Below are 138,068 nucleotides of genomic sequence, written 5' to 3' on the forward strand. Positions count from 1 at the left end.
GCTGATATGGAACTAAAACAACAAAATCCATGAATATACAAGAGAACAGCTGGAGAATAGCTGTCCACTGTAGTGACCACTATGCATGAAAGGGTTAAAGAATTTTGCTTGTATATGAAGCCTATGAAGTGTAGGATGCGGTGTATTCGTATTACAGGGCTGCGTATGGTTTTTCCGACGGTCCTTGAAAGCCTCATAGCTATCCATGCAGGCAGTTCTAGGAGGAGGAGGAGGAGGAGGAGAAAGAGCAGGAGAAAAAGTTTGAAAGGAAAAGAGAGGCGTCTCAGTGGCCCGGCTCGGTGGAAGGGGGTTGTGTAGGCGCAACAAAACAGCGCAAAGCCCGTGTGTTTGTGGATTTTACTGCTGCCGGGGAGCCGCTGGGCAACGCACCGGCCTCCTGTGCGTCTTAGGGTGGGTTGGATGAGTTTGACTTCACGATGAGGAGCGACCCTCTTCTGTTCACTTCCAGCAGGGGTGAGTGGACCAACCTGGACGAAAAAAGAAAAAAAAAAAAACTGCACCGTGGAAACCGTGTCACGGGTTTCCACTGAACTGTTTGTGTCATTACATCCATTTAATGCGCAAAATAAACACATGGGAGGCGTTTACGGCACCGGTTCTTTTCAGTTTCTACTGTGTTTTATGGGCTGCATTTGGTTTTAGTCATTTCTATTGCCCCACAGTTATTGCATAAACCAGTCTCTGCATTGACTCATATACAATCTAATGTCGTATCTAGTGACATTTACATTGTGATGTCTGATTATTTTTGCTTTATTTACGCTATTTCTGTTATTTTAATGCATTATCAACGTGAACGCGCGCATGTAATTCTCCTTGTCGGTTACGCGCACATCCAGAAGACCCCCAGAAAACATTTAGTGACCCATCTGTCTTTAGAGAAGCAGTTTTGTCGTTTTATCCTGTAGACTTTTAGAGAACCAGAGGTGTTTGTTTCTGTCCTTAGAGATAATTTTGCAGAAGTTTTCCTTCTTTTTCATAAAGGAGAGACAAGAAGGTGGAGATGCAGAGACTGTGGACAGACACTTGGCTCCTGACATTGTCATTAGGGTTGTGGTCTGTTTGTCAAGTGTCTATGGAGTTATGAACTTCGTGCCAAACTCTGCTTGATCATCTTGCAGTTTAATATGGCTTTATGAAATGCAAAAATGCATGAGTAGTAAATGAGAAGGTAAGGCTTTAATGAGCTGAGTGTCTCCAGTGAAGCACTTTAGTTAATTACACTCAAACATTTTGGCTTAGTTTGGTTAGTCATTGCCTCTGCTCACCACGGTAATTTGGACAAACCAGTGCAGGATTAACCTCAGAGCTTTATCAGCTTGAATAAGATGAGCTGACCTACGTTATGCACAAAATGTAGGTCACATTGAACAATAACTGTAGTAACATTGGTGTCAGAAAACCTCACAGAGAGCAGGTTTTTCCTTTTTACCTTCAGTCACAAGGTAAATCCTTTATTTTAGGTTTTGCATTCAAGCTGAGATCATGCAGCGACTAACTCCAAAGCCTGTGGTGTACACTGAAAGTAAATCTTTTAGCCATCATTTCAACTTTTAGACAATTGTAAATCATGTAAGTCATTTCTTCTTTTATTTGCACTCTGGTTTTACAAACAAGTCTGTTGTTCATTACCTCATGTTGCTAGACAACGGATCCAGACACACACCAACAACAAATAATTTGCAGGATACTCTATTGAAATATATTACAGGGGATATGCAAGGTTGAGCAGCGTTGCAGTAAATAATGCTGTTAAAACTTTTTACTGGACAGTTTTGGCTGACCTGTATAAACATGTGGGTTTGTCATTGCCCCCGAATGGCTTAGATTTGAAGAGATACGTCCCATTGTGGACATTGCACCTCTGACACAATTTTATATTTACTAGACTCAGGTTTCCGGGTGGAATAAAAACAGTTACCGCCCAGTCAGATTTTACACAGTGCAGGTTAACGTTGGGGTAACTCCACACTGCTGCCAGAGGTTTCCTAACATGGTCCTGGAATGACAACACAAGTGCTCCATATCTCTGATTTCTCCTGCTTGAGGCAATGAATGGAGTCGCACAATAACAGGACCTCTGGTGGCAGCTGCAGGGTATCAGGTGGCCTCTCGGCTCGCCTCTGCTTCAGCATTTGGTGAAGTTCTGACAGACATTTGTTGTGTAAGCTGTTGTAATGGTACACAAAAAAGAAGCAGATCATGTTTTTGATTTGGTTTGGACAAGGGGTTAACTAAAAAATCAGTATGCAGGTATGAAACAGATGGTAGACCAGTTCTCTAATGAGCATTTTAATCAGGATTGTGCTTTTTGGGAGGTACTAATTCATGCTTTACTCTTTGTATATGGTTGGTTTGGTGAAGTTTCCTTGTAATAATGTAAGATACACAAGAATAATATAGCATTTATCATGAGTCGCTTTTCCATTGGACAGCTGCGCAAAACTTTACCGATATTTACTAAATGTTAAAAAAACAGAAGTGCGTAATGTCAGTTTTTCCATTAAATCACAAATGCAATGATTTGTTTATTTATTATCGCGAGATAACACGAGAAGTCATTCCATAAACATGGCAACGAACGTAAATATGGTGTTGATTTACAGATATATTCATTATTGTTATATATTACCCCTCTATCTCGTACTAAATTAAAAAATAATCGGGTTTCCTGGTGTGTCCACACATACTGCGACATGTTTCATCTTATTCTTCTTCGCTTGTTGTAACGTACGTCAACATCGTTTTTTTGATTCACCTGACTCTAGTTGCGAAAAAAGATCTTTCCATTGCAGTTTTGCGTGATATACCATTTGCACTATGCCTGAAAAAAACACTTCTTGCCAGTGCAAAAACTTGGCGAAATTGTCGTGTTTTTTCATTAGGTAAATTTTTATGCACAAGTTATATTTGCACAATTTGAGGGTCAATGGAAAAGCAACTATTGTTAAGATGAACAGTCAAAGATTTTCTTGTAGAAAATAAATATCACTGATCAACCATACTCGCTGACTACTTCCTTAGAAGTAGATAATGCTACTAATTGTTTGCGGTTTGTGAAATAGATGGCACTGGAAGCTTAAGGACATGATGAACAGTTGAAACTTCCCATGTTTCCCATTAATTATACAGACTGTGGTGGTCTGCCATAGTCTATTTAGCCCTGCCTTAGTCTCACAACAAAGCAAAATATTGTGGCCTGTGGTGACTCACTCTTAACAACAACAGAAGTTGAGTGACTCCCCACAGAGCTTTAATTCTTTACAGTTTGCAGTGCATCACTTCATTCACACCCTGTATGTGCTAACGAATGACATAGATTGACTATTACGACATAACACACAAGAGAAAAAGACAAAGAGGTCAATAGAGAATCTACAGGAACTTGGGACAGAAGTTGAAAAACACAAGAAAGTTTAACACAGACTTAAGTTAACTCTCTTTGACTGGATTAGAAATCTGGGAGCTGTTGAATTTAATATCAATTTCAGTAATTAATAAATGTGGAACTAAACATCAAACTAGACATTTTTCCAGCTTCTGTTTTTCTATAAAGTCTGTAAATTCAGTTCAGATGCCTAATATTAGTTGTTGGCCACTGTTGGAGCCAAAATTGACCAATTTCAATAGTCTATAAAACATCCTATTAAATTCATTTTCATGACTTTAGTGTCAGCAAAGTATGTTGCACAAACTCCTACAGGTCGACTAAATGACATTAGCGCTACAAACAACCCATGATGATCATAAATGACAGATTCAGGTGATTCCTTGAACTGATAAATGGTAGTTTTTGTGACTTCTGTGTTCATTGATAGGACAGTGTCTTCCTTTTGCCTCCAGCTGATGGTTGACTGGAGCTGCCTTGGCATCATCATGGACCCCTTTCAGCAGGTCTTCACTCAAGGGCTCTCCCACTAACGGGGTACCATGTTTTGGGGGCAAAAATGCACAAGTGTTAAAGTGTTTATGACTATTTAATATTGCTGCTTTCCTCACGGAAACCCTGACTCGACGCACAATTAACTGAGGTGTGTGTGATGTGGGCAGAACGGCTACATGGTGTCACAGTTCTAGACCACTTGGCCCATTTGGTTCTGCTTTAGAGCAGGGGATGGCTTTTTCCTCTCTGCCACATTCAGGACTTCCATTTGGCCCAATAATGATTGAAGTTTAAAAGCTTTCATGTGTCAAATGCCCAAGACGCCCCTCCCTTTTTGTGGTGGGGGAAGACGAATCCCAGTAGTGCAGAGTAGAGATGCAGTGAAATGAGTTTGTAATCTCTGCCTCCTTGCCTCCAAAGCCGGCCTGTCAGTAAGCTGGCATGCGGGAACATGCGGGAGACTTTAATTTCAGACTAATCATAGCCCTCCCAGCCTTCCCTCTGTGTCAATATCCATCTGGAAAAACACAGATTGGGATTTTGGCCCCAAGCTTAAGTCCAATTCATAAGACCCTAATGCATGCCAAATAGTACAGTTTCATATGGCTTAATGCAACTGGCCACTGGCCCACTTACTTAACATCATCAACTAGGCATTTACCTCTGGACTGCAGCCTCAAATGTAAAACTAACAGATGAAATGGTCCTATTTAGTCTTGGCATTATTGGTTATCTTGGTAATTTGGACCCATTAAGAGGGGCTCATTTCTGATGAGCCTCACCAGGCATCTTTAATAGGCTTATTGTTGTAATGGGATGAGCCTGTTAGCTTGTTATCCTGCCCGTCTGCCTTGGACAAAGCTTTCAGGATTACAACCCTAAAGCTGCATTGGTGGTATGCCATGACGGTGGCGTGTGGTGGAGCTAAAGTAGTGAGGAGGGGTGTATGTGGAGTGTGTGGGGGGTTCACAGCATGAGGCCTGGTAGATTAGAGAGGGTCTTCTTTAGACTAAACAACAATAACAAAGCAACGTTTGAGGAATCGGTTTGGACAAATGGCTGCACTCACAAGCCAGTAATATGTTTGCATGTGTATTTCCATATGCTTATGTGACTTTTTGTGTTATGTGGTATTTTGAGTCTGCCTGTGTAGGCACTGTTTTTCCACAGATGCTTGCATGCACATGGATGCCTATAAGGGTGTGTCTGGTGTTTGGCTGGTGCATGTTGGTTTGGGAAGTGTTGCCAGGTTTTGATAGCGGTCGATTGATTAAATAGGCTTGGAGCTGAAAGAAATCTTCAAGAATCTACAAATAAAAGCTACTGAGATGACAACAGAAGATAATGCATTCAGTTATTTAATACCAGTGGACTCCTAGACACAGACCCAAACACTATGATATGACAGTGGATCCGGATCATTTGGAAAATATGGATGAAATGAACTTGATGTAGATATTTTTAGGCTGGATGACAACCCACAAAACATATTTTCTGCAACATAGTTTGCACGTGGCAAGCACCTTTAATACAGAGGTTTCCCTTTGTATTTTTTTTGTTTTTTTTTTTTAAATTTTGGCCAATTAATCTGCTTTTTCCTGCTCCAACCTATCACTATTATATTGGTCTTTAGAATTCCACTAGGGTTTGATCTCTGAAAGGACGTTGCACAAAATATTGGAGATTTTTCTGTAGTTTTGAGAGGTGTATGTTTTCATTTCTTTATGAACCAGTGGTGAGCTGCAGCCACTCATGCAACTTTACAGAAGAAATGCAACATCAAACTACTTGGATAGACATTGTTTTGAATCAGATTTTGCCTGGTTTGCTTTTTTTCCTTTTACGTCATCTTTAGTCATCGTTGCTGGGGCTTTGCATATTGAGTATTGATGCATTTTACCTCCATTATACAAGGACTTACCTACAGTTCGAGCAGGCTGTAGCTACTTTGTACTGATTAGAAAATGAAATGCCATATGATTACAGGTTCTGCAAAGACATTTGTGCAACAAACTCAGGACATTAAGTTGTTTTTTTGGATTGTTGGATAACAGTAATGCATACATCTGCATGGGTGCTGGATGTTGTTAGACGTTTCGACAATCGCTGGAGGCATACTGAAGTATTTTATAAGGGAATTTTCAGCTGTAGGAGCAGATCTGCATCATAACTTAGTGTTGTTTCCAGTGCCTTGCCTCTGTCTGGGCAGAGATATGTGTCTCACTGGGGAAATAAACGATCCCATGATGGCTCTGTACATAACCTCACTAATCAGAAAGTTCTGTACAATGTGACACTAATTTCTCACACCCAGGCAGCTACCATTCCCTTCCAATCAAGGAGGCCACATGTCTTTTATTCCCACCAAATGCTTGAAGCCCAGAGCTGGAACTTCTCTACCATTCCTTCACCATATCTCCCCCTTCTTGGTTTGTGGTTTTTAGCCGTGCAGCCTCTAATTATCATTTTAAAAGAGATACCAAATGGAGCATCAGTCTCTTGCTTTTTTGGACAAACCCTCTTCCCCCCCCAATATATTTCTTCTTTCCTCATATCTTCTGTAAACCACCATCAGCTCTGCCCTAGCCTTCCATCTCCCCCTCGTCTCCTTCAGATCAGGCTTTTACAGATGTCTGCTTGCGGTCAGGGAAACATCTGCTCGTACGGTAAACCACCTGTACTGTTCGATAGCAATCAGCCCCGCTCTGTGATGTTCGCCTGGCATGTCCAATGGAACGAAGAAAACACACAAACCTCATAATTACAGACCTGAGGAATAGAGAGCGAGACAGCTTGTCTTTCATCATAAACTAATGCAGCATCGCCTCTCCTCTGATCTGTTCATAACTCTCCCTCTCGCTTGGTGTTCATCCAAGTCCAACCTTTACAAACCTTCTATGAGACATTTATGACTGGTAATACTTCATGACGTTTACAGCTTCGCACCAGCAGCGCAAACGAAAATCTGGCAGTATGTACGACTTTTGACACAGTAGAAGACAAATAAACATACAGACGAGGGGATGAGAGGGGGTTACACTGAGAAACAAGTATGTCAGATAGTTTATCATGTGCTTGTTCTGTATGTTGGCACTGAAATGTGGTGCAGTTTTCACTCCTTAAGATGTTTTTGTTTAGCTTTAAAGAGAGTGTTTACATGTAGGGGTGTGTCATTGGCAAGAATCTGGCAATACGATACAAATCACAATACTAGGATCACAATACGATATATCACAATATGTCATGATACTTAAAAAGGTAATTTTTTGTTTCTTTCTTTTTTTTAAAATGATTATTTCCTTGAAGAATTGAATTACACCAGAAATATGCACAAATACTACACAGATTTTTATCTGATCACAACAGGATCAAATGCTATATCACAAAATGTTCCTGTGTTAAAACTTAAATTATGCTTTACTGACATTACAGTTTAAGATCCTGCTCAAATGTTCATATTCTATTAGTTCATAACTAACATCATAACATTATTTTTGTGCAATCCCAACAAAGGAACTAACATTATTTAATAAAACAGTGTTAAATAATAATAAATAAAATATAAGCAAAAAAGAAAAACAAAAGTGAACCTCAACAATATTTGCATTTGAATAAATACCTAAAAATATTGATACAGTACTTTTTAATATCGATACAGTATTGTGAAATGAAATATCGTGATATATTGCAGAACCGATATTTTCTTACACCCCTATTTACATGGAGTTTGTTTTTTGTGCATCAAATGAATGATGCATTTCAGTTTACTTATCCTGTAGTCCAAATCCTAAATATGCAGTATTCACCTCCTATACCTGTATTACAATACTATATTTTCTTTGAAAACAGAATTTCTACACCAAAAAGTCACAAAGATTAATCTTGTATAGCTGTACATCAAAATGTTGAAAAAAAACCAAAAAAACAAAAACTGACTATAATGCATCCCATGGTGTTTCCTTTATTCCTTATTGTGTTGTCATCTATACATGCTATCATCTATCATGTCATTATGGTGAAATTATCTCAGTGAGTGCCTTCCAGTAATGCTGCCGTGTTTTGGTGGCTCACTGGAGGCAGTAACCATGACAATGCCAGACCATAAACCAACCTCAATTAACAACAACCACAGTCTTACTGTAACACTCAACCCACATTGCAGTTAAGTTCCCCCGGACCACAGAGTGTGCACACCAATGATGATTTGGCGTTTGGCTCATTAAGTCAGTCATTCCTTTCATGCATCTGCTGGATTTCAGCCCATGGGTGGGGTTATCTACCTGGAGATTCTACCTTACATACTCAGCAGGTGCAGACATTAGAAACTGAACAGATATTGTTTGAAAAAAGTGTTTTGAAAGCACAGCTAGATGCAGCAGACATCTTTGAATTTGTTGTGATCAATACATTACAGATGCTGATGTTATTTACCTCTTTTAATCCTCAAACACCTTAACAGCTGCCTTCCACCTAAAGCATCTACTGATATAAAACACACAGTAACTGTTGATCCACTGATCCTATAAATGCATTGAAATTATTTTAGGAAAATTTAGTTTCTCAGCTTTTCATGGTCATTAGAGTTGACCCATTTGGACCTTCAGAGGCTCCGTAGTGAATGTGGAAACACCTTCCTCTTCTGCTATGTTGATTCAAAAATAAATCCCATGTAGTTTGATTGTAGCCCCTTGTTTTTATGTTCAATTAATGATATGTTTTGCTGAAAAAGTCCCTTTTGCTTCAGTTTTCTCAGTTAAGATATAATAACCTTATGCCGCGTTTCCACTACGTGGAACCGGCTCGACTCGGCTCGACTCGACTGGGTACCAGGTCCTATTTCTGGAGACCATTTCCATTACAGGATATTACCGACTTAGGAGTACCTGGACGTCATAGCGATGCAGCGTGTTACTTCCGTGTCGTCTGCTCAGAGAGTTGCTGATAAACTCGCTCGTTGCGTGTTGTCTCGTCAAGCTCATGCTAAATTTTTACATCCGAAGCTCCTCGACAAACCATGGTGTAGTTTTGTGGGCTGTCATCATGTGGATTAACCTACCGCTATATTTTCTGTAAACTTCCACATCTGTTTTTTGTAAAACGGTGGGTCACAGAGACGACCGTCTGACCAATCAGTGGTCTGCAGTGTTTACACGTCACATTTTAGTATCTGGTCCCCAGTCCTGGAACCTCGGCGGAGGTGATACCAAAAACTAGTACCGGGTACCAGATTCCAGGTCCTTTTTCGTAATGGAAACACAAATAGGCCGAGTCGAGTCAAGTCGAGCCGATACCATGTAGTGGAAATGAGGCAATAGGATTTACTCTGAGCCTTTATTAACATCTGTATGATCAGTAAATTAAATATAGGAAAATACCTGATTTTCACTGAAAAAGATGATATAATAAATGGTGATAAATCACTTCAGAAATGTAACATGTATAGAAAAATTCATTTGTAGGTCATCACAAAAATAGGGTTAATATCCTCTAGGCTAATTATTATGAGACTGGTTTCATGAACAGGTCAGTGTACAAAGACTGAATCTTGTACATAGTGAAAACTTTATTAAAACATGTCTTTTTTGTCTGTTTTTATGAATATACAGTACTTGCTGGTGTTGGTATTAAACCAGTGGTTGTTTTTGCTTTCACTCCCATTATGTACAGTTGAATGGCATTATCAGTGCATGTGTTTTTTGCGAGAGTCAAAGTATACACATTAAGCTTCTGAGTAACACCTTTAATTAACATGCCACTTGTGCTGTTCTGCTAAACATTATATTTAGGACATTTTTAATGAAGGCTTTTGATGGTTTGTCTGAAGGTTGGTTTTCTTGGAGTCAGTGATCTTTGTGTGACCTACACCTGAGCAGTATATAATAACATAACGTGTGCCTATTTGAACACCGTCAGCCTTCAATCCACGCTAAAGTTTTTGCACATACAGACAGATGGATGGATGATGTACTGGACGCCCCACCCACCCCCCACCGCTCACGGACCTCAATCCAGTAGACCTCAGTACATAATTCTACAAGTAATATGATGGACCCGTACCCTATGTGAAGGACGTGTCGGTAAAGCTGTGAGAACGTGAAAGTGAACTCCCCTCACCTTATCATTGACTTAATGCTCCGCAAAAAAATGTCCGACGGGGGGGGGCCGTTGTGTACATTTCAGTGTAACACAAAACAATGGATTAGCCAATAGCAGAAGTATCATTCATATGAAACCAAATTATGATCAGAAAACAGCTAAGGTGAGACAAAATTCATAATTATTACTTCATCATGCAACCTTTGTTTTGTTCTTTGCCTGTTCACGGTCATAGAGTTTTAGTGGTAAAGCAATAATACTTGTACTGTTGGATCTGCTTAGTGTTAGCTTAGTGCTGCAAATTTTTATGAAATTATTCATAACATGCTGGTCTTGGAATGTTAGCTTGTTTTGATATTTGCCCATTTAAGCGCTTGTTCTTCAGATTGTGTCCTGTTTTCTGAAAATAGTTTTTGCTGAGCTTTTAGCTGACGTTCTTCTGGTTAAATGGATGTATGGGATGTGTATATTGCTACTTCATCGCGTAGTCTTACCATGGAAACGCAGACGAAACTGCGCATACCTTTACTGGGTGTTGAAGAGACACTGGAGCCAGATGGTGTACCTTCATGTCCTTGTTTACTTTTGATGCAAATTTTTTTATGCATGTTGTGTCAAGATTAGGGATATAACGATATGAAAATTTCATGTTATTGTGACCAAAATTATCACGGTTATCATTATTATCACGAAATGTGCTCAAAATGTTCAAAAAGTACTTATACACACACTGAAATAATTTAATCAAGTTGTATTTTGAAAAAACAAATAAAATAACAGGCAAAATGTACTTTCTGTTGCAGAAACATTCAAATATTAACATGTAAAGATCAAACAAACAAATGTGCTTTAAAGATGGTACCTTATGGCCACTGTTTGACCATTTTCCATATCAAGTTTGAGTTGAAAGTGCAGTGATCAAACATGGCTATCATGAAAATTAGAATTTAAATGGTTAATACTAACCATCGGGAATTTTATCGCGGTTTATCGTTATAGCAGTAATCATTACATCCCTAGTCAAAATTCACGTAAATATCACTTTTAGCAAAGGATCATGCTACTGCTTTTGGTTTTATATTTGAACTATCATTTGGAAGTATGAGAAATAATACAATGCTAATAATACATCAGAACAGATCATTGTTCAAAGAGTTCATTAGCCAGTCTGTTTGTAGTTTCTCACCATGCAGGACTGAGGAACAAATGTTCACTTTTGGCATTATAAGTTAGCAGTCCCAGCCAGGGCTCAGAAACCTTTATGATGTTTGTAAACCTTCACTTAACGCAAACACACTAAGAGCCCATGATGATTTACAAGAGTGGCGTGGCTTTATGACAATGATGGTTTGTAATTAAGAGTGAGTCGGACGTGTTTTCTCAAGGGAAAAACCAACATTTTAACTTGGTGTTTTAGTGCGACTGGGTTCACTTTAATGGTGGGTGAGTGAATAGCCACTGATATTTGATGCTCAACTGATGATGCAAAGCTATGTATGTGTGGGGGGGCAGATCCTGACCTGAAAGCTTGTCAAATGCCCAGACTAAACACATCCCCGAAGTGTTAAAGACGCTGTTAGTAACAAGAAACAGACACCTGAAACCTCTCACACACACACAAACACACACACACCTACCACTTCTGTCAGGTTCCTGTCAGTCACGACAGTTGTATTCTGGGAAGACGGCCCTCCTGTCTTTAACACAGCTAAGCATTTTTGCACTGACAAGTTTGCAACGAATGGAGCCGCAGGGTCTCAAGTTCTTGGCGAGACCTAAACATGACCCTGTTCGCTGCACAAACACACCTCACCCAGGAAAACCCCCTTTGTTCTGAGCTCTGGGAAGTGTGAATACCTCGCAGTGCAAACATCCCTCGAACGTGTCTAGGTGTTTTTAGTGGGTTTGTGTTTTTGTGTATGGGTGGACAGATTAATAGGCTTAGTTGGAAACAGCTCCTATCATTTGTCATGCAAGCCTTGTGTTGACACAGCAAATGTGGTTAGTAGCAAATTATACAGCTTGGAATTGGTTTCAAGGAAATAGACTTGAGAATATATGAAAATGCTGAATGTATTTATTTAAAAAAAATGCATTTGTATTATGCACAGTGTTCAGTAAATGCAGAAATAAGTGTAGAAGTTGTAGTGGGACCGTGGGTAGAGATAAAACAAGAAAAAACAAATTGGAGAAGGACTGAAGAAAATGGATGTTGAGGTAAGAGCTGAATGACAGGCACTGAAAATGAGACAAAGATAGGTTGTGAAGAAAGGGCGTGGGTGATTTGTTTGCACTAGGAGGCATTTTTCTGCTCACCCTCAGGCCTTGTTTGAGGGTGGTCCCTCTCGCTCCCTGCCACCTCATTTTCCCTCGTCGTCTTTGGTGATCTGGAGAGCTCCCATCAGGTTTTTTAATGACACATACACACACACACTGTTCATTTTTTGACCACCCCCGTGCTGGTAAAGTATTGCCCAGGTTGCACAAAGCTCTATGAAACAGTAAATGGAGCAGTAAAGAGTGCTTGGCTGTTCTGGCTGGAATATAAAAACAAGCAGGGCATAGAGGAAAGGATCCAGGCTGTTAGTATGGAGCTGAAGTGTCCTCTGCTTTGAGTACAGAATGACAGCGTTGTGTTTGACAGATTACTGCATCTGTCAGTCTGTGAAGGTGAAGGAGTGAGTTCTGTTGAAGTTTAGTGTTGCAGATGATTACTTCTGTCATTACCTCTGGTTAGTGCTGACAGATCATTTTCTTCCACTATCATCACATCATCAAAATGCATGATAAACACATAACAAAAATCTACCTGTTAATAAGAAAAATAATTTTATTCGGCCAGTCAGATGTGGCTCTAGATACATGAGTCTACCCATTACCTACCGCAGTGTTCACGTATCACAATTCCAATATTGAACGATATTATGGTCCATTTTCCTCATGTTGTGTAGAATTACTCGACTCGTCTTGTCATTTTTAGTACTAGTATTTAAGAACGGTTGGGCAATGCTAAAGAAAATGTTGATTCTAGTACAGATACTTCGATAACAGTTAGTAGTTAGGTTTTTTTCGCTACAGTGTTCATTTTGACTAAAAGAATATCACAAATCTGTCTTACCTGTCAGTTTCACTATATTTTTATCCACTGTAAGCAGGTTCATCACCTGAAACTGAATTTATCACAGTGTTATTTAACCGTTTTATTTCTACTCTTTAGTTTTATGTTTCATACTCTGGCATTTTTCCACTCAAAGCAGTTTTAGAACAAGACTTTTATCATTTTCAAACACTTGTAGTTATCTGTTAATAGTGTATTAATAAGTAAAGTGTGTATGTGCACACTGACAGAACAATATATACAGCTTAATTTATTCAACTATGCTATCTATACTTTTTAATCCACTATTAAAAAGTTTGAGCAACAGCATAAAGTTTACATGGAACACTCAATCATGTTTGTAGCATTAATGTTGCTAAGCTAGTGATTGTATTTAAGTTAGGTTAGCAGCGATTCTTTGAAAGTGTTTTAGTCCACTTTAAGGATCAGGTATGTGTAACGTGTTTTCCTTCAACTGAGTACATGCAGTTTGAGTGGTTGCACATATGCTTTGGCAAAGCAATGCTTCAGAATACAGTAATGGAGTTTGTTTATATTGCAAAGTGTGAAAAATTATGAACCTGTGATGGGACAAATTATACAATGACGTCTGCTGCATAAATGGGTAAATGTGTGACTTGTGAAATCAGACATCCTCACTTTTATCAGATAGTCGTGCAGTCATGTTGCATATTCATCACTGAGGCACAGGTCAGAGTTATTCTTCAGATATTAGGAATTTTTATACATACATACATATATATATATATACATATATATATATATATATATATATATATATATGTGTGTGTGTGTGTGTGTGTGTGTATATATGTGTGTGTGTGTGTATATATGTGTGTGTATATGTGTGTGTATATAAATATATATATGTGTGTGTGTATACATATATATATATATATATATATATATATGTATATATATATATATATATATATATATATATATATGTATAAAATTTTTTCATTTGGAAAGATACCCTACAATTTCAACAATGCATGAAATTTGATATACATATACAACACATATTCTGTGTTTAGAAAAAAAAAAATAATACAACTCTTCTTAAAATAAGTCTTCCCTTTTTTTTTTTTTTGTCATATTTTCTTAAATAACATACATTCGAACACATTTTCCCCCTTATTTTCACTATTCTTTTTTCAAAATCCACACAAGTTTCAACTCCATTACATTCAACCAGTACAAATATAACTTGTCACTTCCAGTTAAGTTAAATCTGGCCTCAGTAGTGTGATATATACAATCTATTTTTACCACATTTTCATAAATTTATCCTGCTTTACTTTTAATGAAAAGGACAGTTTCTAGATATTGGGATTTTTGATACTTACTTTAACACTGTGGTAATGTGACCAGTACAATAAAAGTGTTTATTACCCTGCTGTACATTACATAACCAAAAACATGTATAAAAATCCAGAATATACAGATGTAGTATGTCTGAGAGTAGTAGGTACAAATGTGGGTGTGAATCTGCTTCTGTAACAGCTTATTCTTTTCTTGGGATGTTTGTTGTCAGATTTTGGAAGCGGGCCGCAGAGATTTCCTCCCATTCTGCCTCCTGAGCATTAGCGATGTTATGTGATAAGATCTGGCTCACAATGCAGGTTATTATTGTGTTGAGTTAAGGACTGGCCGAGCATTTCTTTACCGTCATGTTGACGCTCTTGACTTAACTCTTGACAAATAGTTGGAAGCACTAGTGCATGTTCTGACAGTATGTGGGCACATATGTTTTGTCTTATGTCTAACCAGATAGTCTATTTTGGTGAGAATATATTCCGTATAGTCTGTAATATTATGTTTTTGAATTGGATAAATGGTTTTCCAATGATACATGTTCAGTTTCTAATTTATTCTCTATCAAACAGCAGTTTTCTATTACTGCAGGCACTGAAGTTGTGGTTGGGACTCTTTCAAGTACCTATGTTTGACTTCATCTTTATGCATCTCAGCCTCTTTTTCCTCTTGATTTCTCCTTTTACTCTTCATTTCCTGAACTTGGGAGCCGCTGCCTCCATACCCCCCACCCCCTCACCCCCTCTCCTGTAGGATAATCAGATTATGTCAGGAATGTGTGAAAGCGGCTGTATATCCTGCCTCAGAGCTGCTGTCCAATACATAAGCCTCTCCTACAGCTCGGAGAATGAATTATGGCTGTTATTGAAAACATAAATAAATGTCTTTGGGAGATTTTACATTGAGATGCTCTGATGATTCTCCTGCCAGCAGCGTCACCTGTTGCTGGTTAATCAGATAAGTGTATAATAAGGAGAACCAGAAGGGAAGAAAATATAAGAGGGATGTTGCGTCATCACAGATACCTGGCATACAGTACTGAGAACATGCAGTACCTGCTGAAAAGACTTCTCACCCTCTGAACATTTAAGGTCAGTGGGGGTTTTGGAGTGCCGGGTGGGACATTTAGCACTTGGGTCAGGTCAGTATACCTCCTGTGTTTCTAGTACAAATGTTGACTGAGCTGATTTAAAAGGATAATCTAAAAAACATAAACATTTCTGCAGGCTTGGCAGGGGGCTAAGGCTTCGTCTTTTGTGAGGAAGGAAGATCTGAGATCACGATCATAGTCGTAGATCAGCAAAATGTCAGAAGATGCTGGGGACTAAACTAAACATGAGCCTACTGGTGTGATAGGTGTGTTCTGGAATCTTCCAATAACATGCATATCATGATACAATTGAGGGTATTGTGTACTGTAAACATGTCATTTTAAGAAAAGCATCACTGTTTTAAGAACACACCATCATGCACCTACAATCTGATTAAAGAAGTTTATTTTTGGATGATATAGGAATAGTAAGATCTTTTGTATTTCTATACACATGCTGTACATCTACATAACTGGAAGAACATCAGCTTAAAGCTCAACACAATCCAAACAACAATCACTTAACTGGGCAAATAACTAAATCAAGCTAGAGCAGCGTATGATACAGGGGTTATTTTCCTTTGTTCAGACAAAGCAGTTGTAGAGTGATGTTCTCATACCACAAGCAAACAAAATAACCCCTGTATCATTAAGATAAGAGGACCAAATGAAAATTCTTAAACAAGAGCAGCATATGGCATAAACAACTTCATTAAACAGACCAACGTGACAAACTTTGCACCGTTAAACTAAGACTGAACAGCAAAAATACATTTTGCATTACAGTGTGATGATTACAAAATTTGTCTTACATTTGCTGTTCTGTGATCATAATTTGGTTTATATGAATGACTCTTCTGCTATTGGCTGATCCATTGTTTTGTGTTGCATTGAAATGATTGACAGGAAACAAATGGAACAAAAAAATGAACCAAAGTCAGCCTCAGAACTGTACATTTAAACTGTTAATTGAAAACAGATGCAGTCAGTTTTACTACAGTAACCATGATATGGAAATGCACAAGTGAATCAGACTACAATGTCATCAAACATCCGACCTAAGTATGTGTCCTTGTACAAGACATCAAAGTACTCTTTTTTAGTTGTGATCAAAGATGCCAACAATACCAGGAAGCCCAGTTGTAATCATAAATATACAGATTCATGCTGTTTTCTTCATGCTTTTATTGTTTTTCCTAGTGTGTTGTGGGCGATAAGAGGACACTTGATCAACAGGAAGAAGAATGTGGTGTAAAATCCATTCAAAGCAAACTGCCATGAACGCACATAAGGAATATGTGTGCGAAACCTCCATGGCTCATAAACTGATAATAGTTTCCGTTGATTATGGAGCATCCTTTAACCTATGTGTTGTTCAGATGTAATAGTAAATTAAAACAAGTGAGGAAAAATGTCGGCTGTTCTCATGCACTGTCACACATTCATATGTCTCACTTCGTAGTAAGGTGGATAAATACAAAATAACAAGCTGAAATTCAACTTTTCACCCTCTGCATTGAAACCTGACCAGCCATCACTGATAATGCATTATATTGTGGTAAAGTGTTTGTCATTGTATTACTAGAAAATGGGGCTGCGTGATTAATCAATCGATAGGATCCTCCTCCTAACTGTGAGAGCGGTCTTTCACAGAATTCTGTGTAATGACCACAGACCTTAAATCTGTGATGGGCCTGCAATAGTGATACCAGTGTAAGCCGTGGTCCACGTACAGATCCCCCAATTCAAATATAACTGCATAAGCAGCTCTGTTCTGTTTAGCAGCAAAAGCACTTTTTGCAAAAAAGACTGTATAAAAATATCACACAAGAACTGAAAAATGTACAGGGTGGGGAAGCAAAATTTACAATATTTTGAGGCAGGGATTGAAAGACAGTGTATAACCAATTAGTTTATTGAAAGTCATGAGAATTTATTTGCCACAAGAAAGTTTACATAATAGAAAATGTTTTTATTCTATGTGTCCTCCTTCTTTCTCAATAACTGCCTTCACACGCTTCCTGAAACTTGCACAAGTGTTCCTCAAATATTCAGGTGACAACTTCTCCCATTCTTCTTTAATAGTATCTTCCAGACTTTCTCGTAATAGTTTTGCTCATAGTCATTCTCTTCTTTCCATTATAAACAGTCTTTATGGACACTCCAACTATTTTTGAAATCTCCTTGGTGTGACGAGTGCATTCAGCAAATCACACACTCTTTGATGTTTGCTTTCCTGATTACTCATATGGGCAAAAGTTTCTGAAAAGGTATGGATAATAGTGTTAGGTATGATTATGACATCAATATATGTTTGGTTTCAAAACAATTGACGTAGTGCCTGCTGAGAAAAAACAACTAAATGTTCATTGTAAATTTTGCTTCCCCACCCTGTAGGCATGTGCAAAAAGCTACAGGATAAAATATCAAATATACATATGCTACTACATTACTACTAAAACTACTGAAATGTACAAAAGCTAACTATACTGCAAATGAGAAGTATGTACAATAAATAAGGATATGTACAGCCAATATATGGTATATACAAAGTAAGATTAGGAACACAAGGTGCATGTGTTGTGACTAAGGGATGAAGTCATGATATTTATTAATGTTAATCCTAAAAAGAAAAAAAAAAAAAGAAAACTGCTAGAGGATCACTCATCTTACATTGTCCCGCTCGGATCTGTATCATACTGTCTTCTTCCGATCCGGGTCTGGGTCACGGGGGCAGCAGCCTTAGCAGAGGAGCCCACACAGTCCTCTCCACAGCCACATCCACCACCTCCAGGGGAATCCTGAGGTGTTCCCAGGCCAGCCCAGAGATATAATCCCTCCAGCGTGTCCTGGGTTGGTCTCCTCCATTAACAGATTCCCCAATTTAAATATAATCGCATGGGGATCACTCATCTTATGTGGTCCATGCCGGCATGACTGATGCCTGTCACTAGTCGCTTTTCCATTGGACATCTGAGCAAAACTTTACCGATATTTACTAAATGTCGAAAAAACAGAAGTGCGTAATATCGATTTTTCCATTCAATCACAAATGCGATGATTATTATTATTTATTATCGCGAGATGACATGAGAAGTCATTCCATAAACATGGCGACGAATGTAAATACGGTGTTGATTTACAGATATATTCACTATTATTATATATTACCCCTCTATCTCGTACTAAATTAAAAGATGATTGGGTTTCCTGGTGTGTCCACACATACTGCGACATGTTTCTTCTTCTTCTTTGCTTGTTGAAATGTATGTCAACATCCAGTTTTTAAATTCACATGACTCTAGTTGCGAAAAAAGGTCTTTCCATTGCAGTTTTGCTTGATATCCCATTTGCGCCTCGCCCGAAAAACCACCTCTTGCCAGCACAAAAACTTGTAATCGAAAAATGAGACTTTTTGGCGAAAATTGTAGTTTTTTCATTAGGTAAATTTTTATGCGCAAGTTATTTTTGTGCAATTTGAGGGTCAATGGAAAAGCGACTACTGACTTACATTGGTATAACTTCTGTGGGCCCATCATGGAATGTTTGGGGATTCCATGATACCATCACAGATTTGAGGCAGGGAGCAGTGCCTTGCATTGCGGGCTGCTCACAAAAATGACACTCAGACTTCTGTTGTCTTTTGTAGTTTTACCCAAAAATCTAAATCAAAAATCAAGTTTTTAGAGGAAAAAATCATGTTTTGGCTAAAATCATGCAGCTCTAGTGGAAATGAATGCAAAGTTGAGTCAGCATTTCTTAACCCAACTGAAGTTACATAAATCAATCATATTTACTCCGCTTAGCCTCTTTCGTCTGCAGCTGCTTCCCAGTACAATGTCGTCACCCCCGATGCAATCAGATGTTGACAAAATGCTCGACTTGCACCAACACATTATCTGACAGAGGTGCGTGTTATCTGAGTTCACGTGCATCACCGTGGCAGCTCCGAGTCACGCTTAAAGACTCAGTGAGACGCGATCCGTATCACAACACGACCTCAGATATGAGCTTGTGAAGACGCATTGAGATGAACACCACCAGCTGCTGCACACACCTGAACATCAGAATAGACATTTGGTTTCCATCACTCTGTTCTGAATCTGCTCAGATATGTCCGAGCTGAGCTGAGTTTCCTGCTGAGATCTTACCAAGTAGATATAAGTAGATATCAGCCTCCGAGTCCGTTCACTGGAACAGAAGATCTACAGAGTTCAATGACTGACTGAAAGCTTCATTTTCCATCTCCCTACCTGGATGCCCACTCCTCTGTTCTATATCTGTTTAGTATTTTGATTAAAGGACAAAAAAATACACTGAGCATACACATCATTTAGTTACATTAGCAACTGTTTTTGCTTAGATGTGGTTGTTTAATGCTCGGAGACCCAAACAACCACCGGTGACTAAAAAGCATCTACTGATCTAAAATGTTATATCATTTTTTAACTACAAATCCTATCACTATCCTATCACATGGAAATATTTCTGGTAAAACTCAATTTTTTTCATTTTCTGCAACATTGATTCACCAATTAAACCCAAGTAGTTTGATAAATGGCAGTGGTCGCAGATGCTGGGTTTTATGTTCAGTTAATGCTATATTTTGCCTAGTTTTCCTTCAGTTTTCTCTGTTGTGATATAATAACCTTTGAATTTACTCTGAGTTTTTATGCACATCTGCAGGGCCAGTACATTAAATATAGGAAAATAACTAATTTTCACTGATGGTCAAGTTTATTTATGTAGTGTATATACAAGTGCCGTACAAAGATATAAGTAAAATACAATATATGAAAAAAACAGTAAAAAATGTAGATATGGATGTACTAAAACTGATGAAAACAAATACACAATAATAGGATAAATAGTATCTAAAAACACAACCTGAAGATACAACATAAGTTATGCACATGTATTATTGAAAGATGCAAAATACAGAGGATGATATTTTAATAAATTGTGATAAATCTCTTTAGGAAGGGGTAATTCTAGAACACATGCCATGCAAAGATAAGAGTGAGTAATAAACTTAATCTGAAAGTGTTATTTAGTGCTGATTTTATTAAAAATTCAAAGCCAAAAATATCTAATCATTTAATGACAAATGGGGCAAAAATTGACAAAATCACAGATGGAATTTGTGTGTGTTCTGGATTTGTACTTGAAGACTGTTAATATGATTATCATAATAGTAAAGTTTTTTTCATAGTTGTAGTGCTCAACCTGCCGGTATCCCGTTCAGCAAGGCCCTTACTAAGCACCAAGTGTGCCTTTTTCACACACTTGTGGAATAATGTCAAAAAAAATTTCATACAGTTTGTTTTTAATTCTTTTACACTTTTTTTCTATTTCATCAACTTGAACCGTAAATAGAAATACCAAATACTCAATAATTGTCACATTTTTTAACCCTTTCAATGCTGTGTTTGTAATGTAAACAAACCATTTTTTTGGATGGAAAGAAACACAAAAACTTTTTTTTTTTTTCAATATACTACATAAAAAGTGGATCACATATCATTTGATTTTTGCAGCCTGGCATATGTCAATGATTAACTCCAACACTGGTTAATTTGCATTATTATTTTTGGCGCTAGATCAAATATTCAAAAACACTAGCATCTGTCACCAAATGTGCGTAAAATGCACACCTATAAATCAAACTATTAAATATTATATATTGATTTATTTTTCTGCCCTAATTTGATTTTATTTTTGTAAATCCAGGTCAGCCCTAATCATGCATATCAAATGGAAGAAATATTGCGTTTTAGGCACACTTGGCAGACAGATGCTAGTCTTGTAATTTTCTTTTGTTTACTGTACAATGTGCAAATTTTAGTTGGTGGCCAGAATTTTAAAGATCATGCAAAAATGAACAACTTTTGAATTCTAACCTTATTTAAATTGTGAAAAATAATATGAAGTTTTTTAAAACGAAGTGCAAAGTGTGCCTAAAAGGTGCACCGGGATACCAAAGGGTTAAACTATGTCTGTGGATGGAAAAGCTGCTGTTCTATTGTATTAGAGTGATATTGTATTAATGATGGTGTTGACACATGTTAGATGGTGCTGTGCGTGTTTCTACTGGCAGGAAGTTGAACTCTGATGAAGAGTGCCAAAACCATCCTGAGATCTCACCAAAACAGGAAACCAGTGCTTTAATTTGTTAGTCATACTGTGAATGGGAGAGGTAGTGTAGAAGTGCAGGATGGAGGAGACTGAAGTGGAGTTTACACCCTTTTCCTTTTTATGTTTCCTACTTTGAGTGCAATTTTTTAACAAAGTACACCTCAATAAACAGCTGACATGTATCTGATTGCCTAAAAGAAAAATGACCTGACTGTGTTTGTGTGTTTGCTGTGTAGCGATGGAGGAGCTGGTGTGTGAACTCCGTCTGTTCCTGGACCTGCTGGATCGGGAGTATCTGAGCGCTGGGGTCCGAGAGAAGAAGATGCACCTGTCCAACATCCTACACAGAGTCATCGCTGACAAAGGTGAAATTATGTTCTGCCTCAGTATACATTATCATCAGAATTCCACTGCAAGAAACCTAACCATCCCTGTTTACCTAAAAAAAATTCCTTTTTTTTTTATTTAACCTTTATTTAACCAGGTTGGTCCCATTGAGATGGGGGATCTCTTTTTTTAATACTTTTTTTATTGGGTTTTGCAGATGTATACAATTGTATTTAAAATATTTACAAAGAGTTAAGTATACATTTTTTCTTTTAAGAAAAACCACAGCAAGAAAAAAGTGGTCATTAGTTGCTTTTTCCATTGATCCTCAAATTGCGCGAATATAACTTGCGCATAAAAATTTACCTAATGGAAAAATGATAATTTTGCCAAAACTCCCATTTTTTGATTAAAGTTTTTGCGCTGGCAAGAGGTGGTTTTTCGGGCACAGCACAAATGGTATATCACGCAAAACTGCTATGGAAAGACCTTTTTGCATAACTAGCATCACGTCAATTAAAAAAAAAAAAAACAATGTTGGCGGACGTTATAACAAGAGAAGAAGAAGCATTTTAAAAGAAACATGTCGCGGTATGTGTGGACATGCTAGGAAACGGAATCATTTTTTAATTTAGTACAGGATAGGGGGGTAATATATAATAATAATGAATATATCTGTAAATCAACATGATATTTACGTTGGTCGCCATGTTTATGGAATGACTTCTTGTGTCACCTTGCGATAATGAATAATCGCATTTGTTATTGAATGGAAAAACGGACATTACGCACTTCTGTTTTTTCGACATTTAGTAAATATCGGTAAAGTTTTGCGCATTTGTCCAATGGAAAAGCAACTGTTGAAGTATTGCTGCATACCCAAACAACTTATATAGAAAGTAGAACCACAAAAAAGAAAATTAAATACAAAAAAAAAGGAGGACTACGACAAAAATAGACAATTTAAAAAAAAAAAAAAAAAAAGGGAAACAGGTACATCAGTCAGGTTATAGTAGACTGCAATAGAAAAAGCCACAGACATTCCAAGTCAAAGTAGCTGCATATAACCCTCATCACAGTTGAAATAACATATCTTCCTCTGTAAGCTGCTTTAGTTTTGTTAGTGAGGGGTGAGTAAAAGATATGTCTTCTTAACAAATTGAAGGAATGGGCCCCATAATTTCCCAAATTTACTGGAGCAGCCAGTTAAAGACGGTCTGATTTTCTCCAATTTAAGAAAATGGATCTTTGTTTTTTTAAGGCGGACCTGGCCAAGACAACAGCGATTCAGTCACATCATCACAGTTTACAATATTAAAAGCATTTGCAAACATAAAAAAAACATACAGTCAAAACATGTACACACCAGCAGTTTGGATTACTGAGTTTGAAGACTGCCTTTAAAATCAGTCAGTGGAATCAGTGCTGGTAGATGGAGCTCAGACTGAAGCTTGTTCCAGGCATGAGGAGCCGAAAACCTAAAAGATGTCTTTCCTAATTCAGTTCTTGAAACCTTCTGTGACGTTCTGGGAAAATGGCAAAATGCTAAGCTCTACTCTACTGTGAAGTTTAAAAGTTTGGCTGTCTGAGGTGAATGCCATCATCAGACTGTGTTTTCTGAGCCTCTCTAACAAACGCTGAGGATAATGTGCAACATGCATTCATGTAAATATTTAGTTCTTGGATGTTCAGTGCAACTTTTAATCCAATTTAGTGAAAAATAAGCAATTGGTAAGGCTTAGAATACACATACAAATGATTAAATGATTATAAATTGAGCTCAGAGGATGAAATTCAAGACTTTTTAACTAAATGAAGTATTAGAAACAGAACTTTCAAGGTTCCATAAGCTTAAGAGAAGCTTTTTAATTTTTCCAAGGAAATCATGTTCTGAATTCTAGTGAAGTGATGTAAAGAGCTTCGTTTTATCGTCTTCTTCCTCAGAGCCTTCATTCAAGTCAGAGATCCACAGTGGTCTGCCTGCCCCCCCTCAGATGCCCCTCCCTGAAATCCCTCACCCGTGGCTGGTAAGACTTATCTGCTACCCTGTGACTGTTAATAAACCCTACATTTCCCACATATAATTGTATTAGGAATCATTATTTATAGTGGAGTTCAGTATAAACATTGTCAGTGGAGCCTAAAATCAGACCTCAGACTGAGCACAGTTGTTTCTCTAATAGTGATTTAATCACATTCCTTTGTTTCCAAAGCTGTGTCTTGTCTTGGTTGTATTTCTGGCTCAGGCGGTCGACCACTGGGCCAAAAGTCTGACAACTCCCAGGTGTACAATGTAAATTTTACTTGTTGTCGTGGCAATGCTGACAAATTCTGGGTTTTGCAACACAATACAAGGTCGTATGGCTTTGGGTGTAATTTTTTCACATTGCCACTTTGTGTAGTGTCAAAAACCGCAGATGTATCACATACAAAGAGTGAATCACAAGTAGGAAACACAGTCTATCCTCTTCACTTTGTGTCAGAGAAAGGATTCAAGGATTTTTTTTTTCTCTGGAGATGTGACTTCAGTTGCAAAAGGCATATCCAAATGTTTGTGTCAGGTTGTTTTTTCCAAGGTTCTCTCTCTCTGTGTATCTGAATTGTCCTTTTTGCTTATAAAAGTCCCTGAGGGAAGTGACCTGTAAGTATTTCAGTGTAGCGAGTTTTCTAAACTCAAAGGAAAGGTTCATCAGTGGTTCCTCTAGTGTCTCCGTTTGTATTGGATACACTGGAGAGGACATACAAGGAGAGGACAGAATACCATCCCACTGGTCCCTTAGTTATTCCACCATTTACACATGTGATATTTTTAGTAAAAATAATAAATAATATTGCAAGACAAGAAAGTCACAGTTTGTTGTAAAACTGTTTAAGTATCAGACTGTGAAAATTAATAGAAAGACATCTCACCTGAAAGTCATGGAAGTGACATAATGGTAACAGTCTCCATGATTCGATCAGACCTGTTGAAGTTGTCGCTGCAGCTTCAACATGACCAGATTTTTAGTTATATTCTGTTAACTGTGAAATATCCCCATGGTGGAATGACTAAAGTCTTATTTTATGCTATGTTATGTTATCTTACCTTTATTTTATCGTGTTTTATCTTATTTTATCTTATCTTTATCTTATTTTATTTTAAGATGCTGAGGTAAAGGCCATTTCAAGCCAATAGATGCAGTCCTCGCAGCTCGATGTTACTTTTCTATCTTTCCCGTGAATTGCAACTTTCCTAACTTTTAAATTTCTATTTACATCAGTAAACAGCATATGTGCAATTGATCATGCAATTAAAGCCGAATAAAATTTTTTAAAATTCCTGCAAAGGCCTCCAGAAATTATTTGCTTGAACTGTAACACTGGTACTGTCCTGAAATCCTTTAGAGTCATTGAATTTTATCCCTTCAGATATTTTTCCCTTTTTAAAGTCAGAGATGAAACACTGGTCCTTGTATATTGGAAGCTTAAATGTCTGATCAAAAATACAGTAGCAGAAGGGAGTTTCACGTGTAATACGTTGGCGATGGGACTGTGGTGTTTGCTAGTAACGTGTATGTGAGATTTCATAACGTAGTGGGACGTGGAAGCCATGTGAGATGTGTTTGAGGGCGTTTTTACAGTTACTTGTAAAGCAGTGGGAAGGCTGGTCATGGCTTCAATATGTTTTCCTGTCGCACACTAAGCCCTCATCTCCCTGACAGTCAGTGAGGTTTGTGATGTCTCTATTATAACCATAGTGTGTGTAAGTGATACAGTGGGAGTGATATGTGTATGGAGACGCTGTGTGTGTGTGTGTGTGTGTGTGTGTGTGTGTGTGTGTGTGTTATTGGTGTCAGAGCAGATGACTCTGATGGAAAGCAGGTGGCTTCAACAGCTCACAAAGCCTTCTCCACATAACAATAAGCCGCAACACCTTGTTCTACATCCTCATACACAGACACACACACACACAAACACACACTAAAGCACAAGGCCTTACAGTGCAGTTTGTAATTAGAACCAGTTGACAGCCTCAGCCTCCTCCAGTGACCCCAGTGTGCATCTGGAAACCACAGCCAAGGTTTTCCCGGAACGTTAGGTGAGAGGAGGAGTGATGTCTCGCTGTCTTCTCGTCTCTGTAGCAATTTTTCCATTGTGCAATGAGATCAACATTATTGAAAAAAAAAAAGAAAGGCATCAGTATCCAGCGCCACATGCACACTAACAGTTTTTGCTTGTGACCTTGTGACCGGTTGTGATTTTCCTTTCACACTGTAAACACACAACCACATGACAGATAATGGAGTCTTTTCAACTTGTTTGACAAAAGTTGTTTTTGTGCTTGAGCGTCATTATCAGTGGCCACAGCTATTTGTAATAAGAATGTGTATGGTAGAAGTTAGGGTTGCATATAATTCAGAGGTTTATCTTTCAATCACATGTCTCTGACTCAAATATTTATACAGTGGTAAATAAAAAGTCTTGTAGTCTTAAAAGTTCATATGTGACTTTAGTTTTTATCAGGAATTACTTGGTGTTTTGTGTAACTTCTTGCAAGATAACATGTTAGAAATTTAGCTTGTTTGACATTTTGCAGAAAACCAAACAATGTTGCATTAGTATTGGACTGAAATTCATACATTTCCTGTCACTTATCCAAACATATTAGTTTTATTTAGCTGTATAACTATTAAATACAGGCGCGGAAAAATGATTAGACCATCAAAAGTCATCGAAAACAATGGTTACGCAATCAAGTACTAATTCCTGTGTGTATCATGTGACTAAAACAGACAGAAAAGAAAACATGGAATGCCTAAAAACACGGTTTTTGTCAGTACAATGCCATAGCTATTGATGTAAGTGATTTTGGTTATTGTTAAGAAAACCATGGAAAATGGATAGATACTAGCTCTGAAATTAAACTCTTAGGAGCTATTTTTGTTATCGTTAAATTTGTCCAAACAAGTGTACTTTTACTTGTACCAGGCATTAAAATAATCAAGAAGTTAAAGAAAACAAGGGTAGTCTAATGATTTTTTTCCGCAACTGTATGCAAGACGAAGCTGATATATGGCAGAGAAATTATTTATTTGAGCGTCTGTAGAAAAGAATGGCAAGTAAAATCTTTTTTTACCCTTTTATTCAGGGATATAAACCAATCTCTTGCTATGTTATTTTATTCCAAAGTTCAAAGGTGCTGATGATGTTGCTGCAAGAACTCGTCAGTGGACATAAACTAAAGTCTAGTTTAATTAAGTTAAAAAGCCATACATGCACAATTTGGTAAGATTAAAGTTAAAATGTCTACAATATCTAATGTACTGTATATTTATAACAAATATACAATCTAAATATCCTAAGTTAGAAGCGTTATAGTACAACAATATGCATGTTGTGAATAGCTACACTGATAATAATGCTAATTCCATGAGGGGAAATGGATTATATTTAGGTGATTGTTGGCATAGAAAAAAAAAAAGGCAAACAAGAGAAACTTTAAACATAAAGAAACCAGTATTTCCAGCCATCAAACATGCAAAGTGTGTATATAATTTAAATAAAAAGTAAACTCCAGTTGTACTAAATGTGTGTGGAGTGCAGAAGTACAGTCCACTTCTCATAGATACACTTGGATGGAAAAGCAGCTACTGTCTTTTATTTCCTTCCAGCTCTCTGTCTCTTTCTTGTTGTCTCTCTGCTCTGAAATTACCATTCATCACATTTCCACACTGACCTCTGGATAAGCTGTCCTGGCAAAGAGGAAAATATCTATGCTGCTCACTCTCTCCACTCTCCATGGCTTGAAGTTGTATAAATTTTAGCTCGAAGGAACGGTCAGAAGAGATAGATGGCTGGATAAAACGGAGGAGAGAGGGAGGAGATTGCAAAAGAGAAAGGATTAAACATCGTAAAATCTTTGGAGAAACAAAGATGAAACACTTAAACCCTGTGTGGTTGTGTTTTAACATGTGAAATGCTTTTTTTTTAGAGAACAGATTAATGCACAAGACATCACTTTATGAGTTGCTGTGGGTGAAGAAAAGCGAGGAGGAGGAGGAGGAGATGGCCTTGGCCACGGTCTGTCTGTGTCCCGTCAAGGCTCAGTGGTGAGCCAGACCAACACTCTGTGCTGAGAGCCTGTGGCTTTAGGAGCTCCATCAATACCCTGACAATCCAAGGCCTGTGGCGGCCATTTTGATTACTCACAGTTATATAAGGCATAATTAGTTTAGAGTAGTTTAGTGGATTTACAGTGGGATTGTAAATGTTTAGTGAACTGACAGTATTATTGCCCTAATCTTAAATTACTCGGACATAAAATAAAATTGGTAGAAGAGCTTTTCAACATGCTGCTTCTGTATAAAACATAAAAGGACGTAGACTCTCCTTGATGCCTTCACTCTGTGCATATTGAATTGTTCCCTTTAATGCCGCTTATCCAGTGTGTAGCAAGAGGTTAAATAGGATAAATTTAGCGCTTGTATTAGCACTGCTTAGTTTTTTCAGTCTGTATAGTTTTTGGTGTTGTAACAAAGCAACATGTGTTATAAAAGTATAAAAGTAATGGCATGTTTTCCATTATACCTTCAAAGATAACATAGTTCAGCCCTTTAAGACCTAAACAACCAATGACGACCAAAAGCATCTTCTCTAAACTGTTAAATAACTTTTGACCCACTAATCCCATTCATACCTTGAATTCAATAATTCAGGCAAAATAAGTTTCTCAGCTTTTTAGCAGTATCAGTTATGACTGATTTGGACATTCAGAGGCTCTGTAGTGAATGTGGAACCACGTAAATGCTTGTTTTTATGTTCAGTTAATGATATATTTTGCTGAAAAACTCACTTTTTCTTAGTTTTCTCTGTTCTGATATGAAAACTTCTACATGATCAGTAAACCAGATGTAAGAAAATACCTGAAAAATGCAAAACACAAGGGATAGTATTATGGCAAATGGTGATAAATCACATAAAAACATCATTTTAAAGTCACCACTAAAATAGTTCTACTTAATTTTGCATGTATTTACCCTTGCAGCATTAACTGCACTATTGAATGGATGGATGGTTTAGATTACATTGCATTACACTGAATTTGAATGCCATTTTGCATGTAAAAGTACTCAACAAAATGCACTTTTGTATCCAGTCAGAAACGCAAAAGTAGTGGATAGTGAAAAGTAAGCAGTAATATGTTAAAGTGTTAAATAGAGATGTATACAAATAAAAAATCTGGTTGTCTGTGAATATAATTATATATAAGCAATTATACAAACAATACATAAAATAGAGGAGGGAATTATGGGTAGATGGGTGCTTTAATATTTGCTTTGAATGGCCCATTTTTCAGTGTAATTACAGTATTTTACAGAGTATGTGCTGTACAAATGATGATTGACTGTAATGCTAAAGAGTTATGAAAGAGTAGAAAAATGTGTTTGATTCTTTGTGAAACTCTGATGGTCATTGCAGCTGCATGCACACAAGTCAACCGGTAGATACTATTGTAATAATGCTGTTCCAAAAAATGTAGAATTGCTAGTCAGGTAACAATAACAAAAAGCCATCACACACAACCAGAGAAAATGAGAGAAAAGTCACTGTTTGGTTTTAACTCACCTTTACAGTCGTGGAAAAAATTATTAGACCACCCTTATTATCTTCAATTTCTCATTCCTTTTAATGCCTGGTACAACTAACGGTACATTTGTTTGAACAAATATAATGATAACAACAAAAATAGCTCATAGTAGTTTAATTTAAGAGCTGATATCTAACAATTTTTCATGGTTTTCTTGATAATAACCAAAATCACTTAAGTTCTTACATCAATATCTATGGCATTGTACAGACAAAAACAGTGTTTTTAGGTATTCCATGTTTTCTTTTCTGTCTGTTTTGGTCACATGATACACACATGATGGTCTAATAATTTTTTCCGCGACCGTGTAATAGATGATAAAATGTGTAATTCAGATTGTGGATCGTCGTCCTTCATTTGACTGTCATATGATCTTGTGGTTAAATAGCTCAGAGGCTTGGTATGAACGTGTCATTTTAACACATTTGTGCGACAATATTGCCTCTTTTAGACTCACACAGTCCGTAACCCTTAACATCCCTTTGGTGATGGTGTTGCCTCAGAGCAGTCAGCTGATGTTTAGCTCCTGACGTGCCAGCATACTTCACAATGATACTCGTATTTCAGACACTTGTTGGCAAAGAGAAACGAAGAAACACAGGAGTGATGTGGATGAGACACGTGCAGCAGAACATCGATACTTGTTTGCCAGAGGCAGACTTTCCGGCAGACACACAAATATACACAATCTAATGTGATTAAGGATCAGGAGACACAGCAGGATATCGACTAATCAGACAGACGGTTGTTCACTCGATTTTAGATTATCAGGCTTAAACTGGTTTGCTCTTAAAAAACCCTGTACCACATATTCACTCCTGAGCAGTTCTTTAAAGTGGGTATTTTTGCAACCAACAGCAGAAAAAACATGGACATTTAAGGCAAATACGACATAACTGTAATTAGTTATTATCTTTTTCACTTATTCATGGTCCATTCCAGCAAAAAAATGGACTTGTAATCATCATGTTTACTTGGTTTGAGCTTCATATGTGGGAGAAAATGATGACTGTAACCTGGTAATTTTGACGTCAAAGCCAAACTGTCGACAAAAAACATAAAACTTTTGGTTTTGCACCTTAATCTTTTTGCAGTTACACTACTGTAATCCACCTTTCACTGGTAACGCTCAGTCCTCTTGTGGTCATCTTCAGTCACTTCAACATTTTCACCAAATCTAGTCGACAGTCTCATATTCACCAGTTCTACACTACACAGAATTGATGAGCAAAGTTTTATTGATGACATATAAGTCCTTATGTAAATATAGTCTTATTAGAGCTGCATGATTAATAGATTTTAAACTGAAATCTGATTATTTAATTAGGACGATGTTTAAAAAAGGGTAATCATCAAATCGTGTTTCCAGGCCACACCTCCGGGCTACTGTAGGCTCCTCCTCCTAACTATGAGAGCAGTCTCCACAGTCTTTGGTCTCCACACACCAGTACAAAAATGGCATTTGCTGAGGAGAGTGAGAAGTTTGTGGCTAAAGATAGCAAGAGCAAGTCAGTTGTGTGGAATTGGTACGGCTTTGGCTAAACCATTCCTTGCTGCAAACTATGCCTGAAGGCAGTATCAGTCAAAGACAACAGCACAACCAACTTAGACAACCATCTCAGACATAATCACACACCAGAGAGGGAGCAGTACGTTGCATTGCAGGCTGCACACGAAAACGACATGCCAGCTAAAACGCCACCACCAGCCCATAAGCAGGTAATGTTAGCGCCTTTGTTGTCATGTGGTGTCCCATAAAGCACAAGAAAGGCCAGGTGGAAAAAGATCACAGATGTGGTAGTATTTCATCTCTCAAAAGATACGGTCCCTATATGTACAGTAGAAAAGGCTTCTGTTGTCTTTTGTAGTTTTACCCTGAAATCGACATGGAAAATCAAGTTTTTGGAGGAAAAAATCTGGATTTTTTTTTTTTTTTGGCCAATATTGTGTAGCCCTAGTCTGTATAGCTACTACTTCTATTATTATTCTACATTTTTATCTTTGTGCATGTACACTTTTTCTTGTACTTTATTCTGTTGCCGCCTTGACAGTTGAAGTTCCCCGTTGTGAGGTCAATAAATTCTAATCTAATCTAATCTGATCTGATCTGATCTAATCTGTTTTTATGTGGCCTAGCTCCACCATATTTAGAGGAGCTATTTGAGACCTTATTATAGCTGCCGTCCTCTTAGATAATCCTTTCTTAACTTTTTTATTAGTCTATATTACTTTTAAATCCAGTGGAATAGTGTTTAGTTTTGTTTTTTACATATAATCTGTTTATGTTTTAAGTTTTTATCTCTGCTGCCATCTTCTTCTAGTTCTTCACCTCCTTCTTGTTCTAGTTCTTATTGTCATTCCTATTTTTATTATTATTTATGACACAATTTATAAAGAATTGACAACTACGTAGCTTGAAAAATAAATCTTGGTGAGAGAAGTTAAAGTTCACCCTAGTGGTTGTTTGAACTGGGGAAATCCTGGGGGTTTACATAGACCAACATATTCTGTGTGTTTATATAAACACAGAAAAGCACGATCTGTTCATGTCAGTGTGATACTCTCCACACACCACACCTCATAAATCTCTACAGTGATCTAAGGAAGAGGATCACTGCAGGACTTTACAGTGTGTTACGTACTACACTCAGACACACACACACACATACACACACTTTGAGTCTCGCACAAAACAAGGTCTGGCTCTAATTAGATCATAATGACCCCTAAGTGTGACAAAATCCAACTAAAGTCCTGTAGGCCTGTAAGAATGTGGCTTATATTTCTGTTTTGTTTCATATCCAAAATATATCTTGACTAATATCGCTCTTTTATCTGTGGAATGAAATCCAGTCCTGTCATCAACAAGCTCACTGCCTCAGACACATGAACTGTTTCCATCCAGATGTTGAATAGCATGAACAAAATTTATAAGAAATAAAATGTAAATTCTGTGCCTTTTCTTTAAGCAGCAATGAAAGAAGCATCCATTTCCAGATGTGGTTGAGCTACATAAGCAAAGGCACCCACAAGGAAAACCAAAAGCATCTTCAACAAACTGATTAGTAGTTGGAAATTTATGGGTTTTTGTCTTACTACTTCACCTTACAAGAAATAACTGGGAAATTTACTCAAGGAAAACAGAGAGGAATGTGGCTGTCATTGCTAATTGTGCAATCCCTGACAGTTTACTAAAAAGCAGACTAAAAAAAGAAACTAAAACCAAACAGGATCATTAATGTTTCCAAAAGTGTCAGTTTTATGGGGCATGAAATGCCAGAGTTGTGTGGACACTAGGGAGAAATACCTCCAAACTTTAAAAACAAAACTCTAACAGCTCCATAATTCTTAAGGTCACCGTCAAAATGTACAAGTATGTAAAACTGGCGCTGTTAGACTAAACCTGGCTTTAGGAACATGTAAATCCAGTGAAAATTAAAGTAAAAATACCCTACAATCATGTATTCGGGATCATGTCTTATCAACAGCATTCTATTGAAAACTACAACCAATCATTGCTATAATCATTCAATAATCTGGGAATTTATTGGGTAAACTGCACTATTGTCATTCCAACATTATAGTTTTACCAAATCAACACTTAAAACACACTTTTTTAATTTTTTTTTTAAATTTTAATTCAACAAAAATGCACCAAATCCATATGCGCAAAAAAAAAAAGGGAAAAAAAAAAAAGATTAAAATCCATAATGCATTGACATATAAAAGAGAAATGTGACATCCTGATCAGGCTTGACAATATGGACCTGGTAAGTAGATTATACTTAAAATAAATGCTTTATGAGGCATATGAACATGTATAGTAATGTTTCCAAACCATCAGACAACTGAAATAAGCAAAAGACTAAATTAAGTAAAATCTAAACCAAAATGTTAATTACTAAATAGTCCATTTTCTCAGTCTAAACATTTGTTATATCAGGTACATTAAATAGACACATGAATGGAAATAACAATGTTTAAATAGGTTTCAAGAAGAGCAAGTTTAGAAGTTTATTTTCCTCACGACAGTGTTTCAGCACTAATTTGTTCTTGAAACGCTTGCTTTTGTGTCTGTTTCAGTCACATCATCAGTTGCATCTATGGGCTACTCAGGCCTCCAGTGCAGTTCAGATACAGCTAAATGTGGACCAGTCCTCTTGTTGAGACACAAATGATTTCCATCTGTGTTGATGTTGGAGAGCAGTGCCACCCCCCCATAACCCCTCACCCCTACCTCTTCCTCCTCCACCACCTCCCTTGTTTTCCCCCTTCCTCGACCCTCCCTCAGTCTGAAAGTGAACTATCTAACACAGATATGTGTTGCACCATGCAGTGGCCAAAAATCCACAGCATGTGTCGTGTTTGTTTGCTTGCTCTCCTGCACTTTGAGAACAGGAGTGTACAGAAGTGTGTGTATGTCATGGACGTCTACACCCGATTCGGGTAGCATTATCCGTGGCAGTCTGGGTCCCATTTGGAATTCATTTCCTTTACGCCTCTCATTTTTGAATCAGACAACCCCCTCCTCCACAAGCACTTGGGAGGATAAATGTGGATCTCGGCCTGAGGTTTATGTTCAGCTGTAGCCAGGACTGTACACACAAGGTCTAAGTGTACTATTTATATATTATCACTAGTGGTTAGGAGTGATATTTGTTGTTTTGAGGCCACTCTCCTCAAAGCATTTCTCATCCACTTACAAGTCATCACCATGTTGGTGGCCGAAAAAAACAGCCGACTTGTATTTGGAATAATGTGGGTCTGCAGTGCTTTAACGTTTTCAAGAGTAAACGGGAAACATATTGAAGCAAGCAAATGTTTAACAGTGCTGTGCAGTGTCAAGCTAAGGAGTGCGTGCACAGCAAAACTTGGCTTGCATAAGACAGTTTTAGTTAAGTCAGACCTGCTTTGCATGTCTAAAACGGTGCATTTGGAGTTGGTTCACATGGTATGTTTTAGCCTCCATTTGGTGCTGATGAATCTGTTTTCATATTTTACTTAATTCCTCAGTGGGGTTCCCCTACTTTGCGGTTTGGTCAACCACAGTATTACATTTAATGGCATCAACACTGCTGTGTCATTGACTTAGGACAGGAAATGAAGTTGTCCAACAGGTCATACTGAAACTTATTGCATTTTGTCTCTAGGGGTAACCAAACAAGTGGCAAATTGGAGATTGATTAAGTCTTAACTGCAATTAGCAGCAGGACTGTGCTAAGTGCCCACAGCATGGTTAATCCTGAGGGCCAGAACCATTTTAGCTTACTTATGCTAACACTCTTTGGAAAAAGTCCCTGCTGAGAAACTGGAGCATGGATGGAAAACCTATTTCACAACTTTTTTCCCCCCACTAAAGTGCTTTTGATGGCTTTTTACAATGCCAGGATTCTTTTTCCTGACACATGATGTGATCGAAGTGACTTAATAAAGCACTGAGGGGAAATTGCAGCTGCAGCATTTCTGCAGTCTGCTAGAGAACTAATGCAGTTTAATGTTAATCAAACTGTATTAGTAGATTTAGGTTTACATTTCACTACCACATATATTCAGATATGGTGAGTCATTCTCTGTAGTAATGTAATAAATAATCATTTCAGAATATTTATGGATTTTAGATTTCTGGATTGTTAATTTTTAAATGGTGCCAGTTATGTTGCTTTCCAGTGATGTTTGTATCCAGTCAAAGTGAAAGAAAACTATAAATGTATTCATACATGTGTTGTGCTTCTGAAATCTCCCCATGGGACTTTCAACTTTGTTGTCTCACAGTAGACAGGTTCCTGTCATTGTGGGCTTACCATTTAAAAGAAAAACAGGACATTGTGTAAACTATCACTGTCAACAGAACTTGGGTACCAGTAGCCATCAATAGTGACTGATAGATAATTAAATGTGCTTGTGTACTTATGTGAAGTTTGTGTTGGAGTCTGGTTTTGCTGTTAGTAGTGTGATATGACATTATCAAAAACTGAAAAACAAAAATCCCAACATGAACTTCAAGTACACCAACATGATGAACTCTGAACCAGCTTTTTTCTTTTGTCCTGCTTCAAGCTATCGTTACAACCATATTTCCTCTAATTAACCCATTTCAACTTAACAAACTGTGTCTCTAATGTCTGGGGGCAAGGTTGTCGATAAAAAAATTAAAGCTGGTTTCTATCCACTGAAACCCTCAACAGCATTTACTTTGCCACAGTCAAGTGGTAAGTTAATGTTCAAATTAACCCTTTTAAGACTGCCATTATAATAGGCTGCCTAGGTGTCGTCATGCTTTCTGTACAATAAAAGTGACAAAAAATGGTTTTTTTGCTGATTGTTTTGCACCTTTGTTTTCAGGAAGAACTTAACTTTCAATATCTGACCATTAATTATCATTATTATAAATAATAAATCCTTAAAACTGTGTTTTAGTAAAAAAGAAAAAATGGTCTTGAAGTTATTACATTACATAGCATTTAGCAGATGCTTTTATTTGAGGTGACTTACAAAAGAGATGATCAAATCAAGCATCAGTGGTAAAGTACAATAAACAAAAACTTATCAAGTGGAAGAAAAACTGGGTGAAGTGCAATTGTAGGGGTTTGTAGAAGAAGTTCTTAGAGGTTTTTAGCATATTTATTATGAGAAACAACTGTAAATGTCCATAACAAAATTTTTTGAGATTGCAGAAATTAACTTTCAAGTATTTTACATCTGCTCAAACATACTTTTTGGTCGTGAACATTCAGTATCCATATTATGGCTTCATATGCTTGGTTATTTTCAGGTGTTTTTTAGCTTGTATGGAAGTCTTTGAAACAGTTCCCTTCTACTTGTAATAGACTCCCACTTCACTGCTGTAAAGTGTTATATAGTGTTGGAAAGCCCAGGATCTCAGCTTTCTGATGCCATTTGAATTTTGTGGATAGCGCAGACAGTTCAGGAGTTACAGTAATTTGAAAGCTGTAAAGTGCAAAATGCAGCATCGGTGAGACTGCTTTTGTTAAAGGGTTAAAATGCTTTACCTTTAATAGTGCAAATGGGAGCAAGTCAAACAAGACATGTATTAAATACACCCATTTCTACTTATTAAACAGAGGAAATTAGAAATAAAATCCTGACCCTGATATAAGCCTCCTCCAAATAAAGGCGCGGTACCTTCTACAGCTGAAGTAATACAGTATATGGGGCTCGAAAACTCAACCAGTCAACCTCTGCTGTGTAGTATAAGGTTAATTTCCAGCCAAGGTCATACCAGCACCCACCATCTTTCGCCCATGTTTACACCTCATTGTGAGGTGAGAGAAATGCAGGAAACACCCAACCCAAGCTCCCCCTTCAGTTATTTTTTCAGCTCAGCCGACACACTGGCACATCCGGTCGTAATGGCACTCTGGTGAATGCACCTGTCCCGCAAAATATACACTCAACCAGCCAGTCTGAGGGAGGAAGGAGGGAAAGTAATGGGAGGGAAGGGAAGAATAGAGTTTAAAATGGGAGCTGTGAGAAAGGTTTTGTTCTGTCTGAGGTAACACTAGCATGGGTGGTTCATGTATAAACACAGAGGTGGAACACTTAGATGTGTATCGCAGAGGTTGGCAGGTCTGGAACTTGGCTGAGGTCTTTGGGTCTTGCAGAGAGGGGATTTTTACAGAAATTTATTGTGTGCTTGGCCATTAAGAGCCAGTGTGCGAATTGTATCAGTCTAGTTTTCTTTTGTTTTTTCCCTTTTTTGCCTCCTTACTGAACCTCTCACGTGGAAATGCACATTAGTACGAGTAAGTGAGAGCTCTGATGTAAAATCTGCATGTTGACTGTGTTATCAAGTTCATCTCCCACACAATGTAGGTTTCAGGAGAGTCAGTGGATAGGTGTCCCTGTTGCAACCACCATAGAGAATGCTGTGGTTTCTTACCATAATGTGCCGAGTGATAACCCAGTTTTATAAACGGTGCTCTCACTTGACTGAATGTAAGCATTTATGAGAGGCTCTAGTGTTAGAAGAATGGTAAATACACGCAAACTGAATTATGGATGGGAATCGATGAGTAGTATGCTATCGTCATCATCATACAGCAGTTCTGTGATATTTGATAAGACAGTCATCTATGATGCATCATGATGTCAGTGGATTTAGAAAAATATCCTAAAAAGGCAGAAAGCAGTATGTGAGTATGGGGAAATTGTGTTGTGGTGTCATTTCACAACATATAAGATGTGAGATTTAACGGTGTACAAAAAAAAAACCTGAATGAAGTCTGAATACTTTGTGACACACACACCCAGAATGCAACTTCCATGTTCTTGTGGGCCATCATTCCAACAAAACAATGTGTCAAATTGTCACTTAATTTAGATATATGTATGTATTTGACACGAAAGTATCGATACCAATCATGAGACGAGGAGGCACTTGAGGATTGTTGAAGCGCCCTTCCATTGGAGATCCAGTACAAACTGGAAAACTTCAATTATTTCTTTTACAAGGTAGTTGTCCCGAGGTTATTCCAGGACGAAGGTAGGCCACAATGGGTCATCCCTCATCTTCTCCAGCAGTCTGGCTTCAATTTATAACCCACTCCCTCAGCTTGACCTCATACCAAAGCTTTGAAGATCGGAGGGGGGAGGGGTTATGTGTGCATGAATACCTGTCCACATTTTGACCTGAGTCTTTTCAGGGACTTTCATATTGACTGAAAACCTCTGAAGTTTGGAAGTGTGCTCATAAAGTAGCAGCTGATCTGCGACATTTGATAAATCCTTGAGCTTTAACAAAAAGAAAAGATTGAAAACATATGTGCTTGAACAAATATAGGTGGCAAAAGGCTAGAAGTAATAGGAACAGCTGCAAAAATTTGGTCGGAGAAATTGAAGGAGTCAGTCTCTTTCTCCCTCAAGTAACTACTGTCCAGGTGACCTTCAGAAATGCACTTAACCTCGAGTTGTACAAAGACGGAGACGACCTGAGGCCAACAGTAGACGGCTGCGGTTGTACTGTAGAGCTCCCACATGTGAATGTGTATAACTGTGAAACAGGGCGGTGCTGGAAAAGAGCGTACGCCTCTGCAAAACCCCTCTCTGGATAAATAAAGAATTTCACAAACCTTAAAAAGGTCTTTCACAGATAATCCTTACCTCCGGGGATCTGAAGGTCTGGACAGTATTTTAACAGTAATGTCTTCTTCGTCAGTGTGAAACCCTTCTTGGCTTTGTCCAGAGCAGACGTTCTTCTACAAAATCTACTGGTCCCATAAGTCCATCATGATGTAAAGTGGATCTGTATATACCTTGTATTTTATTTTTAATCTTCACCTGTGGTTATGACTTTTGAGCATGGTGAGGAGTTTTAACATCTGGGAAGAATTCACAGCTGCTTTACCTTTTAAAAAACAGCAAACTCAAGTTCTTTGGGCAAATAAGTAGGAAATATTCTGGACTTTGGAGGTGATCTGGGCATATCTGTGGTGATGTTTAACCTTTTGTGTTCATGATGTGGCCAAAATCTTCCATCACAGTGTTTGCAAATTCTGTCAATTCAGTTATTGTTTAAGATAGTACTGCAATACTGTATTTAACTACATTTGAGTGTTTTCTTCATTTACTTACCCAATAGAAACCAAACCGCTTCTTGATTTTGACAGGATTCAAAACAGTAATACGACCATTTCCAAGGATAGAAATGAAAATAACACCATCATAATAAATTACAGTCTGCATATGTCAATCTTCAAGACAGATAAGACCAACATTTTCAAGTTTTACTGGTTTTTGCATAATAAGCAGTTCTTCTGCCCAGATTTCGTTGTCTTACGAGGCAGTTGGATATGAGAAAATATGGACAATCCAGATGTGATTTTACTATGTAGCCAGCATGCTGTGAAAATACAGCAGAGAAGCAGAATACTGTTCTGGGAACAGTATTACTACATCTCTATCAGTGGACACATTTCAACTATCATGATATTTACCAACATACCACCTAACACTGCTTTCCAGCTTGTGAATATCTCAGACTAACTCAGGAGAGCTGGATGACATTGCAAAGGAGAGGGATGTTTGGGCTTTGGGCTTTTGAACTCTTGGTGACGTGGTTGTTGAACAATACAAGTCCATTTTCAGCCAATAAATCACTTTAATTGGGCGGTTTTTCCTTCAGATGTAGTGTATTGGCACCAGTTAGAGATGTATATACTGCATGAGCTTATACTACACAAGGTAATTTGCCAGAAATCATGGGAACTGCAGTATTACCTTCCAGAGTCTTTCCTGAGGGAGTGGCTTTCCTGTGTCCACTAAGTTTATCCACTCCAGTGTCCCATTGGCATCATAGCAAACGGATTTATTCAGGTCTAGTCTGCCTACGCAGGGCCAAAATGGATACTTGGCATAAATGTTTGGATGTGAGTTTCAGGCCAGGGACAGAGCAAGAGGCAAACCTCCCACTCCAAGTATCCAAACCGAGGTCAAGACTCCTCAACCACCGCCTAATTACACATTATGCCTTTGGAATTCTGACTCCACTGATCTGCATCCATGCACATGACCTGTACGTCCTGCTCTACATGCGGCTGCAGCAGAGTTTTTATTTTTGTCAAGTAGGAAAAGTATTTAGACCATGACAGGACACAAAAACTCCCTTGAAACTTACTTTAAAGATTCTTTGCAATGTTTCCAGGAATTCTTATACTTACGTGATATAATTGTTCCCCGTACGGTCACATTCCCAAGGGTAGATGTACAGTCTTCACTAGATAAACTCACTTAAACTAAATGTGACGGCAAAGAACAACCCTCTAATTATTTTATATTCATGCATTCATATTCATGGTTTTACACCAGAGTCAGAAAATGTTTGACTATAGTTTAATTATCGTTGTGTTAGATGTCCCAGTCTATAAATCAGATTCTCAGATGTAATGCCAACTAACAGTAATACCTCGACTCATCTCGACTGATGGCTTTTGAGTTCTTTCCATTCCCTGAAAGCAGGAAGGACCACCAACAACTGTTAGATACTATCTATTTCTAGTACCACCTTCACTGAGATTCTAAACAGGCCAAGGCGACACTATAATCATTATGTATATTCATGCAGATAACATTGGATCATCAATACATGCACCATCATCATAATGTAAAAACATGGGATCCCGAGCCAAGCTAGAAGGAAGTCTCTGAAAACATCACAGCAAATTTTCAAGTAGGCTTTATCTTAACAAATCGACCATAGATTTTAAGTGTCTTGCTTCATCATAGTGTCACTAAAACTAGTAGGAATGCTGACCGAGTTCAGTGGAAATGCTGTGTGTCAAACCGAGCCATGCCATGCTGTGCCGAGTCAAGATGAGTTGGAAAATCAATCAAATTTTATTTACGTATATAGCGCCAAATCATAACAAAAATTATCTCATGACACTTTACATACAGCATTGAAAGCAGCATAAGAGAAACATAAGAGATTTTTACCATTTCCTTGATGAAAAAGAAATGTAGAAAAATAACAATAACCCACACTTGTCTGTCAAAATAATGTCAGGTTAGATTCTCTACTTATATTGTTTAGAAGTGTACACGCCTTTACGATCACTATTAGAAATATGTGCAAAACTTGCAGTTTATTTGTTAAATCCCCACCATTTCAACTTGGATTGTCTTTCTTGTAGCCTCAGTGGTAAGCTTCAAAGGATAGTTTTTAATGCTGTCACTGAAGCTTGATCTATTAACTAGTGTCTAAAGGTAGAACTTGAATAAAATTGTCACTGTATCTCCTCCCAATCTTTGGTTGGACTCAGATGTTGGCCAATTTTCTCTGTAAAATACTCAGAAGCAGAGTGCTTTACGTCCTTATCTGTAGCAGTTGGAAGGTCAATTTATGGATCACAATGCGTGGGCCATTACAAACTGTGTGTTTACAGTCAGCAGAAGAGCGGTATGCATTTTAACCGCAATGCACTTCTGTCAGTTCCAGCGTTTTATTGCTTAATTTATCTGCAGATTACTTGTGTGATACGACCAAGCTGTTGTCTCAGTGAATGAAAACAAAGGAAAAGTCAGACGTTGTGTTTATGTGCGTGTCTGTATACAAGTGTGTATGCAGTGTAAGCAAACACACCTCCCTCACTCCTCTGCCTCGAACCTTTGAGTCACTACATAGCAGAGCAATGGGATCACATTCTCTGGAGTGTAATGTAATGTATTCTGCTTCACTCAAGAAAAAATGCTTGTCCAAACAATTGGCAACTGAATGATTATTAATGTTATTGTTGTCGGTTAAAAGCTTTTGAAAGGAAGTCGTTGTTTTAGACAATATGAAGTTGCAGACCTCATATCAACAATCCTCCAACACCAACGCAAACAACTCCATTTACACACCCACTCGCTAACTTGAAATTGTACTTCATTGTTTAACTGCTGAAACTGTGAGCATTTCATTATTTTTGCTTCTGTGCTTTTGTTTCCTTCAGTCTTCCTCTCCAGGGGATTTTTTTTTCTTTGGGGCTGAGGTAGGGAGGAGAACGCTGGCGGCTCTAGAGTGTAGTGGGCCAGAGTAGCCAAGAAATGAGTTCACTGAACCGCTGTTTCCCCCAAAGGAGATGCGATAAGGTTACTGCTCCAGGCCTGGCTCGCCACTTCACTTGGAGATGAAAAGAGAGAAATGAGACGAATGAAGAAAAGGATTAACAAAGGAGGGTGGATCTATCAACTGAAAGACACACGAAGAAGAAACAAAACCTTGCCTTGTGGATAGCCGGTGAAGAATCTCTGAGAGGAGATTTTTATCTTGGTTAGGTCATTTAGAAATACCTTCATCTGGATTAAAAAAACAAGGGTTTATTTTTAATGACTGGTTGAGATTGATTGTTTTTATGCAGTGGTAATGCCAGACACATGAAGAGGGAGGAAACCAAGACTATAGTGTTTGTCTTGTGAAGGAAGCTGAATGAAAATGTGTGAGAAAACAAATTGAGACAGAGTCAGGTCACAGATTTTAAATATTTTTAATGGACTGTTGGGCAGAAGGTGCTGCGGGCCTGGTACTTACCAGAATTTATCGTTTATTTCAAAAATTTTCCGGCTTAAGGCCTTGAATCCAACTTGGTGGTGAATGAAATATACTTGGCTGAGGTCTTAACAAATGGTCCAGTGTTGAATGTTTAAGTTAAGACAAGTAACATGACATCTGGGGGTTTTGAGATGTGAAGGCTCCAGCAAATCTGCAACAGGTTTGACAATACATAGGAAACTTAGAAGCATTAAAGTATTATTTGTTGGAACAAAAATGACTGTAAAATATTTTTGTCATCTTTGTCTGAAGCACAGAAAAAGACCTTGACAGCTGCCAGCAACCAAAGACATCTCCTGATCTTAAATGTTTAATAACTGTTGAACCACTAAACCTATAAATCTGTGTAAATAATTCAGCTAAAATGTAGTTTCTCAGCTGTTTATAATCATCGGGTATGACCCATTCGGACATTTACCGGCTATGTAGTGACTGAAAATGCACACACAAATCATCTTCAACATTGGCTCACTAGTAAAACCCATGTAATTTGATAAATGATAGTATGATAGATGTTTATTTAATGATATATTTTGCTCAAAACCTTTTTTTTTTTCTGTTTTCTCTGTTTTGATATAAAAATCTTTGAATTTACTCTATAAATTTCTCAAAATCTACATGACCAGTAGATTAAATTTAGTATCGTACCCAATTTTTCACTGAACAATGCACTGGATAATATTATAATACATGGTGATATGTCACTTGGGAAAGCTTAAATGTGGATCAAAATTATTTTAAAAGTTACCACAAAAATAGTTCTAGGTCTTCAGGTTAAAAGATGCTTCTTCATTCATATTCCTGCATTACCCATATAGATCAGTACCGAAATGTGTTACTGCATGTTCTGTTCTTTAAATATTGCAGGACTATTGCATGTGGTAGGTCTGAGAGCAGTCAATAACTTTTTAGGCCAGTTTGTTTTGATTAATCAATCTCAATGCTAGCTGAATACTCACTGTTTCCAAAATCAAATTTACCAACTAATTTACAGTCAAATATAAATGATCATCCCCAAAATGGAAGGCATTCAAGGTACAAATATGAAAAGAACTGAGATTAAAGGGGTCATACTTTGCTTTTTTTTTTTTTTTAATGGAATTTAGTGCATTTTGAAACATTTCCCTGTGGTCTACATAAACTGTAAAGGCAATGCTTGGGTCTGAATTCTACATTAATTCAACTCCACAGGTCCATCTTCATCATTTTGAGCATTGGCCCTTTAAATGCACATGAGCCACTTCATGCCCCACCCCCTCCAGGTTGTTGACTCTGCTGCTCTGTGTCCCATTTCTGTGAAATGTTCATCCAAAGTCTTGACCTTATATATGCAAATGTTGTGACGTAACTAGTTATAGACTTAACAAATTAAGAAGGAATTAAAACAGGTTATAGAAATCCACTGGATTTTTGACAAAATGAATATAAAGATAGCTTTGCAGCACCTGGAGAGTTCTAATTCAAACTTTTGGAACTATTAGGGTCCAAATACACAAATAAATGTACCAAAGACTAATAAAAGAGGGTTTAGCAAAATCTGACCCATTTAAGTGAAAATACTGATGCATCAAAACGAAACTGATGTGTTTAGTTTTCTCTAATAGAATAACCTTTACCTTGGCAGTCTATCAGTCATCCAATGTGCTGCTAAGATCAAAAGTTACTTTTCATCACAAACACAGGGTAAGTGAGTGATTGTTCGCTTTCATAGTGCAGTGACACATGGCTTTTGAAGACATTTGAGGCTCACACTTTGAGGCCAAACCTTTTTATGAATGTTCCACGTTGCTACAGCAATGAACGCTGACATCACAGCAGCACTGACGCCTGATTGGGTCAGCTGAAACCAATGGCCCATAGCACATAGAGTTTCATAACAGTTATGGGGTTTCTCCGCTTTATAACTAGCCCTGCGGCGGAAAATTGGTGCTGCCACCAGTAAATAAAATGAAAAAAGAAATCAAAGGGGTTTTCCATAAGAGGAAAAAAAGTCGGCAGCCATTGCAGCTTGATCATGGTCTTTATAAAAAACGTCTTTCAAAGAGACTTAGAGTGTGGCCTTATAAGGTCTTTTATGGCTTGACAACATTTCATGCACTTTGAGGTTGTCTGGTACTGGCCTGTAGCCTGTGTAGCCTACTTATTAGAATGAGCTTCCAGAAGAAACATTGCTTTAAATGGATCATGCTGTACTCCTCTACACCAGTAAGCACTCATCTTAAAAGCTTCATTTGACAATAATTTACGCATATAAAATCCTTATTTCCATAGTGTGGACAACTGGCTATTTCTGCTAATGGAAATTTAAAAAGTCAATTCCAAATATAGCATGTTGATTACATAAAAAAGTGCAAATGAGAAAGTCAGAAATTCCAATTAATATCAAATTTCTAAAATCTTCCAGGATAATTAAAAATTTCCAGGATGTAAATGCACTTATAACAGGTTGGAAATTAACCCCAGTTTGTTTTGCATGCAATGAATTCACCTGTTTATCTATATTTACTGACAGTCTTTCCTGGTCCTGATGTCAAGGTAGACCGGTCACTTAAAAACTGGTCCTTACTGCAGCTAACATGCATGTGATCCACGTCATCTTTTCAGATATTGCTTTTCTGAAAGATTTAAGCTAGCTCTTCTAGTGAATATCTATACCTTGTCATGGTAGCACCCTCCTGAACTTGCACTTAAAGCCTTTCTAAAACTTTCATTTATCATCACCAGTGCAGCCTCCCTCATCCTCAACCTGGAAATAGATTGAATAAATGCACAGAGGAAACAAAATGTTGCATATTCAACAAAATTACAGTAATGTCATCTTGCAGAGGGCTATTGCAAGACCTCTGCACTTGCTGATATATGGGCGGTATTTCATTTTATTACCTCCACAGTTAATACAAATGATTGCAAACTGATTTTCACTGGTAATACTAGTCTTGTGTGAACAGACCAATAGACACACGTGTATATTATGAGATGTTTAGAAATGTTAAAACATGAATTAAAAAAATACTCACTTTCCTTTCAGAGAATTAGGACTAACCCGCGTAGGATTGGTTCAGAAACTTTGAAACATGTAATGCAACTACTTCACCGTACAAATTTACATGTTAAAGTCTCCATTAAATCTGAATGCACTTTGGATGATGATATTGCACAATAGCGCTTCCCTTTCTAATATAGGCCACTTGGCTCGTTATGAGAAATATGACATAATCTATACATGACTCTGGAGTGAACATTTTCTACAGTGTGTAAATGAAGGCCTTGCAGTGTTATTGTATCTTAACCAGTGGGACATTGGTTTCTGTGTGCTGCGAGATTATCAGATTTGATGTTTATAGCCACAGTGCTGTTATTTTTAAGAGGTGAGACGTCTGAGAAATGGGGAACGCTGCTCGCCAAGCAGGATCACATCAGGCTGCATAGTTGATCCCCTACTTTAACAACTGGATTTGTTGAACTCGGTGGTGCCAAAGAGAACACGTCCAAACAAGGGAGGTCTCATTTTCTCCCCCTCCACCCTTTCCCAAATATGTGTTTCTCTGGTTTTGTCATGAGCTCTGCAGAGTAATGCTATGAAATCCTATTAAGGTCTAATCAGTGCCATGCATCAACATCAACAACTTTCTGTCGTTAGAAATGGATTAGTTTTCAAACTTGGCTTCTTTATTTTGGTTTTTAAGTCACTCTTAACTCAGCTCCAATCATTATTAAATGGTCTTAACAAGACTATACTTTAGATTTCTTAAGCCAACACTGTTCTTGGCATTGCCCATGTTTTTTCTGTCACACAGTACCATATAATTATTATCTTTTCCTCTTCACTGTCATTCTTTCTCAGTCTTCTCAGCTGTCGTCTTTTGTGCTTTAATATTTTCTCTCGTGCTTGGCTGATAACATTATAAATGGCTCTATTATACTGTCACAGCTCTGACCAGGATGGCAGGTTGAAGGTCTCCTTACCCACGCTGAAGGGTGATCCCTGGGTGTTGCTATTTTCCCAAAAAATCTGCTTTGTAGCTGAAACTAAATATTGACATTGTCTCAATAAGATATGAAGTGATTGATGGAAAGCTGAGCTGGATTGTTGGACTTTGTGTGAAGTATTTTGCCATCTGTGGCTCATGTTTTGAACTGAACTTGTGACATGGTCTGACAGTTTCCCACTTATCTGTATGTAATTTGCAAACAGTGGTAGTTACTTAGGCTATCCTGTAAGCATATGGCATGAGTTTTTTAGACTTAAAGGAGCTGAAGTGCCAGTTTAATTTATGGAAACCTCTGTTGTCTTTGCAGCCTTCAAACAACGGCCCTCCTCCTTTGCCCAGCTCCTCTCTACCAGAAGGTTACTATGAGGAAGCGGTCCCGTTGGGTCCTGGAAAAGCTCCTGAATACATCACCTCCAGTGAGTGACAGATTTACACTCAGCCATTGGGACCACTGTGTATGTCCTTTGTTTTTATTGTTTTTATTGAACATCTCTCTTCTGCATTTGTCCTCAGACTACGACTCAGATGCCATGAGCAGCTCCTATGAGTCGTACGATGAGGAAGAGGAGGATGGGAAAGGCCAAAAGATGCGTCACCAGTGGCCATCTGAGGAAGCATCCATGGATCTGGTCAAGGATGCCCGGATATGTGCATTCCTGTTGCGCAAGAAACGCTTTGGCCAGTGGACCAAACTCCTTTGTGTCATCAAAGACAACAAACTGCTGGTGAGGGTCAATTCTATCTGTTCCCATTCTTACATGTATCACATTCATAAGTGGGATGAATATTACACCAGGTTTTGTTTTTTAATGCGATCAGGCTCTTTTTTTTTTCTTCTCCCAGTGTTACAAGTCCTCTAAAGACCACACCCCACAAATGGAGCTGACCCTGTCAGGGTGTAGCATCACTCACATCCCCAAAGATGGCAAAAAGAAGAAGCATGAACTGAAGATCGTCCATCAGGGGGCTGATGCTCTGGTGTTGGCAGTGCAGAGCAAAGAACAAGCAGAGGAGTGGCTCAAGGTAACATAAGACCACCAAACAACTGTTTTCCACTCTGTCTCCTTGGACTAATTAGATTTAAGGACTCTTCACAACTGGTCATCATCTGTTAGTGGTCAGGATTGACCACATCTCTCATAAAACAAGGTTGTCTTACGTCATTTGCATCTAAGCAAGTTAACGTGATAAAGTCTGTCTCAAAGCATCCCACCATGGAATCATGAAAAAAAAAACATCACTAGTTTACCTCAGGACTTACATGCAAAAATTTGGTTTCAACATAGACTCAGGCCTTAATTTTTTTTTTTTTTTTGACAAACACAGAAAACATTTAATTTTCGTATCTTTTACACTGAATATACACCATGTTGTGTGTGTAACAAAGCTCACAGGCAGTTACAGCTCATACTGAATGTAAGAGCATGTGTTCTACCAAAAAGCAGATGAACAGCCCATATAACCCAAATATTAAAATCCCTACACTAGTTACCGATCAGGCAGAGAATGCATTTTATTAATCTCTTAGTTTTTAAGTCAGTGAATGGTTTCTCATCTAATCTGTTAGGCCTGGACCTCTTACTGTTCGTGAGGTAAGACCTGTACTCTTACAGTTAAATGGCCTAATAACAGATTTCATTATGGTTGCATGACCAGAATGGAGTCTTAACACCCTGTCTAGCAACATAATATCACCAAACAGGCCAGAAGTCTAAATCCCTGTTAGCTGTCCTAAAATTACTTAAAACCACAGCCTCTTGTGGCTCATTGCATAAAGTAGAGAGCTGTCAAACACTGTAAAGGGTGCAGAATACCAGCACTGGTGGTGCTCACAATAGATCATGGTAACATAGTTCAGATTAGGCTGAAGTTCTTTGTATCTCTCTTGATGTGTTTTTGCGTGTTTTGTTGTCAGCAAGGTAATTTTAGATGCAGGATAACATGTTGCGGCAAGTATTTGAGGAATTAAAGGTGTAGCTGTTAAGAATATCTTGGCTTTTGTTCTTCAGGATGGACCCTTTCCTCATATTGTATAACTGTTTTTTTAGAAACAGGTGGTTCTGCTGGTGTCTGATGTGAAGATGTTTGGTTTGTAGTCCTTCTCTGATCTCTCTTTCTGTGCGTCTCCCACCCCCGTCTTCTGTTTCACTCTCTGATCTTTCCCTCCAGCCACTCAGCAAGTCTTCAAAACAAACTCACCCCGCTGACATCAAATAGGGCCCAGAAGTTTTTGCCTTTCAACCCCTGCGTCCATTTGTTGTTAGTGCGATGCCAGCGTTTCTGGGCCTTTTTCTCTTTCAATCACGGGAGCAGCTAAGACGGGCCTCATCTGGTCTTTGGATTTAAAAGAAACCCCACAGCCTCCTTTTCCTCCTCACCTCTGCTCTCCTTAGCTCTCCTGAGAATCTCCTGGAATTCCTTGTTTGTCCGTGACAGCCTATTGTGCGCTATTTTAAGATCCCTCCTCGTCCATTTGGACAATGGTATTTTTGTAATCGTCTGTGCCCGCTAGCCTTTGCCAACTAAATTCCCCTCTGCTGCAGTTTTACCAACAGTCTTTTGGACATGGAGGCGCCCTTTTTTTCATTACTCACCAAAGGACTTGTTAAAATATGGAGTGGAGTGAATTTTGCCCCACATACCACTGATGGAGACGCCAGTCTTATTATTTGCAGTGTTTGCATTCTGTCTTTTTCATGTATTCCATGTTTACCACTGTCAGGAAACGGAGATCAAAACAGTTTGTGGTTTTCTTCTTGATTCAGTTCCTTATTCTGCATGTTAATTAGACATTGTTTATTGACTGGCGGGGGCAGGTACGTAGTCAAAGGCTGACGTACCTGCAGGCAGTCGCAACCAGACCCGTGAAAATATACAACTCTCTTCACCGCCCAAACTTTGGTAACAACTGCACTAATTGTTGCCTGTAGAAAACCTGCGTCTCATATTTAGTCAGGTGTTTGGATATTTGAAACATATTGACCTGATAACACCATGGCTCAGTTTTTCACTTTTGCAATGTTGTTTTTGTTTTCTTAATCGATCCACATTTAGTTCGTCATGCTGCTGCAATCAGAGCCAATCAGATCCAGTTGGAACAGGTTCTGCACTCACACCCTCCTTTGCAAAACAGTCCATATGCTGTCATTAGCAGCAAGTAATCATGGGTTATATTCTCTGACCTGCTCCATATTCCTTCAAACCTCGAGGCATCCTGCCAGAAAGATTAGCTCGCCTTTGTGTCTGCGTTTGGATATTGTGTTGCTAGGACCACTGGGTATTGTGCAGTCACTTATTTATTCATTATTCCTCACTTTTGTCTTTTGACCTCTTTTTCGTCAGTCGTCCCTTTTTTCTGTCCACCTCTCTGGAAGTCTTCATCTATCCAAAGACATAAAACTTTAATAACAGCCGTACTTGCATTTCATATTACTGATTTAGATAATGGAAAAAAAGGGATTTCTTACGACATTTCCCACCCTAGTTGAATCAGGCGGCCAACAGAGTGTCCTCATGACAAAAGTGAAGCCACGTGAAAGCACATTAAGAGAAAATAATTAGAAAAAGACAAGATGATAAAGAGAGAGGGAGAAATCTAATGGAAGAACAAAGTGAAAAGAGATCAAGGGAAAGAAAGAAACAAAGGGAAGAGGAGAAAGGGGGGGGGGGGTGAAGGCTAGAAGAGTACCTGTGGGTTTCCAAACTCTTCTAGTTACAGTAATGATTCTCCCAGACATTTTCAGCTAACGATGTGTTTATGGAACACACATGTCCATATTGTGTCCTGACTTCATTCTCTTAAACCTTTCCAGTCTTTTTCTACCAATTTGTACGTGTTTTTCTCTCTTTTCCATCTTTTCTTCTTGCTACTTTTCTCCTTTCTTTGGTATGGCCTGATTTTATGTCTCACTAATGCACTGACTTCTCTTTTACCGCCTTTTTCCTGCCCCACATTTACAAAATACAAAGTAAGTTGAGTATACCTGTGTGTTCACTGCTTGTCTGTGAAATCTTGGTGCTTTTTGCCGTCCACTTCACACCGCTTCAGTGCGTTTCACATTGCATTGTGTGTGTTTGGTTGCTCATTTATTCCCAGAGGGTTGATACTGGATCTGGAGACTTCTCATAGATTTGCACAATTAACAAAATTGAAGTTTTCAATATAAGGTTAAAGCCTGATATTTAACACAGATCAGCCATAACATTCTATATTTTAACATATTTTAACCCTTAACACTGAGACACTATTAAGTTTTAATCTGTGGTCTTTTTTTATCACTGTGTATTGTTGCCCTATTGTTTTATGCATATTTATGGTACTTGACTAACCTGTTTCTGTCTTATAATTACCTCCGCCAGGAGGTATTGTGATCACTTTGCTTTGTGTGTTTGTTTGTTTGTTTGTTTGTTTGTTTGTTTGTTTGTTTGTTTGTTTGTTAGCAAGATGACTCAAAGTTATGGACAGGTTTTCATGAAATTTTCAGGAAATGTTGATACTGTGATACTGGCACAAGGAAGAAATAATTAAATTTTGGTGTTGATGGGGGCGGCAGATCTGTCTTGGCGGAGGTCTGCGCTCTCTGAGTGCTTTTCTTGTTTAATCATGCTTTTAGATTTAAAGCACTTTGGTCTTCATGTTGTTTTAAAGTGCTATATGAACAAACTTTGACTGATTGATAAATTGATTCTGACCACTGACAGGCAAAGTCCTATTAATTTTGAATTATCTCATTCCAGTGGGACCTGCCAGTCAGTGGGATATATTAGGCAGTAAGTGAGCATTTAACCCCTGAAGTTGATGTGTTAGAATCAGCAAAATGGGTAAAAAGTATGGATCCGAGTAACTTTGACAAGGGAGAATTTGTGATGGTCAAATCACAGGCTCCAGATCTTGTTGTTCATTCCCAGTGTAAAGTGGTTCATAGCTACCAAAAGTGTATAAAGAATAACAACCCAATCTGAACTTATGGAGCATCTATGGGAGCAGACCATTATTACCCTCTATCTAATATTATGGAGGTTCCCCTTTTTCCACTAAACCAGCTCTAACCCGAGGCCTAAACTCCACCAGACCTCTGAAGGTGTGCTGTGGTATCTGGACCAAGACAACAGCAGATCCCTGAAGTTCTGGAAGCAGAGATCTGAACCTCCATGGATCAGATTTATTTTTCCAACACCTCCCACAGAAGATCAGTCATCCTGAGATTGGTCATGTCGCTCCTTTGTCCGTTTTTGGTCGATTCTAACCACTGAAGACCTGAAACACCCAAAAAGACCTGCAGTTGTGGAGATGTTTTAACCCCGTCATCACCGTTACAATATGGACCTGGTCAAAGTCACTCAATTCATTACACTGATCATTTTGCTGCTTCCAATACATCAGCTTCAACCACTAAATGTTCACTTGCCGTCTAATATCTCCAACTTACTGAAAAGTGACATTGGAATGAAATATTCAATATAATTATCACCTCTCCTGTCAGTGGTCAGGATGTTATGGCTGATCGGTGTGTAAACTGTGTTTGTGTGCTGCGTGTTTATTATGTACATCTATAATAAAGAAAAAACTGAGCCGTCTCTGTTTATGTAGCAGAGCTGCTTTAGTGTGTACACACAACTATCTGATGCATGCAATATGTCCTCAAGCAGAAGAAAAAAATAAACACAACCCTATTGTATTGTGATTTATTGGATTAATTTACAATGAACCAAGCAGACGCATGACACTATTCACAGTATTGTCTACAAAAAATAAATATAATCCAACTTTTTCACTCTGTCATCCAGCCCATCCTTTCAGTTAATTTTCCATGTGAATGCCCATGTGCAACAGTGATGAATATCCAGAGTTATGGACAAAATACATGTCCTTACACACTTAAATTCCAGAATAGGAGAAAGAAATGAAGGGAAAAACCCCCAGTAATTTCATACAGGAAAATTCCTTAGATTTCATGTGTGCGTGGTGATTGGAAGGGAAGTCAAAGGCAAAAGTTTATCCATGGAGTATGAAGAATGATTTTGGTGATTTCCATAAAAAATATCAAAAGTCCCTCCCACAAACAAAGCCCTTCCATATGTGTCACGACTTTAAAACCCCCTTTACTGGCTGATTATAACGACTGCATTTGGGTTTTGAGGTTAGATGTTTTGTCCCATGTGAGCAAAGGCATTAAATTCTGTTTCAAAATATGTGCATTTGCAGTCACTGGAATACATTAAGTTCTCACATTTTCACTCCACTTTGATATGGTTTACAGATCGCAGTGTATATAGGGTATGAGCTAATATTATACTTAAAAATGGGAAATATGTTTTGAAGCCACTTTAAAGCAACAACAGCATGTCGATCTCCACTGTACTGCTTTTATTAAAAGTGGTGTTTCAGACTACCTCCTCCAGTTTGCTATGCAGTACATCACCAGACCTCTGTTGTACCCCTGTCTGGCAGTAAAACTCTCCAGTGGCAGATAGACATGATGTTGCTGTCTGTCCTACTCTCCGGCCTCTGAGCCTCTCTCGGAGCCAAACCCATGGAGCCACAGCCTGTCATTTCCCCCGCGAAACCCAATTATGTTCTCTCCAAGCCAAAACCAATGAGCTGAGGAGCGCTGCGCGGCCAGAGATGGTTCAGAATGCTTGTGGAGAGGACGAGGGGGGAGTAGATGTGTGTTTGTGTGTGTCAGAGAGTGCGTTAGCCCACTTGCGCACACAGAAATCTCATTTCCCGCTGCCCACCGCTCATCAACACACACCCCTGTCACCGCCACATGCCTCAGGTTGCCAGATCTGACAATGGGTTGCCAGGTCTCAAGTCCATCGAGGTCACGGTAATGCACACTGGCGCCCCGTCCAGAGCCCTGCAGATCTCATTCACCGCTGCTGGACCTTATTGCATAAGGATTCCATGGCCGTAGTAAAAGTCTGTGGTGTCTAATGTGTGCAGCAGACACCCCCACCCTACCGCACATGCATGCTCTCCTCTGCCTCCTCACTCCACTGCATGGGCTGAACCTACCTTATGATCCCTTGGCTGCCATTCAGTAACATGATGGGATATGAGAGAGGAGTGTGTTCACTGTACATGTGGCCCACATTACCCCAGGCATGCTCTCTAAGGAATGAACTGCTTCATTATGTGGCAACAGTGTGAGGAAATATTTCAGGATTTTTCAATAAGGGCTCCTCCCACATTCCACCAGCAGAGGTAGACACAGCAGCGTGGAAACCGAACCCCCTCAGCACGTCTGGAACTGTTAACTAATTTAATTTCAGTCGGTAGCCTCATTATTAATGCTGTTTTTTTTTTTTTTTTATCTTTACAGGTGATGAGAGAGGTGTGTATTAATGGGAGTGTAGACCTGGATGGAGCTGGATCTGGATCACCTGTTCACAAACCTGAACTGGAAAAGGTAATCCACTACACACATAGATGGTTGTTGGTCCTGTTTATTATTCCTGTAGTAGGGTTTGATTTTTGCAGCTCTTCTATTTATGTATGCAATATAGATACTGTGTTAGAAGTCCTAGGTTTTGTTGGTTTAGTAAACTTCTAATAATCACACATATGCATTTTTCAGTGTCCATATTAAGATCTTATATATTTGAAGTATGTACAGCAGGAAAAACAAAAGTTTCAGGAAAGAACAACTTCTATAAACCAAAGTGGTAGTATTTATTGTGACAACCCTTTGCACTTGGCTGTGTTTAACCCTTTTATTTAGACAATATGACATTTATTGCATTATTTTTCTTACTATTTTATTCCAGATATCATTCAACACATGTCAGATGTTTCTAACTGTCTGTGCTGCTTCTTGTCATGGGGTCAGAGGTCACACTAAATACTGACTTTAACCTTTCAGAATGCATTTTGTTCAGTTATTTGTGTGTGTTTTAAGGCTGTGCACATATTGCCTGTATTTTCTTGTTCTATCTGCAGAAAAGAGAATGAGAAATAAGTATATATGCTTATTTCAACCCTGTAGAATCAACAAATCCAAAGGTGGCCTAAGACTGTATACACTAAGGCTACGTTCAGACAGCAGGTCTTAATGCACAATTCGGAATTTTTGGAGAAATCCATTTTTTTGTGTGTGTGCTCGTTCATATGACACATTAATTGCAATTTCTATCAGTTGTGAGTATGAACTGAATGCAACCCTGAAGTGACCCGCATGCACAAAAGAGGTCCTGAGGTAATACATGAGCACGCAGGTATGCACTGTTTTATGGAAGCAAATCTGTTTTTCCTGCTGCTCCTCTTCCTGGGATGCAGAAATGTGATGTTTGTCACATTTCAATGAGGTTGGATAAAGGCGACCTGGTTGTTCGGACTGAAGTCTCATTGCAAAATATCAGATACATACCAGATTTAGGACCACATATGAAAGTTGCTTGTGTTGGATTTGAAAAAATTGGATTTGTCCTGTTCAAAGTGTCTTTAACAGATTGAATACAGGTCACATATGGGCAAAAAAATCAGATTTGTGAAACATTTGCTTGCAGTCTGAACGTACCCTGAGTTTTGACATTCCTTTTTAATTTTGTTCACGAGGTAAATCCCCCAACTATTGCAAGCACCAAATTAACATAACATTTCTCTAGTTAATTTAAAGCAATATGAGTATTCTTTATTTTAGTTCAGTTTGAATTTAATCAGTCAGTCTGATTGAGAACAAACAGAATCTTTAAAACATTTATAGTAACGTAAGTCTTTTAAGATCGCCATTGTGGATCCAGGTGTGTTGATTTCCACTTAAATTCCCTATAGAAACAACATCTGCTACATAAAACTCCATTTCAACCTTAAATTGGCAGGTTTCTAGTGGGGTTTTTTGTTTTTCTGTGACTTTCCTGGACTTTGTATTGTTCTGTTGCAGACACAGAGGTATGTATACCTCATTTTGTAGGCAGAAATCAAACATATGCAACAGCTAATAAAATATGTTTGCCAAATAACGTTTTATTGCATATGGGATAAGGAGGGAAAAAGACATATTACAGGAGCAGGGAAATGTGCATCGGAGCCGCTCTGTACCCAGAATACTTGTGTACGTCTGAACGTGTGTGTGTGTGTGTGTGTGGTGGAAAATGAGCAGAATTAGAGGCCTTTTAAATGACAAACCACTCCCAACTTGGCAGAGCGCAGCCTAATTATTTATCCATAACATGTAGCAGATGCTCTTAAAGGCTTTTACAATCAACTGTATTCAGACAGCTGTGTTAATACTTTTGTCAACCTGTCTTTTTCCAGGATGTTACAGTTTTGTTCACTTTCTGCCTTCTTGTGCATCCTTTCTTCTTGTGTATGGTAGAAAGCGTCATGTGACAGGCCGAGCTCTGACGGCGAGGCGCCTCATGAGAACGGACACAGTGACTGTAAGGAACAAGGTGGGTGTTCACTGCTACAGTCGTCAAATCAACAGTCACATTGTCATGGAAAGAAATGTCTGTCACTAATGCACACGACTGATTTACATCCAGTTAATGAGAGCATTTAGGTTCTTGTGGTGAACATAAAATATCTGGACTTCTCTGGGAAATCCCTTTGTCAGTATTGTGACCGCACGGCCGAACTGGCAAGTCATGTAAGGAAATGAAGCTCTGAAACAAAGACATGATGGGAATTCTCTGCAATGAGTTATAGTAGAAGTCAAAATAAAGATACAGATCCAGACTGACTTTATTAATCCACAGGGTGAAATAACTAAAAAAAATACTCAGTCAACAAAACTAACCTGCATTTCTTGCCATAAATCCATATATGAGTGAGGTGATTTTATCAAAATAACCATAATAAATCCACCTTTATTTCTGCCAGTGCTGATTTTATCACTTCTAGCCTTATGCACACTCCGAAGTATCAGAAATGTCAACACTGGATCACAACACAGTTGCAGGCACATAATCGTCCAAATGTTACATATACAGGGTGGGGAAGCAAAATTTACAATATTTTGAGGCAGGGATTGAAAGACAGTGTATGACCAATTAGTTTATTGAAAGTCATGAGAATTTATTTGCCACAAGAAAATTGACATAATAGAAAATGTTTTTATTCTATGTGTCCTCCTCCTTTCTCAATAACTGCCTTCACACGCTTCCTGAAACTTGCGCAAGTGTTCCTCAAATATTGGGGTGACAACTTCTCCCATTCTTCTTTAATAGTATCTTCCAGACTTTCTCGTAATAGTTTTGCTCATAGTCATTCTCTTCTTTCCATTATAAACAGTCTTTATGGACACTCCAACTATTTTTGAAATCTCCTTTGGTGTGACGAGTGCATTCAGCAAATCACACACTCTTTGACGTTTGCTTTCCTGATTACTCATATGGGCAAAAGTTTCTGAAAAGGTATGGATAATAGTGTTAGGTATGATTATGACATCAATATATGTTTGGTTTTAAAACAATTGACGTAGTGGCTGCTGAGAAAAAACAACTAAATGTTCATTGTAAATTTTGCTTCCCCACCCTGCATATTACAAATAAATACCAATTTGTACATCACATTTGGTGCATTCCTTCAACTCACAGTATTTTTAAGTATTTTTAAGATCTTAACCCTTATCCTGTGAAGCCCTAAGCTCATTTCTCAGCCTAACAGCTGAAAATGACATTCCTAAAATGAATGGAGTATAATTAATAAAGAACATTTTTCTCAATAAATTTGGGTTCAAATGAAAGGTAACACCTGTGAGATGTAGAAATGTAATAATCTTTATCTCAAATGTACTGTGTCAGAATAAATGCATCTAGAATATAGAAAATATATATATAGTTTTCAGCTCAGTCTTAAAAAAATGCAGTACTTGGAATGAAATCATGGACATCATGGGTATAGTAGGCTGAGTTTAACAGGTTAAAGACCTTTACAGCCACTGGCAACATTTAATAATGCATTTTTATAATTCAGGTACAATTATCCCAGCTTTACAGGGGCATCAGATGACACTGATTCACTAATAAAACCCATGTAGTTTAACAAATGAAAGTGGACGGAGATGTATTTATTCACTGTTTTTATGTTCATTTATAGGAAATCACTTGATTTTCACTAAAAACTGCAAAATACAGAGGATAATCCTACTATATAATGCACGTTGTCCATCCGATTGATGTTGCAGCACGGGAGGGCATTTGTACGGATTTTCCTCAGCCTTCACAGGCCTGATCGCCATCAAACTCGCCAAATGAGTAGACACACTACCTGTCTATCTACTAGGCACAATTTTATGTCTGTATTCAAACGTTGTGAGGTATTGTGGGCAATTTTAGCCTTTCATGCTAGCATACAGTGGCACCACGGGTACAGTTCTGCTAGTTTTATCATAAATGGTGATTTAGGAAAGGCTAAATATCAAATGAAATTAATTTGGAAGTCACCACAAATAAAATTCTAGGTATTTAACGGTTACTTTGTGAAGTGCTACAAGAAAATCATGTATTGTAACTGATGAACTGAACTGAATTTCAGCTTCATTTATGTAGATAGAACATATCATTCAGATTCAGCTCAAAGTGCATCAGAGCAAGAACTAGACAACACAGCACACATGTGTATACACAAAATACAAATACAGAAAAAGACATGATAATAGATTGAAAAAAGCACTCATTCTGTATATTATGTATATTTGAAGAATTCAGACCCAAGCCTAGCATTTACAGTTTATGCAAACCACAGGGAAATGTTTTAAAATACATAATTCCATTTAAAAAAGCAAAATATCACTCCTTTAAGGGATGATGGTTGGTCCTGAAAGCAAACCAGTGAGAACCACTGCTGCAGACAAATGCCCACAACAAACAAGAATAAAACCTCTCATAAATCCATTTGATGCTCAAATAGGAAAAGCCTTGAAAAGATGGTAAAGCCAGTAACTGAACATTCATTTGGGATTGTTTTGTGAATATTTTATAATGTTTCCACATCTGTTCTTGGTTAAGTATTTAGTTGAGAACACATTTTAGCAACAATATTAGCCCTAAAGCTCAACATAACAGCAGTTAAGTTAAATAAGGAGTAGAACATAATCAGTATTCTTGTCTCTGGGAACCAACAAAGGCTTGTTCTCATCTCGGGCTCGGTGCCTTTTCCTCCTAATCCGACTGATGATTCAGAGGAGAAGCCCTGAAAGGTCAGCCTCTAATAATAATGCATGAAGCATGAAGAATGAGCATTTGGATTTATTTAACGTACACTGAGATGGTCTTCCCCCGCTGAAATAGACGCCAAAACAAAGAGACATGGTTGAAATACCTTCCAGTTATTTACTGTCTGTTTACTCAGCAGGCAGAGCTCCTCAGGGAGGGAAATTTCATTTTACTTGTCTGCCATTTTATTTGGATTGTCAACGAAAATTTAACACTCAAGTTTTATTTCCTCATTAAGATTGGTTTTTTTTTGTTTTGGTTTTTTTTTAAGTTTTTTTTCAACATCATGACTGGAACAGATTTTCCATCAGCAGTTAATCTGTAAACCAGTTGGATGTGATGTGGAGGCAGATCATGGTGTGATTCATGGACTTGGTTGTGTAAGTGTGTTTGTGTGTCATCACAGGAAAAGAAGGACAGATGTAGAAATCTGATCAGCGCTGACATAATAGAGGAGTTTGATGCAATCACATAATATTGATGGTTATTTCTTCATGAAGGGAGGTTTTATTTGGATGTATAGAGACGAAAAACTTATGTTGTCATTGTCACACTATGTTCTGTAAAAAGAAAACAACACATTAGCTTCAGTTTAACCCTTTAACAACTGCAGTCTCTCTGATGCTGCATTTGGCACTTTACCGCATTCAAATTACTGTAACTCCTGAACTGTTTATGCTATCCACAAAATTCAAAAGGCATCAGAAAGCTGAGATCCTGAGCTTTCCAACACTATAAAACACTTTATGGCAGCAATGTGGGACTGTTACAAGTAGAAAGGAAATTTTTCAGAGACTTCCACACAGGCTAAAAATACTTGGAAAGTGCCAAAAATATGAAGCCATGATATGGATACTGAATGGTCAAGACCAAAAAGCATGGTTGAGCAGATGTAAAATTGTTGAAAGTTTACTTCTGCAGTCTCAGAAAGTTTCGTTATGGACTTTTGCAGTCGTTTCTGCTAATAAATACGCTAAAAACTTCAGGTCCTTTTTTGTCTTTATTTATTATTTATAATAATGATAATTAATGGACAGATATTGAAAGTTAAGTTCCTCTAGAAAACAAAGGTGCAAAAGAATTGACAAAAAAGACATTTTCTGACACTTTTATGGCAAAGAAAACATGAAGACACCCAGGCAGCCTGTTATAATGGCAGTCTCATATGTAGCTGATGGCCTGATCTTGAGTGAATTACCATGTGCCATAAATCAGTCACCCATAATTCGTTTCACATTACGTCACTACAAATTCAGAGTCTCCTGGTTTTAACCACACATCTCACTCATGTTTGTATTTGTGCTGGCTTTCCTCCAAACAAATAGTCCTAAGGATTAACAGTATAACAAAACTTGATTGCACAGTTACCTAATCTGTATTTCTTTCCTCTTATTGACCTCGACTCTAATATCTTCTCAACTAAAACGTTGAAAATGTACATTCTGTTGTAACATATCACAGGTCAAATTTAGAGCCACAACAACTCCCTGAATATCAAGTATAAATTGCAAACTGCTGCAATAGTCATTTATTTAGGAAAATTCTAAGAAAATAAGTTAAAAGTTAGTGATTCTAACTTCCTTGATGGAATTATTTACTGATTATGATGCTGATTCTGTTGTCCAAATCAGATACAATGGAGCTGTTGTTAGAACTAAAATATAACACATATAGTACAAGTATCTACCCCAAAAGCAAGTAACAAATGTTGCATATAGAAGGAAATGCTGCTGCTGTGAAATAACATCAGCTTCCTAAATAGTGATGGTTGTTGTACTTTTGACATAATATCCTAAAATATGACCTTACTGTGCTTCTTCTTGATACTTCACCACCAGATTTTGGAGATAAATATTGTTTGTTTCAATGCAACTTTTTTGCCGATTCATACTATTAATATAAAATAAAAAAATAAGCAAGTAAATACATCACTTAATAGATTAACAAACATAATAATCTACACAGTAATTTAAATATCAATGAACACATCAATGTATTAGTAATTTATTGCATTAATACATAGTATCAGTAATATTTATTATTCTGAAAATGGCTTTTACTTACAGTTTTCAACGCATTTTCTTAGGCCAAAGTTAGAACTTCTACTGCACATGTTCCTAAAGTGCGTCCATTATTAGTGGTCAGTTGTGGAAGTGATAAGTTTAATGTTAAGAAAGTTTTGCACATGTTAAAGATGTCATCTTTTTGTCATATTTTATGTAGGATTGTGCTGTTACTATCTCTGTCACATATTGTTGATTATCACAACTATTTAATCACTAAGTTTCACGGATAAATGAAAAAAATGAATGAAAACCCACTTTCGACACTTATAACAGTGTATTTCTTTGGTTTAGGGGTTCTCTTTTCTTCACTCATCGCTAATTCAGTCCCAAAACTCTCTTTTCGGCTAAATCATCCACATTCCTTCCGTGGCTGGTAACAAAAAGTGCTGATTTACTGGAATCAAATTTACCTGATCACAGTTTTCCTGCTCTTTTTGTCCTGATGGGAAAAATAATAATAATTCCTCCATTTCTTTAAAAAATCACTTTCACATCTGTGCATCTGGTTTCCACCACAGGCCTGCATTGTGTGTGATGTGTGTTTGTATATTTTCACATTAGGAAAGAAACCCTGTCATTGAAAAAGAGCGCAGGCAGCTTCCTATTTAATTACAGCCGTCGCCATGGTATTTTGTCACATCATATCTGGGAGGAAAGTGCAACGCGGAAAAAATGTTGGAACAGGAGCTGATGTTTGCCAAAAAGAACTGAATAAAAAAAAAAAGTCATTACGGTATCAGTTTGAGCTACCCTTCATTAGCTTTCTTCACCTCATCACACAAACCAGCTCTTGTGATTATACACAGGGTCTTACTGCACGTGTGTATCGAATCACTCCAGACATTCAGCGTTCACCGTCTCGCCATGATGACATCAGCGATGGGGAATGCTTTATTTTCTCCTCCCCCACTTCTTCTGCACTGTCTCTTTTGCCCTGCAATCTGGCAGTTGAGACAGTTGGTTATTTTTGTAAAGGTTTATGCAGATGATGGTGATGCTGCACTTTCTGCCACAGTAGTTTGTCCTCATAAAATATACACAGAGACACCACAAAAGAGCATGATGTTGGAGCCTCAACTGCTCAGCTTTGGCAGAATTCCCCAGCTTTTCATTTCTTTTTTTCTTTTCTTTTCTTTTCTTTTCTTGCATCTGAAGTCATTTCCCTCACTTACAACAGACAGACATACAGATATGAGCAGCCTCTAAGACCAGGCTTAGTTGACTTTAGTCCTCCTTCAAGCAGAATGTGCACTGTCATTCCTCTCTCCCTCCTCTCTGTCTTTGTCTGGGTAGAAACTAGGCCAGCTGAAATCAACCCTCTCCGACCAGTCGGGACACTGGGGTTGCAAAATAAGCCTAATTCACTAACAAAGAGCTTTTGAACCCTCAAGGGTCTGATTAAACCCAAAGCAACTGGTCCTTAACTCGTAGTTGTTTACAGAAGAGTCTAGGGTTGCTCTTTGTTCTCTTCCTGCTTCTTACAGTATTACAAAAGCATCCGAATGTAATTGAATCAACATAAATGAACGCGTAACATCTCCCTTGGTAATTTCCTTTGTTTAAATAATGAGGGCAGAGCAATTAAAGTCTGCAGGAGTCCATCAAAAACAACCCTGCACGGTATTTTACTCATTTCCCCTGCACTTTTAAGTCATAACCTGTGTTTTTTTTTTTTTTTTGGTCTCTTTCAGGAAAGGGAAAGAAGAATTCAAAGTCAGAGCAGAAGAGTGGGACGGTTGGGAAAGGAGCAGGAAAGAAAATCACAAAGATCATCAGCCTGGGCAAGAAGAAGCCGTCCACTGATGAACAGACCTCATCTGCAGAGGAAGACGTGCCCACATGCGGTAATACTGAACCTGTACATGTCAGATATGCTGGGGTGCCAATAAGGGTGGGTAAACGTGAAATTCATGGGGCCCAGCATTTGTGGGGGCCCCATAGAGCAGAGGAGGGGGTCCAGTGAATACAGGTTAGAAGTTGTGAAAATGTCCTGTAAGACCTACTGTATTAAAAGAGGCATGGAAGTCGGGAATCGGCTGTTACAAGCATGTTTAGTTCACGCTAGCGCAAGTGACCCCCCGCCCCCGTTCTGGCAAATCCTCAAGATACTGAATTTTATGAAACGGCCCACAACGTTTAGCTTTCATGGGGACCACAATTGGTAGCAGCACCCCTGCAGATATGGAACAGTCTTAGGGTATATTAAATGAGTTCCTTTTAGCAGGTGTAAATAATGACAAACAGTTAAAATTAAGGCTGGGCGATAAAATGATAATGATATATATTGCGATATAACTTTAATTGATATAAATATGAGACATGCTGGATGCAGTTTCGATAGAATTCATTTGTCCATGTTTTGACAGACATAAGAACAGCCAATCATAATTAAGTAGCGTCGCACCAAACCAGTCACGCTAGAGCCACGGCAAGTTAGGTTGACATACACAGCACAGGCATAAGAGCAGCTGCAGCATACATGCTAATGTTTGGGCGGCAGCGGGAGGTAATGAGTGTTCTCTCTGGAGAAAATGTGACCGAGAACTCAAGCGACCGGGTTACTGAAAAGGTAGGGTGAGGTATAGAAGCAGAGAGTCAGACATTCAAAGCATGTTAAGTTTAATTTTCGGTTTTTCCTCATTTATGGCAGTTACGGAACACATCCCCACCTATATACCCCCGGTATTGTTTGGTGAAGATGGTCTGTTTTCTTTGCATTCTCTTTCAACCTCCTAAGACCCAGGAAATGTCAGCAAAGTACAAGCTTTTTTTGTTTTTTATTAAATAAGTGGCTATATTGGAAACATCATGATGTAACAGTTTTTTCAGATGCAGTTTTTAAAATTTTTATGGAATATCCTTTGCGGTGGACAGTTTTCTTTTTTTTATGTATAAAGTTGTGAAACTCTTGTCCACAAATGTGAACAGAAAACCCATAGCTGGGTCTTAGGAGGTAAAATTTTGAAAGCTTTTGCCTGCTGGTCAGACTTTTAGTTTAGTTTTAAATATATGTACCTGTTTTATTGATCTGAAACAGTTGTATAATGTTCTTCAGCACATCTGTCATGTTCGACCTCTGACAGAAAATACATCATATTTAAATCAAAAATAACCTTCTGACGTCTTCACAACTAACTTATGAGTAATGGAAAATTTAAGCTTGACAAAAATAGGGATTTGATTTATATCGTGATACATATTGATATTGTCTGATATGGGTGATACGGTGGTGCAGTGGTTAGCACTCGTGCCTCACAGCAAGAAGGTTCTGGGTTTATTTCCAACACCAGTCGATGGGGGTGGGACCTTTCTGTGTGGAGTTTGTATGTTCTCCCCGTGTCTGCGTGGGTTCTCTCCGGGTACTCCAGCTTCCTCCCACCATCCAAAGACATGCACTGATAGGTTAATTGGTTAATCTAAATTGCCCATAGGTGTGAATATGAGAGTGATTGTTTGTCTCTATATGTTCAGCCGTGTAATGAACTGGCGACTTGTCCAGGGTGTACCCCGCCTTCGCCCATAAATAGCTGGGATAGGCTCCAAGCGACGCCCGTGACCCTAGTGAGGATAAAACGGGTTCAGATAATGAATGAATGATATGAAAAAAAATTGTGATGTGATTTTTTTCACATTGCCCAGCCCTAATTAAAATGTAATTCATACATACTCAAAATCAACAAATGGACATTGGACGTTCAGAAGTTCAATAGTGAACATGGAAAAATCGTCATCTCCTGAAACATTGATTCACCAGTAAAACCCATGGAGTTTAATAAATGACAGTGGTTGTGGACACTTGTTTCTATATTCAGTTAATGATATATTTTGCTGAAAAACTCACAATTTTCAGTTTTGACTTGAATTTCTGTTGACCTTTTGTGGAAATCTACATAACCAGTTAATGAAATATTGGAAAATACCGCATTTTCACACACAAAAAAAGCAAAATGTAGAAGATAATATTGCAATAAATGATGATAAATCACTTAAGAAAGGTGGAAGTTTGGAAGTCGGCCCAAACATAGTCCTAGATCTTAAAGGATTAAAGGGCCTAAAATGCTCTTCATTCATTAACAGTGTGTCCTCAGTTTTGACTTGAATTCACTGGTTCACAGGCTACTTGAACGTGTTGTCCAATAACCGCTGGCGGGAACGCTGGTGCCGGCTCAAAGACAACCAGCTGCTGCTCCACAAGGACCGGGATGACCTGAAGAGCCACATCGCCTCGCTGCCCCTCCGAGGCTGCGAGGTCAGCCCCGGCCTCGACCACAAACACCCCTTCGCTTTCCGTCTGCTTCGCAACGGCCAAGAAGTGGCTGTTCTGGAGGTACGCCGCCATATTGATCTATTTAAACTGGTGAATTAAAGTATTGTCTGATCCGAGTATACGCCACTTGTCGTGTTTTCCTGCTCGTCCTTGGGTTCCTCTCATGTGGTAAAATGTCTTCTCCACCCACCAGTGACTTGTGTCTTTGTGTTTGATGTTGCTGATGCATATGCGCTTCCTCCATGTTGCAGTTTGTTTGTCTGCACGCTACCCTCTGCTTCTGTTTCTGTTCCGTGTAAAACCATATCATTAGTATGTCTTTGATGGAAAATGGTGACATGCAAGAGGCAGCCAGGTCCAAGTTCTAAATCTAAAAGTCATGAACTTATTATGATGCTCAGTCTCTTCCTGCTGATGTCACCTTTCTCATCCTCTTCCTCCAGGCCTCTTCATCTGAGGAGATGGGTCGCTGGTTGGGGGTGTTGTTGGCTGAAACCGGCTCCACCACTGACCCGGCAACACTGCATTATGACTACATCGATGTGGAAACCACCGCCAACGTCATCCAGCTGGCCAAGCAGTCCTTCTGGTACGGGATATTCCTATCAGACTGTCTTTGTAAAAAGCCACAAATCCTGTAGGTTTAGAGATATGAGAGCATTTTCGCAGCTCTCTAGAGGATTAAGCGCTTAATTATGAATGATTGAATGGATGAGCACGCTTTCACAGCTAAAACCAAGGTTAAATTGTTGGTCACTATGTTATTATTTATGGCACAATGCTGGAGACAGGTGAGAATGTGCCAAAAAACATCCTTAGTATGTATAATCTTTACCATCTTTACCATAATGCTGGAAGGTCTCAGAGCGTCGGTCTGTCCGTCTGTACCTGTGCGGTTCTGAGAAATTGAGACGTTTGTAACTGACCAGTTTGGTACCTATAGTTGAGGAATAGTCCCATCTCTACATTAAATATCTTTTTTCTTTAAAATTCCCTTTTTTAAAGTCAGGAGGGACTGATTTAATTCAGGTTTCTAAGCAGTTGCCAGGGGGAGGGACAGGAAGCAGCTTTGTACATCCTGTCAGCCTTGCATGACGGGAAATGAAGTTAAAAACAGGAACCACGCATTTACTGTCAAGGAAGGGACTAGGAAAAATGGCAAGCTGATAGGACCAGTGTTTTGGGGGATACAGTATTAGTAATTTTGGAATACAACAGCCTTACAGTCACGTTGCTATACCCATGACAGTTGACGGGAAGTGCAGAACCACACTGCATGATGGGAAATTAAGTTAAAAACAGGAACGATGCACTTACTAACTTCAGTCTCTAGATATCGGTGTTAATATATTAATTATTTTTTTCAACATTCTTTTTATTGGAATCAAGGTAAAAAAAAAAAAAAAAGAAAGTGGCAATCATACAAGAAAATATTTTTGGATTTTCCACGTAACATAAATACAATTCCCACCCTATCCCTCTCCCCACCCTACAAAGTTCCAGGTAACACATCCTAATCTGAGATTAAGTAAATAAATAAACAAATAAAAGCAACAATATTAGTAGGTATGACACTCATCAGGCATAGATAATTAAATAAAAAAGAAAACAAGAGTGGAAATATATTAATTCTTCTTTAAATTTTAAAGATTGATTTACCAAACAATTTTTATGTCAGTACTTATAAAATATAGACTAACATTTCCCAAAAGTCTGCTCATAAAAACTACCACATCTAGAACCTGTGTTTTCCCACGGGTCAGTGCGCTAATTACGTATATTTACCGACAAAAAAGGAAGCAACTACATACATTTGTTCTTAGTTTTTCGAAGTTCAGTCCAGCTGAAGTTATTCAAGAACAAAACCTGTCTAGTTTTAAAACTACTAAGGATGAACAATGATCTGGGCAAATGGAAACTTGAAATGAACACAGTCATATATAGATTTGTTGGTTTTTTGACCCATATTTCTGTTAAAAACCTGGTCTTCCTCTTACCCCATGTGCTAGCAGGACCCATTCCTTTCTTTCCTCTCATTCTTTTTCTCCTTGGAAAAAATTAAAGATTATATATGTGATAAGATAAGGTAAGATAAGATAATGCTTTTATTGTCCTACAGTGGGGAAATTTGCATTTTGCACCAGCAGGACAGCACAGAGCAGGATAAAGTGCACCCACAGCAAAGAGTTGATCCAGACTCAAAACGCACCTCTTCTGAATGGCTTACCCACCATAACTTTTACACTCCATTTTGCATTCTCATTTCTATGTATTGCAATGTTTCTTTTATCCATTTGTTTACTTCTTTGTATTTTATGCATTGTCTGTTTTATCCTCTGCTGTACAGTGTCCTTGGGTGTCCTGAAAGGTACTTATAAATAAAATGTATTATTATTATTATTATTATTATTATTATTATTATTATTATTATTATTATTATTATTATTATTATTATTAAATAAGATAGATAAAAGATAATCAACAAAAAATGCATGAGAAGAGTGTGTTTGAATGAATAGTAACTGGAGGATAGTATAAAGTGCAGGACAGGATGAAAAAGCGCAAGTATAGTGACTACTGCTCTGCTACAGTATTATACAGACTAACACAGGGTTAGTTTGGTATACTGCAATATAATACAGTGATGTCATATTAATTGTTGTTTCCTCACAGTCTGATGAATATTTGAGTGGTTTTTTTTTTATGTTTTGAAGCACAAATATTACAAATCCTTTAATATCTGGTTATAGCCAACAGTAAATGTCATTTTGTAATTGGTATGATATGTCTGATATGGACTCACACCAGCTCTTTTCATCAGACCAAAAGGTGTTGTCCAGGTATATCACCTTTAATTTTTGAAGTTTCTGAAAGTCATGACCAGGTAACCGAAGTGTGAAAGTTCTCTTAACCCTCCAGTATCCAGGTGCACCTTTTAGGCACACTTTCCACTACGTTTTAAAAAACTTCATATTATTTTTCACAATTTAAATAAGGTTAGAATTCAAAAGTTGTTCATTTTTGCATGATCTTTAAAATTCTGGCCACCAACTAAAATTTGCTCATTGTAAACAAAAGGAAATTACAAGACTAGCATCTGTCTCCCAAGTGTGCCTAAAACACACTATTTCTTCCATTTGATATGTTTGATTAGGGCTGACCTTGATTTACAAAAATAAAATCAAATTAGAGCAGAAAAATAAATCAATATATAATATTTAATAGTTTGATTTATAGGTGTGCATTTTTTTCACACTTGGTGACAGATGCTAGTATTTTTAAACATTTGACCTAGTGCCAAAAATAATCATGCAAATTAACCAATGTTGGAGTTAATCATTGACATATGCCAGGCTGCAAAAATCAAATAATATGTGATCCACTTTTTATGTAGCATATTGGAAAAAAAAATATTTTTTGTGTTTTTTGCATCCAAAAAAATTTTGTTTACATTACAAACACGGCATTTAAAGGGTTAAAAATGTGCCAATTATTGAGTATTTGGTATATTTATTTATGGCTGAAGTTGATGAAATAGAAAAAAGTGTAAAAGAATTAAAAACAAACTGTATGAAAATTTTTTGGACATTATTCCACAAGTGTGTGAAAAAGGCACACTTGGTGCTTAGTAAGGGCCTTGCTGGACGGGGTACCGGAGGGTTAATTGAGTAAATTTAGCCTCTTTAACAGATCCTTATTTTTCCCCTCACAGCTTCACCAGTAAGCGTGCAGTATCTCCTAACCCATACTTGGACAACCCAGTCAATGGCTACGCCTGCCCCACTGGGATGGCGCTGCACTATGATGACGTCCCCATCAATGGAACAGTAAGGACACACATGCACATAGTGTTAGACATAGAGCTGATGCAGAAACAGCTCAGAACAGACACAGTTTGTCCGTGCGATACAGTTAGTTACTCTCTGTATAGCAAAAAATTACCACATTTTAAATATAAACATACTTTTTGTGATACAATGGCATGATTATCATTTTCCTTCTTGTCACATGAGTCAGTGCCAGACCCTGTTAACCTACTTAAAGTGTCCACATCGTAAAATACTGCACTTAACACCTTTAGCAGATCAAATATACTGTGGTGGAAAAACATTTTGGACACCCCATGTATTTGTGATATATTGCATTAATAATCACTCCAACCTCCAAACTCATATTCTTCTGCACATGCTCTTTTCCGTCAAGGTCAGAACTGGATGTTTCAGCAAAATATTGAAACACATCCAGGGTATGACATGTTGAAACTGTCAAGAATATAGTTGTTTTTTTCTTGTTAACATTTGCATTTGTTTGTGTCTGTCTGACGCAGCCACAAAAAACATTTTTCCATGAATCTTTCATGATATTTGTGATTGTGTAAAATTGTAAGTGGTCTCTGAACCTTTTTCTGCTACTTTAGATCATTAAAACTTGCTTGTCATGTAGTGTAACTAACCTTCTACCGCTGTTATCTTTCCTCTTCATCTTTCCTGGCTCATTTCTTATCCTCCTCTCATATTGAAATGCATGCTTCCCTGGTCTGACCCAAGGACCCAGAGGTTGTGAACTCCAGTCCTGCCACAAGGGGGCGTCAGCAGAATGAGGATGTGCACTATGAGAACGCTGAACTTTATGACAACATGCCCCCACCAAAGCTGGCCTCCCGTTACCCTCCTAAGAGGGTAGCCTCTGCTTCTGCTTCTGCCAGTCACTACAAAACCCCTGTGTCTAAAATCTCTTCTAAGTTTCTTACTGCTGACTCTCGAAATAAAGATGGTGCTCAGGTGACTAACACTCTAACTTTTTCCCATCTGTAGAGAAAATTCCACCCTTAAATGTTGCCTCTATTAACCACTTCATAGCTGCTTATTTGTGCTCTACTTTTCACTTTCTTGACTTTGGTTTTAACCCATAAAGACCTGAACTGATTTAAACTGTTTAATAACTTCTGAACCAGTAGATCTATCGATACATGTAAATAACTGGTGTAAAATGCAGTTTATCATCTTTTCATGGTCATCAGATATGACCCATTTGGACGTCCAGAAGCTGTGTAGTTACCGTGGAAACACTGTCATCTTCTACAACATTGATTCACCAGTAAAACCCATGGAGTTGGATCAATGAGAAGTGGATGGAAACTCTTGTTTTTAGCTCAGTTAATGATATATTTTACCAAAAAAGTCCGTTTTTTTTCTGCAGTTTTCTCAGTTTTTGATATAAGCCTCAACTTTTATCTGAGCTATTATGAACATCTACATAATCCGTAAATAAAATACAATAAAATACATGATTTTGACTGAGGAAAACACAAAATACAGAGGATAATATTATAATAAACGGTGGTCAGTCACTTTAGAAAATTTAAATATAGAGGAAAAACCTATTTTGGAACTGCAACAAAAGCACCACTGGGTCTTTATGGGTTAATAATTTCCTCTATTTTTTGATGAAAACTTCGAATAGACATTAAAATAATTGCAAAGAGGAGCTGGATCAGATGGTATAATCCAGGCATTATTTGATATCTTTCAATGCACAGTTGGATAGAATATTGATGCAGCTTTTTGAGCCTACACACACAAACACATTTCCTGGTGCAAACCCAGGAAAACCCTTTACTGTCTATGTTCAAGTGTGGCAAATTAATTTACATCCGCAGAGTGAAAGTAAGAAAAGCTAAATCAGGCTTATTATAGCTGCAGATCTATGCTTTAATTCACTAGATAAGGTGTGGACTTGGGCAGCCTAAAGCCCACCTTTATTTCCCATCATCTTCTGTTGCATGTTCCCACTCTGGTGTAGATCTCTGTAATGTGAGAATTACAGCAGGCTTAAAATCATTCCAGTCCAGTCATTGGAACATTTAGAATAAAACTTCAGCTTCGATTAGAAATGCTGTAATCCAGATTCACTGGGCTCATGCCAATCACTGATATCACCGAATATTGATAATATCACATAATCAAACCAGGTTCTGTTGTAAATTACTTATCCAGAATGCTCCAGTAAAAGCCAAACTATGTGCGTTCTTTGGGTTTGTTTTAGTTTGTTCATGTATGTATTGTTCAGTCTGCAGTGTTAAGGTCTGTCTAGAGAAACTTAAGTTCTATTAACAACTGTGAATTCACATTTTACTCCCATTTTGTCTAAACCTTTGTTAGTTTAGCAGCATTATGTGAATGCCACATTCATTCAATAATAATGAGAAAGAGTTGAAGTAATCCAGTGCTAAAATCACTGTGTATAAGTTTTATTATTATTATTATTATTATTATTATTATTATGTTTTTTTGTTGGGTTTTTTTTTTGCTTTTTGTTTTTTTAAGTGACCCTCCCAATACTGACATTATGTACAGTATGAGTAGAGAATGTGTAGGTTGTGTGTATTCATACTAGTGTGGTTGTCCCACATAGTGTACTTCCTTCCTTTTCTTTACACCCGGTGTTGGCTCTGTGTGTAATTTCTATTTTTACAGCCCAGTTGTAAGTACCACCCTGCCTCCACGGCCACATAAGTTACCACATAGTGTTGTATGGAGCCCCACCTCCTTCCCGCTAATCCTCTGATGTGTGTGCTGTGTGTGGCGTGGCCATGGGGTGTTAACATCGCCTCTGAGACCACAAAGTGGCGTTCTACTACAAGACGTACATTTTCAAAGAGGTGTGCGCAGGACCAAACGAAGTCAGGCATGATGTTAAGAGAACCATGTTAGATCTCCTTAAACTCACTTTTTGTCTAAGTATTAAAAATAGGATGATTCTAACGAGGTCCAGGTTTGCCCTGCTATTAACCCTTTACAGGACACTCATAGAAATACTCTGAAATTCAAAATTTCAGCCATAGTTTATTGGAGAACCTGACTTTATTACTTTTGTGAAATTTTTCAAAATTTTATATTGTTATGTAGAAAATCAAGGTCAATAATGTTACCATATTTGGTGCCTTACCTGTAAGTGGCAAAAATAAATCAATAAATACATACATACATACATACAAATTAAAAAAGCCGAGAAGTAAATACAACAAATACAAGAAAATCACATGTAAGGTGACAGGAATATGTATTTTAGAACATTAGAACGTCGGATCCGGACCCCTGTCCACATCCACATTATCCCTTTGAGCATCATTCCTTACATTAGTACCATTACTTCATGGTACCTAACAAAGCAGGTACACTCACTGTTCATGCAGAGGTGGACCTTACAGACCCTGTAGACCACATTGGACCTGAGATTGTTGACTCACTGTCCTCACTGGAACTGTTGCTGTTACTGTCTTGTAATGTGAATGTATGCAGAAATGACCAAAAATAGTCACTTGCCTGATAAAGGGTTTAAAAACAGGTATATTTAGGTTAATCCTCCAGTCAGTTCCCTTGACCCCGGTGCTGATGAACATCTAGAGTTGGTCCACAGGTGCCTTTAATGACAGCTCACAGCTCCTAATGCTAACGCTAATACTAGGCACTGTGTGTTAGCTATAGGGATAAGAGAGTTAACCTGTAACCTTTAACCCAGTGTTTTTCAACCTTGGGGTCAGGACCCAATGCAGGGTTGCCTGGAATTTAAATGGGGTCACCTGAAAGTTCTAGTAATTGACAAAAATTAAAAAAAACAAAAATAAAAGTGTATTAATAAAAAATATATGGTGAGTTGACAGAGACAATCCCAAAACATAAAAGACATGACATACTCTGAAGCTGAAACTGAAGCACTGTGGTACTGTTTATCTTTCAAATGTTCATTGTGGTCAGTTTCAGATGCTGCAGCTCTTTCATAATTCATAGTTTGAGTTCTTGTTTGTTCAGTATTAATTGTCAGCCTTGTAAATCCAAGCTGGACTGACTGTACATATCCTGACCAAGGAAAATAAAATTCTCACTTTGTGCAGTAATCTACACCTGGCTTTTCTGCCTCCGTCCAAAATAATCTACATTATATAGACTAAATGTCGTTTAAAATTAACGTTATTTGCAACATAGTATAGCAAACTATTACATGATCAAAAACAAAATAATTTTTGCAAAAAAAAAAAAAAAAAAGTCTTCATTTTGAATGTCTAGGGTCACCAGAAATTTGTGATGTTAAAATGGCGTCACAAGCCAAAAAAGGTTGGGAACCACTGCTTTAATCTTTTTATATTTTATATGTGCAAAGAAAGAAGTGACCATTTTTGAATCGTAATAGTGGAAATACATGCAGATGATGTGTTTCATTCTCATTTAAGCAATGGGTTTTCTTGTTGACATTTCCTGTTTTCCTCTAATCAGCTGAAAGGAAAGAAGGGACCACTGACCAATGGGTTAACATCAAAACAGAAGGCAGAACCAAAGAACCAGTCCAAGAAGAATGGAGTCAACGGAACAAATGGGACAGCATCTCTGAAACGCAACACCTCCAGTAAGTGGCAGAAAGAAACTGTTACATCACATATTTATTGGGGAAATGAGACTGAAAAATCAATAAAAGCGTCCCCTGTGCCCATAGGCCACATCTCCAGTCAGTGTTGTGCTGTAAGTGAACAGCAGACAGAGTGTCTGGCTCCCCAGCCCCAGCCTCACCACCGCTGATTACTTTCTAGCAAAACTCTGCTCCACAGCAATTTGGAAAATGCAGGATGTCCAAATTACAGTCGGTTTAAGTAGGGGGGAGTAAATAACTCAAACCTAAAACTTACCCTACGCTACGATCCATGTGACGCACACAGACCAGACCCAAACCTCCTGCCAACGTCGAGGTAATGCGCGATAGCAGAACCAGGGCCACGTCGTTGGAAGAGGCAGAAATGTGGTTGTGTTAATCCTTGTGGTTCAGAATAGTATTTTTTTTGCCTAATGTGTGAACGAGGAGGGTTGTAACCGCTTGTGTAGCTTGTCATTCCTCCAAATGTCGGAATGGAAATACCAAATATGTGTCATGTCGGATTTAGAGTATGCCACACAGTTCTCATGTTTCTAGCATCAAATAAGTGTATTGAATTTGAACATGTCAGCGTCGGGGTGATGGAGTGATTCCTCCTGAGCCAGATTCATGTGCACACACATAGACACATGCATGTTGGACGGCTCCCCTCAGTGCATTTTCCAGTCAGGGAAGGCTTGGTCCTGCTGTAATTAATGGCTGCTTAAGGCTGTAACTGTGAGTTCAGTGGGTTTCTGGGCAGTTCATGTTTTACCAGTGTCCCAATAATCAAGGGTATTCTTTTCTTTTCTTATTTTCTTCCCTTACACACACTGGTTTTATTCCAATCTGCACACAGGATAGAAAACCTTCTGGAATCTGCTCACACCCACTTCACTTAAAATCAGCAAAGAACACAACAACTAAAACTCATAAGATACAAACTAAATATTTTTGGTCAATGTATAAAAGACAGGAGATGATGGAACAATCAGTCTGATTTTTTTTTTCCACATTTTGCTCATTATCGTCATTACAGCTTATTATAAGGGCAGTATTATAATTTCAATTTGACTTTTAGTAAAATTACAACCAGCTGAACAATAAATACAAGCAGTGAGATGAATCTGCGACTTATTAGAGTTGACTTTGTCTAGATTTGCTGCCACTTGTGATTGTGCAGGGTGTCCGCAGATCCTTTAATTGTCTCAAAAAGTCTTAAATGTGATTGTCCTAAATTAAGAAACCCAATAAAATACAACAAAAGACACAAAAGTGTGGACTATGGACTAAAATTATAAGAAAAGTACAGCTTAATGTCACCAATTCAATGCTTCAAGTGCAACAATGCAAAACAATACTTAAAAACACATTTTTAACCATCATACACTTAATTTAAAGGCACTTCTGGAATTAATCACCATATTTTTTGTCATAGTCTTGTATGTATGGAACCCAAAGTGATAAATATACAACACAATCATCAACATGACAGTATGATGATAAGAGGAAAGGTCAAATGGTGTAAAAAAGTCACTGTATGTAGACTTTTGGAAATAAAAAATGCTGTCATTGAATTACCTGGTTGAAGGATATTTTTCTAAATAGACATTTTATCAGTTTTCATGTCCACACACATTCAATCCACTGCACATCATACATGTGGATCAGATTTTTTTAGGTGCAGTGACAGAGACACCACCACTGTCCAATATCTGTCTGATACTCTTCTATTGGTCCCTGTTGTGTCCAGTGTGTTAACAGCCTGTGTCTGTTGTGTAGATGCAGAGCAGTGTAAGTACGGGAAGAACCGTGTGGAGGCTGATGCCAAGCGACTGCAGGCCAAGGAGGAAGAGCTGATGAAGAGGAAGCAGGACATCAGGAACCATCTGACCCAGCTGAAGAAGGAGAGGATAGACCTGCGCACGGCGGTGGAGGCCGCCGCCGGTGGGTGGTCGACTTCCTTTTATGAAGGAGGCGGACTGTCATGTTTGTGGAACACGCTTCATCTTGTGTGAAGTAAGTGATTGAAGTTTCATCTTTTATCAGGCAAACGTTCTCTGGGCTCGCTGACGGAGAGGCTGAAGAAGGTGGAGGACGACTGCAGGAAGAAGGAAGAGGAGCGGGTGAATCTGGAGCTGGAGCTGACGGAGGTGAAGGAGAGTCTGAAGAAGGCACTGAGCGGTGGGGTCACCCTGGGCCTCACTATCGAACCTAAAGCTGGATCCTCTGGTCTGCAGGTGAGAGGAATAAAGGTCTGCAGATTATCATTGATGAAAACGGAAACACTCACCTACAGTTATCTCATCCAAATGATTGTTTTCACAAGCTTTTCCCCTTCAGTTGTTTTTTGTAGATTTTTTACCACATGATTCTGAATGCAATGAAGAGCAATTATAAGCATTTTCTATCATTAGCGGGGTACACACCTAAGGATTTTCTAAATCTGAAGAGATTTTTTATCTGTTACAGACCCCACACATGAAGATAAAAAATCAGGCATTGGACAGTTTTGATCGTACTGTGTGTGGTGTGCTCCGATAATCTCAACACAGCACAACACACACATAACATCTCTGTCCCACCACCGATCTAGAATCTAGTCCTCCAAGACAGAAGTCTTGCGTGATCAAACGTGATCTAACAAAAATTAAGAAGAAGAAACAATTTGTGGATTAAAATAATTTGCAGGACATTAAATGATGATTATCATCTAATATGACCGTGGTTGATCCACATCAGGTTTTATTTTGAAGTGAGCTTCACTTCTGTTTATATCCGGCCACCGATGTCATTGAGCAGCACATTAGCGATTTAATGATAGCGTGCGTTTCAGGCAAAAATGAAGCCCTTAAAAGTGAGTTATGGGTAGACGATGTGTTTAATAACGGGTTGGGTCAAGTTGCGGGTCTAATGTACATGGGTACAGGTGGGTGTGGGTTTGGAAAAGTGGACCTGTGCAGGAATCTGCTTGGGAGTTGTCGGCTTTCACCACACACAAAGATTTTTCATCTTAAATAAGTTTAATATTTACGATTTTCAGCCCCGACCCCTTTCAGAGCCGATTATCAGTACAAAATGTACTATTAACACACCTCAGGCCAGAGGATAGTCTGATAGGACAATCTTATGAGACATAAGATAATTTGGCGTTTGCCATCCTTGGTCGGGAAGGGGGAAAATGGGGACAAAAACAGTCCGATTATCTTTAAGTATGTACCCCGCTTTAGTTGAGCTTTACTCGCAAATAAATCATATTTTGCCACCCCCTCTGCCTGGAATACTCTGAAAATACCAGAACTCATTTCATTACACACTTTTCCTACCATCTTGTTTGCTGACCTTGACCAAATCTTGCACTTTAAAAAATTGCTGATGTCCTTAAGTAAGATTTTTTTAATCAAACTTTTGTTATTACTAAATTATTGCCTTTGTTATTTATTGTTCTTACTGATCTTTTAACCTGTTTTTCATCATGGTAACCCTCTTGGCCAGGTCACCCTTCTAAAACAGATTTTGATCTCAGTAGGACTTTATCTGGATAAATAAAGGTCAAACAAAAAAATGTTTATGCAAAGAGTTGATTTGTTTCACTGCCATGGCTCTATATTTTTTGAAAACAATAACTCTGATCTTTGATGGTGCATTGATGCATCGACGGTGCCAAAGAGACAAAAGCATTAACCCTTTCATGCATGAATTATTATAAACCTGAAGTGATTAATTTTCCCAAAAAAAGACTTAATTGCGTCCGATTGGATGAATGAATGAGTGAGATACATATATTACAATCAACTGTTCATATCTTAGACAAAACTGTCATTATAAATGTGTTTTGTAAAGTAGAGTCCAAAAGGCTCTCTCCATAAATCTAACATATAGTTGATTTAGGCAAACAATGTAAAATGTAACTGTAGTGGACATATATTAGTAATTGATCGGACAATCCATGTAGTTTTTCGGTTTTGTAGTACTATATGTACACCAAAAATGATTAATTTCGGAGTAATTATTGCAAATATTATGGTTGTAAGAAAAGTTTTTAGTGACAACATGTATGAAAGGGTTAAAATGGATAAATTCCTGCAAAAAACGATGTTCCAAAGAACAAATTAAATCTCTCTTATTACACAATCAAAATCTTCCTCAAAGTGTGCCATTTTTGACAAGATGGAGGGCAGCCGTAGCCTAGTCGACTGGAGAGTCAGCTTGTGACCGAAGGGCCGCCAGTTTGATTCCCTGGACTGGCAGAGAGTTGGCCGATGTGCCCTTGAGCAAGGCACCTAACACCCCCTTATTGCTCCTAGCATGCAGTGTGTATGATGCATGATCTAATGACAGGTTAAAGGCAGAAGACAAATTTCGGTGTGTGGTGCATGTTAACGTGAGTGACAAACTAATACTGACAGAGATTCTATTCCAGATTCTAAGTGCAATTTCCATATGTTAGAAAGTGCATGTTTTTTTTCACACTTTTTAATGCACTAATGCCGAAGTGAGGGGAACGCTAACTGAAATATTCAGCCGATGCACCTGTTGACACATGCAGGAGTCAACAGGCTCAAGAACAGGATGATTATGATTAGACCTTCTGTTCAATACCCCACCATTAAAATGAGCTGACTTTATAAATGTTTGTGTAATTGGTGCATCCATGGATGGGGTTATTACCTATACAAGCCAAGGCCTAGAAACACATGGAAGTTTTCTATTTTTCTTTTTCTGTTAAAGAATGACATTACATTTTTGCTAGCGCTTCTATAACCACTAGACCTACCTGTATCCATTTTTTACATTTTAATTCTGTTTTTTTCTTCTATTCTTGTGTCACTTTTGTTTGATTCACCTTCACGCTGACCTGTGTCCTTCCTCCAGATGTGGGTTATGTCCCCTCTCACCACCTGCCTCATGTTCTCTCTCTTGTCTTTTTGTGTGTGTAGTCACCAGCAGTGTTGCGGCGAACCCAGGAGTCGTCTCCGTTCTCCAGCTGTGACACCAGTGACACAGAGTCCTGCTCCCTGCCCGTCAACAGCGCCTCGCTGCTCCGTCGCCAGCACAACGCCCAGAAGGCCTCGCCGGTCCGGGGACACGTCCTCCGGAAGGCCAAGGTTAGTGATGACTGTGACGCTTTGAGCTAAGTCAGTGTGTAGCGATTTGCACACATACACATTTAGGGTATGTACATACAGTATCTATCTATAGGATTCAACAGGATTCAAAGTGTTTTATTGTCATGTGTACAGTAAAGAAAGAAGAATTTAAGATAAGTATAAAAGTATAAGTATAAACATTTAAATAGCTGAGGTGTTGAAAGCTTTAAGGTGACTGTTCCACTTCCTCTCAATAGTAGTAAGAGTGTAAAATTCATGAGTATGAGAAGTATGAGCAGCGTTCATGTCACTGATCTACAAGTAAAATGCCTCCAGGATAAATGTAGTGAGACTTTACCAAGGTTGAGTCAAAATGATGGTTGGCTGTATTTTCCAAGATACACACTTAGGTCAAATCCTGAGAATTATTGAGAGAATAGGTTTTACTCAAAAGGAATGCTTGTCTCAGAGCAACTAGATCTACTTAAAAACCAGTGGCGGCTGCTCGTCTTTCAGACAGGGGAAGCTCATTGTCGGCTTACATTCCAAAAAAAAAAAAAGTCATGTTATTTAAACATAAATTCGGCCCTCCGTTCCTTTTTAAGAAAATGGTCAGTGATCTTATCGTACCAAGTAAACAAGAAAACGTTGAAATTATGTTAAATTGAAACAAGGAAGTACAATGAGTGGGTTTTATTTACAGTACAAGAAATGAACAAGTCATTTCGTAGTGGTTTCTCTCTTGATTTCACAGCAGAATGTGCGACGGTATTAAACTGAACTGTGTCAGTGAAGGAGGAGATCTCAAAATAGCTGTCAATCAAACCGGATTCAGCCTTTCGACTGATCCTCCAATCAACATGTGGAAGCCTGGCGTCTAGCCCGGCCGAGCTCCACCCACAGCTCCATTCACCCCATGAGACGCCGGGCGTCCGGGGGCGGGACAACATCGTGGCATTTATCCAATTACCGTCCAGTTTTGAGGCGATGAAAAAAACTGTTCCACTCAGTCCCATTGAAGTGCATGGACGCTGAGCGTCTACTGGCAAATGCACTGAGCAGAGATCGTATGAAAAAACAGCGCAACGGGAATGTATGAGAAGTGAACAACATTGCATCCGTTGATTTGTGATGAAGCTGATTCTGAACGAACTCGTCTTTGAAATGAACGTGTTCTAACACATTTGTAGTCAATGAAATGTCAACACAACCGTACATATTTAACCGCTGAATTTTCATTATTTTAGGGGAAGCTGGGCTTCCCTTGCAGTCTATGAGAAGTCGCCACTGTTTAAAATGCTGTCTGAACATTACAATGCGTTCACTTTACTGGGTCTTTCCACTGGAAGATTTATAAATATATTGAATAAATGTACATAAGCCAATATATGTAATAACACTTTAAAAACATCAGTGAACCATCATTTACATGTATATCATTTGTTTTTTGGTTTCTTGTGTAGCGTAGAAGTCTCTCCACACAAAAACAAAAAAAATATGTCGGGCGCCAGACAGGAGAAGGGTTAAATTACACCTCAAGCTGTCAAATTTTTTAAGTATTTAACTTAAATGGGAGAGAAAAAAACCCAGTTGCGCAAACAACATATAATCAGACCACACCATAAACTTAAGGTTGCTTACTTTTCTTGTTTTAAATCAACAATTCACAATCTTCAACACATAATTGTCATCAAAACATTTCAAAATATCCATGAACTGAGACAAGTATTAACTTAACTTAACACATCATCGTTCATCACCATCATTTCTAAAACACTAATGACCAGTGTATTCAGAGTCGTTGATACCAGGATGAGGCGATGCAGGGTCAAGAGCAGAGATAATGAGCAGTGAATTTTCATTCAGGATATTCTGCAACAAAGTGTTCCCTTTGAATTTTTCTGGAAAGTCCTGTTTTATGAAAAAAATATGTAACACATAATTATCAGAAACACATTTTAGTCAGTTGTCAGACTTGTAGCAAAATACTGGAAATATTCATGTTTTTAGTGGAACCCACCATAAAGGTTATTACACTTAAATGAAAGATGTCGCTTAATTATTTAGTTATCACATAAAAACTGACACTCATCATCAACAATACACAATAATGGACAAAAACTCACTAATACTAATGAGTGTCTCTGTTTGCTTTGCAGGAATGGGAGCAGAAGAGCGGCACATAAACAGCTCAACCCCTCATGCCAGTCTTATTTTATTTTCGTTTTTTTTTTTTTTTTTTTTTTTTAAATGTGTTTATATTTATTTAAAACTGTCCATACAGTCTGCAGTGGTGTTGAGGACACAAGCATAGCATTCACTTTGTCACTGAAACAAAATAAGTTGCTGTTTTTAGTATAATATAAGTAAACACGACATGCAGACATACCAACCTTTTAAACTTTTCTTTTTAATTACTGAGCATGCTTACTGTACTAAGTTGTGCAACTTGTGTTATCCACTGTTCTTTCTTTTCACGTAACCACAGGCCTTTTTTTTTTTTTTTTTTTTTTTTGAAACTCAGTCTGTTTCAGCAGATTCACAGTTTGGGCTCAAAAAGGTCAAATCCAAGTATTTATTTGTAAATGTTTAAAGGAAATACTAGCTTCCCTTTTGTTTATTTATGTTGATATATTTAAGGATTTCCTTTTTTTTTTTTTTTGGTAGAATTTGTGGCACTCTTTAAAATCCCACCTGTTTCTTTGAGTCTGGTTTTCATTCATGGGTATGAGCATCGACAAGAAAAGTGCATCTCAACATTAAGGGTCACAATAATCACATTACATACCCATAGAATAACAATCCAGCTCCTCTAAAGTGCATTTCTGAAAGCCAAATTATTTTCAGGAACACTTTAAAAAGAACAAAAGCACCATTATATACGTCATGAAAAAGTGAGGTATGCAAGCATCAGAAAATACATGTATTTTAGCCTAAATTCCAAATTGAGTAAAATATCCTACCCCCAATTCAAGTGTTTTTCCTACTTTATTTTACTGTTATCTTTAGTCATAGACTCCATCAAATTGCATGTCTCTGTGTTTGCATGTTTCCAGATCATAGATGCAAACTTTATTTCTCTGTGTATATATTTACACACACATCTATTGTTCCATTTCTTGGTTCGTTGTCCACAGTAGCACACACCATAAATACAAATACTTTGTATGTGTACTTCTTAATATGTTACTAAATGTTCTAAGCCAGGCTTGACTGTCTGTTCAGTGTATGTAGTGAATTGTAGCTGCAGGCACCAGCAAAATAGAAGACGTCTAAGGCCACTGACCTGTAACAACTGCAGATATGATGAAACATCTGGATGAAATGCTAATAACCACATGTGTTATTACCCTATATTGTATAGGTCACATGTTAATCACCGCTGGTAAAATAAAACAAGATACAACATCTGTTTTAAAGGTTCAGTGTGTAAGATTTAAGGGGATCTAAATTCAGAAACGGGATACAATATTGATTTAAGTATCTTTTCATTAGTGTAGAATGAGCTGTAAATGAAAATAGAATTAGCTGCAGAGGGAATGGGTTCACTCAGGGGCACCGCTACCAATTATTAAACCATAATCGTTGTGGACTCTACAGAAATTACCCATAAACACCGTCACTTACGCCAGTGCAAAAACAAAACAACATGCTTTCAACGTTCGCCTCCCGACTTCTACACCTGTCTTATACTGCAGATCTTACACGAAATTTTCACAACTTCTACATCCACAGGGCCCCCCTCCACTGCTCTATAGGCCCCCCACAAATACTGGGCCCCATGAATTTGTCATGTTTACCCCCCCCCCCCCCCCCTCCTCCTTATCGGCGCCCCAGGGTTCACTCCTTGGTGCCATACATGTTCTCCTGCCAGATCTGTAGCTAGAAAGACGACCTCTTTTATTTGATGTAGACAGCATCCAGTATTGCACTGCATTCTTATGTATGAGTTTGGACCAAGGTTAATGTCCCTGTTTATCAAAAGAAAACCAAAAGGGATAAAAACAAATCCTGACTTTAATACTATAGAGGACAGCGATAACAGGGATGTTCGGTGAGATGCAATGTATAACTTCACCACTAGATGTCCTTTCATTTTACACGTTGAACCTTTCACATAAAAACAGAGCAGTCGGATTCTAATGCAGTCCAAAAATCATCACTGGCCACAGAATGTACAGGTTATGACCACCAAATAAAATGAAACGATCACTTAAAGGCTCAGTTTAAGCAGTTGTTCTTATTTAAAGCTGCTCAGATAGTCAGTGCAGCTTTAACCATACGTTTGGGATCATCTTGGTAACAGACAGTAAATGTGCTTCTTTAAATAGTCTGATCTATAGTGTCATGATGAATGACTGCCATTAGGTTACAGCAGGCCCTGGGTGTGTGTTTGCAGATCTGGGCACATCATGCTCAGACGTGGCCGCTCTTACATTTAGAGTTTGACTTTGGAAAAGTCCAAAACCCCTAACGATGTGGCTGACGTTAGTCCGTCATCCAGCAGCTTCGGTCCAGCTCCTCTAATCACACCACTGGTCTGCTGCAGCCTGTGATTGAACTGTGTGTGTGTGTGTGTGTGTGTGTGAGGGGGTGTGTGTGTGTGTGTGTGTGTGTGTGTGTGTGTGTGTGTGCTCCAACGTCTTTAAGGCACATTCCAAACTGATCGGCAATACACTGACTGAAATAGAAGCACTTGCTGTAAACTCAAATTGCTGTGTTCTGCTAAATCCAAGACTGTGATTTTGATTTACAGACTGCTACACACACATACATGTACACATGCACTTATCCGCATTCCATATTTGTGCTTTGTAGCCAGATTGTTACCAGACGTAGCATCAGCGTTCGATATCGACATATCTACCATGTGCTCCTCCATCTTGTAAATATTTTCTGTCCCTGCCTTTCTTTCAGAATGATACCCCGCAGATCTGCAAGCTAGAGTGTATCCTGCATGTTAGCATGACAACAGCGGCATAGGGGAGTTACATGTACAAGTATTTAGTTCCTTTTGATTCCTTGTCAGCTCAGTGTGGCTTATACTGTCAGTAAATGTGAACCTGCTGTACATAGCTTGGCTTTATGGGAGGGCGTGGGGCTCGGGTAACAACTCATGCATCAGTGTTTGTTTCTGCACCTTATTCATTTTCTACTCTGTTGTATATCTCTGACAGTCTCCACCTTGGAGACACACACACCTGTACATAAATGAATAAACCTACTGACAAACAGCCCTGTGGTGACACTGTGGTGTGTTATGGGTGGGGGTTTTATCCACTTTGATTTTATTATGTCAACAAATTTTGCACATTCTCTGACTCACTGATTAGATTTTAGTGATTAAAATGTCTGGGTTGTCACAAACATACACCAGTCAACCTTAACATTCGGACCACTGACAGGAGAAGTGATAATAATACTGATGATTTCAATAGATAGATACTTTATTGATCCTTTGCATAAAATTATTTGGTTACGACAGCAGTAACAACAACAAAACGCACTGACCCATCCCAACAGACAACCAATTACACTGGTTCCCGATATATTAGGCATCAAGTGAACATTTTGTCGTTGAACCTGATGTGTTGAAGCAGCAAAATGATAAACATAATGAACTGAGTGACTTTTTTTTTTTTTTTAATTTAGTGCTCGACAAAATATTGTGACAGGGGTAACAAAGACAAATAAACAAAAAAAAGAGAATTCATAAGACTTAGACATTACGCAAAACAAAGACAGGTGCAAACAAAGGGTTATTTACAAGTGTGTGTGTGTATATATATATACACACACACACGCATATATATATATATATATATATATATACACACAGACACACATACCTATATGTCTGGCCCCTGGGGTGAATTTATAACATGCAAAAATAGATATAAAAAAAATAATCATTTTAGTTCAGGTTCCACATACAGACCAATTTAATCTCAAGTGGGTCAGATCAGTAAAATACTATAATAGTAACCTATAAATACTCACAACTCCAAATGTTTCTTTGTAAATGTAAACATTTTCATGTCATTTTACTGTATTTACACTAAAACAAACTATCATTTCACAAAAACGCAAATAACCTGAACAAATATGAACATTTTGAAATGTATGAAATGCAAGTTTACCAGTATTCTGCCTGTTATTAAATGTTTTGTGTATTTGTTGATCCACTGACTGAAAGTTGGACTTTACATGTGTAAATGATAAACTGAGACAGAATATTGTTAAAATTGCACTACTTTTTTTTTTTTTTTTAAGAAATTTCAGTTTGCTCATGTTATTCACATTGTTTTAAAGGATAGTTGGTAGATGTAAATATTTTCATCGTATAATTTGACTTTTTTCGCTCTAAAACATTGAGGAAAGTTTGGAGTTGACATTCTTTATGTATTATTATGTTATTATTTCACTGGTCCGACCCACTTCAGATCAAATTTGGCTTAATGTGGGCCCTAAACTAAAATGAGTTTGACCCTCCTGGCGTATACGCTGGTTGTCAGGCTGTATGTGAAGTTTGGCATAATTATTTCACATAAATGATGTTATATAGTTGTGGTAAAGCTCATTACATTACTAATAAGTAAAAAAAATTCAGTGTACTTTGTTGATAAGAGTTGTTTTGGGGGTTTTTTGTACTGTAAGTCCACACAGCTAACATTATATCAGGATCTATAGTTTTACACAAACATTTAAGAAATACACAGTTTTTGATATGTTCAACTTTATCATAAATCTGATTTTTTTCCTCCATCTGAATCCAACCTGTGTTTATTATTATCATTTAATTAGAAGTCTAAACTCTACAGCATTAGTTTTCTTAGCACTCTTGTTGCTTCGATAGAGGGATAAATGTTAAGGTGTATGTTTACAGAGCATGTAAACCTAAAGACAGTGTATGTAAAGTATATGTCACATTTGCATGACCACTGCTTTTGCATAAAGAATGAGACCTAAGCTAACTTGAGAAGTCCACTACACAGGTGAGGTGATGATAACCTCATTGGTGACTTGATTTACTCAGAAACACAGGTGGACTCCACAGTGTTTGACCATTTCTACGTGGACATCAGGTCATTCAGAACTCAGAGCAGCACCAGGATGGAAAGACTCTCAGTATGGGTGTTTTACGTCTCAGGTCAGTGAAATATTTGACAAAATAATGTACAACAGCTACAACTATTAAACATATGTTACCCTTTGATTTGATGAAATACATTATAAAGAGATTTAGAAATGTTTTAGTAATATATGTCTTATTTTCTAGTTTTTGTGACACACAATTAAATCTAAAATAATAAGTGGTTCTAGGCACAACAAACCCCGCCCCTCGCACGAATTGTAACTTATTTTAGCATGGATCCAGCTGATGTCATCATGTCTATGCATGTGCTGACGTCAGCATATCAATTGTCTCTATATATGTGCCAAGTCTGAAGTAAACTGAAACAAAACTAATGTTTTTATAGACGTGAAATTTCATCCATTATAAGAAAATGGGAGAAGAAAACTTTCTTGTGTAAAATGCATTTAAAAAAAAAAAGAACTTTGACCTACTTTTCCTAAAATGTAATGACATGTTTTTCTGGGTCCCTGGCAGTCTATAAACCCAATTTGGTAGGAATTCAACCAACAGTTTTGCTGCTAGAGTGTTAACAAACAAACAAACCAAACCAGCCTTTGGGGGGCGGGGTCATAAATGTGTTTAAACTTACAAATTATAGTTATTGTCAGACGGACTCATCCTTCTGATGTAAATCTCTCCACAGTCTGGAGCATCTCCACATGCCTCCTCCATCAGTACCACTATGTCCATGAATTAAAGACTTGGACTGAAGCTCAGTCCTACTGCAGAAGACATTACACAGACCTGGCCACTATTGAAAACTCCTCAGAGGTGGACCAGCTGATCAACGCAGTGTCTGGTGAAAGTGTGTCTGAGGTGTGGATTGGTCTGTTCAGTGAAGTGGACTGGAGGTGGTCCGATGGATACACAGGCAATGAATCTGGATACAGACGCTGGGATCCAATTTGGTCTGAACCAGATTTTGAGGAAGCTGCTGAACTGTGTGTAACCTATCATCCAAATGGATGGAGGGGTGTTTTCTGTGAATATAAGTTTCCATTTATCTGTTACTCAGGTAAGCATACAGAACAGCATATTAGGATCATGAACAAAGACAGAATTCAGTATGTAAACATAACACAGACCCACTTTACCTGCAGGAACAGAGTTTGTTTATGTTAATCTAGAAGTGAGTTGGACCGCTGCTCAGAGCTACTGCAGGTCCGGCTATATAGACCTGGCCACCGTGAAGAACCCCAGTGACGAACAGATGATCCAGAATGTTATGCCATTAAACCAGAACAAGCATTGCTGGATTGGTTTATTCAGAAATCCAAACTTCAAATGGTCTGATGGGAGCAGCTTCTCATTCACCTACTGGGGTGATTCTTCCTATCCATTTGGCTCATCGAAGATCATATGTGGTGTTGCATCTTTGGAGAATTCAGGAGAATGGAGGTTTTTCCCCTGTGACCACAGAAGACCATTTGTCTGCCATTCCATCCGTGAGTGATTTACTGTCCCTCAGTGAAAAAGAGAGCATGCTGCACTACAGTCTATACAGTCACAGAAAAAATTATTAGACCATCAAAAGTCATCAGAAACAATGGTTATGCAATCAAGTACTAACTCCTGTGTGTATCATGTGATTAAAACAGACAGAAAAGAAAACATGGAACACCTAAAAGCACTGTTTTTGTCAGTACAATGCCATAGATATTGATATAAAAACTGAAGTGATTTTGGTTATTATCAAAAAAACATGGAAAATTTCTCGATATCAGCTCTGAAATTAAACTCTTAGGAGCTATTTTTGTTGTTATCATTATATTTGTCCAAACAAATGTACCTTTAGTTGTACCAGGCATTAAAATGAACAAGAAACTGAAGAAAACAAGGGGTGGTCTAATAATTTTTTTCCACGACTGTAAAGAGGAACACTTTGAGTGCAGTGTAATGTTGTCTTCTGTTTTCCTTTAGCTGTGAAGAAGCAGACAGTGAAGCTGAGGATGAAGGTGGAGGACTCCTCTGTGGACCTGAATGATCCTGTTATCAGAGCAGACATCCTGAAAAAGGTCAAGTCTCCAACAAACAACTGGAAAAAATGATCTGTCTGTCATCTTTCATATTCATCAGTGTGTCCATGTGGTATTTTCTCTGTTTTATTTTCTTTTATGAAATCAAGTTGTTTGTTTATGTTTTTTTCCCATTTTTGTTTCACAGTTGCAGGACAAACTGAACATGACTGGAGTGACCCTGAAGTGGCGAGAACAGCCTGATGGGAAAGCGTTCCACAAGGAGAAGAAACATCCTCTGAAAATGAAAGAAAAGAAAACTGAGCTCTGAAATTTAACCTGCACTTTACTGAAAATCCCTTGATCATTTGAATTTTAAAGTAAATGTTATTCTGATTATCACCCCACCCCCTGAAGGAGAGGCAAAGGGAATCATTTTTGGTTTGGTTTGTTTCTTTGTTAACACTCTAACAGCAAAACTACTGGTTGAATTTGTACCAAATTGGGTTTATAGATTGCCAGTGACCCAGAAAAATTGTCATTACATTTCAGGAAAAGTAGGTCAAAATGATTTTTTTTAAATGAATTTTTAAAATCTTTTTTTCCCATTTACTTACAATGGATGAAATTTCAAATGTTCATAAAAACATCAATTTTGTTTCCATTTTTCTTCAGACTTGCCACATATATAGAGGCAACTGACACGCTGACATCAGCACACACATAGACATGATGACATCAAATGGATCCATGCCAAAATAAGATACAATACGTGTGAGGGGCGGGGTTTGTTGTACCTGGAACCAGTTGTTTCTCAATTTTTGAAGCAAAGAATTTCAGCAGCTGAAAAACATACTTAACATCTGATCATTATCTGATTTCAGATTATTCCAATGATCATGTAAACAGCACAATGTGATAGTCTTTATCAGAGAGCAGCAGAGAAATCAGATTAACACACCTATGGTAGACTTTGTCCATGCTCTGATGTCTATGTGCATGTGTACCTGTTAATCTGATTTATTTTGTTCTACTACATCTTCACATGAGTATAAAAAACCCAACTAGAAAAGCATTCGGAGAGTGCAGACACCCCCTGATCGCCACCAAAATGTTTTCAATCGTTCGTTGTGCCACTATCAACATTATGTGAAAATTTCATGAAAATCCATCCATAACTTTTTGAGTTATCTTGCTTGCGGAGGTAATAATGGACTGAAACATGTAAACAAGGGTTTTTCAATTGTCACATTCTGAAGTGCATGTGCTTATTAGCTCCACCAGGAGGTATTGTGATCACTGTGCTTTGTGTGTTTGCGTGTTTGTTTGTTTGTTAGCAAGATAGCTCAAAAAGTTATGGACAGATTTTCATGAAATTTTCAGGAAATGTTGATAATGGCACAAGGAACAAATGATTACATTTTGGTGGTGATCGGGGGGGGGGGGGCACAGATCTGTCTTGGCAGAGGTCTGCGCTCTCCGAGTACTTTTCTTGTTACTATTATTATTATTATTATTTTATATTGTTTGTTTTCGCACTATCTTGTTTTTTGCACCATCTTTATGCATGTGCTCTTTATTCTGTTGCTGCCTTGACCGCTGAATTTCCCCATTGTGGGATCGATATATCTAATCCAATCTAATCTAATCTAATCTAATATAAATATATGAAATTCCTACTATTACAATTATCTGATTAGTCCCAGTTATTGGATTTTAATTTTATGGTTTTGTAAACAGGTGTAAATGCTACTAAAATAATTTTAAGGACAAAGTTTAGAAACTGACAGCTAATGAGTTTTGGGATGACAGTTTGTGGAGCTGTGTCAAACTACATTTTCCTCTAGTTATTAATAAATCGATTGTAACCATTGAAATCTTCCAGAACTCCCTTGTTCCCAGTCAGGCCCGGTCTGGCTAATTGGGAGGACCAGGACAATTCCCGGTGGGCCGGTATAATATTTAGGCCGCGAGGGCCGGAGTTCACTTGAAATATGTATTTAATATTTTTTTTATTTATTTATTTTTGGGGGGCCGGTGTTCAGTCATAGCACTGGGTTGGTCATGTAATCTGCAGCCGCTGTTCCTGGGCCGCCACCCCCTCTACTAGCAAACTGTTTGTTTTCTTCCTCTTATTTGCAGACGCACCGTGACCTGACGTAATATGTCCTTCCATATGGTTAGTAGCTCCATACACAGAGGTGGGTAATCCCAGCTCCTTAGAGTAAAAGTCCTGCCATGTATTGGTTCTATCTGTTCACTTAACACAGGTGATTCCACTAATTATCCCGTCTACCTGGATGAGGAGTTGTGGTCATGAAAATGGGCTGGTTCAGTGAGTGGTTAGAAAAAATACATGGCAGGACTTTTACTCTATGGAGCTTGGATTACCCACCTCTGTCTATACTGGAGCTGTGGAGCACATAGGACCTCTGCTCTGTAGGCTGTGGATGGTCAGCTGTGTTTGCTCTTTGAAACATGGATAATAGAAAGAGCAAGGGTGGTGCAGAGAAGGCAAGAATTAAAAAGAGGAAAGCTCTTGAAGCAAAAGCAGCCAAATGTGCCAAAAAAAAGCAACTTTTTCACAAAAACGACCTCCCGGTTGGAAACAACTAATGAGGTTGATGAACCGGGTAAACCACCTTTAAAGCTAGTTAATGATTGAGTCAGTGAATTGTGTGGCACTGTGGCGTGTAACTTAACGTTATGCAATTTAAATAATAGTATGATGCGACGCCACATAACTGGGAAACTTTGTCTTGTAGCTCCTCAGAGTCAGAAAGCAGATCCAGCAACAGACACCAGCCATGAGCCCACAAGTCCAGAGTGGGCAGGTAGGACTTCTCAGAGAGGGAAGATTATTAGAATAAATAGGCTCCAATGAAGAGTATGGTGTAGGCCTGTTCAATATGAAAGGTGCTCTGAGATGCGAGATGATTCTGCACTACATGAATGAAACTGACACCAAGGCTTTGCAAAATAGAAGATTTGTGCTGAGAATTCTGACCATTTATAAAATGTGATTTAGTGTCAGAAGCAGAGCCAGGAGCCAGTAGTGATGAGGGGATTGTTCCTGTCAGGATGGAAGGGAAAGGGGAGCTGTTGGAACAGACTGTGTGAACAAGCATTAGTTCCAGTAAAACCAACTTTCTATACCCAAACGATAGTCCTGACCTATTTTATTGTTTATCATTAACAGTGAAACAGTAAATACACAAAGCCCACAATTGAAAGGCAATAGCATAAAGTAATATCAAATAAGCCAGCATATTTTGCCAATGTAAATATCTTAATTGGTTAAGTAAGTCCAAATGTCTGTAGATATTATTTTTTATTGTGATCCAGGTGCAGGCGAGTCTAGGGAAACTGGAGGAAGTGTGAAAGGGAGAGCAGAGTCTACTGATGACAGAGGAGCAGCTCAGCAGCACAACCCTGAACCACTGGGCACTAATGAGACAGATGAAGAAAACATGTAAGGTTATAATTGCATGATTTTAATAATAATTGGTCGTGATCTAAAGTGGGCCGGTCTGAGGTATGAAACTCCAGGGCTGAAAATGAGTCTCAGTCCGGCCCTGTTCCCAGTGCTTTGGGTGTGTTTGGTGACTGTTAGTCTTTATCTATTTGAAGAGAGGCTAAAGTACAGACAGACAAGTAAAGTGTGTAGGAAAGATAAGAAACTCTTAAAACATCGATAAATAGTTTAGATTTCACCTCATGCAATCTGAATGTGGAGACACGAAGCTGTTTGACAAAGTTAAACAGTTTACACTTTTTACATCTCTCCTATCCTGATGAAAAAAGTCAACTCTGAATCTTTGAAAACTTGTATTGCTCTGAAAGCCTTTCTAAATGACAAAGATGTACAGTATGTTTGACGTCTATATAAAGCAGCTAAACATTGGCATCATCACTTCTGTTGCATCATGGGTTTTATAAAACAAACAGAAGAGGCCTGGGTGTTGGAGTGATTTGCATAATGACACCACTTAACTCATCAGTGGTTGTCCATTTATATGTGGATATCAGTCCACTCAGCCCACAAAACAGCAGCAGAATGGAGAGGATCTTATTGGCTGTCTTATGTCTCTCAGGTCAGTGAAATGTTTAATATTATGTCTGTTTTTATTATTTAAAAAAAGTGTAAAAAAAAAAAAAAAAAAAGTGTAAAAAAAAAAAAAGCAATTAAATTAGTAAGTCAGTGTCATTGTCAAATTAACCTATAAAGACCAAGTGCTACTTTTGTGGCAGTTCCCAAATGAATTTTTCTTCTTCTTTTTTTTTTTTTTTTAACCTTTCTTAACTCATTTATCATCATTTATTCTAATATTATGCTCTGTATAATGCATTATTTAAGTCTAAATCAGGTATTTTCCTTTATTTAATTCACAGATCATGTAGATGTTCATAAAATCTCTGATGAAAGTTGCTGGGTATTATATCAAAAACAGAGAAAACTGAAGAAAATGTGACTTTTTTAGTAAAATATATAATTAACTGCACAGAATCGAAGTGTGTCCATCTACTGTCATTGATCCAACTCCATGGGTTTTACTGGTGGATCAGTGTTGTAGAAGATGACAGTGTTTCCATGGTAACTAAAACTGTGGTTTGCACTTTTCAAGCTGTTCAGAGAAATCTCATAGAAAACTGTATTTACTGACTTAATGACTCTGAATTAATTTCATACTGAGCTTATCAAATAAAAGGTTTAATGTTATACGCAATCGCATTGTTCTATTTCTCAAAAAAAAAAAAAAAATTCTGATTGATTAATTGATTTGATGGTTAGTTTGAGACACTAACAAGTTCCATGTAATCAGATGGACTCATCCTTCTGATGTAAATCTCTCCACAGTCTGGAGCATCTCCACATGCCTCCTCCATCAGTACCACTATGTCCATGAATTAAAGACTTGGACTGAAGCTCAGTCCTACTGCAGAAGACATTACACAGACCTGGCCACTATTGAAAACTCCTCAGAGATGGACCAGCTGATCAACGCAGTGTCTGATAAAAGTGTGTCTGAGGTGTGGATTGGTCTGTTCAGTGAAGTGGACTGGAGGTGGTCCGATGGATACACAGGCAATGAATCTGGATACACAAACTGGAGTAAGATTCGGTTTGAACCAAATTTTTGGTCAGCCAATCAATTCTGTGTAGGCTTTGAAATGAATGTGGGATGGTGGGATCATCATTGTGAATATCAGTATCCATTTATCTGTTCCTCAGGTAAGCATACAGAACAGCATATTAGAATCATGAACAAAGACAGAATTCAGTATGTAAACATAACACAGACCCACTTTACCTGCAGGAACAGAGTTTGTTTATATTAATCAAAGTCTGAGTTGGACCGCTGCTCAGAGCTACTGCAGGTCCAACTACGTAGACCTGGCCACCGTGAAGAACCCCAGTGACGAGCAGAAGATCCAGAATGTTACGCCATCTGGCAGCTCAGCTTGGATTGGTTTATTCAGAAATCCAAACTTCAACTGGTCTGATGGGAGCAGCTTCTCATTCACCTACTGGTATGGTGGTTCCAATCCACTTGGCTCATCAAAGATCATATGTGGTGTTACATCTTTGGAGAATTCAGGAACATGGAGGTTTCCACCCTGTGACCACAGAAGACCATTTGTCTGCCATTCCATCCGTGAGTGATTTACTGTCCCTCAGTGAAAAAGAGAGCATGCTGCACTACAGTCTATACAGTCACAGAAAAAATTATTAGACCATCAAAAGTCATCAGAAACAATGGTTATGCAATCAAGTACTAACTCCTGTGTGTATCATGTGATTAAAACAGACAGAAAAGAAAATATGGAACACCTAAAAGCACTGTTTTTGTCAGTACAATGCCATAGATATTGATGTAAGAACTGAAGTGATTTTGGTTATTATCAAGAAAACATGGAAAATGTCTCGATATCAGCTCTGAAATTAAACTGTTAGGAGCTATTTTTGTTGTTATCATTATATTTGTCCAAACAAATGTACCTTTAGTTGTATCAGACATTAAAATGAACAAGAAACTGAAGAAAACAAGGGGTGGTCTAATAATTTTTTTCCACGACTGTAAAGAGGAACACTTTGAGTGCAGTGTAATGTTGTCTTCTGTTTTCCTTTAGCTGTGAAGAAGCAGACAGTGAAGCTGAGGATGAAGGTGGAGGACTCCTCTGTGGACCTGAATGATCCTGTTATCAGAGCAGACATCCTGAAAAAGGTCAAGTCTCCAACAAACAACTGGAAAAAATGATCTGTCTGTCATCTTTCATATTCATCAGTGTGTCCATGTGGTATTTTCTCTGTTTTATTTTCTTTTATGAAATCAAGTTGTTTGTTTATGTTTTTTTTCCCATTTTTGTTTCACAGTTGCAGGACAAACTGAACATGACTGGAGTGACCCTGAAGTGGCGAGAACAGCCTGATGGGAAAGTGTTCCACAAGGAGAAGAAACATCCTCTGAAAATGAAAGAAAAGAAAACTGAGCTCTGAAATTTAACCTGCACTTTACTGAAAATCCCTTGATCATTTGAGTTTTAAAGTAAATGTTATTCTGATTATCACCCCACCCCCTGAAGGAGAGGCAAAGGGAATCATTTTTGGTTTGGTTTGTTTCTTTGTTAACACTCTAACAGCAAAACTATTGGTTGAATTCGTACCAGATTGGGTTATACATTGCCAGTGACCCAGAAAAAATGTCATTACATTTCAGGAAAAGTAGGTCAAAATGATTTTTTTTAAATGAATTTTTAAAATCTTTTTTTCCCATTTACTTATAATGGGTGAAATTTCAAATGTCCATAAAAACATCAATTTTGTTTCTATTTACTTCAGACTTGCCACATATATAGAGGCAACTGATATGCTGACATCAGCACACACATAGACATGATGTCATCAGATGGATCCATGCCAAAATAAAATACAATACGTGTGAGGGGTGGAGTTTGTTGTACCTGGAACCAGTTGTTTCCCCATTTTTTAAGCGAAGAATTTCAGCAGCTGAAAAACATACTTAACATCTGATCATTATCTGATTTCAGATTATTCAAATGATCATGTAAACAGCACAATGTGATAGTCTTTATCAGAGAGCAGCAGAGAAATCAGATTAACACACCTATGGTTATCTTGCTTGCGGAGGTAATAATGGACTGAAACATGTAATCGAGGGTTTTTCAATTATCACATTCTAAAGTGCATGTACTTATTACTATTATTATCTATTTTATCTTGTTTGTTTTCGCACTGTCTTGTTTTTTGCATTATCTTTATGCATGTGCTCTTTATTCTGTTGCTGCCTTGACCGCTGAATTTCCCCATTGTGGGATCGATATATCTAATCTAATCTAATCTAATCTAATCTAATCTAATCTAATCTAATCTAATCTAAAGTAAATACATCAGATTCCTATTATTACAATTATCTGATTAGTCCCAGTTATTGTATTTTAATTTTATGGTTTTGTAAACAGGTGTAAATGCTACTAAAATAATTTTAGGACAATGTTTAGAAACTGACAGCTGATGAGTTTTGGGATGACAGTTTGTGGAGCTGTGTCAAACTACATTTTCCTCTTGTTATTAATAAATCAGTTGTAACCATTGAAATGTTCCAGGACTCCCTTCTCCCCAGTGCTTTGGGTGTGTTTGGTGACTGTTAGTCTTTATCTATTTGAAGACACAGTAAAGTACAGACAAACAAGTAAAGTGTGTAGGAAAGATAAGAAACTCTTAAAACATAGATGAATAGTTTATATTTCACCTCATGCAATCTGAATGTGGAGACATTAATCTATTAATGTAATTAATCTATTTTATTACACAATCAAAATCTTCCTGAAAATGTGCCATTTTTGACAGGATGGAGGGCAGTCTTGGCCTAGTCGACTGGAGAGTCAGCCTGTGACCGAAGAGCCATCTTAAGGTTGCTTACTTTTCTTGTTTTAAATGAACAATTCACAATCTTCAACACATAATCATCATCAAAACATTTCAAAATATCCATGAACTGAAGCAAGTATTAACTTAACTTAACACATCATCGTTCATCACCATCATTTCTAAAACACTAATGACCAGTGTATTCAGAGTCGTTGATACCAGGATGAGGCGATGCAGGGTCAAGAGCAGAAATAATGAGCAGTGAATTTTCATTCAGGATATTCTGCAACAAAGTGTTCCCTTTGAATTTTTCTGGAAAGTCCTGTTTTATGAAAAAAATATGTAACACATAATTATCAGAAACACATTTTAGTCAGTTGTCAGACTTGTAGCAAAATACTGGAAATATTCATGTTTTTAGTGGAACCCACCATAAAGATTATTACACTTAAATGAAAGATGTCGCTTAATTATTTAGTTATCACATAAAAACTGACACTCATCATCAACAATACACAATAATGGACAAAAACTCACTAATACTAATGAGTGTCTCTGTTTGCTTTGCAGGAATGGGAGCAGAAGAGCGGCACGTAAACAGCTCAACCCCTCATGCCAGTCTTATTTTATTTTCGTTTTTTTAAAAAATGTGTTTATATTTATTTAAAACTGTCCATACAGTCTGCAGTGGTGTTGAAGACACAAGCATAGCATTCACTTTGTCACTGAAACAAAATAAGTTGCTGTTTTTAGGATAATGTAAGTAAACATGACATGCAGACATACCAACCTTTTAAACTTTTTTTTTTTTTTTTTTTTTTTAATTACTGAGCATGCTTACTGTACTAAGTTGTGCAACTTGTGTTATCCACTGTTCTTTCTTTTCACGTAACCACCGGCCTTTTTTTTTTTTTTTTTTTTTTTTGAAAGTCTGTTTCAGCAGATTCACAGTTTGGGCTCAAAAAGGTCAAATCCAAGTATTTATTTGTAAATGTTTAAAGGAAATACTAGCTTCCCTTTTGTTTATTTATGTTGATATATTTAAGGATTTCCTTTTTTTTTTTTTTTTTTGGCAGAATTTGTGGTGCTCTTTAAAATCCCACCTGTTTCTTTGAGTCTGGTTTTCATTCATGGGTATGAGCATCGACAAGAAAAGTGCATCTCAACATTAAGGGTCACAATAATCACATTACATACCCATAGAATAACAATCCAGCTCCTCTAAAGTGCATTTCTGAAAGCCAAATTATTTTCAGGAACACTTTAAAAAGAACAAAAGCACCATTATATACGTCATGAAAAAGTGAGGTATGCAAGCATCAGAAAATACATGTATTTTAGCCTAAATTCCAAATTGAGTAAAATACCCTACCCCCAATTCAAGTGTTTTTCCTACTTTATTTTACTGTTATCTTTAGTCATAGACTCCATCAAATTGCATGTCTCTGTGTTTGCATGTTTCCAGATCATAGATGCAAACTTTTTTTCCCTGTGTATATATTTACACACACATCTATTGTTCCATTTCCTGGTTCGTTGTCCACAGTAGCACACACCATAAATACAAATACTTTGTATGTGTACTTCTTAATATGTTACTAAATGTTCTAAGCCAGGCTTGACTGTCTGTTCAGTGTATGTAGTGAATTGTAGCTGCAGGCACCAGCAAAATAGAAGACGTCTAAGGCCACTGACCTGTAACAACTGCAGATATGATGAAACATCTGGATGAAATGCTAATAACCACATGTGTTATTACCCTATATTGTATAGGTCACATGTTAATCACCACTGGTAAAATAAAACAAGATACAACATCTGTTTTAAAGGTTCAGTGTGTAAGATTTAAGGGGATCTAAATTCAGAAACAGGATACAATATTGATTCAAGTATCTTTTCATTAGTGTGGAATGAGCTGTAAATGAAAATAGAATTAGCTGCAGAGGGAATGGGTTCACTCAGGGGCGCCGCTACCAATTATGTGACCATAATCGTTGTGGACTCCACAGAAATTACCCATAAACACCGTCACTTACGCTAGTGCAAAAACAAAACTTAACATGCTTTCAACGTTCGCCTCCCGACTTCTACACCTGTCTTATACTGCGGATGTTACACGAAATTTTCACAACTTCTACATCCACGGGGCCCCCCTCCACTGTTCTATAGGCCCCCCACAAATACTGGGCCCCATGAATTTTCTCTTATCGGCGCCCCAGGGTTCACTCCCTGGTGCCGTAAATGTTCTCTCTCCAGATCTGTCGCTAGAAAGACGACCTCTTTTATTTTATGTAGACAGAATCCAGTGTTGCAGTGCATTCTTATGTATGAGTTTGGACCAAGGTTAATGTCCCTGTATATTAAAAGAATACGAAATGGGATTGTAAAAGCCAATAAAGTAATAATGACCCATAACATAATAAATTTGTCATTTTTAAAATGCAATAGGCCAATAACATAATAACTGACCAATAACATAATAAAAGTCCTTATTACATTATTGACCTGATAAAAAAAATTCTTTGTAAATGTAATAACTGAGCCAATAACGTAATAATATATTAATATCACTGTATTTAAGTTTCATTTATTAGATATAACTGTGAAAAAATCCCCGCCCCACCCCCCATGTATTTGCCTATTTAACTTGATGGTTAAAATGATCTCTAGTCCTGTCTGCTCCTCCTGAGCCTTTCAAACTATCTCCAAATGAAATGGAAGCACATTTCCAAACATATGTAACAGGGTCAATTATTTAGCAGCAATGTGGGTGTGTGTATTGTATTGTATATTGTTATAATTACACAAAATCTGTTCATTTTATTTTCATTTCTTTTGGTTGGTACCTGACATTGTGGGCCTCCGGGTCAGTGTGTGGAACTGTTGGTTTTGGTCTGTTCCCCAGCGAACAATTTACAGTGTGACACTGCATGTATAACCTGAGTTTTCGCGCCTTTGCCTCCTCCCTTTTGTTCCGGATTTCTGTGGGAGAGGTAAGCAGCCATACAGTTCGTGAAAATTTTTGGTTTAGTCTCTGTTAATTAATTTTTTTTTTTTACATGAACCGGCTAGTTCAGGCTGTATCAGGCGCTTATAATGTACTTAAACACATTTAAGTTTTGTTTACTAATTTTGTGGTTCACAAACTTTTTATTTTGCATGGTGGTAGGCCTGAAAACAGTTCCTGTCCTTGTTCAGACAGCGTGCGCTCAGCATTTCATACAGTGCACGTGCGAGCTTATAATTCTATCATTATAATCATAGCATAATCATTTTCAACGCTCCTTCAACACTGTATTTTTTTGTCATCTAAAAACACACGTGCACACACAAAAACAAGTTACTGTGTATTTTTTCTCTAAATTGGTCAGTTTTTAGTGAAAATCAGTAAGAAAAAGGAAGTTACTAGCAATGGTACACCCACCTAGTCATCAACCATCATGATACAGTCAGTTGAATATGGGTGCTTCTCTGAAACTGGTCCTAAAAACAGGACAGAGGGGCTCAAAATTCAAACCAGATGTAGATTAATGTTAGGAAGCAAGTTTGGAAGCACTTTGGGTGTATTTAAAAAAATATGTTTACCAAGATAAAAGAAACAATTTTTCAGATTAAATACATTTTTATTTGACGGGCACATACAAAAATCCATGTCACCCGGTAAAAAGGACATGAAAATTATATGCTACTATTTTTTTAATATCTTTTTATTTTCTTACATGTACATTTTGAGAATCGAAGTTAATATGCAAGGCAGAGTGTTTCATAAAAATGACCGCTGTTGCAAAATCACTCTTGATTTACATGTGTTCAAATGGGCAGGTTCTGCATATAACATGAATGGACACAATGGGTTCCACAAGAAACCTGGAATGAGACTGAGATTCATGAAGAGCCTTTATGTGTGGATTAGAAAAACCATTAGGATCAACACATTTAACACAATGTCCTTATTTATAGTCTATATAAGACCATTTACAAACATGTTTTCAGATCAAAAATGGCACCCAGGTAGCTTTTTATGTCCCAATTTGGGTCCCGATATTTTATTAAAAATTCATTAATTTTGTTTTTTTTTTTGTATTTATGAGGTCATCATTAGGTCCATCCTGGGGGAAATATGTTTATATTTCTCTTTTATTATTGGGTCTAAAAAGATGGAAAAGTGCCACATACCAAAATAAACCCAGTTTCATAGAAGCACCCATATTTAAATTTTTTGCACTAAATGTACCAAATTATGCAATTTAAACATGTATATAGTTTAATTGAAAAATAAATATGATGATATGTATAATGCATGAAATGCAATAAAATTGCAGTTGTCTGATTTAGAGTTACATGACCTCATAAACCTGCTGTATCAAATTTGATACACCTTTTTCAGCATGGTTTTACTAAAACATACAGGGTGGGGAAGCAAAATTTACAATATTTTGAGGCAGGGATTGAAAGACAGTGTATGACCAATTAGTTTATTGAAAGTCATGAGAATTTATTTGCCACAAGAAAATTGACATAATAGAAAATGTTTTTATTCTGTGTCCTCCTTCTTTCTCAATAACTGCCTTCACACGCTTCCTGAAACTTGCGCAAGTGTTCCTCAAATATTGGGGTGACAACTTCTCCCATTCTTCTTTAATAGTATCTTCCAGACTTTCTCGTAATAGTTTTGCTCATAGTCATTCTCTTCTTTCCATTATAAACAGTCTTTATGGACACTCCAACTATTTTTGAAATCTCCTTTGGTGTGACGAGTGCATTCAGCAAATCACACACTCTTTGACGTTTGCTTTCCTGATTACTCATATGGGCAAAAGTTTCTGAAAAGGTATGGATAATAGTGTTAGGTATGATTATGACATCAATATATGTTTGGTTTCAAAACAATTGACGTAGTGCCTGCTGAGAAAAAACAACTAAATGTTCATTGTAAATTTTGCTTCCCCACCCTGTAGATCATGAAATATTAAGTAATTTCACATTGCATCAACCCAGTAACTCTTCCTACTGATGTTTCAGTAAAAAAAAAAAAAAAAAAATGTTCTCTGACCTTAACATTTTCAAAATTGGCAAAGTTTTTCTTCAAAAACCACCTGTGCCTCCTTCCTCATTAATGACAGTCTTGTAGTGTCACTGGAAAGGCCTTTGGTGAATGAATTCCTCCCCCTGGTGGATTATCTGTGTATAGCATGTATCTAATTGTGTACATCAGGTTTTTCAAGAAAAAAAATATCACACTGATCGTGTAGAGGCTTCAAAGGAGTTAAGGAAAGTTAAGGATTTTTTGATTTCCCATAATTGACCACTAGATGGCAGTGGTGTAACACTGACTCTCTTCAGTTGTCCAAACTTCCTTGTTTCCTTTCTAGTACACATGTTGTGTAAAGGTAATCAGTGATCAATTTTCTTCGGTGAACAGTTCATTTCATTGAAATTCTTGCATATACCACGTACAATCTTATATATTTAGTGCAGGAGGACATAACATTATTGAGAGTGTATTCAAAGTTATGTATATATATATATATATATATATATATACACACACACACACACACACACACACATATATGTGTGTATATATATATATATATATATATACAGAAGTGAGAAATCAGAAAAGGGTTTTTAAATAGTAGTATAGAAAGAAGCTTAGGGGGAAAAGAAAATAAATAGAAGTACATATAAAATAAACAAGAAAGAAAGAAAGAAAGAAAATGAATAAATAAATAAAAAATAGATTGAAAAAAAAAAATGAACTGAGTGACCAGGTTCATACTGTAACGGTGTTGACTGGGTCAGAACATCTCCACAACTGCAGGTTTAATTGGGTGTTCCTGGTCTGCAGTGGTTAGAACCGACCAAAAATGGACTGAGGAAAGACATCCCAACATCAGGACTATTGTTCATCTGTGGGAGGTGTTGGACAAATAAAACTGATCCATGGAGGTCCAGATCTCTACTACCAGGACTTCAGGGATCTGATGTTAACGTCTTGGTCCAGATACCACAGTACACTTTCAGAGGTCTGGTGGAGTCGAGGCCTCGGGTCAGAGCTGGTTTTGTGGAAAAAGAGGAACTATACAACATTAGACAGGGGGTGATAATGTTCTGAACTCAGAGATACTCCATTGGTTGAGGATCAGGGTTTTTTTTTTTTTTGGTTTTGTTTTTTTCAGACTGTTTGGTAGGTACCCATCCCTACTCTTGAACATTTTGTAAGTTTTTAACAGATCAGTTTCGAGGACAAAATGTTTCCTTGCTGCAGAATATGTCCCACCCACTGACAGGTCCCATTGTAATGATAAACGGACTGCACTTATACAGGGTGCATCAAAAAAACTATATATTTTGAATTAAAAAAAAAGGCCGTACTGGGAGCAATGTAGGGTTCAGTGTCTTGCCCAAGGACACTTCGGCACGTGGAACCGGGATTCTGGACTGCCAACCCTTCAATCATTGGACAACCCGCTCTACCAACTGAGCCACAGTCGCCCATAATGAACTAATCTAAACTAACACCACTTCATCTGAAATGCAAGTTTACGACTATTCTGTCTGTTATTAAAAGTTTTGTGTATTTGTAGATCCACTGTGATCTGTAAGTTTCAATTTACATGTGTAAATGATAAACTGAGACAGAATATTGTTAAACTTGCACCAAGTTTTTTTTAAAGAAATTTCAGTTCATGTTATTCACATTGTTTTAAAGGATAGTTGGTAGATGTAAATATTTTCATTGCATAATTTGACTTTTTTCGCTCTAAAACATTGAGGAAAGTTTGGAGTTGACATTTTTTATATATTATTATGTTATTATTTCACTGGTCTGACCCACTTCAGATCAAATTTGGCTTAATGTGGGCCCTGAACTAAAATGAGCTTGACCCCCCTGGCGTATACGCTGGTTGTCAGGCTGTATGTAATGTTCAGCATAATTATTTCACTTAAATGATGTTATAGAGCTGTGGTAAAGCTCATTACATTCCTAATAAATAAAAAAATTCAGTGTACTTTGTTGATAAGAGTTGTTTTGGGGGGGTTTTGTATTGTGAGTAGGTCCACACAGCTAACATTATATCAGGATCTATAGTTTTACACAAACATTTAAGAAATACACAGTTTTTGATATGTTCAACTTTATCACAAATCTGATTTTTTTTCCTCCATCTGAATCCAACCTGTGTTTATTATTATCATTTAATTAGAAGTCTAAACTCTACAGCATTAGTTTTCTTAGCACTCTTGTTGCTTCGATAGAGGGATAAATGTTAAGGTGTATGTTTACAGAGCATGTAAACCTAAAGACAGTGTATGTAAAGTATATGTCAGATTTGCATGACCACTGCTTTTGCATAAAGAATGAGACCTAAGCTAACTTGAGAAGTCCACTACACAGGTGAGGTGATGATAACCTCATTGGTGACTTGATTTACTCAGAAACACAGGTGGACTCCACAGTGTTTGACCATTTCTACGTGGACATCAGGTCATTCAGAACTCAGAGCAGCACCAGGATGGAAAGACTCTCAGTATGGGTGTTTTACGTCTCAGGTCAGTGAAATATTTGACAAAATAATGTACAACAGCTACAACTATTAAACATATGTTACCCTTTGATTTGATGAAATACATTATAAAGAGATTTAGAAATGTTTTAGTAATATATGTCTTATTTTCTAGTTTTTGTGACACACAATTAAATCTAAAATAATAAGTGGTTCTAGGCACAACAAACCCCGCCCCTTGCACGAATTGTAACTTATTTTAGCATGGATCCAGCTGATGTCATCATGTCGATGCATGTGCTGACGTCAGCATATCAATTGTCTCTATATATGTTCCAAGTCTGAAGTAAACTGAAACAAAACTAATGTTTTTATAGACGTGAAATTTCATCCATTATAAGAAAATGGGAGAAGAAAACTTTCTTGTTTAAAATGCATTTTAAAAAAAAAGAACTTTGACCTACTTTTCCTAAAATGTAATGACATGTTTTTCTGGGTCCCTGGCAGTCTATAAACCCAATTTGGTAGGAATTCAACCAACAGTTTTGCTGCTAGAGTGTTAACAAACAAACAAACCAAACCAGCCTTTGGGGGGCGGGGTCATAAATGTGTTTAAACTTACAAATTATAGTTATTGTCAGACGGACTCATCCTTCTGATGTAAATCTCTCCACAGTCTGGAGCATCTCCACATGCCTCCTCCATCAGTACCACTATGTCCATGAATTAAAGACTTGGACTGAAGCTCAGTCCTACTGCAGAAGACATTACACAGACCTGGCCACTATTGAAAACTCCTTCAAGATGGACCAGCTGATCAACGCAGTGTCTGGTGAAAGTGTGTCTGAGGTGTGGATTGGTCTGTTCAGTGAAGTGGACTGGAGGTGGTCCGATGGATACACAGGCAATGAATCTGGATACAGACGCTGGGATCCAATTTGGTCTGAACCAAATTTTAAGTCAGCTGCTGAATGGTGTGTAAGATATCATTCATCTGGATGGTGGGATGTTTTCTGTGAATATAAGTTTCCATTTATCTGTTACTCAGGTAAGCATACAGAACAGCATATTAGGATCATGACAAAAGACAGAATTCAGTATGTAATCATAACACAGACCCACTTTACCTGCAGGAACAGAGTTTGTTTATGTTAATCAAAGTCTGAGTTGGACCGCTGCTCAGAGCTACTGCAGGTCCAACTACGTAGACCTGGCCACTGTGAAGAACCCCAGTGACGAGCAGAAGATCCAGAATATTACGGCATCAAACAGCCAGAGCTGGATTGGTTTATTCAGAAATCCAAACTTCAAATGGTCTGATGGGAGCAGCTTCTCATTCACCTACTGGTATGATGATTACAATCCACTTGGCTCATCGAAGATCATATGTGGTGTTACATCTATGGAGAATTCAGGAAAATTGAGGTTTTTACCCTGTGACAACAGAAGACCATTTGTCTGCCATTCCATCCGTGAGTGATTTACTGTCCCTCAGTGAAAAAGAGAGCATGCTGCACTACAGTCTATACAGTCACAGAAAAAATTATTAGACCATCAAAAGTCATCAGAAACAATGGTTATGCAATCAAGTACTAACTCCTGTGTGTATCATGTGATTAAAACAGACAGAAAAGAAAACATGGAACACCTAAAAGCACTGTTTTTGTCAGTACAATGCCATAGATATTGATGTAAGAACTGAAGTGATTTTGGTTATTATCAAGAAAACATGGAAAATGTCTCGATATCAGCTCTGAAATTAAACTGTTAGGAGCTATTTTTGTTGTTATCATTATATTTGTCCAAACAAATGTACCTTTAGTTGTATCAGACATTAAAATGAACAAGAAACTGAAGAAAACAAGGGGTGGTCTAATAATTTTTTTCCACGACTGTAAAGAGGAACACTTTCAATGCAGTGTTATGTTGTCTTCTGTTTTCCTTTAGCTGTGAAGAAGCAGACAGTGAAGCTGAGGATGAAGGTGGAGGACTCCTCTGTGGACCTGAATGATCCTGTTATCAGAGCAGACATCCTGAAAAAGGTCAAGTCTCCAACAAACAACTGGAAAAAATGATCTGTCTGTCATCTTTCATATTCATCAGTGTGTCCATGTGGTATTTTCTCTGTTTTATTTTCTTTTATGAAATCAAGTTGTTTGTTTATGTTTTTTTTCCCCCATTTTTGTTTCACAGCTGCAGGACAAACTGAACATAACTGGAGTGACCCTGAAGTGGCGAGAACAGCCTGATGGGAAAGTGTTCCACAAGGAGAAGAAACATCCTCTGAAAATGAAAGAAAAGAAAACTGAGCTCTGAAATTTAACCTGCACTTTACTGAAAATCCCTTGATCATTTGAGTTTTTAAGTAAATGTTATTCTGATTATCACCCCACCCCCTGAAGGAGAGGCAAAGGGAATCATTTTTGGTTTGGTTTGGTTCTTTGTTAACACTCTAACAGCAAAACTATTGTTGAATTCGTACCAAATTGGGTTTATAGATTGCCAGTGACCCAGAAAAAATGTCATTACATTTCAGGAAAAGTAGGTCAAAATGATTTTTTTTAATGAATTTTTAAAATCTTTTTTTCCCATTTACTTATAATGGGTGAAATTTCAAATGTCCATAAAAACATCAATTTTGTTTCTATTTACTTCAGACTTGCCATATATATAGAGGCAACTGATATGCTGACATCAGCACACACATAGACATGATGTCATCAGCTGGATCCATGCCAAAATAAGTTTGTTTGTTGTACCTGGAACCAGTTGTTTCCCCATTTTTTAAGCGAAGAATTTCAGCAGCTGAAAAACATACTTAACATCTGATCATTATCTGATTTCAGATTATTCAAATGATCATGTAAACAGCACAATGTGATAGTCTTTATCAGATAGCAGCAGAGAAATCAGATTAACACACCTATGGCAGACTTTGTCCATGCTCTGATGTCTATGTGCATGTGTACCTGTTAATCTGATTTATTTTGTTCTACATCTGCACACGAGTATAAAAAATCCAACTAGAAAAGCATTCGGAGAGCACAGACCTCCGCCAAGGCTGATCAGTCTGTCTCCCCTGTCTGCCAACCTTTCCTGAAAATTTCATGAAAATCCATCCATAATTTTTTGAGTTATCTTGCTTGCGGAGGTAATAATGGACTGAAACATGTAATCAAGGGTTTTTCAACTATCACATTCTAAAGTGCATGTACTTATTACTATTATTATTTATCTTATATTATTTGTTTTCACACGATCTTGTTTTTTGCACTATCTTTATGCATGTGCTCTTTATTCTGTTGCTGCCTTGACCGCTGAATTTCCCCATTGTGGGATCGATATATCTAATCTAATCTAATCTAATCTAATCTAATCTAATCTAATCTAATCTAATCTAGTCTAGTCTAATCTAATCTAGATACATCAGATTCCTATTATAACAATTATCTGATTAGTCCCAGTTATTGGATTTTAATTTTATGGTTTTGTAAACAGGTGTAAATGCTACTAAAATAATTTTAGGACAATGTTTAGAAACTGACAGCTGATGAGTTTTGGGATGACAGTTTGTGGAGCTGTGTCAAACTACATTTTCCTCTTGTTATTAATAAATCAATTGTAACCATTGAAATGTTCCAGGACTCCCTTCTTCCCAGTGCTTTGGGTGTGTTTGGTGACTGTTAGTCTATCTAGTTGAAGAGAGACTAAAGTACAGACAGATGAGTAAAGTGTGTAGGAAAGATAAGAAACTCTTAAAACATAGATAAATAGTTTATATTTCACCTCATGCAATCTGAATGTGGAGACACAAAGCTGTTAGACAGAGTTAAACAGTTTACACTTTTTACATCTCTCCTATCCTGATGACAAAAGTCAACTCTGAATCTTTGAAAACTTGTATTTCTCTGAAAGCCTTTCTAAATGACAAAGATGTACAGTATGTTTGACGTCTATATAAAGCAGCTAAACTTTGGCATCATTACTTCTGTTGCATCATGGGTTTCTATAAAACAAACAGAAGAGGCCTGGGTGTTGGAGTGATTTGCATAATGACACCACTTAACTCATCAGTGGTTGTTCATCTATATGTGAATATCAGTCCACTCAGCCCACAAAACAGCAGCAGAATGGAGAGGATCTTACTGGCTGTCTTATGTCTCTCAGGTCAGTGAAATGTTTAATATTATGTCTGTTTTAATTATTTTAAAACATGGTAAAAAAAAAAAACAAACAAAAAAAAACAAAACAATTAAATCAGTAAGTCAGCATCATTGTCAAATTAACCCATAAAGACCCAGTGCTACATTTGTGGCAGTTCCCAAATGAATTTTTCTTCTTTTTCTTAACCTTTCTTAACTCATTTATCATCATTTATTCTAATATTATGCTCTGTATAAATCATTCTTTAAGTCTAAATCAGGTATTTTCCTTTATTTAATTCACAGATCATGTAGATGTTCATAAAATCTCTGATGAAAGTTGCCGGGTATTATATCAAAAACAGAGAAAACTGAAGAAAATGTGACTTTTTTAGTAAAATATATAATTAACTGCACAGAATCGAAGTGTGTCCATCTACTGTCATTGATCCAACTCCATGGGTTTTACCGGTGGATCAGTGTTGTAGAAGATGACAGTGTTTCCATGGTAACTAAAACTGTAGTTTGCACTTTTCAAGCTGTTCAGAGAAATCTCATAAAAAACTGTATTTACTGACTTAATGACTCTGAATTAATTTCATATTGAGCTTGTCAGATAAAAGGTTTAATGTTACATGCAATCGCATCGTTCTATTTCTTAAAAAAAAAAAAAAAATACTGATTGATCAACTGATTGATTAATTAATTTGATGGTTAGTTTGAGCCACAAACAAGTTCCATGTAATCAGATGGACTCATCCTTCTGATGTAAATCTCTCCACAGTCTGGAGCATCTCCACATGCCTCCTCCATCAGTACCACTATGTCCATGAATTAAAGACTTGGACTGAAGCTCAGTCCTACTGCAGAAGACATTACACAGACCTGGCCACTATTGAAAACTCCTTCGAGATGGACCAGCTGATCAACGCAGTGTCTGATAAAAGTGTGTCTGAGGTGTGGATTGGTCTGTTCAGTGAAGTGGACTGGAGGTGGTCCGATGGATACACAGGCAATGAATCTAGATACAGACACTGGGATCCAGATTGGTCGGAACCAGACTTTAAGGGAGCCACTGAACTGTGTGTACTCTATCGTTCATATGGATGGTGGGATATTCGCTGTGACGGTCACTTTCCATTTATCTGTTCCTCAGGTAAGCATACAGAAAAGCATATTAGGATCATGAACAAAGACTGAATTCAGTATGTAAACATAACACAGACCCACTTTACCTGCAGGAACAGAGTTTGTTTATATTAATCAAAGTCTGAATTGGACCGCTGCTCAGAGCTACTGCAGGTCCAACTACGTAGACCTGGCCACTGTGAAGAACCCCAGTGACGAGCAGAAGATCCAGAATGTTACGCCATCTGGCCAGTTAGCTTGGATTGGTTTATTCAGAAATCCAAACTTCAACTGGTCTGATGGGAGCAGCTTCTCATTCACCTACTGGTATGGTGGTTCCAATCTACTTGGCACATCGAAGATCATATGTGGTGTTACATCTTTGGAACACCATCATTCAGGAGAATGGAGGTTTTTCCCCTGTGACCACAGAAGACCATTTGTCTGCCATTCCATCCGTGAGTGATTTTCTGTTCCTCAGTGAAAAAGAGAGCATGCTGCACTACAGTCTATACAGTCACAGAAAAAATGATTAGACCATCAAAAGTCATCAGAAACAATGGTTATGCAATCAAGTACTAACTCCTGTGTGTATCATGTGACTAAAACAGACAGAAAAGAAAACATGGAACACCTAAAAGCACTGTTCTTGTCAGTACAATGCCATAGATATTGATGTAAGAACTAAAGTGATTTTGGTTATTATCAAGAAAACATGGAAAATTTCTCGATATCAGCTCTGAAATTAAACTCTTAGGAGCTATTTTTGTTGTTATCATTATATTTGTCCAAACACATGTACCTTTAGTTGTATCAGGCATTAAAATGAACAAGAAACTGAAGAAAACAAGGGGTGGTCTAATAATTTTTTTTCCACGATTGTAAAGAGGAAAACTTTCAGTGTAGTGTTATGTTGTCTTCTGTTTTCCTTTAGCTGTGAAGAAGCAGACAGTGAAGCTGAGGATGAAGGTGGAGGACTCCTCTGTGGACCTGAATGATCCTGTTATCAGAGCAGACATCCTGAAAAAGGTCAAGTCTCCAACAAACAACTGGAAAAAATGATCTGTCTGTCATCTTTCATATTCATCAGTGTGTCCATGTGGTATTTTCTCTGTTTTATTTTCTTTTATGAAATCAAGTTGTTTGTTTATGTTTTTTTTTCCCATTTTTGTTTCACAGCTGCAGGACAAACTGAACATGACTGGAGTGACCCTGAAGTGGCGAGAACAGCCTGATGGGAAAGTGTTCCACAAGGAGAAGAAACATCCTCTGAAAATGAAAGAAAAGAAAACTGAGCTCTGAAATTTAACCTGCACTTTACTGAAAATCCCTTGATCATTTGAGTTTTTAAGTAAATGTTATTCTGATTATCACCCCACCCCCTGAAGGAGAGGCAAAGGGAATCATTTTTGGTTTGGTTTGTTTCTTTGTTAACACTCTAACAGCAAAACTATTGGTTGAATTCGTACCAAATTGGGTTTATAGATTGCCAGTGACCCGGAAAAAATGTCATTACATTTCAGGAAAAGTAGGTCAAAATGAATTTTTTTAATGAATTTTTAAAATCTTTTTTTCCCATTTACTTACAATGGGTGAAATTTCAAATGTTCATAAAAACATCAATTTTGTTTCTATTTACTTCAGACTTGCCACATATATAGAGGCAACTGATATGCTGACATCAGCACACACATAGACATGATGACATCAGCTGGATCCATGCCAAAATAAAATACAATACGTGTGAGGGGCGGGGTTTGTTGTACCTGGAACCAGTTGTTTCCCCATTTTTGAAGCGAAGAATTTCAGCAGCTGAAAAACATACTTAACATCTGATCATTATCTAATTTCAGATTATTCCAATGATCATGTAAACAGCACAATGTGATAGTCTTTATCAGAGAGCAGCAGAGAAATCAGATTAACACACCTATGGTAGACTTTGTCCATGCTCTGATGTCTATGTGCATGTGTACCTGTTAATCTGATTTATTTTGTTCTACTACATCTGCACATGAGTATAAAAACTCCAACTAGAGAAGAATTCGGAGAGCGCAGACCCCCCCCCATTACCACCAAAATGTTATCAGTTGTTCCTTGTGCCACTATCAACATTATCTGAAAATTTCATGAAAATCCATCCATAACTTTTTGAATTATCTTGCTTGCGGAGGTAATAATGGACTGAAACATGTAAACAAGGGTTTTTCAATTGTCACATTCTGAAGTGCATGTGCTTATTAGCTCCACCAGGAGGTATTGTGACCACTGTGCTTTGTGTGTTTGCGTGTTTGTTTGTTTGTTAGCAAGATAACTCAAAAAGTTATTGATGGATTTTCATGAAATTTTCAGGAAATGTTGACACTGGCACAAGGAACAAATGATTCAGTTTTGGTGGTGATTGGGGGGGGGGGGGGGGGGGGGCACAGATCTGTCTTGGCGGAGGTCTGCGCTCTCTGAGTGCTTTTCTTCTTACTATTATTATTATTATTATTTTATCTTGTTTGTTTTCGCACCATCTTGTTTTTTGCACCATCTTTATGCATGTGCTCTTTATTCTGTTGCTGCCTTTACCGCTGAATTTCCCCATTGTGGGATCGATATATCTAATCTAATCTAGTCTAATGTAAATACATCGGATTCCTATTATTACAATTGTCTGATTAGTCCCAGTTATTGGATTTTGATTTTAGGGTTTTGTAAACAGGTGTAAATGCTACTAAAATAATTTTAAGGACAATGTTTAGAAACTGACAGCTGATGAGTTTTGGGATGACAGTTTGTGGAGCTGTGTCAAACTACACTTTCCTCTTGTTATTAATAAATCGATTGTAACCATTGAAATGTTCCAGGACTCCCTTCTTCCCAGTGCTTTGAGTGTGTTTGGTGACTGTTAGTCTTTATCTATTTGAAGACACAGTAAAGTACAGACAGATGAGTAAAGTGTGTAGGAAAGATAAGAAACTCTTAAAACACAGATAAATAGTTTATATTTCACCTCATGCAATCTGAATGTGGAGACACAAAGCTGTTTGACAAAGTTAAACAGTTTACACTTTTTACATCTCTCCTATCCTGATGAAAAAGTCAACTCTGAATCTTTGAAAACTTGTATTTCTCTGAAAGCCTTTCTAAATGACAAAGATGTACAGTATGTTTGACGTCTATGTAAAGCAGCTAAACATTGGCATCATCACTTCTGTTGCTTCATGGGTTTCTATAAAACAAACAGAAGAGGCCTGGGTGTTGGAGTGATTTGCATAATGACACCACTTAACCCTTTAACTACCAGACTAAGAGGAACCTGATAAGGAACCTGATGAGTAACTCAACCATATGGTTGAGCTGGCAGTTAAAGGGTTAACTCATCAGTGTTTGTCCATCTATATGTGAATATCAGTCCACTCAGCCCACAAAACAGCAGCAGAATGGAGAGGATCTTATTGGCTGTGTTATGTCTCTCAGGTCAGTGAAATGTTTATTATGTCTGTGTTCGTTATTCAAAAATGGTAAAAATGCAGTCAAATCAGTAAGTCAGTGTCATTGTCAAGTTAACCCATAAAGACCCAGAGCTACTTTTGTGGCAGTTCCCAAATGAATTTTTACTTTTCTTTTTTTTTTTTTTAATCTTTCTTAACTGATTCACCATCATTTATTTTAATATTATGCTCTGGATATTTTTTTTTAAGTATAAATCAGGTATTTTCCTTAATTTAATTCACCGATCATGTAGATGTTCATAAAATCTCATTAAAATTGAGTTATTGTATCAAAAACCGAGAATACTGACAAAAACATGACTTTTTTGTAGTAAAGTATATCATTAACTGAACATGTGTTTCAATCCACTGTTTTACTGGTGAATCAATATTGTAGAAAATAACAGTGTTTCCACGGTAACTATGGAGCCTCTGAACGTCCACATGGGTCATATCTGATGACCATGAAAAGATGCAGAACTGCATTTTACACCAATTATTTACATGCATTGATAGGATTAATGGATAAACAGGTATTAAACAGTTTACATCAGCAGATGGTTTTGGTTGTTGGTGAATGTTTGGGTCTTTATGGGTTAAAAGTAGACTTAAAAATAATATTTGAAACTTATTTATCGGTCTAATTGAAAAAAGACATTCTCATGGCCAATCTTCCATAGCACTGTGATATTCTGTCAGTAGACCTGGGGGTATGGATTCCTCTAGAGCAGGGGTGTCAAACTCATTTCTTCCAGAAACTGCATTCAGCCCTGTTAGATCTCAAGTGGGACCAGTAAAGTAAAAGCATCATAACCTATAAATAATGACAAATTTTTACCTCCGCCAAGTGTAACTGCGGAGGTTATGTTTTCATCGGGGGTTTGTCTGTCTGTCTGTCTGTCTGTCTGTCTGTCTGTTAGCAAGATAACTCAAAAAGTTATGGACAGATTTGGATGAAATTTTCAGGAAAGGTTGATACTGACACAAGGAACAAATGACTAAATTTTGGTGGTGTTGGGGGGGGGCCTGATCTGCCTTGGTGGAGGTCTGCACTCTCCGAGTGCTTTTCTAGTTCTCTTTGTTTTAGTGCAATAAAAAAAACTTATACTACTTACTATATCATTATATTATATATATATATATATATATATATATATATATATATATATATATGTATATTATATATAATAATTTATAATAATAATTTATAATAATATATATATATTTTTATATATTATTTGGTAACAAGCATAATATTGTTTAAAAATTTGGAGTTTGGAAGTAAAATAAGAACAGTTTCTCATTCAATTTGTCCAGGTCGTTTTTTCTTCTTGGTAGTTCTTCGAGGTTCAGCTGGACTAGTTTTGCTTCAAAAGAGTAAAACTAGTCCAGCTGAACCTAGAAAAATGGAGTTGTTGCTATTTATAGGTTATTATGGTACTATTTTACTTTAGATCATATTGGTCTGTATGTGGAACCTGAACTAAAATGAGTTTAACACCTTTGATTCTTAATGTCTTCTGTGTAATTTTTCGCACTTCGTAAATTCATCTCGTGGGCCAGATTGGACTTCTTGGCGGCCCGGTTTTGGTCCCCAGACCCCCGCTCTGGAGTAAGATGCCACACTTATAAATATGGTCAAAACTGCTGTGTTAAAATATAGTTTATATGTACAAACATTATGAATGACATCAGAGTGAAGAGGAATATCGTTAGCCTCGTAGCATAACTGCCTAAGTCATACACTACATTGACAAAAGTATTGGGACACGTTGAACACGGCCGTAACGAAATCTACTGAAATGTCGATCAAAATAAAGTCCAGTTACAACACATCCATCACTTAAAATAATGTCATGGGATGTTTGGGGTCACAGCTGCGTGGCCAAAAGTGACTGTGTGTATTCATGAACAACACAGCAGCAGGAAGTTTGTTAACACCGTATCAGTAGCAGTATCAGTATCAGCTCTACGATTGTGCACTCTGGGATTATGGGTTTAATAAAGATATATTTATGTGTTATAAAGAGTCTGATCACCAACACCTTTTAGGTTTCAGTGCTCCAGACAAGTAAATGACATGTGTTTTGATGTACACTACATTAGTGCTGTCTGCTTGGAAACACAGTTTGCAGTATATCCACCCTTTGCAGGTACTTTGTGCGTTACTTGCACTATTTCTGTCTTATGCATATACAAAAGATGTTGATGCCTTGAAGGATTTGGCCTGAAACAGCATACTATTCATTTTCTCTGTAGAGATTAGTGGGTAGTAAAGGCTGAGGCTATAGCAAAGAATATATAAAATAACACTACCGGTCAAAAGTTTTAGAACACCCCAATTTTTCCAGTTTTGTATTGAAATTCAAGCAGTTCCAGTCCAATGAACAGGTTGAAATGGTACAAAGGTAAGCAGTGAACTGCCAGAGGTAAAAAAAAAAAAAAAAAAAAAAAGGTAAGGTTAAACAAAACTGAAAAATAATGTACATTTCAGAATAATACAAAAAGGTGAACAAGAGATGGGTTAACAACTTAAAGCAGTTCTGCAGCAGTGGAGGTTGATCAAGCCTCGAAAGTTGGTGCTACCAATTCCTACAGAGTGTTTTCAATGGTCTCACATGTACACTTAAATCGAGTTGATTTTAACTCGCACGGAGGTTATTCCAAAGACCAGAATTTGCTGAGTAGAAAAGTGTATTTACTGACTTAATGACTCTGAATTAATTCATATTGAGCTTGTCAGATAAAAGGTTTAATGGAACACACTACCAACCCAGGTGAAAACATTTGTACAAATGTCTTTTTGTAGAGTTTGGTTCATATTTTTCTAAAATCATGCTTAATTATTCTGCTTTTGTTGGAGATTTATTCTCTTGTGTTTCTGTATCAACCTATCACAGTGTTCTGTGTCTTGAAAAAAGTAATTACTGATTGATCCACTGATTGATTAATTGATTTGATGGTTAGTTTGAGCCACTAACAAGTTCCATGTAATCAGATGGACTCATCCTTCTGATGTAAATCTCTCCACAGTCTGGAGCATCTCCACATGCCTCCTCCATCAGTACCACTATGTCCATGAATTAAAGACTTGGACTGAAGCTCAGTCCTACTGCAGAAGACATTACACAGACCTGGCCACTATTGAAAACTCCTCAGAGGTGGACCAGCTGATCAACGCAGTGTCTGATAAAAGTGTGTCTGAGGTGTGGATTGGTCTGTTCAGTGAAGTGGACTGGAGGTGGTCCGATGGATACACAGGCAATGAATCTGGATACAGACGCTGGTGTGCAGGTTGGTCTGAACCAAATTTTTGGGCAGCTGATCAATTCTGTGTATTCTATTGTTCATCTGGATGGTGGGATTATGGCTGTGAAGAAGGACTTCCATTTATCTGTTTCTCAGGTAAGCATACAGCAAAGCATATTAGGATCATGAACAAAGACTGAATTCAGTATGTAAACATAACACAGACCCACTTTACCTGCAGGAACACAGTTTGTTTATATTAATCAAAGTCTGAGTTGGACCGCTGCTCAGAGCTACTGCAGGTCCAACTACGTGGACCTGGCCACCGTGAAGAACCCCAGTGACGACCAGATGATCCAGAATGTTACGCCATCTGACAGCTCAGCTTGGATTGGTTTATTCAGAAATCCAAACTTCAACTGGCCTGATGGGAGCAGCTTCTCATTCACCTACTGGTATGATGATTTCAATCCTCTTAACTCATTGAAGATCATATGTGGTGTTGCATATTTGAAGAATTCAGGAAAATGGAGGTTTGTACCCTGTGACAACAGAAGACCATTTGTCTGCCATGGCACCCCCTCTGGTGAGTGATTTACTGTCCCTCAGTGAAAAAGAGAGCATGTTGAACTACTGTCTATACAGTCGCAGAAAAAAATATTAGACCATCAAAAGTCATCAAAAACAATGGTTATGCAATCAAGTACTACCTCCTGTGTGTATCATGTGACTAAAACAGACAGAAAAGAAAACATGGAATGCCTAAAAGCACTGTTCTTGTCAGTACAATGCCATAGATATTGATGTAAGAACTGAAGTGATTTTGGTTTTTATCAAGAAAACATGGAAAATGTTTCGATATCAGCTCTGAAATTAAACTCTTAGGAGCTATTTTTTCTGTTATCATTATATTTGTCCAAACAAATGTATCTTTAGTTGTACCAGGCATCAAAATGAACAAGAAACTGAAGAAAATAAGGGGTGGTCTAATAATTTTTTCCATGACTGTAAAGAGGAACACTTTCAATGCAATGTTATGTTGTCTTCTGTTTTCCTTTAGTTGTGAAGAAGCAGACAGTGAAGCTGAGGATGAAGGTGGAGGACTCCTCTGTGGACCTGAATGATCCTGTTATCAGAGCAGACATCCTGAAAAAGGTCAAGTCTCCAACAAAAAAACTGAAACTACTGCTGGATCTTCACCAGTAGCAACCAGTATATATTTGACCAATCCCCTCCTTCTCTCTCTAACCTTATGTAGCACATATAACACAGTTTAATGAGGTTGGACTTGAATACCGCACCTCCACCCATTTAATGAATACAGGAAAATACAGGTTCAGCTTCTCCTAAAAGACACATCTGTCCATCACGCTTTAATACTCAGCTGCATGTGTGATAATTTACATTTGTTGTATTTCTTAAGGTTAATTTCATTTCATTTTATACACATTTTCACAGCTGCAGGAAAAACTGAATATGACTGGAGTGACTCTGAAGTGGGGAGAACAGCCTGATGGGAAAGTTTTCCACAAGATGAAGGAACATCGCCAGAAAAAAAACAAAAAGAAAACTGAGCTCTGAACCTGAACTTCCACTGTTTTTCATTAGAATGCTGTGCAGAGTAACACCCCGTCTCTGAAACCTTTCACATCAGCTGAATCTCAGTGGGTGAAACAGGAACATTAAAGGATTTGGCATTATAACATTATTTTTTTCCAGCCTTTCATTGCTGTTATTAACCATCAAAATGCAGTTTACTGAAACATCATAGACATTTCCTTGTCACAAAATGTAGTTCAATGTAATAAACATAAAAAAAAATACACCAATGAACATAAGAACAGTGCTTGGACACAGTTGAACAGATTGATTTTGACAGTTTGTGGCTTGGTGAAGGTTTACTAAAATAAGACGTTTCAGTTTTGACAGATTTTCCTGTATGTACCTTCACTGATTAGATTGGTTAACTTTAGGCATGAGGACTGATGAGCCAATCAGGGGCAGAGTAGGGCGGGTCATGCCAAGGAAGATATCGCTGATTTAGTGCCAGAGCCAGGGCTCTGCTTAGCGTTGGCTGCCTCTGGAATCTGATTGGACACCACGGGTGCCAGTGCCACCCCAGTTGATTGACAGGTCACTACATGTCTCATTGAAAGACGTGCAATTATTGGAAATGTGAACAAGAAAGGCAGAATAAACATATTTCAAATGAGTGACACATCTCAAGAGAACCTACTTTAATGAAATACATAATTCTGTTGTAAGTTTTAGGGGCGTTTCAGAATGAGTCACTGTTTTAAACTATTGGTCATATGACTGCACATCTAGAGGAGAGATGTTGTCACCAATAGTTAAACTATGCAAGTAGGCTAACGTTATGAAAGGCTAACATTATGAAAGGCTAATGTTATCCTATGTTTGTCTCATGTCGAATACATTTCCATTCATGCAGCTGCTTATGTGACCAGTAATACCTACAAACTGTTCCTGATCAAGTCATGATAATGTTATAATAGTGAGCAAATACTTCTGATGGATTTTTGGGTAAACTAAATAGAGTAGTTTTACATGTCACTGTTTCGAAAACGGCGTTTTTCTGGACTCCAAAAAAAAAACAAAAAGGGGGGCAAAAATTGAGAGTATACCCACTTCTTCAGGGACCACTACAACACTGTCGAATAGTATTTAACATTATCCAATGGGGACTTTAAGTCGAGGGCTTTTTGAAAGCATCGGTTTATGATTAATCCATACACAGTTATATAATACCAGTGCATTGACTTGTGTGGAAACATGGGTTCTAGATGTGGTAGTTTTGATGCTGGGAGGAGCAGACTTTTGGGAAAAGATGTTAGTCCCTATTTTATAAGCACTGACATAAAAATTGTTTGGTTAATCATTCTTTAAAATTTAAAAGACAATTAATATTTTATTATCAATATCTAGGGACTGAAGTTAGTAAATGCATCGTTCCCCTTTTTAACGTTATTTCCTGTCATGCAGCGTGGTACTGTGCTTCATGTCAACCATCATGGCCTTAGTAACGTGATTATAAGGCTATTATATTCCAAAATTACTAATATCTCCCAAAATATTGGTCCTACCAACTTGCTGTTTTCACTGGTCTCTTCTTTGACCTAAAACACATAGTTATGCCAAACTGCAGCAGTCAGCTCTGTATGGATTTAGTGTGATGCCCGAGACACGCACACAAAGTCCACTTCCCTGTTATCAAATAGATTTTCATATCAATAATAAAACGGTGACAGTAAAGGAACATTTTCCTCTCTTTTGCATTTGTGTCTCATTTGTGACAGACATGTTCGTGTAAATCACTGAACCTTGCCACAGACCGCTCCCTGTTGACTCTGGTTCTGTTTTTTTTTTTTTTTTTATTTGAATATTCACAAACAAACATAAGCTTCCTCTGGTTTTATCTGGAATCTTGGTGATTCACTGTAAAAGTCAAATGTGGGATTAGAATGTCAAGCCCTATTCCTACAATATACATAGTTTAATTTAACGCTCTGTGCTATTTGGCTGATAATTAGAGAAAAGTTTGCTCATTTTATTCGACGAGGTGTGGACACCCTTAATGGACTTTCTCAAGCAACAATAGATTATATTCATCTGTAAAGCTACTGAGTGTGACAGCTTCCTTTTTTTCTCTTTGTGTGTGCCATTATTATTATTATTATTATTATTATTATTATTATTATTAGTAGTAGTAGTAGTAGTAGTAATTATTTTTATTTTATTTTTCTTACAGGTTTTTTTTTTGTGTGTGTGTGTGTGTGTGTGTGTGTGTGCAGTGAGGTTAGCTTGCATTTTATTGTACAATTAGTGTGGTATGTGATGATGTATAATGTATGCTTTTCTATTGGAAATCAATTTTTTTTTAAAATTTGCTCATTTTAATTAAAACTTATTATCCTCTAGAGCAGTCCAGCCCACTAAAGGGTCCAATCTGGCCTGTAGGATGAACTTGCAAAGTGCAAAAATTACACTGAAGATATAATCAACCAAGGACATTGAACTTGTTTTACACATACAGACCAATGTGATCTCAAGTAAAAGAACAGCATAATAACCTATAAATAATGACTCCAAATTTTCTTCTTGGTTTAATGTGGAAAATAACATGACATTATGCTGATGAATAATGACAACTTCAAAATGTTCTCCTTGTTTTAGTGCAAAAAACCACATTAAATTATGAAAATATTTACATGAACAATAAAATGTGGATAACCTGAAATGTCTCAAGAAAATTTAGTGCAATTTTAACAATATTCTGCCTGTTACTAAATGTTTTGTGCCTTTGTAGATCTGATCCATGATGCACATGTATGAAAGAGAAGTTGAGGCATAATATTGTTAAAACTGAACATAGTTTTCTTAAGAAATGTCAGTTTTTCCATGTTATTCACGTCTTTGTTGTTTGGATAGTTTGTAAATGTAAATATTTTATAATCTAATGTTTTTGGTTTTTTGCACTAAAACAAAGAGAAAAAAATAAGAGTTGTCATTATCTATAACGTTTTATGCTGTTATTTTATTGGTCTGGCTCACTTTAGGTCAAATTGGGCTGAATGTGGCCCCTGAACTAAAATGAGTTTGACACCCCTGCTCTAGAGGATTTAGAACTGCACCGTGTAGCTATTTGCTCATCTGTTACATTACATAGATTATAGTTAGATGGATTTTTCTTTTGTCCAGATCAGGGCTCGGCAACCTTTACAACCTAAACAGCCATTTTTGTCATGAAAAAGAAGAAAGAAATCTGACTGGAGCCATGAAAAAAACATTGAAACCCATCTACATTTTACCATCATACCTCTGCTGTAGCCTATTTGTGATTAGTTTGCTTTTTCATTTTGTATTTCCATTACAATAATGCAATGTTTGGTGCATTTATGAAATTATACAACTGTAATAAAAAATAAAAAAAAAAACATTCAAGATTTGTATGATTCTTTTGAAGATGTACACTATTTCCAAAACATAATCATATTGTGTAATAGAGAAAAAGCTCAACTTTCATGTGTCAAGGCTTACTTTTAAACAGAAAAACTCCGAACAAATGCAAATTGAGCATCTTGTATTGAATTTGGCAAGAAAATTATACATTTTGGTTCATATGCTGTCAAAAAATTATTTTATTATATGTATAGCCTTCGCATTTTTGCAGATGGACAAAGTTAGAATAGATTTAAGCCTGTAACAATGTTAAAAAGTAATGACTCATTCAGCTCATTTCAAAATGTTCCTTATGCTCGTTCCTTATCCTTATCTTCTTTATCATTATTTAAAAAGCATCTGAAAAGGACTCTAATTCATGACAAAATGTAAGGCTGTATATCATTTGATTTGTATTTGATGATTTATAATTTGATTTGTATTTTTATTGTTTTTACTTTAGTTTATTATTTCAGTTATATTATATTTTTAATTATTATTATTTATTTTTTTTCCCTGTGTATTGTTTATTTCCGGGGAGGTATTCATATAAGCTGTTTTTGGCTTCTAACCCCTCCTGGACAATGATGTTACTTGTTTGAATGTTGTTGTTGTTTATTATTTTCTCTTGCTGTTTTATGATGTGCAAATAAATAAATAAATAAATGCTCGTTGACCAGGGGAGCCATAGAGAGATACTAAAGAGCCATGGGTTGCAGATCCCTGTTGATACTGTTGGAGTAAACCAGTGATTTGAGGTATTTTGGCACATTTAAAGCATACCCCGTTTTTGTCTAAATTTCAGGGAGCTGTAGGAACTTACTGGGGACAAGTAGGTCCAGGCATCTCTGCTTTATGAGTTCTACAGCACTAGTAGTATGTGTTTGGTCCACACATTTAGGCTATTTTCACAGACTTTTCAAGTGACTGTACACTAACCATCCCCATCTGTTGAAGCCAAAATACATTTTTGTTTGTTTATTCCTCTTTTTAATTTTGACCTTAATTTAGTAATTGTTTAGTGGGTGCGGCTGTGATGACTGCCAAAGGTGCAGCTCATCATGGGTGTTGGTTTGGGTGTGGCAAACTTACATATACCTGCTGTGTGAGGTGGGCAGGGTGTGTGAGGACAGCCCCAAACAATTTTCAGACCGTGAAATCGTGAGATAAGTGGATTGAGTTGGTCGGCGTTTTCAAAGTTTTCTTTTGTGTTAAGAAGCCTATTTTTTTTATATGTAGAAAGTATATGGAAAGATAAGTGTGAACTGTGATGAACTCTTGGACCTAATATTGCTGAATAAATGGATTGGCATATCTAAAGAAGACAAAGAAACCCAGCCAGACATTCATTTATGCATACGTCGAAAATACAACAGGTTGAACCCTTCCACACCGTAGTAGTGGCTAAAGGTAAAGCCACTACACTGTCTGTTGTAGTATGTGGAGGCGTGGACCAGTCCCACCTGGGTCTGGGGTGTGCTGGTCTATGTTACCTTGTCATCTGTCTCCCCCTGGCTGACACTCACCAGAAATGGAGACTCATTTTCACAGCAGATCAGTTGCAACAGCAGCTGAATCTTCCATCTCCTCCATATACAAGCACAAAACCAGATAAACTTCACACCGCGGACTTTTACACAGTATGTTACTTTAACCCTTTCATGCACGAATTATGAGAACCTTAATCAAAATTTTTTCCTGAGTGTTTTTATTCCTCTTTAGGCATGAAAAAAACAATGCGATTGAAAATTTTCTTCTGAAAAATAAATAAATAATAAATAAATAAATAAAAATTATTTAAATTTTTTTGTAAAAAATACATACAAAAAATAATAATGGGGAAAAAAAAAAATTCCTATGAACCTATTTTTCATGAAGTTGCAAAAATGTCCACTCAGCTGGACACCACACATTTAATTTTTTACGCACAGAAACATGTATTTACTGATAAATTGTGTGAAAACTATGGAGAGGGCTTGTGATTCTGGGGTTTATGCTCAGGAGAGATCTACATAATCTTACCAATTCATGTCAGAAAAGATATGTAGTGTCTTACAACTTTAATAAAAATATGTGGAAAAAAAAAAAACCCAAAACAATGAAAAGAACAACAAAACCCATGAATATATAAGAGAACAGCTGTAGAGGAGCTGTCCACTGGAGTGACCAGTGTGCATGAAAGGGTTAATTATATTTAAGTGCAGTTAAGTGCTGTAGTCCATAGCACCTTTTGCTGTCTCCCTCCTTGTCTCAGTTTGCAGTTGTAACAACAGTCTTTCCCATCTCAACTGTTGAAGATTTTAACCCTCTAAAAGACTTAAAACTCCAGTGACCAAAAATATCTACTGATATAGATGTTTAATAATCTTTGTAGCACTAATCCTACAAATATAGTGAAATAATTCAGTTAAAAGGCAGTTTCAGAGACTCCCTAGTGAACATGGAAACACCATCATCTGCTGCAACACTGATTCACCAGTAAAAGCCTTTGTAATTTAATAATGGATAGTAGTTGTAAATGTGTGTTTGTATGTCAGACAATGATAGATTTTGTAGAAAAAGTTCCTTTTCTTCAGTCTTCTCTGTTTTGATATAACTTTTGAATTTACTGTGAGCTTTTATGAGCATCTACATTATCAGTCATCAGTCAGATGTGTAAAAATACCTGATTTTGACTGGAAAAACGCTAAATGCAGACAATCATGTTATAATAAATGGTGATGTCTTGGTTACTTTCATTACTAATTCTTCTTGCACAGAATGTAAGTTTGTGAGCACGGCCTGGTCTTCTTCTTCTTCTTCCTTTTTTTCCCCTGAAGTGATTTTTATTGAGTTATTTTTACAGCAATAGTGCAAAAAGATATCAAGACAGCAAAAAATGTTGTTTTATTGTTGTTGTCACTTTCATCATACACCTTCAGCAGATATGCCAGTGACATACTCTATTCTCCATTCACCAACATAATGCAAAACACACATCAGTACTCTCCATAACAGTCACACTTCAAAAAAACAAACAATCCACACTTTTAAAACACAGTGTTAGAGTAAAAACACAAATGTGTAATTATACAGCCATGCTATATTCCTAAAATATAGAAAGTAACTTTTTTTTATTTTAGTTAAACTTTTTATATTGTCACTAATTTGCCAAATTTAAGTAAATGTGGTCTGCGTAAATGATGCACTGTATACACTGTAGTATACACTGTAGGTCACTTTTCTTCAATTTCTTCAACCTTGCCATGCTATATTCCAAAAATATAGAAAATACCTTGTTCATTTCAGTTAAAATTTATGATATTGTCACTAATTTGCCAGAATTACTAATGTAGAGCAAATGTGGTCTGCGTAAATGATGCACTGGATACACTGTAGTGTCCATAATAAAAGGAATGAGCAGACCAATGATAATAGAAGAGCAGTCAACCTTTACTATTCCACTTCACATGCTCCAACACAGTACACACATACACTTCACTCTTATACTTTACTTCCTGAGTCCGAACTCCGTGACTCTATAGCCAATCAGAATCCAGGATGGCACACTGAAGTAAATGCACATAAAACACAGAAGAACATTCAACAACCATCATCAGAGTGATTGTAAAGACTGCATCACCACTGAAATTCTAAATATAAGCACTGGTGCCCATGAAGATGGACTAAAATATTTTTACATCCTCTGATGAATTGATTTTGACAGTGGGATTTATTCTTGATAAAAGTGTAGCTGGGACTCTGTATGTAATCACTGCATCAGGTCAAAGGTGATTACTGATGTGTATAAATAGGAATAAAAAGAGGAATGTGTCTGAAAACAACATTATTTAACAGCGTATAATAAATCTGCATTCACGTGATGGTAGCTGGGATAGGCTCCAGCATCCTCATGAATGTAATATTAAAAATATCCGCAAATCTCAGGATGCAGGTAGTTTACAAATCAACCACAGTACATAATATTAAACATCTGAAATGAATGACTTTGAACTTTACACTACAGACATACAACAGCCAGTATGCACATTTAGGCTACAGGCCAAAGTACAGTGGATTGTAAGTTCACCCAGGTTTCTGATCCTGATGGACAAGAAAAAAGAAAAGCTCTGAAGCTGATATTTATTCTGTTTGCTTGAAATACAGGTGACTGTATGTAAATTAGCTACAACAGGATTTGCATTATCCCTGTTTTTGCCTAAGGAATGACCCCTGAGTCACTTAAGTTCAGATACTAGATGTCAGTGCTAACTTGATTTGCACAAAGGCCCAGGTGACCTCTGCAGTGTTCCCTCCTTTATATGTGGACATCAGCTCACTGAGCACAGAGCAGCACCAGGATGGAGAGGATCTGGCTTGGTGTCTTCTGTCTGTCAGGTCAGTGTTTCAGAACATGACATGTAAGTGTACTCATTATTTTAGAATATTGGATCTCTGAAACTGAACTTCAAACTAACCAGAACATTCAGAATACAAATGTATTCTGGGAAACATTTCATTTCAATGTATATCTTATCTTTTTTCTGTTTGAATCCAAGCAGTGGTGTGTGTGTTTTATGTTCTGTCTGTCTCAGTCTGCTTGGATGAAAATGGCTGAAGATCCCCAACTCTTTTCTAAATCAGTATAATTTAACAGCAAGTCATATTTTTTCACTTATAGTTGTTGATAATGTCTGTACTTTGGAAAAATATTGAAACTTCTTAACTGCATGAATATACAATGAAATTTTCATTCTAACACAGTTCACAACATACAAGTTAAAGATGGCGACATACACTGTTAAAAAAGTATCTGAAAAATTGTTGCATCATGGCATTTTCATCCAAGACAATTATTTAATGTAAAAAGAAGCCAAAACTTTTATTCTTCTTGGTCTCAGGAGGATATATTTATTCTCTTGTGTTTCTGTATTCACTTATTGGACTGTTCTATGTCTTATCTTCAATACTGAGTTTGTAAAAAGATATATGGGTAGTTGGTGCTGCTGACGAGTTAAATATGTCAACACACACACACACACACACACACACACACACACACACACACACACACACACACACACACTAATACTTGGGATGTAACTCTGTAAATCTCTCCACAGTCTGGAGCATCTCCACATGCCTCCTCCATCAGTACCACTATGTCCATGAATTAAAGACTTGGACTGAAGCTCAGTCCTACTGCAGAAGACATTACACAGACCTGGCCACTATTGAAAACTCCTCAGAGGTGGACCAGCTGATCAACGCAGTGTTTGTTGAAGATATCTCTGAGGTGTGGATTGGTCTGTTCAGTGAAGTGGACTGGAGGTGGTCCGATGGATACACAGGCAATGAATCTGGACACACAAACTGGAGGCAACTTGCTTCTGAACCAAATTTTTTGGCAGCTGATCAATTCTGTGTAGTCTTTGGAATGAATGTGGGATGGGGGGATTATCATTGTGAATATCAGTATCCATTTATCTGTTCCTCAGGTAAGCATACAGAACAGCATATTAGAATCATGAAAAAAGACAGAATTCAGTATGTAAACATAACACAGACCCACTTTACCTGCAGGAACACAGTTTGTTTATATTAGTCAAAGTCTGAGTTGGACCGCTGCTCAGAGCTACTGCAGGTCCAACTACGTAGACCTGGCCACCGTGAAGAACCCCAGTGACGACCAGAAGATCCAGAATGTTATGCCATCTGACAGCTCAGCTTGGATTGGTTTATTCAGAAATCCAAACTTCAACTGGTCTGATGGGAGCAGCTTCTCATTCACCTACTGGTATGGTGGTTCCAATCCACTTGGCTCATCGAAGATCATATGTGGTGTTGCATATTTGAAGAATTCAGGAAAATGGAGGTTTGTACCCTGTGACAATAGAAGGCGATTTGTCTGCCATTACACCCCCTCTGGTGAGTGATTTACTGTCCCTCAGTGAAAAAGAGAAAAAGAGAGTGTTGTATTAATGTAGAATAATATGTGTTTAATCTTATGTTTCAAAGCAAAGTTATGTTTGGATTGTCTTCTGTTTTTTTTTTAGTTGTGAAGAAGCAGACAGTGAAGCTGAGGATGAAGGTGGAGGACTCCTATGTGAACCTGAATGATCCTGTTATCAAAGCAGACATCTTGAAAAAGGTAAAATCTCCAACAAACAACCTGACAAATGATGTGTCATCTTTCATATTCCATATTCATCAGCCTGTCAAAATCTAAACATCTGTCATTTGGTTATGCTTTGCAGTTCCATGACAAACTAAACATGGCCAGAGTCAGTGGAGTGACCCTCAAGTGGCAAGAACAATCTTCCAGTAACATATTCCACAAGGAGACATAAAACATGACATATTCATAAAAGGGAAACTGAGCTCTGAAATTTAACCTGCATTTCATTCACAGAGTTTTATTTTTGGATTTTCATGAAAGAATATTTTAGTTTCAACCCCAGTATTAGAGATTCAGTGTGTGATATTTAGTGTCATCTAGTGGTGTAGTTGAAGATTGCAATCAGCGAATTCACCCCCACTATCACTGTGGCTGCAAAAAAACCCACCAAAGTCAAAACTAGTGTTTTGTCCATTCTCCACAGGAAAAAGAAGTGGACGTCTGTTATGATGTGCTGTTATGCTGAGATAACATGGTGGATTCTGAACAGTGAAGTAATACCAATCTGTAATGGGTTTACATATAAAAATAAATTCTTATGCAATGTCATGAAATGATGAAGGAAAGGGAAATGTTCATGTTTAAAATACATACATATGTCTTGTTGCATGTCTCACTCTCCTTTGTGGTGGACATGTTTGCCCAAGAAGTTACGAATCTAAAATAGCTCTGTTGTAGCAGTTTTATTGCGCAGTAACATATGCACAGAAAATGTATGTGTTCAACTACTAGCAATGACCAAATGGACGAAAGATGAGATTAGAAAGAACAGAATATAAACAAATGAATATAATACACATATTTGTACTGCATGTATGCGAAAAATATGCTTTTTTAATAGAGATGTTCATTATATCAATTTGTTTTCAGAATTGTATGGGGGAGAACTTTCCTAATACCACAGCCTGCATATAGAATGTGTGTGTATAGTGTAGCCATGTCATATATTTCTTGCATTAAGGTCCTGCGAAATCATGAAATCCATGTTGCATAAATTCAGGATGGCTCTGTTCTTCTCTGAGCTGGATTGTGCCTCTTATTGTTTGATCAGAAGAACATGTTTTTTTGTGACATGACTTTTCTGTGAACAATTGTTAGAACTGGGAAATACGAGATGAGAGTTGCATTTCAGTCAAGAAGTGTGCATGAGAAACATTTACATAAACTGATTAGAATATATTTACATTGAAAATACAAAAGACCAGAGAGCAATGTCCACAACAGAGAAAATGAGTGTGTTTTTCCCCCCAGTTTCCATGTAAGTGCTAAATGATTTGCACTGAAGGAAAACGTTTTCCAAACCAGCAGGATTTCACAAAACTGAGCTAAGTTTGGAGTTTGAGTTCAGGCCAATCACTCATGAGTTATGTTTAAAGTGACACACACTATGTCTAATGTCTGTTTGTGTAGCATTTTATTTTAATGTGCTTCTGCCACAGTTTTTATGTATAAATTTTTATTCTGTGTTCTAGACTGTGCATTTTTACCATCTGTTTTATTGCCAGTTACTTTAACTTAAATAAATGTCATTAGTGATTTTTGAATGATTCACCAAAACTTGTCCAAAATGATATGCTTTTTTTTTTTTTTTTTTTTTTTGATACGCTTTTTAACCATTATGGGTATAGCACATCTTTGGTGGATACCATTAACCATTTGAAAAAGCCTCAGAAAAACCATGTCCACTGTCATACCATGTAATGCCTTGACAATTATGTAAACCAATTTTTTGTTTAAATTTACCAAAACCTTTTAAAAAATGACCATATCTGGGCACGTTTCTTACTTCCTCACCATTGTAGGAAAAAGTACGCAAGCAAAACATGTAATTCATACCTTAGCAATCACCTAAACACCTATTTGGAGGTCATTGGTAATCAAATGGAAAAAAAACCCCAAAAAACCTAAAATATCACTTCCTTGTTTCCTCAGGAGGTGCTTCTTATTGTTACTGGTACAGCTCATAACACTTTAGAGACTAATATAAAGGATTGTCCCAAATGACAACTTTTGTGACACATAGTATAACCTACAAATTCACCACAAATGCCCACTGGTACCTAGGGGCGTGGCTAGAGGGGCCGCCCCTAGAGCAGACCTTAATCTGATTTGTAGTTCGCACTGTCCATCAACCCATACAGCCATACAGGGGACAAACAGTGATCTACTGATTCAGCGTCAGTTTTCTTTTCCAGACTACTAAACTAATGGCAAAATGAGTCCTTGGCAACTGATTCCAGGTCAGCATAGTTTTGACAAATGAGAGCTGTGGAGCGGCAACTAGTTTTTCACCGCCTGGAAGTCCAGAGTAATTTAATAACATTACGTACCATGTTACACCTGTTGACATGGATGAACCTACGGATATCTGTCGTTTTAGAGGTATGTTAATATGTTGTAGAGTTGGCTTTTCACCAAAATGTGTGAAAATGTTGTCTACCACACAGCAGCACAGCACTTATACCATATTTACATTGGGCAAACGTTAACTAACGCTACAGACTAACAAGCTAATACTAACCGTTACTAGCTAGCTTGTTAGTCTGGCTGCTAACTTTTTTCTTAATTGAAGACCAACGATGTTTGCAGGGGTATGAGGTTAGCTAATATGACCAATGTGTGAATTTTAGTCAATATTTTTTATTCACAAACAGATTTTTAACACGGATTGATCTGCAGATATTTTGTGGGCGTCAAAATTTAAATAAGCAATCCAAAAATAAATTTGTTGCTAATCTTTGACATATCCATGACTGTAATGACCACAAATGCTCCAGCCCTGTACTATTTATTATGTGGAATATTTATTTTTTGTGTGTGGTTTTAATTTTTGTTAGAAGTAATTCCTAATTATAAACTGACGTTTATAGTCCTGAAAACGATTGAATATTTGCTTGCTTTGAGTAAGTTCAAGTTGTTTTAAATTTCTGAAAAAAGCTAAAAAAAAATAAAAAAAAATAAAAAATAGTTGTATGACGATTTTATAGGTGTTTTTTTTTTTTTTTTTTTTTGCACGCACATTTTTTTCCATGAAGGTGTCCAGAGGGTGTAAAATGTACCAAAAGAGTATTAGAGACATGTGAAAGTAAAATACCTAGTATTTCGAAATTTGACTGAAATGAAAAGTTCTTGTACAAATTCATGGAACAAGCGGAACAAAATGATCAATAAATTTAAAAAAACCCTAAGAAATATGTGGAAAAAATGCCAGCGGGGGTATAAGGGTTAATGTAGAAACAGAGCAGTATACAAAACAAATTGCATTTTAATACTCTTAATATTTTATTTTTGCAATGTGTTTATTGTGTTATTATAAAAAACATTAGAAAATATTCATGGTTACATGAAGATAAGTCACTTGATATTTAGGTTCCTGTAAATTAAGATAAATGATTTTCATTACTTTTCCCCAGGCAGGAAGAGTGAAGAGGTCATCTTCTGCAATGTTGATTCACCGGTGAAACAGTTTTACAAATGACAGTGGTTGGAGGCGCTTGTTTTCATGTTCAGTTAATGATATTTTAGCTGAAAAAAAGTCACTTGTCTTTCAGTTTCTTCAACCTTTGAATTTACTCTGAGCTTTAATGAACAGCTACATGATCAGTAAATTAAATATAGGAAATTACCAGATTTTCACTGAGTAATGCAAAATACAGGGGGGTCAGATCAAGTGGTAACACATGGACACATTTTGTGTTCAGCAGTATCTGTCATGTAAACAATGTTACTTATATGCTTATATTATACATATCTGAGTAGGTATTTATAAGCACTTTAGCATTATGTATAACAAAATTTGGGGAGATCAAATTTTTAGATGAAAAAAGTCAAATTACTGCTCAGTAACACGTGGGCTTAAAACAGACATAATTTTTTTAAGCTTTATGCAAACATTCAGAACATGTGGTTCTCGACAGAAATTGATATCGGGTATGACAAAACCTTTTAGATATTATGTTCAACTCTGCTGAAAATAAATTTTGGAGTCAATTTCAATAACATGAGAATGTGGTAACACCTGGATGACTCTTTACCATTGTATACATCACCCAAAATGTATCAAAGATCATTACTTACTGAAAGTTTCACTCAAATATCTGAATTATAGAAACTTGAAAATTAAACGTTTTTGGTTTTTTTTGTGGTTACATGTGGACAGGGCTTTTTAAGCAACTCGCAAATGTTCAAACTCATAAATTTCAATAATTTTCACAAAATAATGAAAATCTAATACTTGAAACTTCACAATCATCAATATAATCAACAGAGGGAATACATTTTCAAATTTTTTAAATTTAATTTTTAGTGTCAAATTCGAGCTATGGTGTAAAAGTGCAATTGACAAAATCGGTTGCAACTTTTTTTCTACAAGTGGTGTTTTAAAAAAGGTAACAATTCCATAAAATACAGATCTTTAGCTTAAAAAATGAGCCCACTTGATAGGCTTAAATGATATGTGCAATCAATTATATTTTTTCATGTTGTTCAATTTCGCTTAATCGGACCCAGAGGATAATACTATAATAAATGGTGCTAAATTAAGTTAAATAGAAAGAAAAAATAATTTTGGAACTGCTACAAAAGTAGCACTGGGTCTTTATGGGTTAAATATGTACTGATATGCTGATCATAATAGACATAAAATAAATTACAGACTCCCAGATACTGTGGTGTGTGACTACAATAGAATGGTAGTTGCATATTGGTGCTGTTCACATTGTTTAGTTTTTGTGGTGGTGGTGAGAATGGCACTGTTCATTAATAAACTAATGTTAAAAATCTGGTTGGAAATTTTTTTTTCTAAGAGAATGTAAAGGGGATATGAAAAGGGTCAAGGGTAAGGCAAAAACAAGAGGCTGTTTCCAGTTTGAATTGGATAAAACAATGGGGTAATGATGGTACTCTTATGGTGCTTTATCCTCATCTTCTACGATATCACCATCTCTGTTCACAACTCTCTTCTCTCCACCAGTCACAACAAGGACATCAGCCTTCAATGGACCCAGCAACAGGGTGTATAAGGCCATAACACTCAGGGGCTAAAGGAAACATGAAGTTACATACAAAACACGCAGAACAATAATGATAAAAAAGGGAGTCACAAACTAAAACAATGTCTTTTATGAGGGATGTGATGAGTCTTATGCTGATGTTTTTTTTCTTCCCTCTCTTAAACCTTTTTCCTCAGGAAGGAGCTGATTTACCATCACTGTGGAAAATGGGTATTTTGCACAAAACTGTGAGGTTCATAGTCCAGTGGGTGGGCGGAGCCATGGAGGCTGAAGGGAGAGAGGAGGTCGTGGAAGCGATGGATGTGGGAGACACAGAAGATGACATCGCACCAGCTAGACTAAGCACTGCAATAGAAGGTCACACACACACACACACACACACACACACACACACACACACACACACACACACACACACACACACACACACACACACACACACACACAACTGTCATCAGTAATAAGAGCCCAACAAGGACATAGTAATTTTTCTTTCAGTGACCAACTAAAGAGTTTGATTTTGATTTTCTCCAGAAAGCACTTGATACTTGGACAGCCTAAAACACTTGGTGTTATAAGTTTAAAACCCTGTCTGAAACGACCACATGTAGATCACAGGGCTGGCACTAATGGACTCTATGCACAGCCCCCCTACTTCCTGAACTTCAGGTGGGTCTTTTATTTCCTGTCTTTCATTATTGGATACACTGATTAATCCAAGTGAGTCTGCTACTTCTTGTTGTGACTACTGATTAATTAGACACACCTGGATTAATCTGTGTATCCAATAATGAAAGACAGGAAATAAAGGACCCACCTGAAGTTCAGGAAGTAGTGGGGCTGTGCATAGATTCCATTAAAGTCGCTATTGGCAAAAACCTAAAAAAAACTCAAACAACTGGAAATTCTTTAGGATATAATAAGTATTCTGGAACTGCCCAAATTTTAGAAAAATATGTGTTTGCGTCAGGGCCACAACGTAAAAATTAATAATTCAGTATGATCAAGAATACAAAAGACATTTAAATTATCACAGTAATATTCAATAATAATATATTTGAAATGCATCACAGTAAAAGGACAATTTCATTAGGCTTTCATAAACGTAAAATAAGATTTTATTTACTTAATATAATACTCTGCCTTATACAGCCATAAGTCATTAGACAAAAATATTGCCATCGATGTCAGATTCCAAAATGAGGCTTAATTTCACAAAATATGAAAATTAACATGCTGTCATTGAAGTAAATCACAGAATAAGATAAGAAAATAAGAATATACTTATGGTGCATAATAGTACATTTCTTCTTTTTTAACAAACATAAGTCTTGTTTCAAACTTTTAAAAGTCGAGCAATGTGTTTAAGAAATTAACTAAATCATACCAGAAAACTAAGTAGGTTTTATTCCCATAAAGTAAATGAATGGGCTCTGTGCACAGCCTCACTACTTCCTGAACTTAAGGCAGCTCCTTTATTTCCTGTCTTTCATTATTGGACACATTGATCAATCCAGGTGTGTCTGTTACCTCATGTTGTGACTACTGTGGTCAGACACACCTGGATTAACCAGTGTGTGCATGAAGCCCATTAACAGCTTATAAATCTGAATTGGCTGACTACTCCAAAAAAACAAGGCAAAAAAGTGCATTTGTGGCTAAAGACCAACCATTTTAAAATGTAGGTGTTTGACCAACTTTTTTTCTGAGCTATGAGGTACAACCAAGTGAAATTAAATAACTAAATAGGTGCGCTTTATTCACAGAAATCATGCATCAATAGGCATGTCTGATGTAAGAGGCCAAATTTAAAACAGTTACACTCAGTTGAAATCAGGTCATTGTATCACACATCTTTACTTGGAAAAACAAAATCAAAATGAGAACAGTTTAGACAGTTGCGGAAAAAAATATTAGACCACCTCTTGTTTTCTTTAATTTCTTGTTCATTTTAATGCCTGGTACAACTAAAGGTACATTTGTTTGGACAAATATAGTAACAAAAATAGCTCATAAAAGTTTAATTTCAGAGCTAATATCTAGCCATTTTCCATGTTTTCTTGATAATAACCAAAATCACTTCAGTTCTTACATCAATAGCTATGGCATTGTACTGACAAAAACAGTGCTTTTAGGCATTCCATGTTTTCTTTTCTGTCTGTTTTAGTCACATGCTACACACAGGAGTTATTACTTGACTGCATAACCATTGTTTTTGATGACTTTTGATGGTCTAATCATTTTTTCTGCGACTGTACATCTTCTGACATTCATTGCATACTTGCTTGACAGGCTAAACTTGATCCAACTGGTCTGTAAATACAGTAAAAAACAAGTATAATGAAAATCAAGTAACATTCATTCTCATTATGCTTAGCCTTTAAGGCAAAAATAAATTCATTTTATGTACTGTGATAGCCTCACTAATGTTCTGCTTTCTCCAGTTGCCAGTGTCCCTGGAGTGTTTTTCTTTGCGTCTGTTTTTGGTCACACCTCTTACAGGTGTGGTTTAGGATTATAAAAGAGCCACCTCACCTCTCATGGTCAACACATTGGTACTGTTTGGTTTGTTCCTTGGTTTTGTTTGAGTCACACACACTGACCTCAGTCACTCAAACATGCATTACATTACTGATACCTGCGTTCTACACACTGCATTTTGAGCTGTATTTAGTTCCAGTACTTTTCTGTGTATGGGAAATGGGTATGTTGTCTTTTGTTCCATTCATTGAGCTGGGCTTATAACATATGGGGGATCATCTACACCTTAGATTGGATTTAGATGATTCTTGACTGTTGTAGCATTTGCTAATCATCTGTCCAAGGAGAACTAAGTTTTTGTTCCGAATCTCGTGTGACAGTCAAAAAGTTAAGTGGAAAAACTCCCCTGTTTAGGTGTAAGAATGACATTCATCCCTAGGCTCATTTTTGTTTGCGGTTTTTTTTTTTGCATAAATGAGGCCACAGCACTTTAGCTTTGGATGTGCTGACATGATTGTCTACAGGGTCGCTGTGTTATGGTAGCCTAGCCGGGTCAGTGGTCTTTGTGTCAGAAATTCTCACCAACATTATGCATGAAAACTTGGGTTGACACACCCGGTTCAGAGGAAGTTCCACATTACATGCATGCATTGCAACTGTTGCATGGTTTTAGGATTACTTTCTGTTACAAATGTTTTTGGACAGGTTTGTATAGTGTGGTCCACTTTGTTCCTCTCATTGTTCTTTGGTCAGTGTGCTTAGTTATTGCTGTTATATCATGTCAACCTTGTAGGAGTTTGTGCAGAATCCTAGTGAGTGACCTCCCCAGACCTCATTTTGTCTCTGGTAAAAGATGGTTTGGTAGAGGCAGGTGTTATGTCTGAGGCAGGTGTTTTGTCTGCTGCAGGTAATGTTGGTGAAGTTCACAGTGTTAGTCCTGAGGTTAGTCCTCCTGAACTGTCCCTGAAATTTTTGAGGCCTGTTGCTGCGGTAGGAGCTTCCTTTAGCCTTTGAGCAGCCAAAGGAATTGTTAATGTTGCAGCAAAAACTTGACTAGAAAAGGAGTAACATGTTATAAACAGGATTCATATGGGTACTTGAAATCGTTGAAAATGCTTGAATTTCAATGTTGTGTTTCCAAGGTCTGAAAAGTGCTCAAATTTGAGTTTAAGTGTTTGAAAGTGCCTGCAGTGTAACTCTGTGATGGGACTTATTTATTTTTAATATTAACCAGGGTTCCTACACATCCTGGAAAACCTGGAAAATGATTGACCAATTTTCCAGTCATGGAAAACACAGGGAAAATGAGGAAAAAAAGGTCAAATGTCCTGGAAAGTTATCCTGGAAAATGATTTATCCTCCCCTTGCCTTTTGAGGTGAATGCAAACGGGTTAAAAGTTATGCGCATGCATGTAAGTTGTCATCTTATCTTCTGGGCAACATTAATTCCCTGCACTTCTCTACCTCATGCCCCCCCTGTGACATTACTAGCCAGTTAAATTAGCATTTCCTCTTAGAGCAGTTCTGCAGCCCAGTGCTTCTAACTGACTTGCTAGATTTAGCAACTTTTCAGACCCCATTAAGGACTTAGTGCCTAGAGACAAAACTAGTGACTGGAAATGGAAAAGTGTTGCTCGTATTGGTCCACCAGTGTGAGGTTTTTCTCTCCTGCGGCCACAGGCTCTTGTCTGTCCTCCGTTGAGTGACAGGCAGAAGAGAAGAGGACAGTTACTGAGTTGGCTGTGTGCAATGAGATGCGACATGCACCTGATTTCATTAAAGTGGGAGCTTCAAGGTAATTACAGTTAACAGGTAATTTTAATGGGCCACGTTTCACTCATTATTTCACACTTGTTTTATTATCTGACAATAGAAACAGAAAATAAGTGAAAACCACTTCGGGAATTTTTTTGTGTTAAAATACTGTGTATGTGGACAGATATAGCCATAAACTGCACATCAGATGTCTGCATAATAAACATAGTAACAATCTGGGTAAATGCAAGTTACAGCTGTAGAAAAGAACACTTCCAAAGAATGAGTGGCACAGGGGAATGGATTAGTGTATGACTGATAACTTGTCTCTGTGGTGGCTGAAAATGAAAGAGTGGGAACCCTGTCCAGGTAGATTTTTATCTTAATCGTGGGCTTGGTGGAAGTGTGCATGAAGAACGCCAAGTATCTTCCCTTTTTTTGGAAAAAACTTTGTGTCCTTTAATTCCTTTAATTTCTAAACTTCTTGCTATTATTAAACATAATTTTCAATGTTTATAGAATAATACAATATACATCATTGTGAAAAAAATAATCATGAGTACATGTATTCATAGAGATATGTATTTTACCACTGCGATATGGTGTTATGCTGGAAAAATTTGAAATGGGTTGAATATACTTGAGTAGTACAGATATAAAGAATACCTGAAGCATTACACAGAAGTCCATTCTGTTTTGAACATTTATTAAATTTTTCAAAATGACAAACCTAAGAAAATACATAGAAAAGATACGTGTTCATGTAACAGGATGTGAAACAAATGTCCAGTAGCGTTTGTTGGCTTATCTCTAATTCTTTGTCAAATATCTTCCGCAGGAGCAGCAGTTAATCACAGTGAAGACAGAATAAAAGATGAAGGAGGTGAGTGATAAAACACAAATAAAATGTACATTCAGTTGATTTTCTGTAGTTGTACTGAGGTTTGGATGGCTTGAATGTTTAGTTATGACAGATTATCAACTGTAAAAAAAAACAAACTAAAATGGCTAATACAGACAACACATCACTTCATAAATAGTATGAAAACTACATGGAATGTTAAGGTCAATAATTAAGGGGTTACAGGAATTCTTTGAGTTTAGGCATTAATTTATCTTCAATTTCAAATTTTTTTTTAACACACTAAGTACAGCTAAAAGTTATTACACAACACACCACTTACAGAAATATCAATGTTTTTCATTCTTTGAATATAATTCTACAATCATTTTCATTGAACCTTAAATGTAAACGAGTCTGAATCATTATTTGTTGATTGTGAATTTCTACCTGGAGCTAAATCCAAACATAACAAATGGGTATATAGATTTAATTTTTGTTTTTTTTTAGTCAGGGATACCAAATGAATCATTCCATTTATACCCACTGTAGAAATGTCCACCTGACTTGCATTTTGCTAAATGCAAAGGGAACATGCAAAGCTAAATGGGGGTGGGGGTGTGGACAAAAGGTCTATCATTTGCAGGACAAACTGATCAGTGGTATGTTTTTTTTTTTTTTTCCATAGATTTGCAGACATAAAAGTATGGAAACTCAGTCTGATCCTACACATAATTACCTATTCACACCTGGGGACAAAAACCAGCCCACCAAAGGTCCCAGTCTCACACACAGGATGAATTTGCAAATGTAAAAATGACACTGATGGTGAAGGGTATCAAACAGGCTTTAGTTCAGGGGCCACATACAGCCCAATTTGATCTCAAGTGGGTCAGACCAGTAAAATAATAAGTGAGCAACCTATAAAAAAATGACAACTCCAAGTTCCAAACTCTAACATTTAATCAATATTATGCCTGTCTTTTATGCCTGTCTTTTGTGGATCTGTTGTAATCTGTAATCCACATGTATGAATGATAAATTAAGACATCATATTGTTAAATTGCACTTTTTTCTTTAGGAAATGGGCTCTATGCACAACGCCACAACTTCCTGAACTTCAGGTGGGTCCTTTATTTCCTGTCTTTCATTACTGGACACACTGATTGTTCCAGGTGAGTCTGCTACTTATTGGGACAACTGATTGATTAGACACACATGGATTAATCAGTGTGTCCAATAATGAAAGACAGAAAATAAAGGACCCACCTGAAGTTCAGGACGTACTAGGGCTGTGCATAGAACCCATTCCAGGTTCAGGATAGTCACATTGATTGTGAAAGGATAGTTTGTTGATAGTTTACTTTTTTGTACAAAAGAGAAAAAATTAGTTCTCATTATTCAACCTGATCTAAATGAATGGCGTATGTCACACCAGTTCTTACGGCATTTACCTACACATTTTTGACCTTTCGCGTGTTATTCAGCGCCATTTGATCGTGTGTCAGTGTATGCCAAGATCTCCAGTTCACATAACCCAGTCAGTCAGTGCGTGGTGTTTGACACATTGATTCAGGTTGGCCAGGGGGCTAATAACAGCATGAACATACACGTGGAAAGCTTATAATGCGTAAAGATACACCAATTAAAAGTGGGTTGTATATTTATGTGAGTCATGATATCATGTTGCATTATTTATCAGCTATTGTTGTACTGGTCTGACCTGCTTCA

The 138,068-nt window shown here is 37.4% G+C and overlaps 5 protein-coding genes across 10 annotated transcripts in view; 4 read left to right on the top strand and 1 right to left on the bottom strand.

The window, feature by feature from the left end:
* The first annotated feature begins 261 nt into the window (after nucleotides 1-261).
* Nucleotides 262-83,874, top strand: afap1 (actin filament associated protein 1). 2 transcript variants are annotated; one of them, XM_030162531.1, is made up of 18 exons: nucleotides 262-474; nucleotides 21,897-22,025; nucleotides 23,932-24,014; nucleotides 46,962-47,070; nucleotides 47,168-47,379; nucleotides 47,498-47,677; nucleotides 53,980-54,066; nucleotides 55,972-56,047; nucleotides 62,571-62,723; nucleotides 64,995-65,206; nucleotides 65,590-65,735; nucleotides 68,859-68,973; nucleotides 69,694-69,927; nucleotides 73,420-73,549; nucleotides 75,332-75,496; nucleotides 75,599-75,789; nucleotides 78,490-78,657; nucleotides 80,799-83,874. In XM_030162531.1, the coding sequence occupies exons 1-18, from the start codon at nucleotides 438-440 to the stop codon at nucleotides 80,823-80,825; spliced, it is 2,454 nt and encodes an 817-aa protein (XP_030018391.1). In that variant the 5' UTR covers nucleotides 262-437; the 3' UTR covers nucleotides 80,826-83,874. The 2 variants fall into 2 exon arrangements, with proteins under 2 accessions (XP_030018391.1, XP_030018393.1); XM_030162533.1 differs by lacking the exon at nucleotides 69,694-69,927 and having other exon boundaries at nucleotides 263-474.
* Nucleotides 83,875-103,143: 19,269 nt separating this feature from the next.
* On the top strand, nucleotides 103,144-104,487 carry LOC115438991 (L-selectin-like). Its single transcript, XM_030162885.1, has 4 exons — nucleotides 103,144-103,180; nucleotides 103,811-104,038; nucleotides 104,268-104,395; nucleotides 104,464-104,487. Exons 1-4 carry the CDS (start codon nucleotides 103,144-103,146, stop codon nucleotides 104,485-104,487), a joined length of 417 nt encoding a protein of 138 aa, XP_030018745.1.
* Nucleotides 104,488-111,792: 7,305 nt separating this feature from the next.
* Nucleotides 111,793-117,518, top strand: LOC115438743 (putative C-type lectin domain family 20 member A). The gene is made up of 5 exons (XM_030162534.1): nucleotides 111,793-111,869; nucleotides 114,917-115,288; nucleotides 115,374-115,718; nucleotides 116,193-116,287; nucleotides 116,591-117,518. Exons 1-5 carry the CDS (start codon nucleotides 111,833-111,835, stop codon nucleotides 116,711-116,713), a joined length of 972 nt encoding a protein of 323 aa, XP_030018394.1. The 5' UTR covers nucleotides 111,793-111,832; the 3' UTR covers nucleotides 116,714-117,518.
* Nucleotides 117,519-125,451: 7,933 nt separating this feature from the next.
* Nucleotides 125,452-126,420, top strand: LOC115438992 (putative C-type lectin domain family 20 member A). The gene is made up of 4 exons (XM_030162886.1): nucleotides 125,452-125,568; nucleotides 125,654-125,998; nucleotides 126,127-126,221; nucleotides 126,328-126,420. Exons 1-4 carry the CDS (start codon nucleotides 125,508-125,510, stop codon nucleotides 126,418-126,420), a joined length of 594 nt encoding a protein of 197 aa, XP_030018746.1. The 5' UTR covers nucleotides 125,452-125,507.
* A 9,765-nt stretch (nucleotides 126,421-136,185) lies between these two features.
* LOC115438550 (gastrula zinc finger protein XlCGF57.1-like) overlaps nucleotides 136,186-138,068 on the bottom strand; it is a 22,885-nt gene continuing 21,002 nt past the window's right edge. For all 5 annotated transcript variants that reach the window (XM_030162218.1, XM_030162216.1, XM_030162217.1 and 2 more), the window contains one exon: nucleotides 136,186-138,068. This exon is cut by the window's right edge and continues 1,084 nt beyond it. The gene's annotated coding sequence lies outside the window, so the exon portion shown is untranslated.

Source organism: Sphaeramia orbicularis, chromosome 18, assembly GCF_902148855.1.
Source record: "Sphaeramia orbicularis chromosome 18, fSphaOr1.1, whole genome shotgun sequence".
NCBI lineage: Eukaryota > Metazoa > Chordata > Actinopteri > Kurtiformes > Apogonidae > Sphaeramia > Sphaeramia orbicularis.

Bases quoted from the DNA above. Each gene is read 5' to 3' on its own strand.
- LOC115438992 (XM_030162886.1), top strand. From the start codon at position 125,508: ATGAATGTGGGATGGGGGGATTATCATTGTGAATATCAGTATCCATTT. The intron at 125,569-125,653 runs GTAAGCATACAG...CTTTACCTGCAG, and splicing joins TCCATTTATCTGTTCCTCAG to GAACACAGTTTGTTTATATT. The intron at 125,999-126,126 runs GTGAGTGATTTA...TTTTTTTTTTAG, and splicing joins CTGCCATTACACCCCCTCTG to TTGTGAAGAAGCAGACAGTG.
- LOC115438991 (XM_030162885.1), top strand. From the start codon at position 103,144: ATGGAAAGACTCTCAGTATGGGTGTTTTACGTCTCAG. The intron at 103,181-103,810 runs GTCAGTGAAATA...ATCTCTCCACAG, and splicing joins ATGGGTGTTTTACGTCTCAG to TCTGGAGCATCTCCACATGC. The intron at 104,039-104,267 runs GCAATGAATCTG...CTTTACCTGCAG, and splicing joins GTGGTCCGATGGATACACAG to GAACAGAGTTTGTTTATGTT.
- LOC115438743 (XM_030162534.1), top strand. From the start codon at position 111,833: ATGGAGAGGATCTTATTGGCTGTGTTATGTCTCTCAG. The intron at 111,870-114,916 runs GTCAGTGAAATG...ATCTCTCCACAG, and splicing joins GGCTGTGTTATGTCTCTCAG to TCTGGAGCATCTCCACATGC. The intron at 115,289-115,373 runs GTAAGCATACAG...CTTTACCTGCAG, and splicing joins TCCATTTATCTGTTTCTCAG to GAACACAGTTTGTTTATATT.
- afap1 (XM_030162531.1), top strand. From the start codon at position 438: ATGAGGAGCGACCCTCTTCTGTTCACTTCCAGCAGGG. The intron at 47,678-53,979 runs GTAACATAAGAC...TTATCTTTACAG, and splicing joins AAGCAGAGGAGTGGCTCAAG to GTGATGAGAGAGGTGTGTAT. The intron at 56,048-62,570 runs GTGGGTGTTCAC...GGTCTCTTTCAG, and splicing joins CAGTGACTGTAAGGAACAAG to GAAAGGGAAAGAAGAATTCA.